Here is a 144,179-nt window from a genome sequence, read left to right on the forward strand (position 1 = left end):
TTAACATCTGCTACTCTGTGTACGCGAAAAATAAACTTTGATTTGATTTATATCATAGAGAAAGCATTTGACAGAAAACTGAAAGGGGGGGGGAAGTAGATTGTTTGCTCAGTATTTGTGTCTGCTGTTACTGGGCTGACCCTGATAAGGACTAGGGTCTCCACCCTAGCTAGTGTTATCTTACTGCACAGAGGGCTTATGTCATTGGACACTCCCAAAGCTTCGTCATCTGGTATAATAGGCGGGGCTATGGAAACATCAACATTATACATTCTCATTGCAATTTCAAACCTCCCTTTTACAGATGGTCAGAGTCTACCTCTTTTACGACCATGGATTGCAGGCTATTCTGTTTGCTGTCTCTGTTTGATGTTAAACATCTAATCAGCACTGTGGAAATATGAGGGGTGAGCGTTCCACGAAAAGAGTGCCTTTTGCATCCCTTTGATATTTTAAGGAGGAATTGTGCACCAATATTGCATTTTTTAAGGGAATAGGGTGTATTTAATTAAGTGCCTTTTAATATAGAACACGTGGAGAATTCAATAAATCTGATTTTCTTTATATGAATAAAGACTTGTTAAAGTGCCAAAATTCAACAGGATTGTTTATTTTGTTGCTTTGACAAAGTCATTTCTGAAGATTATTATTTATTAAATGTGATTAATGATTAATTTACGTCTGTCTGTCCCTCATTATAAGGTCAACCCTGTTACTTGAACTGAACTCACATTTTTATATGATGAAACTATTCCTTTTTAAGTATTTTTTTCCAAAAGAAACATTGAACATCCAATAGTCAAATCATAGTGTCAAAGCAGGTGAGCTAGTTCTACTTTTTTGGCCATTTTCTGGTGTTTTGTGGTGAAAAACTGAGCGGGTCGAGCATAACAGTTCAACCTGTAACCCATAGATAGACAAGCTAGAAAGTTTTAACAATTGCATTTTTTTGGTGAAGCTTGTATTCAATTGCCACTCTCTGTTGCACACAACAAGCTTTTGTTCCCCCTGTCACAAGGGGATTGATGGCTGATTTAAAATTAAAACATCAACTCTGTTGTGGTTAACTTTAATTGGCACTTAATAGACACTTACAATAGTAAATGTTTTATTTAATCTCTTGATTAAACACGTGTTGTCACACACACCCCTCCAGATTGTCTCCACCCCCTTCCAGGTGTCACCCATCTTCCCCATTATCCCCTGTGTATTTATACCTGTGTTCTCTGTTTGTGTCTCAGCTCCTGCTTTTTCCAGTCTCTCTTTTCTCGCCCTCCTGCTTTTGTCGCTTTCCTGTCCTGACTCCGAGCCCGATTGCCTGACCTCTCTGCCTGCCCCTGACACTGAGCCTGCCTGCCGACCTGTACCTTTGCCTATCTTGACCTGTCTATCACCTGCCCATGTTGAATTATTAAACTATTGTTTATTCGATGTGGTCTGCATCTAGGTCTTACCTTCATACCCGATATGTGTTTTTATGAAGATTAACATTTGCTATTTATGACAGAATGTTAAAATTATGTGAAATCAAAAGTTGTTTTTGACTGAGATACACTGAATTGGTGGAACAACCCATGAGTATTCTCATAAATTTTCACTTTTATTTGACACCTACTGCACACAAGAACAGATTTTTTTTTAATTTGCCGATCAAAATATTTCACTTTGAATCCATTACTTAAACAGAATTTACTTATTGAATTGTACACACAATATTAATTTCCTACCATCATATGCATGATTCACTGACAGTATGTGAATCCAAGTCCAACTTTCTACTTTCTTACTTCCAGTTTGTAAATTGCTCTTGCTCTCACAGTTCTAGAGTATAAAGAGACTATTTTACATATTACCTTGGCAACTGAGTCTTTTATCATTAGTGTAATGAACAGAATTTCCTTAATAATAGTGTCACTCTATCCTCAACGTTTCGTATCTAAATCTGGCTCCTCCCTGCATTGACAAAGTTAGGGTCTCAGAAAGAGGGATTTTGTTTGCAACTCATACACATACCCTCATATTAACAAAACAGACCCACATATTAATATATTAACATATTCACTCAAACATACCAACATATTAACAAAACATACCCAATATTAATATATTAACATATTAACTCAAACATAACCCCATATTAATATATTAACATATTAACTCAAACACACCCCCATATTAACTCACAAACATACCCACATATTAACATACTTAGCTGCTAGGAAGAAGTACCATACAATACCTTCAGCAAGTATTCATACCCCTTGACTTTTTTGCGTTACAGCCTGAATTCAAAATGAATGAAACATTTTTTTTTCTCACTTATCTACACGCAATACCTCATAATGACAAAGTGAAAACATGTTTTTAGACATTTTTGCAAATGTATTGAAAATGAAATACAGAAGTATCTTATTTACGTAAGTATTCACACCCCTGAGTTAATACTTTGTAGAAGCACCTTTGTTAGCGATTACAGTCTTTCTGGGTAAGTTTCTAAGAGCTTTCCACACCTGGATTGTGGAACATTTCAATTGAATCCATTTTAAATTCAGGCTGTAACACAACGAAATGCAGATAAAGTCAAGGGGTGTGAATACTTTCTGAAGGCATTCTTAACGTCTTCGCTGTCTACATTTTATCAAAAGTTGCCTTTTACTTTTATTGTAGTGTTATTTCAGTATAGCTTATTGTATAATACCAATAACTTTAATTTTATTGAATTAGAATTAGATTTACAGTATACAGTTGTAATACGTTAAAGATGCTTTTTACAACCCACCACCACTCCTCTACAATGGAAGTTGGCTATAGTCAACAGCAGCAATCTGGTTGAGAACTACCACTGTGTTAGTGTGTTAGCGGGAGTCTATAAACTTCACTTTTAGAAGTTGGAAATGGAGTTAATCTTGCTCAACTGTAACTCTCTGCTGTCATATTGATTTATTGTTTTTTGCACCTCTAAAAGAAACTTCGAGAAGAACACCTGGTTACAGTATGTCTGCAATCAATCTGATGTGAGTGAAACAGTTTGTTGGAAAATAGTATATGTTTTAATCTTACCATTTCTTGGCAGTGAAATGCTTGATCCATAACCTCATTGCACTTTTATTACCTATACATCTCTTAATTTGTCAATAACCTTCCCTTACCCCTGCAATTATTGTTTAGATTGCACAGTTACGTCAATTGTTTATATGGAAGAGCATAGTATAATTAAGCAATTAGGCCCGGGGGGGTGTCTTATATTGGCCCTTATAAACTGGATGGTTTGAGCCCTGAATGCTGATTGGTTAACAGCGGTGGTATATCAGACCATATAACACAGGTATGACAAAAAAATTTTTTAACTGCTGTAATTACATTGGTAACCAGTTTATAATAGCAATAAGGCACCTCGGGGGCTTGTGATATATGGCTAATATACCACGGCTAAGGCCTGTGTCCCTTAGCCGTGGTATATTGGCCATATACCACACCCCCCTTGGCCTTATTGCATAAAAATATACCATGGCTAAGGGCTGTTCTTAGGCACGACATAAGGCGGATTGCCTGGATACAGCACTTTGCCGTGGTATATTGCCCAAACTACCTGGTACATAATTTGCAACATAACAATACCGACACTGCAATTACATCATTGGCATAATGTTGCTATATATACTGTAAATTGTGACCAATGTTTTGAATAGTTAAATGAAGGTCAAATTAAAAATAGACATGATCTTGCAAGGGTCAAGAACTTCAGTAAACTCTAACCAGTCTCCAGTGTCTCATTGTAGAAGTGCTGAGAAAGGAGCTCGCTCTACATGGGTCTCCATGTCTTCTGGTGTCTATTGTATAGCTTCACTAAATAACCAGAAGTGGAACTCCAGCCCTGTTGTTGTGTGATAGCAGTCCCTGGGCTCCGGGGCAGCATTAGCTGCTGTCTGGTCTGTGAGAACTGGGTGAGGGGGAGTCACAGAGTGACTTAATGTCTGTCCACTTCTATTCCCCTCTTAATTTCACACACTGTTGAGTCGGCCCAGTGACTGACTGCTTATGAAGGGCTTGGTTTTTCACCAACACTGCAGGCGCTGGTGCTAGGGTGTTAAGTCCTCCTAGCTGCTTCATTTCACTGTGTATGATCTCTACCCTGCCACTTAATTAATAATCTGATGTGCGACCCGTTCTCAGTCATCCATGTATGATCTCTACCCAGCCACTTAATTAATAATCTGATGTGTGACCCGTTCTCAGTCATTCTTATTTAATAATCTGATGTGTGACCCGTTCTTAGTCATCCTTATTTAATAATCTGATGTGTGACCCATTCTCAGTCATCCATTTATCTTTCCTTGTTCATGCGACCATGTGTGCGTGTCCGCCTGCCGCTGTGTGTGTGTCACTGCAATGTCTGCGAAAGAGCATATTTCCCAATTTCCCTGGAAGTGTGTGTGTGTTCATGTGAGAGAGAAAGATACAGAGAGTATCCAGCAACTCTCTAAAAGGCTCTTAGCACCTCATCGTCCCACGTGTGCTCAGCCTTCCAATCAATAGTCCTCCACTATTCCATTACGTATTTAGTCTCACACACTTTTCAGGTTTCAGACAGAAAACATGGTCACCTCGCTCAAAAAAAATAATAGAGTTTTGCCTTGATTTCCCACCAAAGTGGGAGATTTGATAACCCTATGAGAATGTTACTAACAGACTCCGTGATTATCCTGAGTGCATGACTGTTCCAGCAGTCGACCACTCTACATCGCTGCCTTGCCAAAGTCAAAATTGTTTGGCTCGACAACAACAACAAAGGACTTTAAGTCCTCCTAGCTGCTTCATTTCACTGTGTATGATCTCGACCCTGACACTTAATTAATGATCTGATGTGCGACCCGTTCTCAGTCATCCGTGTATGATCTCTACCCCGCCACTTATTGAATAATGTGATGTGTGACCCATTCTCACTCATCCTTATTTAATAATCTGATGTGTGACCCGTTCTCAGTCATCCTTATTTAATCATCTGATGTGTGACCCATTCTCAGTCATCCGTGTATGATCTCTACCCCGCCACTTATTGAATAATGTGATGTGTGACCCGTTCTCAGTCATCCTTATTTAATCATCTGATGTGTGACCCGTTCTCAGTCATCCTTATTTAATAATCTGATGTGTGACCCGTTCTCAGTCATCCTTATTTAATTATCGGATGTGTGACCGATTCTCAGTGATCCTTATTTAATCATCTGATGTGTGACCCGTTCTCAGTCATCCTTAATTATTAATTTGATGTGTGACCCGTTCGCAGCCATTCTTATTTAATAATCGGATGTGTGAGCCATTCTAAGTCATCCATTTATCTTTCCTTGTTCATGTGACCATGTGTGCGTGTCCGCCTTCCGCTGTGTGTGTGTGTCACTGCAATGTCTGCGAAAGAGCATATTTCCCAATTTCCCTGGAAGTGTGTGTTTGTGTGTGTGTGTGTGTTCATGTGAGAGAGAAAGAAAGATACAGAGAGTATCCAGCAACTCTCTAAAAGGCTCTTAGCACCTCATCGTCCCACGTGTGCTCAGCCTTCCAATCAATAGTCCTCCACTATTCCATTACGTATTTAGTCTCACACACTTTTCTGTTTTCAGACAGAAAACATGGTCACCTCGCTCAAAAAAAATAATAGAGTTTTGCCTTGATTTCTCACCAAAGTGGGAGATTTGATAACCCTATGAGAATGTTACTAACAGACTCCGTGATTATCCTGAGTGCATGACTGTTCCAGCAGTCGACCACTCTACATCGCTGCCTTGCCAAAGTCAAAATTGTTTGGCTTGACAACATCAACAAAAGACTTTGCCAACGCAGAGAGAGAATGGCACTCGAGCTACTTTACATTATCATGCGATGATTGGCATTTCCTTCTCAGATCCGGCAGGGTGTTGTTTGTTTGTATTACCTGTTGGGAAAATCCACCCAGAACCATACAGGGAAGAGAACCATACGGTGATGCATTAGGAACATTCACTCCATTGCAGATAGCATAGTAAATCAAATTGTCTGTGCATGGAACAGCACAGTGGATTGAAACACCACTTTTTCTAGGTCATAGTAATAAATAAGGTAAATCACAGTGTTGTAATAAGGTTTCTGTCACTATTTCCTTGGAAGAGAAGCCCTTATCAGGATCGAAAACACCGTAGCCATTTTGTTTGCAGGGTATAAATAACATTACGCTGGTCATGTAACCAGATAAGCTGTTTTATAAAAATATGAACTGCCTTCACAGGTTCTGACAAGTGGCTGGTATTCCATCAAAATAATTTGGTTTAGATACAGACAGAAGGAAATTTATATTTTTTGCACTCTGAGATATGAGGAGAAAGTAGTGTTGGGAGTTTTCCCTGATGATACTGAGAAAATGTCAAGGTCATGATGATGTTGAATGGTGAAATTAACGTGTTCTCCCATCAGAAGGATCTCCAGTTTATTCAGTTGAAGATTTTTGGTGTAAATGTGACTTCACGGTGTGCAAATACCCATATATTTAACCAAAGCGTAAGTGGGAGCATATTGGAATGCAAAGGTGTGTGTGTGCACGTGTGTATGCATGTGTGTGCGTGTGTGCATGTTTCTTTCTGTCCCCTCAGGCAGCATGACCCCTGTGTTTGTGTTCTCCTTCTCCCAGTGATAAACCACACTGTTACAGGCCCAGCCTCCTGTGAGGGGAGAAGCTCCTTGCAATCGGCTTCTTTAACAGGAGGGAAAGCAGTGTCTGCCCCCGTGATTTGTTATTCAGTGAACCGCGTCGCCAGAGAAATGGATTTACTTCGTGTGCCCTTCGCAGAGGAATTAAGGTCCGCGCCAACCTCGGAGATGCCATTTGCGACACGGGGCGCGATTGTTAATACTCCACTGAGAGAAAAGCGGGCGGATAAAAATTCATACCTATTTGGAATTCCAGTGGTACTGTGATGGGGAGTGGAGATGAAAGGCAGGGGTCTCTGGATTAAGAAAGCAGAGGGAGTTAGGGAGAGCTCTGTTAAAGTCTTCGCTTTTCTCCTTTCAAAGATTCACATTTTTACCATTCCGTAGTTTAGCAGTGCTTCTACTTCTGCTGTGTGTTAGAACTGAATGTAACCAGACCAGAGTCAGACTGTAAAGCAGGGGTCTCCCCCCAACTAGAGCAGGTATCTCCAACTCTGGTCTTGGACAGCTACTGGAGACCATCAATAGTTGATGATTTGAAACAGGTGTGTTAGTTCTGGCATAGCCTCTTGTGACATATGAATTGAATAGCTGCCGTGGGTGCACACAAGATTTGGTTGTTGAGGCTAAGATTAGTGCCGGGATGGAATAAAAAGCCTGCCCAGTAACTCTCCAGGACAAGAGTCGGAGATCCATGCTGTAGAGTGTCTATATGAGCTGTGACTCAATGTAAATATTGAACCGTTATAAAAGGGGAGGTGTTGTTGCAGTAACCATAGAAACAGAATTACTAGAATGGACATTCCCATTCAAGTCAATGTTCTGTGATAGGTGGGAGGCGTATTTAGGGAAGACAAGCAGGATGTTCGACATTCCAATAATTTTATTTTGTGGTGGTAACCTTTGACCTTTTGAATGAGTGAGGCCTCAAGAATATGATCATAGATACATCCAATAATCATTGAAGCACGGGATGAGGCAATATGTATTATGACATGTACTGGAACGAAATGGCATTATCATTTAATGGTTCCTTCAACATAAGCGTGTTCACTGTATGTTTTTCAAATGCATTAAATTTGATGTAATAATTTCACAGTTCTGCTCCGAGAGGATTCAAATTGAAAGGATAATGTTATGCTTGGAAACCCTCACTATCTGTATAGCCTCAAAACCCATCCTTCTCTCACATACCATGTTGTACATCTCAGTAAAATGACATGGTATTTTCAGACATGCAACAACAAGCAAGAGAAATGAAGAGTGTTTAATTTGTCCATTGTAGGTCTATGAAACCATGTACATTTTTAGGATCAAGGAAGTTGGAAAAAAGTGTAGCTTTGTGTATCAAATGTAGTGTACCATTTATAGCTTTTGTGATGCCGCCATGTTGTATCTATAAGTCTCAAACTTTAACAGTTGACTTGTATAGAAGTATAGAAGGTGGCTACATTTGGAATATTGAGTGGGATAGTAGTTATTTGGGTAAGAGTTGAAGTTTGTAATGATCCGCGTTAAAAACAGGGCAGGATTATGAAGAATTAGACTTCCGCGCAGGGCGGCAAATTGATGAGGGCGGCATTTTCCGAGCTAAACTGACCAAGATGCACCTCCAACAGCACATAACACCTCACATTATTCTGCCTAAAAACAATGATAACTTCTCTCACCCATTGGGATATGGGCTATTTTGTTTTGTTGTTGCTGCAGATGCGGAGCCCCATCGGGCCTTCACGACTGACTGCCGACATTATCTGCCCGAGGGAGTTATCCAACTGGCACCTCCGTCGCAACGTTACCTGAACGCTCATCTGGGGCCCGCTAATCGTTAGCTGTCTTATCGGCTGCTATCTGAATAAGTATATCGGACAATTTTTCTTGGGTCACTATAACTATATCTATTTTGCCAATTGGATTGATCCCCTCTACTACACGGAACCCCACTAATCTACCGACGGAAACGCACGAGGTGTCTAAAAAAAAAAAAATAGACTTCCATCCTATGCTATCTTGCTACCGATAGCCATCTACCCGGCCAGCTGTCTGGATCGCCGTGACCCCAACCAACCTCTACTCACTGGACCCTTATGATCCCTCGATTAAGCATGCCTCTCCTTAATGTAAATATGCCTTGTCCATTGCTGTTCTGGTTAGTGTTTATTGGCTTATTTCACTGTAGAGCCTCTAGCCCTGTTCACTATACCATATCCAACCTTTCAGTTCCACCACCCACATATGCGATGACATCACCTGGTTTCAATGATGTTTCTAGAGACAATATCTCTCTCATCATCACTCAATACCTAGGTTTACCTCCACTGTATTCACATCCTGCCATACCTTTGTCTGTACATTATTCCTTGAAGCTATTTTATCGCCCCCAGAAACTTCCTTTTACTCTCTGTTCTAGACGTTCTAGACGACCAATTCTCATAGCTTTTAGCCGTACCCTTATCCTACTCCTCCTCTGTTCCTCTGGTGATGTAGAGGTGAACCCAGGCCCTGCAGTACCTAGCTCCACTCCTATTCCCCAGGCGCTCTCTTTTGATGACTTCTGTAACCGTAATAGCCTTGGTTTCATGCATGTTAACATTAGAAGCCTCCTCCCTAAGTTTGTTTTGTTCACTGCTTTAGCACACTCTGCCAACCCGGATGTTTTAGCCGTGTCTGAATCCTGGCTTAGGAAGACCACCAAAAATTCTGACATTTTCATCCCTAATTACAACATTTTCAGACAAGATAGAACGGCCAAAGGGGGCGGTGTTGCAATCTACTGCAAAGATTGCCTGCAGAGTTCTGTTTTACTATCCAGGTCTGTTCCCAAACAATTTGAACTTCTACTTTTAAAAATCCACCTCTCTAAAAACAAGTCTCTCACCGTTGCCGCCTGCTATAGACCACCCTCTGCCCCCAGCTGTGCTCTGGACACCATATGTGAACTGATTGCCCCCCATCTATCTTCAGAGCTCGTGCTGCTAGGCGACCTAAATTGGAACATGCTTAACACCCCAGCCATCCTACAATCCAAGCTTGATGCCCTCAATCTCACACAAATTATCAATGAACCTACCAGGTACCACCCCAATTCCGTAAACACGGGTACCCTCATAGATATCATCCTAACCAACTTGCCCTCCAAATACACCTCTGCTGTTTTCAACCAAGATCTCAGCGATCACTGCCTCATTGCCTGCATCCGTAATGGGTCAGCGGTCAAACGACCTCCACTCATCACTGTCAAACGCTCCCTGAAACACTTCAGCGAGCAGGCCTTTCTAATCGACCTGGCCGAGGTATCCTGGAAGGATATTGATCTTATCCCGTCAGTAGAGGATGCCTGGATATTTTTTTTAAATGCCTTCCTCACCATCTTGAATAAGCATGCCCCATTCAAGAAATTTAGAACCAGGAACAGATATAGCCCTTGGTTCTCTCCTGACCTGACTGCCCTTAACCAACAGAAAAACATCCTATGGCGTTCTGCATTAGCATCGAACAGCCCCCGTGATATGCAACTTTTCAGGGAAGCTAGGAACCAATATACACAGGCAGTTAGAAAAGCCAAGGCTAGCTTTTTCAAGCAGAAATTTGCTTCCTGCAACACAAACTCAAAAAAGTTCTGGGACACTGTAAAGTCCATGGAGAATAAGAACACCTCCTCCCAGCTTCCAACTGCACTGAAGATAGGAAACACTGTCACCACCGACAAATCCACTATAATTGAGAATTTCAATAAGCATTTTTCTACGGCTGGTCATGCTTTCCACCTGGCTACCCTTACCCCGGTCAACAGCACTGCACCCCCCACAGCAACTCGCCCAAGCCTTCCCCATTTCTCTTTCTCCCAAATACAGTCAGCTGATGTTCTGAAAGAGCTGCAAAATCTGGACCCTTACAAATCAGCCGGGCTAGATAATCTGGACCCTTTCTTTCTAAAACTATCTGCTGAAATTGTTGCCACCCCTATTACTAGCCTTTTCAACCTCTCTTTCGTGTCGTCTGAGATTCCCAAAGATTGGAAAGCAGCTGCGGTTATCCCCCTCTTCAAAGGGGGGGACACTCTTGACCCAAACTGCTACAGACCCATATCTATCCTACCCTGCCTTTCTAAGGTCTTCGAAAGCCAAGTTAACAAACAGATTACCGACCATTTCGAATCCCACCATACCTTCTCCGCTATGCAATCTGGTTTCAGAGCTGGTCATGGGTGCACCTCAGCCACGCTCAAGGTCATAAACGATATCTTAACCGCCATCGATAGGAAACAATACTGTGCAGCCGTATTCATTGACCTGGCCAAGGCTTTTGACTCTGTCAATCACCACATCCTCATCGGCAGACTCGACAGCCTTGGTTTCTCTAATGATTGCCTCGCCTGGTTCACCAACTACTTCTCTGATCGAGTTCAGTGTGTCAAATCGGAGGGTCTGTTGTCCGGGCCTCTGGCAGTCTCTATGGGGGTGCCACAGGGTTCAATTCTTGGACCGACTCTCTTCTCTGTATACATCAATGATGTCGCTCTTGCTGCTGGTGAGTCTCTGATCCACCTCTACGCAGACGACACTATTCTGTATACTTCTAGCCCTTCTTTTGACACTGTGTTAACAACCCTCCAGGCGAGCTTCAATGCCATACAACTCTCCTTCCGTGGCCTCCAATTGCTCTTAAATACAAGTAAAACTAAATGCATGCTCTTCAACCGATCGCTGCCTGCACCTGCCCGCCTGTCCAACAACACTACTCTAGACGGCTTTGACTTAGAATATGTGGACAACTACAAATACCTAGGTGTCTGGTTAGACTGTAAACTCTCCTTCCAGACTCACATCAAACATCTCCAATCCAAAGTTAAATCTAGAATTGGCTTCCTATTCCGCAACAAAGCATCCTTCACTCATGCTGCCAAACATACCCTTGTAAAACTGACCATCCTACCAATCCTCGACTTCGGTGATGTCATTTACAAAATAGCCTCCAATACCCTACTCAATAAATTGGATGCAGTCTATCACAGTGCCATCCGTTTTGTCACCAAAGCCCCTTACACTACCCACCACTGCGACCTGTACACTCTCGTTGGCTGGCCCTCGCTTCATACTCGTCGCCAAACCCACTGGCTCCAGGTCATCTACAAGACCCTGCTAGGTAAAGTCCCCCCTTATCTCAGCTCGCTGGTCACCATAGCAGCACCTACCTGTAGCACGCGCTCCAGCAGGTATATCTCTCTGGTCACCCCCAAAACAAATTCTTCCTTTGGCCGCCTCTCCTTCCAGTTCTCTGCTGCCAATGACTGGAACGAACTACAAAAATCTCTGAAATTGGAAACACTTATCTCCCTCACTAGCTTTAAGCACCAGCTGTCAGAGCAGCTCATAGATTACTGCACCTGTACATAGCCCATCTATAATTTAGCCCAAACAACTACCTCTTTACCTACAGTATTCATTTATTTATTTTTGCTCCTTTGCACCCCATTATTTCTATCTCTACTTTGCACTTTCTTCCACTGCAAACCAACCATTCCAGTGTTTTTTTTACTTGCTATATTGTATTTACTTCGCCACCATGGCCTTTTTATATTTTTATTTATTTTTATATATATTTTGTTTGCCTTCACCTCCCTTATCTCACCTCACTTGCTCACATTGTATATAGACTTATTTTTTTCACTGTATTATTGACTGTATGTTTGTTCTACTCCATGTGTAACTATGTGTTGTTGTATGTATCGAACTGCTTTGCTTTATCTTGGCCAGGTCGCAATTGTAAATGAGAACGTGTTCTCAATTTGCCTACCTGGTTAAATAAAGGTGAAATAAAAATAAATAAATAAATAAATATTTAGGTGAGCACTGATGCCTCGACATTATAAGCAGTTCTGCAGGGGCGCTAAATATTTAGCTTATCCATGTCCAGTTGCCACGCGCCTCCACCAATGATCCGTCAAAGTCATCTAACATAAATAATGAATCCTATAGGCCTACAATAGAAAGAGTAGTAGCCTTCAGTGTGTGTTTTTTCTGTAGCCATTCAGACTGGAGACCAAATTTATGATAATGTAATGAGACAGACAGTTTTTACATCATGCACTTGTCTCTGATCAAATAGCCTAAATCAGGGTTCCCCAACTGGCGGCCCACCAAATTATTTGCAATTATTGTTTCGGCCCCCATACCATCCGTTTAATTGATGATCTCTGGCCTAAATGGTATCCTATCAAATAAAAATGCACTTCAATGGAAATATGACTTAGCATGTTAACTAACACCATATCATAAAAACAGGACAGGTCAAAATGACATGGACAATATGGAATGAAATTAGGTTACCCACGACTGGTTTCCGGGAGTTTCACTCTGTGCTAAATTGTCATGATAATCAGTGATCTCAAGTTTGTATTTGTACATTTTGGACGAGCAGATCATACCGAAGACGATAATATTTCTGCATTTCCCGCTGTTTAAACACATTGATTCTCATTGCAAATAGGGTCAAGATAACTCCTGATAAACGTGGGTAGCTGATATTCAGGTCTTAAATAGCCAAATTGATTAGTCTTAAGCCTTTGTCAGGAATCACAACTAATAAAGCCAATGCAAATGCATGTTTTACAAACGGTACCACATTGATGGGCATTCATAAAATTGCTTGGTTTGCTGACATTATACACTATACCAGTTTTGCAGTGATTTTTTGTCTTGCCTAGGGTGGCAGAGCATCCAAGACTGGGCTTAGTTCAAAGTATTTATATTCTTTGGTTTTAGACATATCCATCTAAACTTTGTGGTTGAGTTGTGCCACAGGAGACTACAGAGAAAAGGGAAAATACAACAAAACATTTCCATTGTGAAATCACAATAGCGCTCCAAATACATCACCTTGTTCAAAGTTGACAAAACTGTCGGTAAGGGCACAAAAGTTCAAACTTCTTTTCCAGTTAGTGTGTGTGTGTGTGTGTGTGTGTGTGTGTGTGTGTGTGTGTGTGTGTGTGTGTGTGTGTGTGTGTGTGTGTGTGTGTGTGTGTGTGTGTGTGTGTGTGTGTGTGTGTGTATTTGCCCCATCTAATGGTGCTCACCACAAGCCATTCTTCTTCTTCCAGGGGAAGAGTCTCTTCATCACAATTTACTCTGAACACCACAATTCAAAGAAGGCCTCATCCTGGCTTACAAAACCTCACAACAGCCTGGTTCAAATAGGACATTCTTAACGTTTGTCTATATGACTTTGGAGGCTTACGGTCAGGGTTCTATGTAATTCAACTGTAATAGGGTGAATTGTGGGAGTTGAATTGTTTTCTCATCATGTTGAGACAGACAAAGCCTGGGGAGGAAGACACACATGTGCCTGTAGCTTCCTAAAATCCATAAGCCCTAAACTGACCCACTATGGCATATTTTTTTCTACAAGAGCTTTATGTCATTATCACCCTGTGTTGTCCACCTTTATAATGTTCGATTTTAGCTTTGTACCAAACTTCAACAAATATCCTTTTGTATGGTAGCTCAAGGCTTCAGCCTCAGAATTCTGATGGAATGCTTTGGAATGTTTGGAACAGACATATCAGTAGGATAAGTATGTCTACTACGACCACATCTAAATATTTATGTCTGTCAAAATGTTGCCAAAATAAGACTTTCCCCTTTTATGACAAGGAAAACTGAAGGAATAGTGACTTGTAAATGAACACCACCCAGTGGTAGTAGGGAGTAGTGAACCAACGCGAGATCAAACAATGCCACTGTCCAAGCTTCTTTCAAGATACCGCATCTCATTACAGTGATGAAGTTGAGTGAGTCTGCTCAGCCTAACCCCTCTCTCTCACTATTCAGCCTACAATCATGGAGAAGGACTTCAGATATGATCACAGCTTACAGTACATTTCTGTGATAGGTGGACTGGCAGATATATTTAGTGTGCCCATAGGAGTAAAGCAGGAAATAAATGCAGGAAGTTTAGCGTTCAGATTGCCGTGGTTGAGGGGCTTTGGCGCTTCTAGTTATTCTATTTCTATGGTGTTACATGATTTAACAGGATCCTGAAATATTACCTGTCAGAGGATGTTCTCTGGCCAGATCTGATAGAATACATCTTAAGAGGCACTTCCAGCCCAGGTGTCTGTGCCCTACAAACGTTCCAGGGCATACTGCCAACCGTGACTTTCTTTGAGACTTCATTTATCACTGTTAAGTCAATATGTAATTTCACAAATTATTATTGTAATACACTGTACATCCCACAAATGGCTACCCTCCATCTTATGCCTGTTGAATTAAAAGCACATTCCTAACCATTCATTTATATTCTCTAATACCCTCTCCTTCTTAGAGGTGTACATACTACAGTACACTAAATAGGGCCACCCATAATGAAACCATTGATTATGTGGATTGAATGGTTGTCCTGCTCTCAGACACTGAGTGGTGATGAAAGAAGTTCTCCCTGCTGAAGATAATGTGGATGGATTGGGACCAGAGTGATGCAGTGGTACTTATACTGGATGCTACAGCAGAGTCTGAGAGCTGGAACACAACACCGTCGGGAGACAGATAACTAACTCCCCACAGTCAATTTAACATGTGACCAGAGTGGAGGTGGTCAGGCTGGTAAAGACCAGAGTGGAGGTGGTCAGGCTGGTAAAGCCCAGGGGGATGTGGTCAGGCTGGTAAAGACCAGAGTGGATGTGGTCAAGCTGGTAAAGACCAGAGTGGAGGTGTTCAGGCTGGTAAAGACCAGAGTGGAGGTGGTCAGGCTGGTAAAGACCAGAGTGGATGTGGTCAAGCTGGTAAAGACCAGAGTGGAGGTGATCAAGCTGGTAAAGACCAGAGTGGAGGTGGTCAGGCTGATAAAGCCCAGGGGGGATGTGGTCAGGCTGGTAAAGACCAGAGTGGAGGTGTTCAGGCTGGTAAAGACCAGAGTGGATGTGGTCAGGCTGGTAAAGACCAGAGTGGAGGTGGTCAGGCTGGTAAAGACCAGAGTGGAGGTGGTCAAGCTGGTAAAGCCCAGGGGGGATGTGGTCAGGCTGGTAAAGTCCAGAGTGGAGGTGGTCAAGCTGGTAAAGCCCATGGGGGGATGTGGTCAGGCTGGTAAAGACCAAAGTGGAGGTGTTCAGGCTGGTAAAGACCAGAGTGGAGGTGGTCAGGCTGGTAAAGACCAGAGTGGAGGTGGTCAGGCTGGTAAAGACCAGAGTGGAGGTGGTCAAGCTGGTAAAGAACAGAGTGGAGGTGGTCAAGCTGGTAAAGACCAGAGTGGAGGTGGTCAGGCTGATAAAGCCCAGGGGGGATGTGGTCAGGCTGGTAAAGACCAGAGTGGAGGTGTTCAGGCTGGTAAAGACCAGAGTGGATGTGGTCAGGCTGGTGAAGACCAGAGTGGAGGTGGTCAAGCTGGTAAAGCCCAGGGGGGATGTGGTCAGGCTGGTAAAGACCAGAGTGGAGGTGGTCAAGCTGGTAAAGCCCAGGGGGGATGTGGTCAGGCTGGTAAAGACCAGAGTGGAGGTTTTCAGGCTGGTAAAGACCAGAGTGGAGGTGGTCAGGCTGGTAAAGACCAGAGTGGAGGTGTTCAGGCTGGTAAAGACCAGAGTGGAGGTGTTCAAGCTGGTAAAGACCAGAGTGGAGGTGTTCAGGCTGCTAAAGACCAGAGTGGATGTGGTCAGGCTGGTAAAGACCAGAGTGGAGGTGTTCAGGCTGGTAAAGACCAGAGTGGAGGTGGTCAGGCTGGTAAATACCAGAGTGGAGGTGTTCAGGCTGGTAAAGACCAGAGTGGAGGTGGTCAGGCTGGTAAAGACCAGAGTGGAGGTGGTCAGACTGGTAAAGACCAGAGTGGAGGTGGTCAGGCTGGTAAAGACCAGAGTGGATGTGGTCAAGCTGGTAAAGACCAGAGTGGAGGTGGTCAAGCTGGTAAAGACCAGAGTGGAGGTGGTCAGGCTGGTAAAGCCCAGGGGGGATGTGGTCAGGCTGGTAAAGACCAGAGTGGAGGTGTTCAGGCTGGTAAAGACCAGAGTGGATGTGGTCAGGCTGGTAAAGACCAGAGTGGAGGTGGTCAAGCTGGTAAAGCCCAGGGGGGATGTGGTCAGGCTGGTAAAGACCAGAGTGGAGGTGTTCAGGCTGGTAAAGACCAGAGTGGAGGTGGTCAGGCTGGTAAAGACCAGAGTGGATGTGTTCAGGCTGGTAAAGACCAGAGTGGAGGTGTTCAGGCTGGTAAAGACCAGAGTGGAGGTGTTCAGGCTGGTAAAGACCAGAGTGGATGTGGTCAAGCTGGTAAAGCCCAGGGGGGATGTGGTCAGGCTGGTAAAGCCCAGGGGGGATGTGGTCAGGCTGGTAAAGACCAGAGTGGAGGTGGTCAGGCTGGTAAAGACCAAAGTGGAGGTGGTCAGGCTGGTAAAGACCAGAGTGGAGGTGTTCAGGCTGGTAAAGACCAGAGTGGAGGTGTTCAGGCTGGTAAAGACCAGAGTGGAGGTGTTCAGGCTGGTAAAGACCAGAGTGGAGGTGGTCAGGCTGGTAAAGACCAGAGTGGAGATGGTCAAGCTGGTAAAGCCCAGGGGGGATGTGGTCAGGCTGGTAAAGACCAGAGTGGAGGTGGTCAGGCTGGTAAAGACCAGAGTGGAACGGTCCAGGTACTATAGAGTTTATCTCAAATGGCAGCCTATATTCCCTTAGCAGTGCACTATTTTTGACCAGGGCCCATAGAGATCTGTGCACTACAAAAGGAATAGGGTGCCATTTGGGATGCATCTTAAGTAATTAACCTGGGCCTCAGACTCCCCATCAATTACAGCTGATATCTGTTCATTGGGAGCCACTGAAGCTGAGCACTCTCTACTTGACTATTATTTTAGCAGGTCACTCACCCCACATGAAAACATATTACAATTTACTATAGTATAGTACATTACTGTAGTATACTGTAAGTGATGAGATATCCGTTCCTACAGGTCATGGAAAAATTGCTTTTTTAGTATTTCTCCAGTAGGTTTCCTGAAGAAGAAAGCCTCCACTTCTATGTCAAAGATAATAAAATAAAAACACTATAGTAAATACTACAGTTCTCTCTGCAAATACACTACAGTAAATGCTACAGTATACTACAATCCTAAAAACAATACATTAATGATTATAGTATATACTACAGTTTTATTTTACTACAGTATTTATACTATAGTTAACTGTAAATACTACAGTATACTACGGTAAATACTACAGTATTCACTGTAGTGTTTTTGCTGACTTTAGTCTGCAAAAACATTACAGTGTATGTACTACAGTAAAGTCTGCAAAAACCCTACAGTGAATACTATAGTATTTATACCGTAGTATACTATAGTATTTTTTCATGTGGGACAAGTGGATAGTGATGGCTGGATAGGGAAGTGCGTGGGTACATGCTGTGTTTATGGTTGAATAATGTACGAGAGCTTTGTTTGTTTGAGTATTCACAATGCTATCATTTAGCTTTGTATATCTCTCTCTCTCGACCTGTGCAAATCTGTTGACTGTTTTCCCCTATTTAGAGCTATTCAGCTGATTATGTCTCTGCTTACTCAATTTGAGTAGAAAAAAAATGAACTCAAAAGCTGTTTACCAAGTACTGCATGCAAAGGAGGATATAAATGTTTAAAACAGAACAGGGCTTGCTTGCCTCCGAAAAAGCTGTTTTGGGAAGTGGATCTTTTCTTCTTAAGGTTTGGTTTGTTGGTTTGTTTCCCCACTTTCAGAGAGCCTCACTCCGAGTCCCTATTTTCTATTTTAAAGAACCACAGATGGAATCAACTTGACCTAGCATCAGGGCCTTCACCAGAATGTCATAACATTCTGGGCTCAGTGCTGAATACCAGGAGCTGAGGGGTTGGCGTGTCTGAGAAAATCATTTCCTGCAATTCTACTTCATTTTACATGACTGGAGAAATTAAAATAATATTTTTTTATACCACACAAAATGACAAGCTACTCTGACATTGACATACTGAGATCAATAAAATGAACGACCCATGTCTTAAATGCAACCAATAGCATAGGCCAATGAAAGTGGGGATACACAGATCTTAGGCCTACAATATGAGGAAATTATAGTCCACCAGCTTTTCAGTGATATTGCAAAATACCTTTTAGCTTCTCCTTCTGTTCATTGACAGCCACAACTCAACAATCAGCTGTTTGATATTTGCCGTGCAGGCTCCCCAATTGCGGGATTCCCAACTGTAGGCCTATATGCTCCTAATGTGACAAAACACAATCTACAGCAAATTTTTTCATAAGCTATTGATCCTCTGTGGCTAAAATATGCTCTCTGGTGTAGTATTTTCAAATATTTCATTTATTTCTATAGATACATTAGTAATTATATAACTTGGCAAATCTATTTTTGTGTTATGTTTTCTTCCATGCACTGTGCTCTCCCCAAGGCCAAATAATCAACACTTTGTATTATTAATTCAAATGGATTTTAGTCAGTAACCCCATATGAGGTTATTGTGTAGGTAGGCCTACTGTTACAATAATATTTTAAATAATAAAATTACAAGAGAATAAATTCAGTAATTCAATGAAGCCAATAGGCTAGTGGTTTCAGCTATATTGTTATTGAAACAATGTAGGCCTTATGACCTTTTTAACTAATAAGAAAAGATGTCAAATGACTTGAATAGCCTATGGGAAGAGTGTAAAAATGTGAATTTGCATCAGAAATGTATTGGAAAGTTCAGAAAAACATCAGGGAAGCTCATCAGGTAAGCTATATGCCTAACATGTTTGCGGATAGAGAAGATCTGCATTGCTTTCAATTGCTAGACTAATGATCATGACCACTCACCTTAACATTTCCTAGCCTAATTGTAACCAAATATCCAAACGGAGATTCATTCAAAACAAAAATCTGACATTGATTGATTTATCAAGACTAGTTCCAGTGCTTGTTCATTGCAGCACAATGACACTGGCTCAATCAAACAGAGCTGGAATTATCAGATGACTACAAATGGCAAATGCTTTCCACTTATTCTAACCAGTGGTGAAGTGCTGTTTGTTTAGGTAGCCTACCATAGCACCATTTTTTGAATTATTATTACTTCATTTCTGAATGAAAGTTGGTACCAACATGTAGCCTAGTGTATAAAATCATTTTAGAATATACGTACAATGTATCATCCAAATTGCACAGTTGCCTATGCCTACACATAAGTGGCTCAATGAAAATGTTATATTTTTTTACATCCTAAAACACCAAATTAGGCCTGCCTTATTGTAAATTAGGCCATCACTGTCAATTGTGAATGATAATTATTCACATTTTACAGCTGAAACGTCCATGCTGCATGCATGCCAACCGTTTGATCCCAATCAGTTCATGGGAATATGCATTTCAATCTTCTTGAATGATGTAGGCTAAGTAGTCTAACTACTTGTTTAATCTAATGTTAGAGCAGATGGAGTTCAACACAGCCACTTAATCACAGCATATTTTAGACATATGACACCTGCTGTTGAGTTCTGGCCACATGAGAAAAAAAATGCTATATTTCAGAACAATCATCCTAAATTGTCATAATAAATGACGTACTGTTTTTGGTATAAGAGTAGCCTAACATTATCCATGCTATTATATTAAATTTGTTTTGTAGATTACTAATTAATTATAAAGTGATCTTGCAAGACATAGCACCATTCCAAGAACGTGTAAGTGGCAGTACACTGCTTGGATGACTTTGGGAGTTTCAGGTAACCACAGCTCTATGAACTAAGCAATGCTTTCAGAGGACACTTTTTTTACACCATTGCAGCAACGCAAAAGATTCAGGGCTGACACAAAATCATTGGGGGCTGAAGCTCCGAAAACCAGATCCTGCTGACATCTCTGCCCAGCATAGCAAGCTTAACATTTTGAATGTATGTATCTATTGTTACTCAAGTCCCATCTTTTTAAGTGCAGAGAGAGGAAATTAAACTCTGTCATAACAAAACCTTGTGCATTTCCTCCAGAGATGCATTTGACATTTTACAGTCTAGACATCTCCTTTCTCTGTCAATTAGCTTACTTTGTTGGTGCTGAAAGCATACCCTTTTAGCCTTGGAGCTGACTTTCGGGCACCAGGTGATATGATAAACACAAACCATTTATGGAAAGCTAGCTTGCATTAGCAATAAAGGCCCAGTGCAGTCAAAAACATGAATTCATGTGTTTTATACATATTTTCATACTATGAAGTTGGAATAATACTGTGAAATTGTGAAAATTATATTAATGCCCTTTTAGTGTAAGAGCTGTTTGAAAAGCCTGCCTGAAATTTCAGCCTGTTTTGGTGGTATGGAGTTTTGGCCTGCCTGGTGACATCACCAGGCGGTAAATTAGTTAATAGACCTCAATAAGAAAGTAGAGTTCCAAACCTCTCTGTCAATAATAGCTAGTACTAGCACAATTCTTGCTTGAGAAATGTATCTTTGCTAAGAAGCTATTTTTGTTTCTTTCTGACCATTTTAACTGAAAACAATCACAGTAAGGTGCATAATTGTTACCCAGAAATGATTGATATTGAGATAAAAACGGCTGCATCAGACCTTTAAATTCAGCTAGCGCTGACATAAGGCCAAGTGAGATACTCTAAATTTGATTTGAATGAGTGCTAACAGTTAGCATTACACTGAGATTAGTTTAGATGTTAGCCTCGAGGCGCTAGCTAAGTCAGACGCTTGGGCATAATATTTAAATGAGTGCTAACATTTAGCGTAGATCACACTATCCTGCTAGTAATCAGCAGTAAAGCATTCACATCATTAGCTTGGCTCTTCCCAGGCACATCTTCCAGGGACTCCGCGCCACAGCGGGAGGAATGATTGGGGTAAACAAAGCATAATCTGGGAGACTTCTCTGACTGCGATCTGACCTGAATTCAGGCTCCCTCACTGGCGTGTAGGCTTCCACCACAATGCCCCCACCACAATGACGAATGGTGTAGTAGGCCCTGCACTGTATGGCGACGCCTGAGTATACATGTGTTGTGGGATAAATGTTGAATAGAATGCTAGTTTCCATGTGTTAAGGTCCATGTGTTTTTTTTATGTGGAGCAGGTGCAGTTGGAGTTTTTTTTTATTGTCCATGGCTAGAGGTCAAGTTTGTTGTCCATGGCTAGAGGTCAAGTCTGTTGTCCATGGCTAGAGGTCAAGTCTGTTGTCCATGGCTAGAGGTCAAGTCTGTTGTCCATGGCTAGAGGTCAAGTCTGTTGTCCATGGCTAGAGGTCAAGTCTGTTGTCCATGGCTAGAGGTTAAGTCTGTTGTCCATGGCTAAATAAAATAAAATGTTATTGGTCACATACACGTGATTAGCAGATGTTATTGTGGGTGTAGCGAAATGCTTGTGCATCTAGCTCCAACAGTGCAGTAAAATCTAACAAGTAATATCTAACAAATTGCACAACATATACCCAGTACACACAAATCTAAGTAGGAATGAATTAAAACTATATACTGTACCTCTGGATGAGCGATGTCAGGCGGAATGGACTAAGATACAGCAGAATAGTATAGAAAACAGTATATAAATATGAGATGAGTAATGCAAGATATGTAAACATTATTACAGTTTTTTCCAACTGCTTACACACGTTTTCAAAACTGTCTCCTTTTTTCAAAACTCTACACACAATTCCCAAAACTGCACACACAAAATGCAAAATACCTCACATCTCCTTCAAAATGTAACACTGCATTCAAAATGCCATAAACACATGTCAGAATGAAGCATTTGCATCAAATGGCAAACACTGCTTTCATAATAGTACATTTTTGGATATACCATGTAAACACTGTTGTTCTAAATCTAAAGCTCTTTGGTCTTTCATAGGCTTATATCTGCATTTCAATACAGTGTTCTACAGTGAAAGTAATCTGCTGAGAGGGGTAACAAGTACACTGTAAACACCAATGCAATGTAGAAACAGAAAATATTTATTAGGCCAAACATTACTGTTGTATACAGTAGCATACAACAAAACCATAAACATATGTAAACCAAAAGTATATTCTTTAGAATACAGTAAAGAACACAATTGTGTGTGTGTGGGGTCCCGGGGGGGCAGTCCAGGAATTGGTAGGGGGGGGGGCAGTCACCAGTGCTAAGCTACGTGTCATCTCTTCTCCGGCCTGGGTCTGGCCACAATACTTCGTCCACATCACAAGATACGTTTTCTCTTGCCAAACATCGAGGGAAGTATCTCCTAGCATGGCGTATCCAACCTTGGACAGAGGCAACCTCTATGTCCCCACATGCGTCCTCCATTGCCTGGAGAAGCGGCATGCAGGCATAGGGTTGGCGATCATACACTTTCCAACGCCAGGCTGAGAATAATTCCTCTATGAGATTTAGAAAAGGTGAATATGGGGGTAGGTACAAAACCACAAATTGTGGATAGGTGGCAAACCAGTTTTGGACTAGAACAGCCCGGTGAAAACTAACATTGTCCCATAAAACCACAAATCTAGCAGGCTCCTGATCTGGATCAGGGACAAGCATTGTGTAAATTGCATCCAGAAAAGTGAGCATATGGCTGGTGTTGTACGGACCCAGTGTGGCATTGTGATGGAGGACCCCGTTTTGAGTGATGGTAGCACACATAGTTATATATATTACCCCAACGCTGTCCAGGGACATTGGTAACTGCCCTCTGTCCTATTACATTTCTTCCGCGGTGCCTGGTTTTGGTGAGGTTGAAGCCAACCTCATCCACATAAATAAATTCATGGCGAATTACATGGGCATCCAGCTCCAATACTCTCTGTAACAGACAAAAAGATATACAGATGAGTAAATATGGTATGTCTGAAGTACTGGAAGTAGTGTTGCATACATACCTCTACAAAGTCATGTCGCATATTCTTGACTCTGTCAGAGTTTCTCTCAAATGGCACCTTGTAAAGTTGTTTCATCGTCACTCGGTGCCGTTGGAGGATGCGTTGTATGGTCGACAGGCTTACAGCATTGATGTTGTTAAATATGGTGTCATTATTCAAGATATGCTCTCTTATCTCTCGAATCCTAATTGCATTGTTGGCCAAAACCATATTTATAATTGCAGTCTCTTGTACATCTGTAAACAAGCGTCCTCGTCCTCATGATGTCTTTGCCTTTCCACTCTATACAGAATTCAAACACAGTATGTGTTCAGCATAGGAACTGTAGACAATGTACAAAAAAATGTAGTACAGCATGATAACCAACCTCATTCATTCAATGCAGTGCAGTAAATGGATGGCTTAGAGTTGTTTAAAATGTTTATGCAATACTATGCAGTCATACGTATTTTACAGTACATTACTGTAATGCTAAAATAGTCATTAGATAGTTGCATACCTGTTCTCATTTCTGAAGGTTGGAATTATGGACGCCACTGTAAATCGACTCAAGTTGGGCTGGACTCTCAGTCCAGCCTCTCTCATGGTCAAACCGTGGTTGATCACATGATCAACAAGTGTTGCCCTAATCTCATCAGAGATGGCTCTCCTTCCTTCTCTTCTTTGCCATCGTCCTCTTCTTCCTCTTCCTCTCCCTCCTACTCCTCTTGCTCTCTGTCCATTGTTGGCATCCATTGTTCAAAACAGGTAATCTGACCTTTGACCTATTTATAGGCCTATACTACAGTAAAGCAGTGATTGGTTAGTGATCAGTTAAGCTATTAGTGTTTGCACATGTGAGGAGTGTGTGTGTGACCTGGTGAATAAGTGTAGCATTTTGATTGGTTGTGTTTGGAAAAGGAAAGCAAGTCACTTCCTGTTAGATTTTTGTGTTTTAGGTAGAGAATTGTGTGTAGTGTTTTGAAAAAAGTGTTGTATGCAATTGACAATTGAGTCAAAGGCTGAGAAATTGCTTATGGTATTGGATATTTGGTGTGTAGTTTTGCACTTTGAGTGAGAGGTTTCAAAAATCGTGTGACATGAAAAGATTTTGTGTGTAAGCAGTTGGAAAAAACTGTAAAGTGACTAGTGTTCCATTCCTTAAAGGGGCCAGTGATTTCTAGTCTATGCCTATAGGCAGCAGCCTCTAATGTGCTAGTGATGGCTATTTAACAGTCTGATGGCCTTGAGATAGAAGCTGTTTTTCAGTCTCTCGCTCCCAGCTTTGATGCACCTGTACTGACCTCGCCTTCTGGATGATAGCGTGGTGAACAGGCAGTGGCTCGGGTGGTTGATGTCCTTGATAATAAGGACATCAACCATGTCCTTGATAAGATATCCCTCTAGTGTTGTGGGGGCTGTCCTTTGGCAAAGTGGGTGGGGTTATATCCTTCCTGTTTGGCCCTGTCCGGGGGTATCATCGGATGGCGCCACAGTGTCTCCTGACCCCTCCTGTCTCAGCCTCCAGTATTTATGCTGCAGTAGTTTATGTGTCGGGGGACTAGGGTCAGTTTGTTATATCTGGAGTACTTCTCCTGTCTTATCCGGTGTCCTGTGTGAATTTAAGTATGCTCTCTCTAATTCTCTCTTTCTTTCTCTCTCTCGGGGGACCTGAGCCCTAGGACCATGCCTCAGGACTACCTGGCATGATGACCTCTTGCTGTCCCCAGTCCACCTGGCCGTGCTGCTGCTCCAGTTTCAACTGTTCTGCCTGCGGCTATGGAACCCTGATCTGTTCACCGGACGTGCTACCTGTCCCAGACCTGCTGTTTTCAACTCTCTAGAGACCGCAGGAACGGTAGAGATACTCTTAATGATCGGCTATGAAAAGCCAACTGACATTTACTCCTGAGGTGCTGACATGCTGCACCCTCGACAACTACTTATTATTTGACCATGCTGGTCATTTATGAACATTTGAACATCTTGGCCATGTTCTGTTATAATCTCCACCTGGCACAGCCAGAAGAGGACTGGCAACCTCACATAGCCTGGTTCCTCTCTAGGTTTCTTCCTAGGTTTTGGCCTTTCTAGGGAGTTTTTCCTAGCCACCGTGCTTCTACACCTGCATTGCTTGCTGTTTGGGGTTTTAGGCTGAGTTTCTGTACAGAACTTTGAGATATCAGCTGATCTAAGAAGGGCTATATAAATAAATTTGATTTGATTTGATTTGATAATCTTTTTGGCCTTCCTGTGACATCGGGTGCTGTAGATGTCCTGGAGGGCGGGTAGTTTTCCCCCGGTAATGCGTTGGGCAGACCGCACCACCCTCTGGAGAGCCTTTGGGTTGCGGGCGGTGCATTTGCCGTACCAGGTGGTGATACAGCCCGACAGGATGCTTTCAATTGTGCATTTGTAAAAGTTTGTGAGGGTTTTAGGTGACAAGTCACATTTCTTTTGCCTCCTGAGGTTGAAGAGGCTCTGTTGCGCCTTTTTCACCACACTGTCTGTGTGGGTGGTCCATTTCAGTTTGTCAGTGATGTGTATGCCAAGGAACTTGAAGCTTTCCACCTTCTCCACTGCGGTCCCGTCGATGTAAATAGGGGGTAAGCTAGATAAGTCCACGATCATCTCCTTTGTTTTGTTGATGTTGAGTGAGAGGTTGTTTTCCAGGCATCACACTCCCAGAGCCCTCACCTCCTCCCTGTAGGCTGTCTCGTCATCGTTGGTAATCAAGGCTACTACTGTTGTGTTGCCTGCAAACTTGATGATTGAGTTCTTGCGTGCTTGGCCACGCAGTTATGGGTGAACAGGGAGTACAGGAGGGGTCTGAGCATGCACCCTTGTGATGTTTCCTACCTTCACCGCAAGGGCCGGCCCGTCAGGAAGTCCAGGAACCAGTTGCACAGGGTGGGGTTCAGACCCAGAGTCTCAAGATTAATGATGAGCTTGGAGGGTATTGAATGCTGAGCTATAGTCAATAAACAGCATTTTTACATTGGTATTCCTCTTGTCCAGATGGGATAGGGCTAAAGGTCAAGTCTGTTGTCCATGGGTAGAGAGCAAGTCTGTTGTTGTGTAAAATATGATACCTTAGCTACCCTGAGTCATTCACCCACAGGTTCACGGTGCTTTCAGACAGCTAAATGAGGTATGCGTCTGAACACAGGAGTAACATAGTAGCTTTTACTGCCAGTTTTTACTACTACCTTTTGACGGAAAGGACCACATCATTTCAAACACTGAATCCAGGTACCACTTTACAGTTCAGCAGGATATGGGATATTTCCTCCTGAAGTATGGCCTCCACAACAACAACCACGCCCTGGCACAGGGGAAGTGCACTTTTACCTGAAACCTTCGATCCAATTACCTCAGACCCTCAATCCTAGACGGTTTTATTTTTTACTTTGATGAAAAACCAATCTGAATGCTGAATTCTTTATTGTGTGAAACCATGATTACAATAACGATCTCGGACCTCATAAACATACAAACGATATGTTTATCGTATGCAACAATATCTCTTGCAGATATTCACAAAGAATTTCCTGCTATCTAACTAAAGGTCAGAGTAATGCTGCTCCAGCCACAACCACCACCCCCTCCCTGTTATCCCTCCAACAGCCTCCTGCCCGCTGTCTACAGATCTCTATCTCCACAGCGTTAATTATTAACGCTGCTGAATCAAATAGTCTTATCAGGGAGATAACCCACTGGCCAGACTCCCTGCCCTCCTGCTCGGTTCACACACACACACACACACACACACACACACACACACACACACACACACACACACACACACACACACACACACACACACACACACACACACACACACACACATCCAAACTAATTTCTCTCTCAGAGTGCGATGGAGTGGGGAATAGAGGGCTTCTGGACAGCTTGTAAGGTAAAAATGATACCTCTCCCACCTGTGACACGTCACCTCACTAGCAACCCCAAGTTTCCTGTGGGACTTAACTGTCATTTTCACACAAACCTTTTTACACAAGCCAAGTCCCAGCAACTTGAGGCACACGTTTAAGATACATGTTTACAGTGTGGGTCTGTAACACTTTACATAAAACATCCAGGCATAATGGATCATGATGCAGTTGTAACACATTGTAAGTCTTGACCCCTTTATAATGTCTTGTAACCATCTCATTATGATTCGACTAAATAACAGCAAGTTTTAAATAGTTGAAACGGTACATTAAGAAACACAATGATAAACATATCGTAAGCCTCAATTTAAGACATTATGAAGGCTCCTACATGCTGTAATTTGAGCAGTAAGGCCCTAGAAGGTGTGGTGTACAGTATGGCTATTGCTTTTATAAACTTCTTACCAAAGTAATTAGAACAGTAATTAAAAAGCAATTTTCTTCATACCCGTGGTATACGGTCTGATACATTTGAAATCGGAAGATTACATACACTTAGGTTGGAGTCTATAAAACTCGTTTTTCAACCACTCCACAAATTTCTTGTTAACAAACTATAGTTTTGGCAAGTAGGTTAGGACATCTACTATGTGCATAACACAAGTCATTTTTCCAACAATTGTTTACAGACATATTATTTCACTTATGACTCACTGTATAACAATTCCAGTGGGTCAGAAGTTTACATACACTAAGTTGACTGTGCCTTTAAACAGCTTGGAAAATTCCAGAAAATGATGTCATGGCTTTAGAAGCTTCTGATAGGCTAATTGAAATAATTTGAGTCAATTGGAGGTGTACCTGTGGATGTATTTCAAGGCCTACCTTCAAACTCAGTGCCTCTTTGCTTGACATCATGGGAAAATCAAAAGAAATAAGCCAAGACCTCAGAAAAAAATTGTAGACCTCCACATGTCTGGTTCATCCTTGGGAGCAATTTCCAAACGCCTGAAGGTACCACGTTCATCTGTGCAAACAATAGTACGCAAGTATAAACACCATGGGACCACGCAGCCGTCATACCGCTCAGGAAGGAGACGCGTTCTGTCTCCTAGAGATGAACGTACTTTGGTGCGAAAAGTGCAAATCAATCCCAGAACAACAGCAAAAGACCTTGTGAAGATGCTGGAGGAAACAGGTACTAAAGTATCTATATCCACAGTAAAACAAGTCCTATATCGACATAACCTGAAAGGCCACTCAGCAAGGAAGAAGCCACTGCTCCAAAACCGCCATAAAAAAAGCCAGACTACGGTTTGCAACTGCACATGGGGACAAAGATCGTACTTTTTGGAGAAATGTCCTCTGGTCTGATTAAACAATAATAGAACTGTTTGGCCATAATGACCATCGTTATGTTTGGAGGAAAAAGGGGGAGGCTTATAAGCCGAAGAACACCATCCCAACCGTGAAGCACGGGGGTGCTTTGCTACAGGAGGGACTGGTGAACTTCACAAAATAAATGGAATCATGAGGTAGGAAAATGATGTGGGTATATTGAAGCAACATCTTAAGACATCAGTCAGGAAGTTAAAGCTTGGTCGCAAATGGGTCTTCCAAATGGACAATGACCCCAAGCATATTTCCAAAGTTGTGGAAAAATGGCTTAAGGACAACAAAGTCAAGGTATTGGAGTGGCCATCACAAAGCCCTGACCTCAATCCTATAGAATATTTGTGGGCAGAACTGAAAAAGCGTGTGCGAGCAAGGAGGCCTACAAACCTGACTCAGTTACACCAGCTCTGTCAGGAGGAATGGGCCAAAATTCACCCAACTTATTGTAGGAAGCTTGTGGAAGGCTACCTGAAATGTTTGACCCAAGTTAAGCAATTTAAAGGCAATGCTACCAAATACTAATTGAGTGTATGTAAACTTCTGACCCACTGGGAATGTGATGAAAGAAATAAAAGCTGAAATAAATGATTCTCTCTACTATTATTCTGACATTTCACATTCTTAAAATAAAGTGGTGATCCTAACTGACCTAAGACACAATTTTTACTAGGATTAAATGTCAGGAATTGTGAAAAACTGAGTTTAATTGTATTTGGCTAAGGTGTATGTTAACTTCCGACTTTAACTGTATATCACGGCTTTCAGCCAATCAACATTCAGGGCTCAAACCACCCGGTTTATAACAAGTTATAAAGCAGTATTCCTGGATTCTTTAATAAATCTATAATATAATAATATATGCCATTTAGCAGACGCTTTTATCCAAAGCGACCAAAGCATGCATACACTGTAAATGTTACTGAAATGTCAGCTCAATTACACATCCTCCGTGCATCAATTTAATTGACAACCAGCCCTTAACTCACTTGTTGTGAGTCCACAGAGTTGAGCTGGTACTCTTAAGAAGTCTCTGCATATCTATACATTCATCTTCAATTGGTGCGTGTATTTTATCACCTTCATCAAACACATCCAGTGTATCCTGTTGAGTTGTAACAGCCTGATAGAGTGGTATCATGCATAAGCCCTCCACCACCTCACCCACCTCCACCACCTCACACCCCTTCACCACTCACCCCCCTCCAAACCCCCCCCCTCCCCCCCCTCACCCCCCCTCCACCACCTCACACCCCTTCAACACCTCACCACCCTCCAGCACCTCACCCCCCTCCACCACTTCACACCCCTTCAACACCTCACCACCCTCCACCACCTCACCCCCTCCACCACCTCACCCCCCTCCACCACCTCACCCCCACTCCCCTCCACCACCGCACCCCCACCCCCCTCCACCACCTAACCCCCCCAACACCTCACCCCTCCTCCACCATCTCACCCCCACCCCCCTCCACCACCTCACCCCCCTCCATCACCTCACCCCCACCCCCCTCCACCACTTCACCCCCTTCCACCACCCCCCCGTCCCCCGTCCCATCCCGTCACCCCCCTCCACCACCTCAGCCCCTCCCAGGCTGGGTAACTGAATCTTCTGTATCAGTGACAGGTTCGGAGCACGGTGGGGGGGGGGGGGGGGGGGGGGTTCTTGGCACAAGGATGAGGTGCCAGATTGACAGGGAGATGAGGGTGGTGTGTGTCGTGGAGGAGGGAGGAGGTGTAGCTCACAGATCACAGATAAGCATCAGTGAGAATATGAGAGGCCAGATGGTAATCGTTTTAGAGGAAATGAGACTATACCATCGCAAAGGAAACCACAGGAAAGAGGCTGACCTTGTGCACCTGTACTGCTGCTGCAGAGCTTTCGGGTTACACTGCAGACAGACACAGAGACATGGTGGTGTCCTAAAACTGTTCTCATCAAAAACAGGGCCAAAAAGTTCTAAAGTATCCATACTGAGGCCTGGATTGTACTGTGGGTGGACAAAGGCGCAATATTTTGCGTTCTACTTATAAGGTAAGCATTTCTGTAACACCTTCCTGGTTTCTCTTTAAGATGGAGGCATAAACAATAAAGCCATTTGATTGGAAGATCCGCCTATTTATTTTTGGTACCTTTATGTAAAAAGTTAACCCAGATTTGTATGTGGGAACTTGTATTTATGAGCTAAATTTAAACCTACAATTCCTGCTTACAAACGCTTTTGCAAGACTTTAATCCCGTTCCTACAAGCAGTTCATCTCCGGGCTTGAATATACTATTCTTCATAAATGGGTGCGAGTTGACGCTCCTGAAATAGACGTAGGCACAGATGGAGAGTTAATCTAATGAGAAAAAAGTAAATGTCACAACACCACCCTTGCACTTTGGAGAGCAGATGTTGAAATGTCACGATGCTCAGGCTTAAATTAAGAGCAATACCTGTTAAGAGAAGGCTTCTGCAGGCCATTTATTTTTAACCCAAATTACTGAATGTTCTGTGTGATGAGAAATATCATCTGAGAAATATATGAGTGGAGAATAATCCTCCCTGTAGAAAACATGTCTCCCCGGCTTCTGTTTCAGATGGTAAATTGGTTTCACAGATTGTCGATCTAGCCCTGTTATTGGTGCTCCACAGTTACATTCAATGTGCAATTTTGCAACCATGATACTCCGCTGTGGGCGGCAGCATGATGAGAATACTGCACATGAAAAGGGATGTAAAAGGAACAAGCACATACCTGAATTTATTTATACCAGTTCAAGTCCACATCCACATCAAACAAGTGGAGAACATGTCTAACTGAAGCTACTTCACCAAAATGGAAGATCAATCAGATAGTCAAATGTCAGGTCAAAAGCAAATAAATCTGTATTTTCAGTTTGAATACTCATAGGGCATTTATGTATGTTTGTGCAGATGTTTGTTCTCTGAGCTGACACTATTGAGGCCAAATCTCTCTAGCCAGACCACAATCGCTTGAAGAATAAGTCAGAAGGCCATGGGTGGTATGCTGTAGCTGTAGCTGATGCTCATTGCTCACCAACACAGGAAGTCATTTTTGGTTGTTGCAAGGCTAAAATTAGCCAAGTAGACTTCTGTGCAATGACATCCGGGAAATACTAAAGGAATGGTGGTAATACCACATAAAAAAAACATTGGTGGGTACTAAATGTTACTGGTTACAGAGTAGTAACAAGTCTGTGAAACCCTTATTGGGCTTGTTCTACAATTGTGGCATAAACATGTTGACAAGGTAGTTTGTCTTTGAGAGTAAATGCATGGCATCCACTCTCTTCTCTGTTTCTCATTTCAGCATCTGTCTCAGTTGGTGAACATGCAAAAAGCAACAGCATCAGTAGCCAAAGATAATTGATAGGCTCTAGTCGAAAATAAATGTGAAAACAAAGAGAGCAGGCAGGCTTTGAAAACACATGACTCTAAGAGCCTAGTAGCCAAGAACTCCTGAAAGTGTTGCTTGTTTTTAAATGGCTGTGTTTTTCCCTCCGTATGCAATTTTCTAGTGGGATGTGGATGTAGCATCTCAATCACCTGTACTATATAAGCAAACATGCTCTGGTTCATCCCTTCATGGGGATTTGGCTGTGACTGATATTTAGTGAGATTATTTTGGCAATGGTTATGCATACTTTATCCTCTGTTTGGTTGATGATTGATGATAGCACTGTTGGAGGATGCACCACTGGCTATTTCTATATTTTGCTCTTTAAAAAATGATAAGTCACTTGTTTATTGTATTAGCTTCAGAAAAAGCATATTAGCACATGATGAGGAATTATGAGGAACAGATACTGACCTTTTATGAATTACGGCGAGTGAAGATCAAATAAAACACACAAATGTATTTATTTCTGTCCTAATTGTTGAACATTCCAGGTAATGTTTTTTTATGACCAAATCTCTGCAACTCAAATTGAGGTTGCCCAGTGAAGGTCTAACTCTCAACTAGCTACACCTTTTATTTGTTTGTTTTCTCCCTTGAGGTTAGCGACGAAAGTAAAAAAAACAAGGCTGTAATGTAGCGGTCATCTGTTCCCCATTCAATGAACTCCATGTCAGGTGATTAGGGTTTATTTCAGTGCGCAGGAAGCCAGATTTATTGAGTGATCGCTTGTTGATACCAAACGTGACTGGAAATCTCTGAGCAATGTCATCCTTAACTTTTTTGTTAACTGGAAAGCAAATGCTCTGACATCTACAGTATGTGAGTCCTATGCAAAATATGCAAGTGAAATGTTTACTGTAAGACCCATAGTTGTTTTTTAAAAATGTGTTTGCAAACTCCTCTGAGTTGTTTTGCTTATACCTATTTGTATGTGTTAATAAACCATTTTATAAAGCATTTGCAGTGCTTTACTCATGCATTTGTTATAGTAATTATTACCCAACCGAAAACAAAAAAAAGCTAATATTACAAATGTATATATTTTTTTATATGGTTGAATTATAACATTTAATGGTATAGTGCCTCTTATCTGATCAGACCAGCTCTGTAGCCTTCAGTCGACTGTGTCTGTTGTGATGTACATCTACTAATATCATCTCCATCTGAACATTGCTTAATATCACAAGAAATATATATTTGTGTTCTCTGAAATGGTCTTGCCAGCCATTGTGTCACCTATTTTATTCCATCAGGAGCCCCACTTCAAGGTGCTCATGCTAATTTCTTAACTTGTCAAACCACTTACACACCATAGGGCGGAGAGTCTGTCGTCTGGAATTTATACAGAGAATAAAGGTATGGAATGTAAGATGGTATGAAACAAGCATGAGGCCAATGAAAGTCCTCTTTCAAACATAAAGAATACGTTCCAAATGGCACCCTATTCCCTCTATAGTGCGGGTGCCATTTGGGACGTACCGACAGTACTTCTGCATGTGGTCAGTGGATGAAAGGTTCCAAGGATGGGCTGTTTTGGAACGTGCAGCCTTGTGTTAAATGCCAAGCTAATTATGTGTTTGGCCTCAACGTTAGCTGAAGAGAGGGACCAGCTATGAGTCTGCTGTGATTATGGTTAGTAATGGCTGACCTGTTGGTTCCACTTCAATGAACCTGGGAGGGGGGGGACAGTTTTAGAGCTTGCAACCCTTCCTGTTATTAGGGCAATAGTCCAAACACGTTAATTTTACCTCCTCAGCCCTTGCGTAAGCAACTTTCCCTCTGGGGAATCCACGTCAAAACCGGATGGAGTTTGATTGCCATCTTAAGTAGAGGTCCAATTCACAAACGTTGCCCCCTCGGCCCTAGATTTAGGTCGAGGGAGCGAGTGAAGAACTTTGATCACTAGTGGGGCTGATATGACCCACAATTCAATGCAAACTGTAGTCACATGTTAAACTCCGGTGGCCGCGAAGTGTAAAATCTAATCAACAAGGCTGCGTTTTCGGCATGTGAGACAAAATTATGAAGCAAGCTTGCAAAACAATGTATATAGATGACATTCATTTTAGCGTTGGCAAATGGGAATGACGCTCAAATTGGCTTAGTCTAGTACTGAGGAGCCTATAAAACATACAGTTGAAGTTGTAAGTTTACATACACCTTAGCCAAATACATTTAAACTCAGTTTTTCACAATTCCTGACATTTAATCCTAGTAAAAATTCCCTGTCTTAGGTCAGTTAGGATCATCACTTTATTTTAAGAATGTGAAATGTCAGAATAATAGTAGAGAGAATGATTAATTTAAGCTTTTATTTATTTCATCACATTCCCAGTGGGTCAGAAGTTTACATACACTCAATTAGTATTTGGTAGCATTGCCTTTAAATTGTTTAACTTAGGTCAAACGTTTCAGGTAGCCTTCCACAAGCTTCCTACAATAAGTTGGGTGAATTTTGGCCCATTCCTCCTGACAGAGCTGGTGTAACTGAGTCAGGTTTGTAGGCCTCCTTGCTCGCACACGCTTTTTCAGTTCTGCCCACAAATATTCTATAGGATTGAGGTCAGGGCTTTGTGATGGGCACTCCAATACCTTGACTTTGTTGTCCTTAAGCCATTTTGCCACAACTTTGGAAGTATGCTTGGGGTCATTGTCCATTTGGAAGACCCATTTGCGACCAAGCCTTCACAATTAACTTATTGTGGGAAGCTTGTGGAAGGCTACCCGAAACGTTTAACCCAAGTTACAATTCAAAGGCATTGCTACCAAATACCAATTGAGTGTATGTAAACTTCTGACCCACTGGGAATGTGATGAAAGAAATAAAAGCTGAAATAAATCATTCTCTCTACTATTATTCTGACATTTCACATTCTTAAAATAAAGTGGTGATCCTAACTGGCCCAAGACAGGGAATTTTTACTCGGATTAAATGTCAGGAATTTTGAAAAAATTGCGTTTAAATGTATTTGGCTGTGAATGTAAACTTCCGACTTCAGCTGTAGGTCTTTACTGATAGGTCCTCAGTGAAGTACTACATTCAACGACTTTTGAGAGTGAATGTATAGTGTAAATTCCCTTATGCATCTCTTCTCTCCTGTCAGTCAGTCTGTCCCTCTTACCAACTGTCTGTGTGTCTGTCTGTCTAGTCCCATTTCATTTCAGACATGTATTTTCAGACGCGTGAGAGATATCACTGTATTGTCGGTCAAGGGCTCTCAAATTCTGTTAATGTCCTTTGCCCTCCAACCCTCCACCACCCACGTTGCCAGTTCCACCATCTGTCACATTGTGGCTAGTTTAGCCAAAGTGGGTGAAGTGAGCGTAAAGCATTATTGTGGCATTAATGTGGTGGGCCGCGTGAAGAGGGCATTGTCTCCTTCTGGGTTGCAGCACATTCATGTTAAAACATGGCCCAGCACCAGCACTCACACCACAGTAGACTCAGTTACAGTAAATGAATAATGAAGTTTCTGAGACATTGCTGATTAGAGTGCAAAGGTTTTACTGATTTCAGGGGAAACATCCTGATGGTGCTTTATGTGGAGCTAATGATGACTCTAATATACACCAGACAAAAACAAACTATTAGGTAACGAGTCACCAGTTTCATGCAGTTTGTGTGAAGTCTACAGTGTGTGCGAATCTCACATTGAAGTAGCTCCTTCTCATTCTCCACAGGAACCTTGGAAGAGAGGCAACATGACCAAACAGAGATATGGTCGCTATAGCAACATGGAGAAGGATGAGTATCATGTCCCTGATAACCATGAAGAAGAGTTCTTGGTGCACATCCTTCCTGCCAGAGCCCCTGAGTCAGACAGAGACTATGCAGGTACGAACTCTAGTCCCTGACAATCTATTAGATAGAATTATAGAATTATAGCAGGTAAAAAAGTACAAAACAGAGAAGTTGCTCTTCCATCTTGTATTAAAGGTATGATTAGCTATCCACACATGACAAATACAAAGTACCTATAATTAACATACTGTATATCTATAATTAAACTTAAAATGTAATATGTAAAAAAAAAAGTTTTTTACTTTGCATTGTGTATTTTACGAGACGTTTTAAGACATTCAAGCACAAAGTAGATTTAGACTAGATTAGAAGCTCCATTGTGCACCAGTCTAATTAGAAGGAAGAAAATAAAGTGTGGGCAAGAACAAGTGTGACATCCAAACCCAATGTGAAACAGAAAGCGGAGCTGTAAGTGAGATCTCATGCTGCTGAGAGAGGCCTCTGTGTCGAGCTCTAGAGCCATCTGTAGGCCAATCAAATCCACACTGTGGGAGAGATACAATTATCCTGAAATGAAGGGGGAGAGAATAGCATGAGTTGTGTGAGTAAACTCCTCATGGATTATGGCTGGTCTGTAGTAATACCACAATCAGGGGCCGCAGGGGCACACAGCTGCTCTGTAGTAATACCACAGTCAGGTGCCCCACAGCTGCGCTGTAGTAATATGACAGTCAGGGGTCCCACAGCTGCTCTGTGGTAATATTACAGTCTGGGGCCCCACAGCTGCTATATTGTAATATTACAGTCAGGGGCCCCACAGCTGCTATATTGTAATATTACAGTCAGGGGCCCCACAGCTGCTATATTGTAATATTACAGTCAGGGGCCCCACAGCTGCTCTGTGGTAATACCACAGTCAGGGGCCCCACAGCTGCTCTGTAGTAATATTACAGTCTGGGGCCCCACAGATGCTCTGTAGTAATACCACAGTCAGGGGCACCACAGCTTCTCTGTAGTAATACCACAGGGGCCCCACAGCTGCTATATTGTAATACCACAGTCAGGGGCCCCACAGTTGCTATATTGTAATATTACAGTCAGGGGCCCCACAGCTGCTCTACTTTTTATTTTTATTTATTTTATTATACCATTTTACTGACTACCAGGCAAGTCAGTTAAGAACAAATTCTTATTTTCAATGGCGGCCTAGGAACAGTGGGTTAACTGCATTGTTCAGGGACAGAACGACAGATTTGTACCATGTCAGCTCGGGGATTTGATCTTTCAACCTTTCGGTTACTAGTCCAGCGCTCTAACCACTAGGCTACACTGCCGCCCCAGTGGCTGTGTTACTATGGATACGGTAAGATGTTTTTTGTTGTGTATGTGGAATAACACTCTATACTTCCATCTACTGGAACAACTTGCAATTGCCACATCAACCAAAACTATTGAGATTAATAATAATTATATTCTTTCTTTAAAGATAGGGACATTTCCAGATCCTCCTACGCTCAGAGTATCAGCTCCACTTCAAGTGTACGTGATTTTCCTCAGTTCTTCTTTTACATCACACAATTTGCCAGTTTACATCCAATCACCGTGAGTTTAAAACCCATTATTTAAACATGATATTAATGTTTATTACCATGTTTTGTCTTGCTTGTAGAGCAGCCCTATCATACCCCCACGGCATCCCATAAGAGGCCTCCCTTGTACTTCTCCAGGTAACTGAAACCCAAACAATTACTGATTGAAGCACATACAGTGGGGCAAAACAGTATTTAGTCAGCCACCAATTGAGCAAGTTCTCCCACTTAAAAAGATGAGAGAGGCCTGTAATTTTCATCATAGGTACTATGACAGACTAAATGAGAAAAAAAAATCCAGAAAATCACGTTGTAGGATTTTTAATGAATTTATTTGCAAATTATGGTGGAAAATAAGTATTTGGTCAATAACAAAAGTTTATCTCAATACTTTGTTATATACCCTTTGTTGGCAATGACAGAGGTCAAACGTTTTCTGTAAGTCTTCACAAGGTTTTCACACACTGTTGCTGGTATTTTGGCCCATTCCTCCATGCAGATCTCCTCTAGAGCAGTGATGTTTTGGGGCTGTTGCTGGGCAACACAGACTTTCAACTCCCTCCAAAGATTTTCTATGGGGTTGAGATCTGGAGACTGGCTAAGCCACTCCAGGACCTTGAAATGCTTCTTACGAAGCCACTCCTTCGTTGCCCGGGCGGTGTGTTTGGGATCATTGTCATGCTGAAAGACCCAGCCACATTTCATCTTCAATGCCCTTGCTGATGGAAGGAGGTTTTCACTCAAAATCTCACGATACATGGCCCCATTCATTCTGTCCTTTACACGGATCAGTCGTCCTGGTCCCTTTGCAGAAAAACAGCCCCAAAGCATGATGTTTCCACCCCCATGCTTCACAGTAGGTATGGTGTTCTTTGGATGCAACTCAGCATTCTTTGTCCTCCAAACACGACGAGTTGAGGTTTTACCAAAAAGTTCTATTTTGGTTTCATCTGACCATATGACATTCTCCCAATCTTCTTCTGGATCATCCAAATGCTCTCTAGCAAACTTCAGACGGGCCTGGACATGTACTGGCTTAAGCAGGGGGACACGTCTGGCACTGCAGGATTTGAGTCCCTGGCGGCGTAGTGTGTTACTGATGGTAGGCTTTGTTACTTTGGTCCCAGCTCTCTGCAGGTCATTCACTAGGTACCCCGTGTGGTTCTGGGATTTTTGCTCACCGTTCTTGTGATCATTTTGACCCCACGGGGTGAGATCTTGCGTGGAGCCCCAGATCGAGGGAGATTATCAGTGTTCTTGTATGTCTTCCATTTCCTAATAATTGCTCCCACAGTTGATTTCTTCAAACCAAGCTGCTTACCTATTGCAGATTCAGTCTTCCCAGCCTGGTGCAGGTCTACAATTTTGTTTCTGGTGTCCTTTGACAGCTCTTTGGTCTTGGCCATAGTGGAGTTTGGAGTGTGACTGTTTGAGGTTGTGGACAGGTGTCTTTTATACTGATAACAAGTTCAAACAGGTGCCATTAATACAGGTAACGAGTGGAGGACAGAGGAGCCTCTTAAAGAAGAAGTTACAGGTCTGTGAGAGCCAGAAATCTTGCTTGTTTGTAGGTGACCAAATACTTATTTTCCACCATAATTTGCAAATAAATTCATTAAAAATCCTACAATGTGATTTTCTGGATTTCTTTTTCTCATTTTGTCTGTCATAGTTGAAGTGTACCTATGATGAAAATTACAGGCCTCTCTCATCTTTTTAAGTGGGAGAATTTGCACAATTGGTGGCTGACTAAATACTTTTTTGCCCCACTGTATAAGAGTTGGTAGAGAGTTCCAATACAGACACTCCTTGGTCATGTTTCAAGTTTGGTCAATGGATCCATGGCATTGTTTTGAATAGGAAATACCAGACCTTCTGTCAACCGCCAACTGAAGCCCAGAAAACCAAGGAGGACCCAGTTAGGTAATAATCACCAAACAGGAGTTGTCATTTTATCTTTTTTTAACTAGGCAAGTCAGTTAAGAACAAATTCTTATTTACAATGACGGCCTACCCCAGCCAAACCCAGATGACGCTGGGTCAATTGTGCACCGCCCTATGGGACTCCCAATCACGGTGGGATGTGATTCAGCCTGGATTCAAACCAGGGACTGTAGTGTCACCTCTTGCCCTGAAATGCAGTGCCTTAGACCGCTGCGCCACTCCGGGGCACATCAGTAATCATTGGTGATAATAATGTAATCTATTAATATCAGTTTTGATTGGGATAATTGATCATAATCGGTGTATGCAGAAAATGACTGCATTTATTCCAATTCATAAACATGATGATGTCAAGATGGTGATATAGCACAGCAAAGGTAATCCAGTTCAAGAGCTGTTGTTTTACAGATGAGAGAGCACAAGTCATGGAGACTACAGAACAGGTAAATGTTTTACACTGTTAAAAAATAATACTATTCAGCATTTCAAACAAAAGCTCTGGGAAAGACCAAGAGGCTGACACTTAAGATTTACAAACAAAAAACATTTTCCAAACTGGAAAAGAGTGCCAAATGTAAAATATATTCCTCTTGATATTCCTCTTTCCAGAACATGCTACTCCCACCAAGGTAATAGTCCCTCTAATCTCTTTATACATTTCATGACACTGGTATTAGTACTATGTTTCTAAGTCCAGTATGTTCGTTTTGAAACCTTTGTTGAGACTTTAATATTGTTTGGTTCCAGGTCCCCACCGTCCTTACCTAAGGACCTAATGAACAAGCTGTCTGGGCTGGACCTCCAGAGGCCCTGCAGGAGAGAGTGAGTTATTGTCCATCTACCTAACACCATAGGGACATTAAGGGGACACTAATGCAATGTTGTATGGAGTATTAGTGCCACCTGTTGGTTGAATGTGATTCCACCATGACCCATCTCAGAAATTACGTTCACCTATAGTTATATTTCCAATTGAAAGAGAATTGTAAAATGGGTCTGTCTCTTTTCCCCTCCAGCAGACAGAGAAGACAACAAAATGTAAGAGGTTGAATCACATATTGTATGCCTAATTTTTGCTAAACGTCTATCTTTGGGTGAATCTATCTACATGGATGCAGTGTTAGCGGTCCATGAAACGTTCTTGCTAAAACTGAGTAACAGAAACAGTAAATGAATAGCTACTAAGGATGTTTGCTTCACGTTCATCACGTATAACGTATGCTTCATATTAATTATAGGTGGAATGCAATACACCCTCAAATAGTGAGTACTATTTAAATTCCATATTTAAGAAACTAAACATTCTAAGGTTGTAATAATAATAGAAATGTTAACATATTTTAGGTAATTGTTTAGGGAGAGAGCAAACTATCCAAAGCCAAAGATATTCACTGGACCTTGAATCTCAACTCAACACAGACATAAGGTACATGGGAGGAATTTTTGTGAAGTTCTTTAAAACCACTACAATAGTTCATGAGTATTTTTCTATATTTATGATAACACATTATTTGATTCTTGAATTAGGTTACAACAAAGGCACAATACCCCAGGTAAATAAGACCTTGCCATCTCAACATTTTGTATAGTTTAATTGCATTGATCTCCAATTTACCTATAGAAAATAAACTTCTGTGTTGAGTATGATGAATGCAATTGAAAGCCTGTCTTATTTTATGCCATGTAGAAGAGTCCTCAGTGAAGCGTCAACAACACCATGAGTGGCCTCAAACCAAAGATGACGTGGAGCAGCATGACTTTGTCCCCAAGGAAAGACCTTGTCAGGTATGGAGCCTGAATACACCAGGCACATCTCCAAATGGGTGATATCCACCAGGACAATGATGTGCTTGAAGATTACTTGGAAGTAATGAAAGAACCAAAACTATAACAGAAAATGCCAATGTACTGTAGCTTACATGATTGGCCCGTTTATGAAATTACAATATGCTTAATTTTTTTCCAGACGTACAATGAACAAGACTGGTACATAGGAGCTTGTGATCGAGCAGAGGCTGAACATGCCTTACACCTGGTGAATAAGGTTTGTAATGTGAGGTGTTATTTAAGTAATGAGGCCCAAAGGGGTGTGGTATATGGCCTATATACCATGGCTGTCAGCCAGTCAGCATTCAGGGCTTGAACCACCCAGTTTATAATATGAAATAATCTTAATGAATGGAAATGCAAAGAGCTAGAACAATCCCAACAGCAGAGTTACAAGGTATTTCTTTAAGTATTAATGGATGTGATCCTAGTGAGCACTGTATATTTTAATGTACAGTAGTAATTAAGTAATATTAATGATACAATCTATATAAAATTATTACGTACTGCTTATGAATGTGTTATGTATGGGTTGTAACTGTGTTATGAAGTCCTTGTATATGTACTCTTTAAATAAAATGTTACCCAAATGTCTCCCTAACAGGATGGGGCATTTTTGGTGCGGAATTGCTCAAGGAACACGAAGAGCGAACCCTTTGTCTTAGCAGTGTTTCATGACAAGAGAGTTTTCAACGTTAAAATTCGGTTCATTGATAGCACCTCCAAGTACGTCCTTGGGACTGGGCAAAGTGCCAATGATGTGAGTAGACAAGTAAGAAAGAGTACTTTACTTTAGTAGACTTTACTTTAACTTTACTTGAGTAGATTTTACTTTACTTTAAAGCAGAGATCCGCCATGGCCGAAACAGCGCCACTGGCCACCCCAGGCAGCTTTGTTATTGTTTTTATTTTGAGGAAATGAACCTCCAGCATCACAGTAAAAAAAAACATGGTAGTAGGCCTATATACCCTGCTGTTCTACCGCACTTGCAATGAACAAAAACTGTGTTTGTTGTTTTAAAGTAACATCTTTGTTGTTGTAATACTGCAAACGGACGTGGCAGTTTCACCGATATGGATTGTTTCTTTAAGTATCACTCTATCACACTTTTAGTATCAAGCTTATCCTTACATGGCTTTCATTAATGCTTTATTTTCTCCCTAGATGTTTGATTCTGTGGCAGACATCGTCAGATTTCACTCCATATTCCCTGTAGTCATGATCAATGGGAGGAACCAATTAGCTAATAGATATCAGGGGAACTGTGTGTTGACATACCCAATCACAAAAGAGGTTGTCAACCAACTGTTGGAATGAAAGGCCTACTGTGCCCAAGCAATAACTATCACATTTGTCTTGCATCTGAGTACATGTACTGTATAGACATTATGTAAACTTGCCTAAATAAAAGGTTTTAAGGAAGCATTGAGACTGACTTAGAAATTATTTTTTATGTTGCAAAAGTAGAACAGATAATTCAAGTATAAATCAAGGAGTCACTGCTAATACAGACCAGGAAGGCAATTTCTCTGTGTCACACTTCTGTGTGAAGAACAAATCAATAGATATCTAACAAAGATTTATGCATGAATACCAACAGGTCCATTCAGTTGATGAGTTACCAGCCTCATCAACTGAGCACCCACCACGTCTATTTCTATGGGCACAAGCACTGTTCATGACACAAACTTTTCACGCCCCTCTTGTTGGTGGAGAGAATTTTGCAGGTTTAAAGCTTATTTCCTGCAATTCTACACATTTTGTCATGGCGTGCAAAGAACATTTTATCGTTTTAAAGCAAATTTTCTTGCAATTCTATACATTTTGCCATGTCTAATGTGTATTAATGTGATATTTGAGTGACTAAAATTAAAACAATATCTATGGCCTGAAAAACCCAAATAAAAAAAAACGTTAGCTGACATGGGCTTGTTGATCTGGACATATCAAACAAGTTATAAATAGCACTGTAAGTAATGCAATGACTAACATGACAAGAGGAACTGATGATGCACTACCCAATTTTGAAATTGCACCTTGTGCATTCTACTATTACAACATTCAAGAGTACATTTAAAGCTGGACTGAGTTCCGTGTATATATATAAACATGTTTTGGGGCTGTGGGCACACCCCAGTGTTTGGGAAACACTGGTCTACTTGGCCACAGTCATGTAAGAATAAAATGAATATCCTGATTGGCTGCATCACTTGGACTAAGAGTCCTAGTGACTTAGAATTTGCAGTGCTCTCTCAAACACAAAGATGAGTTCAGAGATGAACTACTCCGTGATTCTACTGATTCTCACTGGAGCAGTTTACACCTCAGCACAATTCTAAATATTATTCTCATTTCATTATCTTGGGTCATTCTACTATTAATGTCGAGAGGGGTATAACCAAATCCCAGAATTCTTCAGAGTTCAGAGTTTATGCACATGTGAGCATAAAATGGTGCACAGTGGAATTAGAGTTTCCTAATGAGAACGTACTATAGAGCAGGGTTCTCCAAACTCAGTCCTCGGGTGCATGTTTTGGTTTTTGTCCGAGCACTAAACAGCTGATTCAAATAATCTAAGCTTGATGATGAGTTGATTATTTGAAACCATCTGTGTAGTGCTAGGAGGAAGAAAAAAACAGGGCAGAGTTTGAGAAACCCTGCTATAGAACACTAAACCCATGTGCTTCATAAAGCATTATAAAGTCTTGTCATAATTACATTACCAGTCAAAAGCTTGCCTTGACTGACAGTTCTTAGCACCAGTAGACTAGCTACCTGTGTAAACAACACCCTGTGAACATTTGATTATGGTTAAGGCTTATGTAAGGGCTCTATTCAATCCACTGCAGATGTCAGCTCAATTGGAAATGACCTTTACATTTCCAGCATTCTATCTGTAACACCAGTGATACAGATTGAATAGAGCCCTACATTTGGTAAGAGAATAAGATGTTACCGTCTGTGTATTTAAATGAGCGGCTTAAATGTGACTATCCCAATATAAGCCAATAGTATTTGGCTTTTTGAACTTCCGAATTCAACTAAATGTTTCCTCATGCACATTGATTGATTAATTGATCTTATACTATATAAATAACGTACATTTTTCAAAATGAATCCAATCTATAAGGGGTTATATTTCTTCCACCCTTTACTGAGATTGTTGTTCCAGTTTAGATCATTTAGGTAGTGTTACATTATACAGTTGAAGTCAGAAGTATACATATACTTAGGTTGGAGTCAATAAAACTTGCTTTTCAACCATTCCACAAATTTCTTGTTAACAAACTATAGCTTTGGCAAGTAGGTTAGGACATCTACTTTGTGCATGACACAAGTAATTTTTCCAACAATTGTTTACAGACAGATTATTTCACTTATAGTGCACTGTATAACAATTCCAGTGGGTCAGAAGTTTACATCCACTAAGTTGACTGTGCCTTTAAACAGCTTGGAAAATTCCAGAAAATTATGTCATGGCTTTAGAAGCTTCTGATAGGCTAATTCACATCATTTGAGTCAATTGGAGGTGTACCTGTGGATGTATTTCAAGGCCTACCTTCAAATTCAGTGCCTCTTTGCTTGACATCATGGGAAAATCAAGAAATCAGCCAAGACCTTAGACAAAAAATTGTAGACCTCCACATGTCTGGTTCATCCTTGGGAGCAATTTCCAAATGCCTGAAGGTACCATGTTCATCTGTACAAACAATAGTACGCAAGTATAAACACCATGGGACCACGCAGCCGTCATACCGCTCAGGAAGGAGATGTATTCTGTCTCCTAGAGATGAATGTACTTTGGTGCGAAAAGTGCAAATCAATCCCAGAACAACAGCAAAGGACCTTGTGAAGATGCTGGGGGAAACGGGTACAAAAGTATCTATATCCACAGTAAAACGAGTCTTATATCGACATAACCTGAAAGGTCGCTCAGCAAGGAAGAAGCCACTGCTCCAAAACCGCCATAAAAAAAGACTACGGTTTGTAACTGCACATTGGGACAAAGATCGTACTTTTTGGAGAAATGTTCTCTGGTCTGATGAAACAAAAATAGGCCATAATAACCATCGTTATGTTTGGAGGGAAAAGGGGGAGGCGTGCAAGCCGAAGAACACCATCCCAACCATGAAACACGGGGGTGGCAGTATCATGTTGTGGGGGTGCTTTGCTGCAGGAGGGACTTGTGCACTTCACAAAGTAGATGGCATCATGAGGTAGGAAAATTATGTGGATATATTGAAGCAACATCTCAAAACATCAGTCATGAAGTTAAAGCTTAGTCGCAAATGGGTCTTCCAAATGGACAATGGCCCCAAGCATACTTCCAAAGTTGTGGAAAATGGTTTAAGGACAACAAAGTCAAGGTATTGGAGTGGCCATCACAAAGCCCTGACCTCAATCCTATAGAAAATTTGTAGGCAGAACTGTAAAAGCGTGTGCAAGCAAGGAGGCCTACAAACCTGACTCAGTTACACCAGCTCTGTCAGGAGGAATGGGCCAAAATTCACCCAACTTATTGTGGGAAGCTTGTGGAAGGCTACCCAAAACGTTTGACCCAAGTTAAACGATTTAAAGGCAATGCTACCAAATACTAATTGAGTGTATGTAAACTTCTGACCCACTGGGAATGTGATGAAAGAAATAAAAGCTTAAATTAATCATTCTCTCTACTATTATTCTGACATTTCACATTCTTAAAATAAAGTGGTGATCCTAACTGACCTAAGACAGGGAATTTTTACTAGGATGAAATATCAGGAATTGTGAAAAACTGAGTTTAAATGTATTTGGCTAAGGTGTATGTAAACTTCCGACTTCAACTGTAGGTCTTTCACTATAGCATTCATTTTGAGTGCAGGTTGTGGGTGATAAAATGGTCTAATTGTTGGAAATTCTGTCTCTAGTTGGATTCAAATAAGAAGAAGTAAATCACTTCATAAATCAGTGTATTGTGACTTGCAGGTCTGATCTGGCCCATGAGACAGGATTTTCAGACCACAATGTCGAGGATAACTAGGCCATAACTAAAGGCCTTATGAAATGTATAACATGGTCAAAAAGGGGTTCACCTTTAATTGATAAAACAGTAAAGTCAGAAACATTTAAGTATTGGAAGTTCTTGAACACATCAACCTTAACTATGCCACTAACAAACACAGTCATGGGTGGGTGTCACTCATATTCACTTTTAAGGCATACTGGGAAATATACAGGTACGGCTTTACACGAACCCTGCAGTGTTAAAAAAAATTGTTAATTTGTTTAAAAAGTGTTTTAGCAAATAAATATATTCTGGTGTTTACAATCGAAACACTGTGCATTTTTTATTGAAATTATAAATACCTTGAAGTGTTTAAAGTGTTACAGAATTTTTTTTAGTTATGTGTTAAGTTATGTAAACACCTGGATTTACAGTGTGCAACTGTTGTTAATCACAGGTTTCGTGATTTCTAGTTTCTAGTGAGATTTTTATTGTTTCATTGTTTTGGTATGTGTGTGCGATATGTCTTTAAATCAAATACTGTGTTTTTTTATGATTTTGAAATCACAAAACATTCCCACCAGCTCTCTTAAACTTGCTAACATTAGCCTGTGAGAAAGTAGAGTGTTAAGGGCCTAGGAGGGTAAGCACTTTGAGATGTCTTTCTGTTATGAAAAGCAGCCATAGAAGTTTAATATATCATCATTAGGGAGATTTCAGGGTAGCGCACGACAACAAAGTGCTTATTTTTGCAGTTTATTTTTCTTTCATCAGGAGAAGGAATCCATTTACATTATGTTTCTACAGTGAAACCTTAATTATTACATTGTAAAGATACATTTTTACTTCAGCTATTTGTAACATGCAATAAAGTCTCTTAGAAGCAGTGAATACAGGGATAAGGTATTTGGTACCTAATTTCAAGTGTGGCCCTCCTGGCCTTGGCCAACAGCTCCTTGACATTGTCAGCTAAATTTAACCATGTTAATCAGTTTTAGAGAAGTCAAAAACAGTGTATTGTATGTAATGCTGTGATGGTTATATAGCCTGTAATACAAAGTTAAAAATAAAAGCCTGGAAACATATGACTTGGTTATTAAACACCTTCAAAAAGAGTGGTTTAGTGCCTTTCTGCCACTACCTTAACTCTGTATTTCCTCATTCCCATTCTTTCATCAATGTCCTCATTGTTATGCCCAAGCACTGTTCAAAAATGTTTTATTGTGAACTGTTCTGACAGACCAGCTTGACCAGCATCTTACCAGCATGGACCAGTTTGAAATGTATGCTGGTCTATGCTGGGGGGGGGGGGGGGGGGGGGTTTCAGCAGGGACCAATCAGCTCCTAGAGAGATATCACCCATGGCTGCAAATATTGAGGCTGCTTATTCTAATGCTTACTCTATACTGCACTACATCAATATTTGGCACATAATTTCTCATGTTAGGCTACACATCATGAAATATATTAAGGCAAAAATTGGACATTAGACAAATAGCAAATTAAAACTAAATTGAATTATATATAGGCATATACTGTAGGTAGACCATTTATATTTTAATGCAGTCATCTTCATTTTTATTTGAAGCATGTTTTTATCCTTTGCTCGTTTGTAAGGCAACTTTGTATTTGTAGTCAACTTAATTTTGATGTTATTGTGGTCAAAGAGATGGATAAACACAGTGAATCTATGTCTAGTGGAGATCTTCTGTGTATAAAGTGACGCTGGAGAGCAAAAAAGCATCTAACGACGCACTTAGCTGTTCTACGAGTGGTCTGAGGCAGGCGTTAGATTGCAAGAGTTTAAGTGCAACGTTAATAGCAATGTTTTTGGGAAACAGCTTGGAGATTTAACGATATTCCTACTAAGGTTCTAACGATGAACTTAGCCTTAAAATGCTTTTGGGATGGGAAACCAGGCCCAGGACTATAGGTGTAATCTGTGTCCAGGTAACCAGTCTTACAACTCTTGGTCAAATCTTTTTCACCATGAAGGAAATGGACACCAAAGAATGCCACTAATTCTATCTATAATTCCACTGTGCATTCATGTGTGTGCATTCATGTGGGGAAAAAGTATGATATATTGTCCAAATATGACTTGCAACATTGTTTAGTGGAGCACTGTGCATAAAACAGAGGTAACAGGTACTGGTGGAGATGATGAGTTCTTTAGGGCCTTTAACTCAGTGCCTTATTCCTCTCTCTTAACAGGATGGGTGCTGGTACCAACAAGTTATGAACTGACCTCCTCTAGTGGTTAATATTATGGGGGTATGGAGAACAGAAAACAACTTCTCACAGGACCACCAGACCTCAAAATTGTAATCTTGTTGGATAATGTCTTGAGAAACTTTCCGGAGAAACCTAGAATTACTGGAGTTGGCTACAAAGAACCAAGCTAATGTTAGCATTCTAATACAAAAAGTCAGATCCTTTTCTCCGACCATTAGGATCTGTCCTCCAGGCTTTCTGCATTGGAGAGGAGAAACTGCAGCCAAAGCTCCTTGTGGGCCTTCTATGGGGATTAACATCACATAATTCAGATATAAAGACTGCCTCTCCCACAGTTTGTCTGTTACAATCTATGGTGGCTTTTCCATGGATAGTTACTATAGTTACTACATGGATAGTAACTATGAGCTTGGTAACAGAAAGGTTAACTGAAGTGAAAACATATTTGCTCTAGAAAATGTGTTCCCCCTTCAAGGTTCTGTGTTTGCCTGTTCGTGTAGATAAGTGGTCTTCCTGGTCTGTACTATCAGGGCCTATAGAAAGTCTACACCCCCTTCAACAATTTTTCACATTTTGTTGCGTTACAAAGTGGGATTGAAATAGATTTAATTGTATTTTGTTTGTCATTGATCTACACAAAATACTCCATAATGTCAGTGAAAAGAAAATTCTACAAATGAAATAACTAAAATATAGTCGTTGCATAAGTATTCACCCCCTTTCTTTAGGCAAGCCTAAGTTATACTGAACAAAAATATAAACAATTTCAAAGATTTTACTGACTTTTGTAATTGTATTTATTAGGGATAACCATTAGCTGTTGCCAAGGCAGCAGCTACTCTTCCTGTGGTCCAAACACATTAAGGCACTTACATTACATATAAAACAAAAGATAAAACAGTACATCATATAACATTATTACACCACTACATATCAACAATACAAAATCTATAATACAGCCATACAACAATATTACAATGTACGTGTGTGTAGAGTGCGGGTGCTAGCGCTTGTGTGCGTATACGTGTGTCTGTACCTTTGTGTGTGTCTCTTCACAGTCCCCTCTGTTCCATAAGGTGTATTTTTACCTGTTTGTTTTATCTGATTCTACCACTTTCATCAGCTACCTAATGTGGAATAGAGTTCCATGTAGTCATGGCTCTATGTTGTACTGTGCGCTTCCCATAGTCTGTTCTGGACTTGGGGATTGTGAAGAGACCTCTGGTGGCATGTCTTGTGGGGTATGCATGGGTGTCCGAGCTGTGTGCTAGTAGATTAAACAGACCTCTGGTGGCATGTCTTGTGGGGTATGCATGGGTGTCTGAGCTGTGTGCTAGTAGATTAAACAGACCTCTGGTGGCATGTCTTGTGGGGTATGCATGGGTGTCCGAGCTGTGTGCTAGTAGATTAAACAGACCTCTGGTGGCATGTCTTGTGGGGTATACATGGGTGTCCGAGCTGTGTGCTAGTAGATTAAACAGACAGCTTAGAACATTCAGCATGTCAACCCTTCTTACAAAAACAAGTAGTGATGAAGTCAATCTCTCTTCCAATTTGATCCACGAGAGATTGACATGCATGTCATTAATGTTAGCTCCCCGTCTACTTTTAAGGGCCAGCCGTGCTGCCCTGTTCTGAGCCAATTGTAATTTTCCTAAGTCCCTCTTTGTAGCACCTGACCACACGACTGAACAGTAGTCCAGGTGTGACAAAACTAGGGCCTGTATGACCTGCCTTGTTGATAATGTTGTTAAGAAGGCAGAGCAGTGCTTTATTATGGACAGACTAATATGTTTTGACCATGACAGTTTACAATCCAGGGTTACTCCAAGCAGTTTAGTCTCCTCAACTTGCTCAATTTCCACATTATTCATTACAAGATTTAATTGAGGTTTAGGGTTTAGTGAATGATTTGTCCCAAATACAATGATTGAATTTTTTTAAATATTTAAGACTAACTTATTCCTTGCCACCCATTCTGAAACTAACTGCAGCTCTTTGTTAAGTGTTGCAGTCATTTCAGTTGTTGTAGTAGCTGACGTGTCTAGTGTTGAGTCATCTGCATACATAGACACACTGGCTTTACTCCATAATGTCAAAGCCGCACTGAAGTCTAACAAAAAAGCCCCCACAATCTTTTTATCATCAATTTATCTCCGCCAATGATCAGTAATATGTGCAAGTACAGTACGTGTTGAATGTCCTTTCCTATAAGTGTGCTGAAAGTCTATTGTCAATTTGTTTACTGTAAAATAGCATTGTATCTGGTCAAACACCATTGCTTGCAAAAGTTTACTACGGGTTGGTAATAGGCTGATCGGTCAGCTATTTGAGCCAGGGGGCTTTACTATACTTTGGTAGCGGAATGTCTTTTGCTTCCCTCCAGGCCTGAGGGCACACACTTTCTAGTAGGCTTAAATTGAAGATATGGCAAATAGGAGTGGCAATTATCCTCAGTAATTTTCCGTCTAGGTTGTCATACCCCGGTGTCTGGTCATTGTTGATAGACAACAATCATTTTTTCACCTCTTCCACACTACCTTTACAGAATTCAAAGTACAACGCTTGTCTTTCATAATTTGTTCAGATATACTTGGATGTGTAGTGTCAGCGTTTGTTGCTGGCATGTCATGCCTAAATTTGCTAATCTTGCGGATGAAACAAACAAAGTATTTGGCAATATCAGTGGTTTTTGTGATGAATGAGCCATCTGATTCAATTAATGATGGAGCTGAGTTTGCCTTTTTAACCAACATTTCATTTAAGGTCCTCCAAAGCGTTTTACTATCATTCTTTATATAATTTATCACATGATTTGCCACTTGTGCCGAATACAACAGACCTTACAGTGAAATGCTTACTTACAAGCCCTTAACCAACAATGCTTTAAGAAGTTAAGAAGAAAAATGTGTTTAGTAAAAAAATTGATAAGTTAAAAAAATTCAATAAAATAAGAGTAACAAATAATTAAACAGCAGCAGTAAAATAACAATACCGAGGCTATATACAGGGGGTACTGGTACATAGTCAATGTGCGGAGGCACCGGTTGGTCGAGGTAATATGTACATGTAGGCAGAGTTAAAGTGACCATGCATAGATAATAAACAGTAGCAGCAGCGTAAAAGAGGGGTCTGGGTAGCCATTTGATTAGCTGTTCAGGAGTCTTATGGCTTGGGGTTAGAAGCTGTTAAGAAGCCTTTTGGACCTAGACTTGGCACTCCGGTACCACTTGCCGTGCAGTAGCAGAGAGAAGAGTCTATGAATAGGGTGGCAGGGGTCTTTGACAATTTATAGGGCCTTCCTCTGACACCACCTGGTGTAGAGGTCCTGGATGGCGGGAAGCTTTGCCCCAGTGATGTACTGGGCCGTACGCACAACCCTCTGTAGTGCCTTGCGGTCGGAGGACGAGCAGTTGCCTTACCAGACAGTGATGCAACCAGTCAGAATGTTCTCGATGGAAATACCAATGGGGGCGGTGTTGCATAGTATTGTTTCTTCTTCTTTTTATTTAGTTAAGTCGCATGATTTCTCAACTTGCAGTACATTTGCCAATCGGTTGTGTTGCCAGACTTATTTGCCATACCTTTCGCTACAGTAATCTTTTAGCCAGGTGTGTAATGCCAGTAGCCTGCTGAATCTTTCACACCCGTGGCCCAACAGCTACAAAGTTCAATGGCTGATGGGAGAAAACTGAGGACGGATCTATTGAAGTCATTGATAAGTCATTGTCTCAACACAGCCTTGAAATGCGTTTTAATTATGCTGTAGATCATGTATTAAACAACCCAGACACATCAAAGATGCACTTGTCCTTCTGATGGGAGAAAACTGAGGATGGATCCACAATAATGACCTCAGTTTTCTCCCATCAGCCATTGAACTTTGTAGCTGTTTTAAAATCACCAAAGGCCTCATGGTGACATCCTTTAACAGTTTCCTTCCTGTCCTCCAGCTGACCTCATTATTTTGGATCCATCCTCAGTTTTCTCCCATCAGCCATTGGACTGTGTAGCTGTTTCAAAATCACCAAAGGCCTCATGGTGACATCCTTCAGCAGTTTCCTTCCTGTCCTGCAGCTCCGTTCAGGACAACTGCATCTTTGATGTGTCCGGGTTGTTTAATACATGATCCACAGCATAATTGAAACGCATTTCAAGGCTGTGTTGAGACAATGACTTATCAATGACCCAAGACCAGCTCAGATAATCCCTACCATTGTGTTGCTGAGTTGTCATAAATCTGCATCAAATAAACATATGTGATCCAAATGGCAGTGAAATGTGTATTTATTTAACCTTTATTTAACTAGGCAAGTCAGTTAAGAACAAATTCTTATTTTCAATGACGGCCTAGGAACAGTGGGTTAACTGCCTTGTTCAGGGGCAGAACGACAGATTTTTACCTTGTCAGCTCGGGGATTCGATCTTGCAACATTTGGTTACTAGTCCAACGCTCTAACCACTAGGCTACCTGCTGCACCAAAAAGAAGAATATACAGAATACATTCATATATGTATGCAACAAGGCACTAAAGTAATTCTGGAGAAGAAAAAAAACATAGCAAAGGAATACGTTTTTGGGCCTAAATGCAAAGCCTTATGTTTGGGGCAAATCAAACACAACATCACTGAGTAACATCCTCCTTATTTTCAAGCATGGTGGTGGCTGCATCATACTTATGGGTATGCTTGACATCAGCAAAGACTAGGGTGCTTTTCAGGACGAAAAGGAACAGGATGGAGCTAAGCACAGGCAAAATCCTAGAAGAAAATGTGCTTCAGTCTGCTTTACACCAGAGACTGGGAGAGGAATTCATCTTACAGCAGGACAATAACCTACAACAAAGCCAAATCTACACTGGAGTTTCTTACCAAGACAGTGAATGTTCCTGTGGCCAAGTTAGTTTTGTCTTAAATCTGCTTTAAAATCTATGGCAAGGCTTGAAAATTGCCATGTAGCCATGAACCACAACACCTTGACAGAGCTTGAATAATTTTTAAAAGAAAATGCAAATTTTGCACAATACAGGTGTCCAAATCTCTTAGGAGACTTAACCAAGAAGAGTCACAGCTGTAATAGCTGCCAAAGGTGTTTCTAACATCTATTTACTCAGGGGTGTGAATGCTTGTCCAATAAAGGTATATTAGTGTTAGATTTTTTATTAATCTTTAAAAAGAAATGTTAGAATTTTTACTCGACTTTGACAGAGTATTTTCAGTAGATCGTTGACAAAAAAAAGTACAACTAAATTAATTTTAATCACATTTTGTAAACCAACAAAATGTGAAAAAGGTTCAAGGGGGTGTAGACTTTTTTTTAGGCCCTGTACATGTAAATAATACAGCAATGCGAATGTATGAAAAAAGATCTTTATTCAAAATGGCACATTAAGATAATACATAATATAGAGGACAGAAAACACTGACAACATGAGAACGACAACTATAATTGTTATTATGCGAATAACTCCCATTTAAAAGATGAGAGAAATTTCAAAGGAAACCAAAATACATGTACATTTAAAGATCTGCACCACATCTAAACAAGAGCTATATTTTGATAAATATATTGTTATGGTCAAACCTAAAACAACTCAATATTTTCTCTGATACTTTTACATAAAAAATACGGAAAAACAGATGATTGAGGGAGCGGTTCAAACACTTCTAGCAATATACAGCAGTAACCATGACAAAAAGTCCAAAGAAAACAAGGGATAACGATGGCAGGAACCACCTGGAATTATGGTTAAAAATGTAAAAGTCTAGAAAAGGGTTCAATAGAGTAGCACTGAGTTACTTTGTTCCACTAGGAACTTAAAATGTTAATGTCAAGTCAGTCAACCATAATAAATGCAAAATATAAAACAGGAATGATGAGGTTGGATAATATAACCAAACTTTTTTCAGAGCTACAATACAAAAAGTCAGTGATCATTGGAAAGAGGTTTAGCATGAACATTCTATTCACTATGTGGTAACATTTTCAGAGTTCTGTAGTAGGATTGACAACTATTTATATTTTGATGTTAAAACACTGGTATCGGGTGGCAGCTCTAGCTACAATTGCTTTTTTCAGAGACAACGGCAGAGAGATGTGCCTGGTCTGGTCTTACGATGACAGTTGAAAAATAAAATTCCCTTGCTGTCCTCATGGCTATCATTCTATACACTATTTTTGTGTAGCTATCTAGTTAATTAAAGAGTGAGTTATCAACTTAAATACTCAAAACATCAAATTAGCAACATTGCTGGTGTTCTATTCTCCCTCGTGTCCGACTGTTGCCTAGTGTTGAACACAGTAATTCAATGCAGTCCAGCTAAAAGTAACCAGGGGGTTACATATTATTTTATTCAAAATGCATTCAAAATAATTGACATTCATTTAATTTAAGCAGTTGTCCGTCCATCAGAAAAAAATTGCAATGTCAGTTCATTCAAATATACAATCATATTTACACAGATCTGTGCTACCAATGATACTGCAGCAAAAATGCTAATTGTTAAAAAAAAATATATATATGATGCCTGCCTGCCTGCCTGCCTGCCTGCCTGAATGCCCACTTGTTTCTCTCAATGGGGTTCAGTCTTTCATCATCTATGAAGTAACAAATTGTATGAAATGTCTATCCATTATTAATCTGAAGCTCATCTAGGGACCCTGGAAATGAGTGCAAGCCAACCCTTAATGGCGCAATGCATCAGACTCTTGATAACTCAATGTTTAGTGTTCTGTCCCCAGCAAATAAATCTATCATTTTCCATAACAATTTGCCATCACCCTAAGGAGAGGCCTTAACGGTACATCCAATCACCTCATACGTATGTCCCATTACTTTGCTCAACTTCATTTTCATTATGTGACATGTTGGACCAATGTCTGGAATCGTCTCCATTCCTAACCTCCCTCTCAGAACCAGAGGCTTGGGATGGTTGAGAACCACAACAGGTTGGTTTGGGCCTGGTTGCTTCACCAGCTGGTCTTCTTTCAGTGGAGTTGGGCAGATAATAACCCTGTCACCTGTGGTATCTAACAGGTGGGTGAAAGTCTTTGACCCAGATACCATGTCTCGTCGTCTTCTTTTCTTCCTTCGTTGGTTCAACTCAGGTGTGCAACGTTGAAGGCTACTTTCCTCTTCTACTCGTATCCTTTTCAATGAGAGCTTCAGGCAGGAAGAGAGTCTACCAGAAATGTCCCGCTTGTTTGCTGAACTTTTCCAGTGTCTGGGGACTGACCCTTTTTCAGTGTCAATTTGGCCAATCCAACTGTCCCGTGTGTCTACTGTTTTTTTGGCCACATTTGGAGGACTTTTTTTCATATTCAAAACTGTTTTCTTGTGAAGCTTTATTGTAACACTGTTATTCTCCCCCTTGGTGCTCAAGGGATTACTTGTTAGTGATTGGGTGTGTCTAGAACATTGAGCACTCTGCACCTGGTGACAGGTTTTTGGAATCATTTGAGGTGCATGAACAGAGGACAAACCCTCGGGGGCCATGTCAGTGTTTCCTGGCTTTATCTTGTGTTCATGCCCTTTGCACACTGCTGTTGTCTTAGCAGGTGTGAGGATCAAAGAATTCTTGACATTTCCTTGCTCTCCCGTTGCAGAGGGTGAATTATTACCCAAAGCTATGGTCCGAAGAGCCACCGCCAAGAGCTGAGGGCTACTTAGAGAAAATACAGCTGAAATGACTGGGAAACCTTTTGGTCCTGGCACGTCATCTACTAATGGATTCTCAGATTGAGTCCAACCAGAGGTGATTGAGTCAGCCACATGACAAGTCTCATCCACTTTAGGTTGGTTTGTTGGAGAGGGAATGACCAGGGTGCTACTTCTAGGGTTGCACAATACAAAAGACGACATTGCAGCAGGTGCAACAAAGGGTGATTTGGTGCCATTGACGTTTCCCATCATGGACACACTCGAGACAGCTGTAAATGAATGCAAGCGTTCAGATTTTTGCACAGAATCACAGTTCTCTTCCTTCACTTCCTCTTTCTTTATCTCAAATGGCTGATTTACATCTTTCACCATCACCAGCAATTCTTCAGAGTGTTTTTTCAGTTGTATGCCATTTGTGGAGGGGGCAGTTGTTAAATCCTTTTGTTTCTGGTTATTTATTTGTCGGGTTGATATGTTGCCTGTGCAAGTTCTCTTCTTCACTGGCTTTTCTCTAGTTGGAGTGGCGTTGGACATAGATGATTTACACAAAGTGGCATTTTGTGAGGTTGTGGTCCGACAGGCTTTCACTACAGACCCATTAGATTGTTGTGAGACAAGTCTCAACTTTAGTTCCTTGGTCCCATTAACTGTTTTCACCTCAACAAGTTCAACAAGGCAGCCAGGGGGGATGGTCCCCACTTCAGGGAAAGAGACAGTCAAAGGCCTGTTGTGTTGAATTGGTTCATTTAAAGGTGCCAACAGCTCCACCTCTACTTTGGGCAATATGTTTGCATCCAGTGTCCCATCCATAGGTCTTCCTTCATCCACTCTGGTTGTAATATTCTTAGTGCGCAAAGGTGCGACCCTTGTATTTAAGATCCCTGATAATGTGGGATCTCTGGGCAGAGCACTGGGGAGAGAGGCCGGTTTGGGACCTCTGGGCAAAGCACTGGATACTTTCTCAGGAGGCGCATTGTGTATTCGCTTCATATGCATTTCAACATAGTCTTTCTTCACAGCTCTATAATCACAGAACTGACACTTGAAGGGGTGTACTCTGGTGTGCTGTTCTACATGGTGGTTTAATTCGGCCTCGCTGTATGAGACATGGTTACAATAGAAGCAGTAAAATCTCATTACCGCATGCTCCATAATATGGCTGCTGTAATCGTCAAAATCTGTGGTCAAAAAGCGACATTTCTCACAAAACCACACTTCTGAGTTTTTGAATTTGGAATTTACCACACACTCAAAGTCAAACTCATCTGGCCTTCTTGAATCCTGCACAAATGAACTGTGAGTGTTTTGATTTGCAGGATTCCCATTTGATAGGTTGTTCAGACCTGCTACTCCAGGTTGGGCTGTCTTCTTCCTTCCTGTGTGGAGAACAGAATAATAGAAATTAGTGTTGATTTATGCCCCAAAAATACATTATTAGTAACAACGACTGTACTCTAAATATGTGTGCCCAATATTAGACCTATGATTAATTATTTCATTAATTTATAAGACAAGATCTAAGGGCATTCCATAGCAACTGCATTGGAGATAACGCATGGCCCAATGACTTTACCTGCTAGCAGCATGTGTTCCGTGTCCAAATCGACAGCCATACTCAGTAGACGGTTCTGATGGGAGAATCTCAGCTTGAATTGCCGAGCTGTGAATAAGAAACTATTCAACCCAGTTTTTAGATGCTACCCCTCCCCAAATCAAAATCGAATATGGATGCCAATTACTTGTTTTTGCACACACCTGTCGGTGGTTCACCTGTCTGTTGTTAGCTAATGAGTCCCGCAAAACAGCCAGGTGCTCTCCCAGACAGGGGCTGCATCTAAAAACTGGATTGAATAGTTTCTTGTTCACTGCTCTGTGTTGCAAACGGTAATTCTCCATTCAGAACCATCTACCGATTATGGATGTAGCTTCGGGACACACGCTGCCAATAGCTAGGCATTGGACCATGAGTTATCTTGAAAGCAATCGTTATGGAATGCCCTTAGATTAATGCAATAATTAAAATCAAAGGTTTAATATTGGGCTAGTGCCTATTTTGATTTGGGATCATGCAACCACATGTCAACATTTAGATGACTGGACATATCACACAATCCATATAGATAAGCTCGTTTCACGATGTAAACAACGTAATTGTAAACAAACACTATAGTCTCAAAACCTTGTTCATCTTTCTGTGCTACCTAGGCATCTCCTCGCCTCTTATAAGAGAAGAACCCTTGCCGCTGACCTTCTCCAAAGCGTTTTGAGGAAGCAAGTAGAAAATCAATGAATCGAGAAATAACTATGAATTTGAGTGGTTACATTTCTCCAGCCCCACCCTCTTTTTACCATGAAATTGGCGTTTTCTCGCGTTGTTGTTGTTGTATGAACTGCAGATTGCCCCTTTATCGAATTGAAAATGTTTAATAATAATTTGAATTGTTTATCCCATGGCTGTTTTCCACGAGATTAAAACCGACAGAGGAGGCTACGTTAGCCTAGCTACATTAGCATGTGACAATTTTGGGTGAACAAACCTTTGTTGACATTTTGACTTTGTGCTGTCATGTTCTGCTACATTTGGGACGCGCCGACTTCCATACGCCAACGAGTGGATTTCAAATGCTTGAAATAATCACAACATTTACAGCAAATACAATTTCAGCAGTTACGATGTTGCGTTTCTCCGTTATTTTTCTGCACATTCTTTCAGGCCATGTTGCCAGGTCAAGTAAAATTTCAGTTGCAATGACCACTCTAAACCCGCACAAAAGACCAGAAAACGAACCCTTTTTTTTGCACGACAGGAGTTGCCACATTTATACAATAAAACCTTTTTCCATAACGTTATCGAGCCAATTAAGGCGGCATATCGTAGTAACTTGTAACGACATAAGAAGCTAAATTCGGTTTTCCTCAAAATAATATTTGTGAGCTATGACAATGTAATAAAGGAATTTGAATATGTTCAAGAGAAAATACAATTTGCACTTATTAAATTCGCCAGATAATTTTCCATCAATGGATGTCGACTTAACTCGTTTGACTGCTATTATTAAGCAATAAGGCACAAGGGGTATGTACCATGGCTAAGGGCTGTGCTTAAGCATGACACAACACAGAGTGCCTCAGTACATTTGTTAGCAGTGGTATATTGGCCATATACCACAAACCCCCTGAGTGCCTTATTGCTATTATAAACTGGTTACCAGCATAATTAGAACAGTAAAACAAAACAAAAAATTGTCATACCCATGGTATATGGTCTGATATACAACGGCTTTCAGCCAATCAGCATTCAGGGATCGAACTAGACAAACAGAACTAGACAATCATTTGTGCCAGGTGTGATATCCCTCCTAAATAGCTCGGGCTAATGTTCCTATCAACTCAGTAAGGCCAGCAGGCTAGTCTTTAAAAATAAATGTTTTATTGGTATGTAACTGTTATAAAAGTTGTATTGTCAATTTTGTTTTGTATTTAAACGTGTACGTGACAATGCAACAAAATTTCCCCATGGGGACAATAAAGTCAGTAAGTAAGAACCACCCAGTTACTAATTGTAAATAAATCCCCTTTGTGCATGTGTTTAACTACAGAGAAATCAGTCAGGAGAGTTTGAGTGATGAAAGCTGGACAGAGGATCTCAAAATCCCTGAGCAAGAAATACTTGGATGAAGATAAAAAAACAAATGTTAGGAGATTGACTTGTCATTGCAAGAGACATAGGCTACAGACTAAAATCTGGGTTTATGATTGTAATTCAACTTTTCCATGGTTTGCTTAGATAAAGACAGTTAGCCTTTATCAAATGATGGGCCTACATCTCATTTCAGATAGTCTACAGTAGCCTAGACAAGATGTAGGCAAGATGTTAACTGAACGATTTAGCAGCTTGCTAAATTACCACAGACGATTTTAATCAACATGAATAGCGAGGCGATTTCGAGGTAAGAAGTGCCTGTGTTTCCCAATAGCCTGCTGAAATAGGCTACTGGGGTCATCATTTAAATCATTGAATTAAATAATGAGTATATATATATATATATACATACACACTGAATATGATCAACAGACAGTTTTTATTTTTTCGATTTTTGTATCAAAGGGTAGCCAACAGAGGCAAATGTATCACTATCCACATTTATAGGTAGGCTATTTAGATCGTCAATATGGAGACAACTATTTCCAACCCTTTTCCCGTAAAACATGAATTAAGCTAGAACTGGTGCACATCAATAAATAATGAAGATAATGCACTGGAAAACGAGATTGAGCGAATTACATAAATTCGCTCGGAAGTGGTTTAAACTGCATTCTAATGTTAACTTTAATTAAAGAAAACGGCATCAAGTTAAGTGATTTATGCATGCTCAGTTCTTGGGTCTCGGGGCTGCCCGAATGGAAATTTGAAATGGAAGTTATGGAACACCCTCACGTGGTTCTCTTTATAGGGAAAAGTCCTCAATGAAACTGACATTAAATGGTAAAAAGTTGTCACAACGTGCGCGTGCTGCTCCCTCTACATGACTCAGCCAATAACAGTTGTGCTCTCTCAACACACACACCACTCACTCCACAATAGCCTACCTCCCTCCCCCCTGACAGTCAGCAGCAGGTCACGGTGAAATATATATGTTTTAATAGAAATGCCATGGCGGCCGCGGTGTAAATTAGAAATAGTCCAAAAACCCGCAACCAATACATTTTCACCCGCGACATCGTTTTCAAAGTAGCCTAACCAGCAGGAAAAAAACAAACATGGCAACACTGTTTCAGGTTGAAGAAAGCTCTGAAGGCCTACGGAGGAAATGCGTGCGGGTCGAAAGAGATTTTGATTGGCTCCGATGGTCACGCGTGATCAACTCGAGTTAACCCCTAGCGGGATTGACATATACGTCCTATATTTTCGTCGTTTATCCAGCTGAAATATCACTGGAGCTATCATCCAAAAACGCCATTCCATAGCTAATTTAGGAATATTTAGTGAAGCATTACGCATATGCTTGGCAACAAATTGCTCATATCTTTCTACAGCCTATGAGGTTTCGAGCTTTTATTTTGAAAGTCCTTTCTAACGGCTCAGGAAGTAGCTTTATTTTGTAAACTGCATGTTGTATATACTTTGTTTCCATCCATTAAATGTGTTAAAGACGCGTTACAACCGAGTACACAGCAAAATATGTTGATATGAAATAAACTACAGACCGTGAAACATGCAGTGGGTCAAAATATGCAGACAGTCACTTTCAAGCACTGTGAACACGACTTTGACAGTGGCACTGTCTAGGTGAGTCTCTTTTTCTCTAAATCAACTTGAAATGTTTTTCTATGAATCATTGAATAACGTTAGTTGACTAATAATTTGTCAGCCATCCCCGTGCATGATCAAAAAGAAAATGAAGTTGTGTCCCCCATGCGGTGGCTTTAGCTATTCATATAAGATTGCCCTTAGGATGATGACACTGCTGATATTATATAGGTATTATCCTTACATTAAAAAGGGTAGACTGTAGGCCTATATTTTGCCATTCATTCTGTCAGTGCTCCTCATATCACATATTGTGAGATTAGCCTATCATTGTAGGCTAACAGACTGCACATCACCATGACTATGTTAAAATTGTTTCTGGGATTTACAGACCATTGTTCCAATTCACAATGACTAAGCACTAGCTTTCACTTCGGGGATTGACCCTCCCATTCGCCCAAAACAACTGCGTCCGGTGGTGTGTGAGCTTCCTGGTTATGGTAATAATAATACCGTTTGCCCGGATGCAAGTTCTTCTTTTCTCACTCCGGCGATTGCTTTCACCCTCCTACAGACACAAACTTATCCGTCGGAGTATGGCCTCAGATGCGACAACCCGGTTCGATTTTCTAGTGATTGGAGGTGGATCTGGGGGTCTAGCCGGTGCACGCAGGGCAGCGGAGCTCGGGGCCACTGCCGCGGTGGTCGAGAGTCACAAACTCGGAGGTACCTGTGTGAGTAAAAAGTTATCCTGGTTATAACCACTGTACTTATATGAATAGTTCCAAAAGCAACTCTGAAATGACATCGCATAGGCCTAATTTCCACGGTTCAGTCTCTGATATTCTGTAAAGTTGTCACGTGTAGTTAACAACGGATTCATTGCGAAGCCTCGAGACCATACTCTTTTTGTGGGATGTTTTTGTGCACAATGTTGTGGTTTGTTAGAGTTAAAAGCAGTGGGCACCGATCCAGCGCACGAGCATTCTACTGGTACATAATAATTTTGTTTAACAGTACTAGAGTTATGGCCACAGGTGTTCATCACCCCCTTCTCCACATTTCAGTCTATGGAAGATAAGCTATTATAGTTACCATGTCTGACATCCACAAAGCCTGGTCTACCTTATATAGCTCTAAGGAATTGTACAATCTTTTGAGCTAAAGTGTATAATGCAGGGATGGGCAACTTTGATGGTGGTGGGGGCCACAAGGAAAACATTTTAGCAGCTCCTCTGTGACAGCAAAGAGAAACCTTTAATTTCAAGTTAATTTCCTGCAATTCTACCATTTTACCATGGGGTGGAGAGAATATTTCACAATTTTAAACAAATTTCATACTATTCCACTCATTTTGCCATGGGTTGGAGAGAAAAAAATGCCAGTTTTACAGCTAATTTCCTGCCATTCTACACATTTTGCCATGTGTATGAATATGATAACTGACGGTCAATAGATTTGACCATGCTTACTACAAGTTTAGATAGCTTGACTAATTTACCAATCTAAAAAATGTTAGCTGACATGGGCTAATTAAGTAACTGCTGATGCACAACCAAATGTCAAAATGTAATCTTGTGTATTCTAACTCTCAACAGTAAGTAGAGACCCCGACTGAGTCCCTTCCCCCAAAAGCATGTATATAAAAAAATATTTTAAAAGTCCTACAAAAGCTGCCAGTTGCCTGTCCCTGGTATAAAGTATTGCTCTCCCACACAACATACCAGAACTTCTCCAATCTGAGTTGGTGCAATGTAATTTCAGAGCTGTGGCCAGTATTCTTGCAAAATGCAAGACGATTCTTCGGCTCCCCATTGCTTTGTCTCAACATCAATCACACACACCCATGTTTCTTGGGTAGGAGCATGGATGGTTCCTTTTCATACATTGCTATTATATTTCAATTACTACATATTTAATGATGCAATGCAGTTAACTAATTCCTTGAAGGACTTGACACTTCCTGTGTTCGCTTGATTTTTAGTCATGCTCATGTTTGTCGCCTTTTTGTCCTTTTCTTCTTTAGGTCAATGTCGGCTGTGTACCTAAGAAGGTATTGTTTTATAGTCAGCCTCCTGGTGGGGGTGGGGGTGGGGGGGCATGTGTAAGTAGCCTAGGCACTGTTAGTAGAGTAAGTTTTGTGCTGTGTGTGTGGAATATTAAATACACATTTATTAAACACACACACGATTTATGGGTATTTGTAGGGTACAGTAATAAAAAGGTCCAGAAGAATGTGATCCCGCAATTAAGTGTTTGTTTTTGGTCTCAGGTTATGTGGAATGCTGCAGTTCATGCAGAATATCTCCACGATCACTCTGACTATGGTTTTGACGGCGGACACGTTCGCTTCAGCTGGGAGTAAGTATCTGACTTGAAGTCGCCACAGTTGACGGACTTGTTCTGAAATCAGCCTTTCCTCTCACACCTTAAATTACTGCATCCTGTCAACTTAGTTAGAGCCCTCACACACCATTTCTTGTTTCTTTTTGCATTGACGTGTTAATGTGATATTCTTGCACAAGGCAAGCCTTTTCTTTGGTTCCTCATTCTTTCATGTGGGGGTGTTTGTGTGCTTGCATGGGTGTGCGTGTGAAAGGGTACCACACATTTCTATTGATGTGAAATGGCAGATTCATGATGAGACATTGCAGATTTTTCATGAACTGACCTTTAAGATAACAGTCAGAGGCTTTGTTAAGATGTTGTTATTTGAACTATCTGCAAGTCATGCTCCTTTTGTTCCCCATCCAGTTCTCAGTTTACATAGCAGTCTGTTGCCCAACTTTAGCCTTCCTTTGCGTTAATCTATTTGGCAACTAACTCCACACAGATTCTGTTACCCAGGTGACTGGGATTGATAGTGTAGACTAAGGAAGTGGCCACAACCAGTTAAAACTGATATCATTTAATTCGTCATGTGCAACATAACATGCTGTTTTTCAATTATTATTATGCCATCAAGCTTTTCTGTGAGCGCGCCAAATTTACATTTTGACATTATGTGCAACATTGGAACATATTTAGAAATTTGTGTTTATAAAATGAATTAATGAGTTATATATTTTTATTTAACTAGTCAAGTCCGTTAAGAACAAATTCTTATTTACAATGACGGCCAAACCCTAACCCGGACGACGCTGGGCCAATTGTCCCTACGGGACTCCCAATCACGGCCGGTTGTGATACAGCCTGGAATTGAACCAGGTTCTGTAGTGACACCTCTAGCACTGAGATGCAGTGCCTTAGACCGCTGCGCCACTCGGGAGCACATCAGTAATTATTATCACCAATGATGTCATCCATTAATATCAGTTTTGACTGGGGTAATTGATCATAATTGCTGCGCCACTCGAGAGCCCAAATTAAGAGGAAAATGTCTCCAGTTCTGTAATCATTCCTTTTTTCTTTTGTGTGCAGAACTATTAAGACCAAAAGAGATGCATATGTTAGTCGGCTTAATCGCATCTATCGCGACAATCTTGACAAGGTAAGCTTAAACGAGTTCACTGACTGTAGTGTATATTTAGCTTTCCCTCATCATCCATAAAACAGGTTTTGACATGCATAGACATACACCATAATAGCCTATATTTATGACAATTGTGTTTTTATTCACATGTTTGCACCTGGAACGGAATGGTAACTGGTCGTCTCCCACAGGCTAAAATTCAAACGATTCAGGGTCATGCCAGGTTCATTGACGGCCCTGACCCCACTGTTGAGGTGAATGGGAAGAAGTACACCGCGCCTCATATCCTCATTGCCACAGGAGGGTTCCCTTCTGTCTTGAGTGACGATGATGTGCCAGGTAAGACTACACAATTAAATTGTATTTGTCACGTACACAGTTTACAGCAGGTATAAAAGGTGCAGCGAAATGCCTTGTGTGCTCGCTCCCTCAACATTACGGTATGACCTAGGGTGCATATTTAAATGAACAACAACCTAAAAAAGTTATTTGTGAAAAGTGACAACCCTTTTGCCATTCTTTGTCTAGCATGTAATTTGTGTCTATTTAAGCTTCAGAAAGGGTTAATGAAGTCTTCGTTAAGTTTGAAAAGTTATGTTTAGTTTAAAGATGCACTATGCAGAAATCTCTCTGCCATTTCCTGGTTGCTAAAAAATGTGAATAGTTCGCCAAATTTCAGTTTGTGACAAAACAAGCAAGCGTAGTGTAGAGAATCCTTTTACCATCTAAACCGCTGTGAAATATATTTTCCATACCGCTAAATATTGTATTTTCAGCTGTTTGAAGCTGGTAAAAGATGCTAAAATGAAACTTAAGAACGGGAAGCACTGAAAAGATCTACCGCTTTGTAGACTTGCTTTCAATGAGAATTACAGATCTATAACTTAAATTTCTATGTGAATTTGGTCGGGTCCCCCAAGAAGTTACATATTGTAGCTTTAAAGTATAACTGGTCTTTCGATTAAGGTATTGCAGTCTACTATGTAAAATTGCTATACCTAAACGTTTGCTATATGCTCATTGTTGCTGTTCAAATTGTATACATTGATCATTCTTTTTATTTTATCAAATTATTTTCACAGAATTTTTATTTATTTTGAAGAAATCGTGCTTTTCAAATATAAAATGAAATAATAAGCTTGGTTAAAGTTAGAATCCTTATTTGCGGCATCCATTTTTGGACTTATAAATTAATGATAATGAAACCCATTCATTCTTGAAGAATATAACTTATAAATGCCTCATGAGCTTAGTTTAACTGTCGTACCGGTCAGAACCCAAAATATAAGCTTGTTTACTCCAATGTTTGTAAACAAAGTAAATGTCAACAAACACTGTATAGCCTCAAAACATGGTTAAAACGATAGTTGTGACACTAAGGACGGTCAGCCCTTGCAAACAGCTCTGTCTATGATTTGAAAGTGCGTACATTTCTCAGGCCCAACCCGTAGCTTTTTAGTGAAACGGGTGGAGAGATCCTTTAAGGATTCTCGCTTTAACTTTTCATATAATTCCAGGGGCAAGTCTTGGCATCACCAGTGATGGCTTTTTTGAACTTGAAAGCCTTCCTAAGTAAGTTTAATGTTGTTAAAGACAATAATTTCCATCAGAGATATTGATATCTTGGCTTGGCTGTTTGACAGATTGTGTTGTGTAAGTGTGTGTTTCATCCTTTTAAATGTTTCCTCCCAACAGGCGCAGCGTCATAGTGGGGGCTGGATATATTGCTGTGGAAATGGCTGGCATCCTTTCCACACTGGGTTCCAAAACATCCATCATATGTCGACAGACAGGGGTAAGAACCAATCCAGGCAGACATTGGCCCATATATCATCCCACAAACACGAGTGACAGTTTTTAGAGGTGTGGCATGTACAAGAGGTGGCCACGAGGGCATGTCTAATCCTTTTTACCTTTCCCCTACAGGTGTTGAGAAACTTCGACACCTTGATAAGCTCAAATTGCACCAAAGAATTGCAGAACTCTGGCATAGAGTTGTGGAAAAATACTCAGGTAAAAGCATTTCTTTAATGATGGTAGTCTATAACTACTATTTTTCTTGTTTTGAGTAGCATGATTATAATGTATCCACCATTTTGACCATGAACATTTCTATGATTATAACGTGTCCAACATTTTGTCAATGAATGTATGTATAACATGTACATTGTCCTTCCACTGTTATCCCAAAGTGGTCATTATTGTTTCGGTGAGATCAACTAGGTTATAGGCAGACTACGCAGAATCACTAGCTACCTTACATCCCAAATAACTACTCATTATGTGATCCTCAAGATCAAGTGATTCTGCACCTTGCCTTGCTCAAACTGATCCTCTGAAACATGCTGATAGTCTGCTATAACCTGTGTCTGCTGTCAGGTGAAGTTGGTGAGTAAGACAGGCAATGGCCTGTTGGAGGTCACACTGGTAACCAAAGACCCAGAGAAGAAGAACGAGGAGGAGATAATCGGCACCATCCAGGAGGTGGACTGTCTGCTATGGGCCATCGGCCGAGAGCCCAACACCGCCGGCCTCAACCTCAGCCAGATGGTGAGGATCACTCCTCAGACTGTTTACAAAGGTCTCTAGAAAAAAATGTGGAGATGTTGCTAAAACCTTTTATAGTTACAGTACGTGGCAAGGGATTAGGAAACGATTTTGGTATGCTGTACACTGCGATTCCATTGCCTGCATTGCTCACTGTTTTCTCATAGATGTTGCAAAAAGAGAAATGTAATGTTTTTAAAGCAGCTAGAGCTACATGTATGAGTGTTGTGAATAATAGTCCCAACGATTTCAATATAAAGTACAAACCCTGTGTCAGTGTATGGGATGTGGCAGCTTACTGAAGGTTGGATGTCTTATCTTATTCGACAGGGTGTGGATATTGATGAGAGAGGCTTCATCGTTGTAGATGAGTTCCAGAACACCACTCGCCAAGGGATCTACGCTGTAGGAGACGTGTGCGGGAAGGCCCTCCTTACTCCTGGTAGGCTGTTAATACTCATCAGGGGTATGGCAGACAAAAAAGTGGCCATTTTGAACCATACTTGTGTCTAGTTACAGACATAACTTCAACTGTATACAGCTTGCAATTCACCTAAGAATCATGTTGAATGTGAATAGATTGTCTGTAATGGATAAGGAAGAAGATAACTATAAATATAATCGCACAGTGTACCGTTGATAGACACATTTTTGCATTGCAAATTTCAATTGGGACATTTTTTCTGTTGGGTGTGGGCAGTCGCCATTGCAGCGGGCAGAAAGCTGGCACACAGACTGTTTGACGGCAAGGAAGATGCCAAGGTCGACTTCTCCAACATTCCCACGGTAGTTTTCAGTCACCCACCCATCGGCACGGTGGGCCTCACGGAAGGTGAGTGCGCTCTTGGCAAAGAAGTCCTCAGGTGGATGGTTCCCCTTATTGTAAATGTTCTCCGCTGAAGTGGGATGAGTTGGCGTGTTTCTCTGTCAGTCTGTTGGATAAATAACCAGCCTGGGCCCGGTTTCCCAATAGCAATGGAACTTAGGCTTACAAGTGTTTTAACAATGCATCTTTCCTACAACGGACGGCGTTGTAACATGCATTTCCCAAAAACCATGCAGAGAGAATGTTCGCTAAGTGCATCGTTGAGGCATAGTGTGGATACTGATAGGATTGAAAGAAAGGCAGCGCTGCTCTCGGATCGGCTTTCTCCATTGGAATCTTACCTTAACATTAGAATTATTCCACAATACTGATGACGGATCAGCTCCTAGAAAGATATTATCGCCTATGGCTGCAAATATTATTCTAATGCTTACCATAAAATAATGCACTATATCAAGACATCATTGCGCACATGTTACACATCATAAACTATATTGAGGCAAAAATTAAACAAATAACGAGCGTATTCAAGTGCAACTTTAGCGATAGTTTTGGGGAAACAGCTTGGAGAGTTAACGATGCTCCTACGAAGGTTCTTATGATGAACTTAGCCTTAAGATGCTTTTGGAAAACCGGGCCCTTGTCAAAAGTAGCACATGTTTTAGGGAATAGGGTGCCAATTGGAAAGCAGCCTTGTGTTTGTGTTTTTCATTAGTAGAGAAGCTGATGGTCTTACATTTGGTCTCCTTGTGTTACAGAGGAGGCGATTAAAAACAGGGGGAAGGAGAACGTGAAGTCTTACAAGACCTCCTTCACCCCCATGTATCACGCCATCACCACCAGGAAGACTCAGTGCATCATGAAGCTGGTGTGTGTGGGCAAGGAGGAGAAGGTGAGAGGCCCCTTAAACCTGGTCCTGGAGACCACGGCAGGTAGCCTAGTGGTTAGAGCGTTGGGCCAGTAACCGAAGGGTTGCTGGATCGAATCCCCGAGCTGACAAGGTAAAAATCTGTTGTTCTGCCCCTGAGCAAGGCAGCTAACTTGCTGTTCCCCGGGCGCCGAAGACATGGATGTTGATTATGGCAGCCCTCCGCACCTCTCTGATTCAGAGGGGTTGGGTTGAATGCGGAAGACACATTTCAGTTGAATGCATTCAGTTGTACAACTGACTAGGTATCCCCCTTTCCCTAATTAGAAGTAATTATGCTCAAATTGAAAATCATTTAGGCTCCAGAACACCTAATCAAGGTGTAGATTTCATTAAAATAATCCAATGTTTGAACTTGTAAACAAGGCTGCATGGTATTTCTCTCAATGCGACTCTGTGCAGACAATTGCAATGTCCGCTTTAGGTGAAAAGCCGGGAACCATTGTGGATTTGACAGCTCTTACGCAGTTCCACCTCCAAAACGGTCAAAACATCAGCTATGCGGATTTCGCCTAAAGTGGATCTGATTTGAATCTGGCCCCTGATCAACTAATGAAGCCCTTGATTTGATGAAGTAGGTGTGTTCATAGATGGGTTTGAATAAATCTTTGTTCATTAGGCACTAAACGGAAGAGACTGAAACAGGGAGGGACTTTTTTGTAAAATTGTACATTTTTGTATTTATTTAACCTTTATTTCACTAGGCAAGTCAGTTAAGAACAAATTCTTAATTACAGTGATGGCCTACACCATCCAAACCCGGACGATGCTGGGCCAATTGTGTGCCGCCCTATGGGACTCGATCCAATAGGAAACTATCATTTTATTTTTCCGTTGCGATACATTTTGAATTCTACATTGCATGCCCTAATGAACACAACCCAGGATTGAATAACACTACCCTAGACCCCTCTATATTCAGCTCAATGAGCAAACCATTCATGCCAGCATGTTTAGCCTGCCTCAATCTAACAAAAATGACCTATCTCTTTCCCCCCCAAGGTGGTTGGCCTTCATATGCAGGGCATTGGCTGTGACGAGATGTTGCAAGGCTTCGCGGTAGCCATCAAGATGGGCGCAACTAAAGCAGACTTTGACAAGACTATTGCCATTCACCCCACCTCGTCCGAGGAGTTTGTTACGATGCGTTAACAACGCAAACATCTCGACGATCCTTAATTTCCGATACAGCACCAGCGAGAATCACTATACCAGGAAACAAGTGGCTCAACCGTCTTCTTTTGCAAGGGCTTGGCAACTCAATGTTCAATAACAGCTCTCTACTTCCATTTTCTTTCATTTAAGTGACCTCTTTTGTGCACCTCGTATGAATATTTTTGAAAATGCCTAGATGGACCAAGACAATGAAGTTACTGCTTTCTTCATCTGTACTGTGGGTGTTTAAGCATTGCTTATCAATTTATTAAACATGCAAGATTTTTCTCATGACTGTGAAATGGAAGTGGGGGATCTTCTACAGGCATTGTTGTCAAGTCATTGCGTTGGGAGTAAGGATAACTCTCTCCTAGTGTATGTGAAACCCTGATTGTCAGTCATTGTTTTAGAACGCTGTAAACGCTGCCCCCAATTACCACCACTACTAGGTCGCAATTTCACTACTACTGTATTGTAATACACATTGAATAAACCTGCAGTTTTTTCTTAAGTATTGTATCATGTTTTATTTTCCACTTCTTTGACACCTTTTTAATGCCAATTTTTAGCACTAGTTTTTGCTTACAATTTATTTTGGAATTTGGTACGCTTTCCGTGTTGAATTAACTATCTTTGACCCATGTATGCCTTTATGGTAGATGCAGGGCCTAAAATGTACTCTTTGGTCCACCAGCCACTGTGGCAGGTAGATTTTTTTATTTACAATTACACCCAACAAAACACAAAAACGGATGAGCATTTTTGTAATGTTTCTAAAACAAATGTATTACTAATAAGTAATTTGGTTTATTCTTAACCAAATTATTAGGAGACCAATGTTCACCTGCCCCTTTAAGTGCAGGAGGTTACCGTGGTAACGGGTTTTGATTCATGTTTGTGCCTGTGAGATTGAGTCTGACTAGCGGAAGCGTTAATTTCTCTTTCCTAGCAGTTGAATTTCGAACGTTGAAGAACAATCTATTTTGTAAACAAAACAATGGAAATAACCAAGAAACACAAGCACAAAGTCTTACTTCAGTAGACTTTCGTTTCAAGTAAATTAGACCAACTTGTATGCCTATTTCACTCAGTCAGCTGTATGTACGCACAGACCCCTACAAGGCAGTGTTGCAGCGCGAGGTGGAATAGGCTATAGGATTTGTAGTTCTTTGACTTTGTGAGATTAATTTACCAGCTATGAAACATAACGTCAGAAATACTTTTCACTAAAAATGTAAGCATACTTTACTATTTGTTTTATTCACAAATGCGAGTGAAATGCTTGCACTGTGGACCCCTGACCACCCACCAACTTGGCTGGTGAAATAGACAATCTACCAGCATTTTAGGCCCTGGGTAGATTATTTGATAGTTACATCATTATTCATTTATTTATTGTTACATACACAGGATGGCGCAATGGTAACACATTTGGGCTCCCGAGTGGCGCATCGATCGAGGGCACTGCATCTCAGTGGTTGAGGCGTCACTACAGACACCCTGGTTCGATTCCAGGCTGTATCACAACTGACCGTGATTGGGAGTCCCATAGGGCGGCGCACAATTGGCCCAGCGTCGTCCGGCTGGCCGTCATTGTAAATGAGAATTTTTTCTTTTAACTGACTTGCCGAGTTAAATAAATGTAAAAATCATCGCGATATCAGGCAACTACCATTTCGTGGAAACCATCATACTCTCACGAGAGTAGCGTCACTTCCCACTTTTGTGTGTTGCCCAGGCGTTGCTGACGCCTGCCAGATCATACAAAGCCTGGATAGGTATTTGACGTATCAGCTAAGCACCTCATTTTTGTTGTTGTATTTTACTCCCTTTTTCTCCCCAATTTCGATCTCGTCTCATAGCAATCTGTCAGTCGATGACACCGTCGATGACGTAGGACGCAACCATCGGTTAATACGTGCAACGTTTGAGCAGTGGACGCGACCTTTGTGTCACTAGCTAACAGGTGCACGGAACTCAAAATGGTGTGAGATATGCGGAGTAAATGTAACACAAGAAGGTAAGGCCGTCCTGAAATAAATCAACATGTATTAACCGACTTTCTGACAACCAAAACAAACGTGCAATGTATACGTAGGAAGACGCTTTACTTTAGCTAGCTAGCTAGCTAGCTTTTCCAAACCTGTTTGATGGTGTCGCACCGGCGTCCGACGATGGCACTGGCTGGCTTTATCTGGCTTGCCAAGATCGAGTTAGCTAGCAGACTGTAAAGTATCCATCCGTTTTTATGAATTGATAGTACTGCCGTAAGATTGACCAGGTTTATAAGACGCTGTCAATGCAATGCCAAGTTGTGTCATTTGAACTTCTGCCTGTTAACCTAGCTAGCCGCTAACTAGCTTTACTAGCCGGTCAGATCATTTGGAACTGTGTTATTGTAGCTAGCTGATCTGAGTCGGGAGATGAGGCGGCATTAGCTAACCAACGTTACAGCCAGGTCCAGAGAGTGTTCTAGATGGTAGTTACATCATGATGTTCTCTTTGGGAGGAGAGTTGGTTTTTATCATGTTAACCCAACGTTAATGGCTATGAAAGTAGCTAGCTAACGAGGTGTGTGATGCCAGTTGTTTGGCCGCCCTCAACCGATGCTCACTGACAGTGCTGTCTTGTGATCACTCACAGCAAGTTCCAGCATTGCTATACGAAGCCCCGCAACGGCAAGGATGTTCACCGGCCTGGCACAGAGACCATGGCAAGTCCTCTGCAGGGTCTACCTGCAGCAAAGAGCCCCACTGTCACAACGAACCCCCAGGGTTGCTCGACCATGCCACGGTGAGGCTCACATTTTCAAGTCAGTACTTGATGCACTGTTTTATGCATCACACTCTTTGTCAGTACTAAGTGTGTGTGTGTTGTGGACCTATGTAATAAACATGTTATAGCTAACACACTCACACATTTCCCTACAGGGTGGCACAAGGTAGAGATGCACAATCTGTGGTTCAGCCATGACTTCCGTGTAGCCTCTCTAGCAACAGGCCAGGTCCAGTACTATTGTACCTCAGGCAGCAATAAGGATGGCCCCTCTCCTCCTCCTACACAAGGACCACCTACTACAGAGAAGGTGCTGGCTGGGGCAGCACAAGCCTATTCAGACTCCCCAGGTAAGAGCCACTGTTTGTCCTGTGTTGGCAATACATACATGGATGTGTTCACTAGGAACCAAACGGAAGCAAACTTGTTAACACCCGTTGATAAAACATTTTGCTACTGTGCCACTAATAAATACACCCCAGTATTCTGTTGAGGTGTAAGAACAGGGAAGTCTCTTTCCTTGAAGTCTTGCTACATCAAAATAGGAATGAAAAGTATGTCTTGGGGCCTCCCGAGTGGCGCAGACGTCTAGGCACTGCATCGCTAGAGGCGTTACTACAGACCCAGGTTCATTCCCGGGCTGTGCCACAACCGGCCGTGACTGGGAGTCCCATAGGACGACGCACAATTGGCCCAGCATCGTTTGGATTAGGGGAGGGTTTGGCTGGTAGCGCTTTACTAGGCTCATCGTGCTCTAGCGACTCCTTGTGGCTGGCCAGATGTCTGCGGGCTGACCCCCGGTCGCCAGTTGAACAGTGTTTCCTCTGACACATTGGTGTGGCTCGCTTCCGGGTTAAGCTGGTGGGTATTAAGGAGCGCAATTAGGCGGGTCATGTTTTGAAGGACGCTTGACTCCGCCTCTCCCGAACCCGTTGGGGAGTTGCAGCGTTGAGACAAGATCGGAAATTATAAGTATCGGTCTTTAGAATGTTGTTGAAACATGCTTGACCCTAACCCCTAAAGCAGCTGGAAGTACTTCTGTTAAGTAAGCATTACGTCTTCAGTTATTGTGTTTAGTTATGTATACTCTATTTGAATTGGGAATTTCATCACCGTTGTTATATAATATATATATTTTTTTTTTTATCTCAGGTTCAATAACACCACAAGGTCTGACACAAATGGAGACAATTCAAGTGAAAGTGCGGGCTGTCCTTAAGAAGAGGGACTATGGATCCAAGTACACCCAGAACAACTTTATCACTGCAGTGAGAGCTATGAACGAGTTCTGTCTCAAGCCAAGGTAAACACTCTACAACAGTGAATTGAGACTATGAAGCATGACTGGATACAGGGCAAGTCAATCAAGGCAAAAGGATTGTTATCTTGTGTGTTTTCTGTTGGTGCTTTGGTAATGTACACATTGAAGGAAGTTGTAGACATCCTTTTCTGTAACCAGTGTATTCCAGGCATACCAGTGCTGCTTAGCATTACAAGCGTCCACTGAGCTAATGGGAAACACACTGTTGTGATTATCACATTATGGGATGTTAACATGCCCGTGACTCAGTCATTGATGCAAAGACTCTTAATATACTCAGCCCACTGACTGTTAGTCTGTCTGTCTCTGTCGTGTGACCTCAGTGACCTGGTGCAGCTAAGAAAAATCCGTCGACGCAGCCCCCACGACGACACCGAGGCTTTCACTGTATTCCTGCGATCAGACGTGGAAGTCAAGTTAGTACATTTTACATTCCTTACTACTCATAAAATCATGTAATTAAAAAGCAAGTGTTGGCAGCACCAAAATAAATATCAAGTGTTGGAATCATGCACTTTACAGTTGACCAGCACATTGGCAACCTTATGCCAATGTGATGCTATTAGGTAGACCATATTGTATACGATATGAAAGAACTGCTTGATGGAAAGCTTTCGATCTGACTTCCAGAGCTCTAGATGTGTGGGGAAGTCCTGAAGCCCTTGACAGAGAGAGGAAACTCAGGAAAGTGGAGGAGAGAGAGTACGAAGAGAGTAAGTGTCTTCCACCCTGCAAACACATTCTGTGACTAACTGTACAAAAATCGGAAGAACGTCTAGACTTGCGCTGTTTATGATATGCTTTGTTTTATTTTTGTAACCCTGCCTAGTCTCTAATGGGTTGTATTCATTAGGCAACAGATTGAAGAAAACTGACTTGAAAACTGACTTGTACAAACTGTTTCAAGTCAGTTTTCTTCAATCTGTTGCCTAATGAATAAACAGTGCAAGTCTAGACGTTCTTCCGATTTCTGTACAGTTAGTCACAGAATGTGTTTGAAGGCTCATTTTAAATTTTCTGTCCCATTTACCATTGCATCCCTTAATGAATATGACCTGGGCTTAAGCTCAGATGGCTGCCTGGTTCCTTAGTGTTCTTGAGAGGAATCACTGAGTGTCTGTTTCCTACAAGCTTGCACTCAGTCTGTTTGAGGTCACGTCGCCCCTTTTTATTGTGTCATTCAGATATTTTCCGGAATCAGCAGTTGCTAAAGGAGTACAAAGATTTCTGGGGAAACACTAAGGTGAGTTTAGGCCCTATGTGACCTGAAGCAGTGTGATGTTGTTCCCTATGGAATGCCCTCAAGCTTAGCTAATATTAAAAGAGCAAATGTATCCATATTACACATTTTGACCAGAAATCTTCTGGTGGTCATTTGTGTAGATCTACCAAGATATCTTAATGATAGAAACGCGACTATCCACAATTCCTACTATCATATTAGCCATGTTATTTTTTTTTGCCATACTAGCCACGACTAAATGGATGTACAGCCAGGATCTCCTGACCAGGCTGCGTATGATAGACAGAGAAATGGCCACAGTACAGTAGTTACATGTCCTGCTGGCCGCTACCCAAAACCAGAGCTGGCAATGTCCTTCACGTGACCTTTGACCCAGTGTGGGGTTATTTAATCCACAAAGCCCTTTATCACTGCATTACATGACAATGTTATTCACTCCGACTGTCATTGACAGAGTGCCTCTGTATAGTGCCGGACTCCTTTACAGGACAATACTGCACCCCCCTAGCATGTGATGGTGCATTCTATAATGTGCTTAATTTTTGTGTGCTAGAATATCATCTAAATATGCTAACTTTGACTTAGCTGGCAACTGTAGCCTGTATGAAGGGCTCTTATGGTAAAACGAAAGATGTGTTTTTGCATTAATGTCTTGATTAATTTTTTTGTACCATTTAGCTGAAAGGGGTCAATTCTACATTAAACTAGATTAACATTAACCTAGAACTTTGATTTTAAAACATTAATGAAAGTGGTTATTTTTTTCAGAATTGAATTAAAATGGAATTGACCCGAGTGTTTTTCCTAGAATAAGTCTGATATAGGTGACATGTCTCCAGTAGGCTTGAACTCCCTTCTTCTCATGTAGCCCCGATCAGGCAGCAAGAGGGCAACATTTTCACAAGGTCCGGGGAAGGTGGTGATGGTGGCCATATGCATGTAAGTCTCCTTTCCCTCGTCTGTGTTCCCCTCCTCCCGGCATAGTATCATTACTCTGTTTTTTACCCTACTGTGAAGTTGACAGTCATGAAAACTCATAAAAACACCACACAGAAATGGCTTATTATTCTTATGCATGCCAGAATTGTTTTAATGTAGTTACATTTTCAATTTCTTCATCTGAGGATTCAAATGTAAGTAAAGTACAAATTGTTCAGGGGTAGGTTCTTACACCAGACACTGTCGGGCTATTGAGTTAGCAGTCACATGAGGGACTCCACTAGGTCTGTTCACATTGACCCCCATGTCAGGCAGGAAGTACAGGAGTTAGAGTAATTCATTTACAAGACACGGTATGGGTCTTAAAGGGGCAATCTGCAGTTTCTACTTCAAATTTTTTTTTTTACTTGGAAATGAATTATATATGCCCATTTGAATCTTGAAGAATATACTTAACTTTAAATGCCTCATGAGTTTAGTTCAACTGTTGTACCCCTTCAGAACCCAAAATATTACCTGGTTTTACTCCAATGCTTGTAAATGTAAACGCACTGTATAGCCTCAAAACAACATGGTTAAAACTATTATTGTGATATCATGGATGGTCAGTCCTTGCATCCATAGCTCGGTCTATGAATTTCAGTGGTTACATTTCTCCAGGCCCATCCCTCAGCTTTTTACTGAAACGGTCAGAGAAACCGCTTTATCGTTTCAATTAAGAATTCTAGCTTTAACTCTGTCTGCATACAGCCACAATCAAACGTGTTGATACATTCAGTTGGAAAATATGCTCGATCATGCAAAGAAAAGGTAGTAGAACAAAAAATGTTGGAAACACTGGCAACCACCCATTGAATTCTATTGCAGGTTTATAAGATAGGGTGAACCTTTAACTGCCCTGTGTGAAAACTACTATTTTCTTGATGTTTATACGTTGTAAGGTTGATTGTTTTTCTCTGCCCTCAGTAATGGACTGAATTTCATCTTCAAGCTCCTGGCTTGGGTGTACACTGGATCAGCCAGCATGTTCTCAGAGGCCATTCACTCCCTGGCTGACACCTGCAACCAGGTCAGATACAGTGGCTATGTCTTATCTCTCCTTCCCACAGGGTGCATTTGGTCACTTCCCTTCGCTGATTTGAAAGGAAATGTCTGGTATTGGAAATATTGTAGAAACTTCCCACAATCCCATGCCTCAGTCAATTCACTGCTTTCAGATGTGTGGGGAGTAGTGAACAAGTGCACACTCCAGGGGAAAGGAGATATTGTTGGGACGCACACGCTATCCACTGGGTACCAAGAAGTTCACATGTCGTCACATGCCCTGATATTGCGATTTAGGAATGAGTTAGAATTATTTATTAATATAATTGGTCCCATCTCTGTTTGCAGTAGATAACGCCAGTAGCCATGGTTACTTAAAAGTTAGTTGAAATGTATCATAGTCATCGTAAACTGTCTTCTATACAGTATATTGTGGAAAGGCAGCAGGTTCTGTTAACACCTATCACTCTCTCCTGCAGGCTCTTCTTGCAATCGGCATCAGCCAGTCTGTCCGGAACCCTGACGCTGTCCACCCGTGAGGAGCACACTACCGTTAATTATACTTATGGTGTTACTGTCTCGGTTCACCCTCTGCTTCTGTGGTGTCTGTCTTCCGGAGGGGGTTGAGTGCTGATATAAAACAAACTCTGTTTTTCTTCTCTGATTTAAGGTACGGTTTCTCAAACATGCGCTACATCGCCTCGCTCATCAGTGGCGTAGGTATCTTCATGATGGGGGCGGGTCTCTCCTGGTACCATGGCATCATGGGACTGCTGCACCCACAGCCAATCGAGTCTCTGCTTTGGGTGAGTGGTGGCCTTATTGTTACCTAGGCTGAGGGATCACTTTGGGCATGGCCATGTGCAGAATCGCTAATCTTGATCACACATAAATAAGTGGCTGTTTGGGATGCAAAATATGTACAGTGATTCTGCACAATCCGATTGCTATGTACTCTATATCAAACATTCACATAGTCTTACTGAGTCACTGTTACTCCCTCTTGTCTATTGGCTAAAGTGGCTGATCTAACTGATTTTGGAGCACTGTCCCTCTTAATAGTTGGTTTGTGTTTTTGTCTCTTGCAGGCTTACTGTATCTTGGCAGGATCTCTGGTTTCAGAAGGAGGTAGGTTATGATCTGATGTTACCATCACACTCTGGGGCCATATTTAACAAGTGTAGAATTGCATTGCACCTTCCCATTCAACACATTTACTGCATTACATCCAATGTACACATCGGGCTATCAAGCATCTCCGAGTAGGATTGCTGATTTGGGTTAAGTTTTTGTCTTTTAGATCACAAAGAATAAGATTATCTGTATGGGGGGGTTGATCTTAGATCAACACTCCTACTCTGAGATGCTTGATAGCCCCTGATGTGTACATTCATTTATAATGGATGTAATGCACTATATGTATTGACTGGGAAGGTGCACTGTGACTGTTCTATGGAACCCATGACAGTAATATTTCTTCTCCCTCTCAGCAACACTGCTAGTGGCCATCAATGAGATCAAAAAGAGTGCTGGCCAGCAAGGCGTGTCCTTCTACGAATATGGTTTGTACAATATTAATGTGTTTTGTTACCTTTTTATTTGATGTATGCATCAATGACTTGAGTATCACCCAAATGCTAATCTACCCAGAGTTCTTACATGACCCCTAACATTAAAGGGGCAACCAGCAGTTGCTACATCCATTTTTGGACTTATAAATATGTACCCATTGATTCATGAAGAATATAACTTCTAAATGCCTCATGAGCTTATTTAAACTGTCATACCCCGCCAGAACCCAAAATATAAGCTTGTTTACTCCAAACATTTTTACACAAAATAAATGTAAGAAACACTGTATCCCCTCAACATGGTTTAAACTATAATTGGTATATCATGGATGGTCAGTCCTTGCATCCATGGCTGTCTATGAATTTGAGTGGTTACATTACTCCAGCCCCAACCCTCAGCTTTTCACTGAAACGGGGGCAGGGACAATGCTTTTTTTATTATCTACTGCTGATGGCTGCTTTAATACTGAACAATTGTGTAAGTTGAAGTTGTCAGCATGTCATCCCTTAACATATGTACAGTACCAGTCAAAGTTTGGACACCTACTCATTCCAGGGTTTTTATTTCTGTACAATTGTCTACATTGTAGAATAATAGTGAAGACCTCAAAACTATTAAATAACACATGGAATCATGTAGTAACCCCAAAAAATATTAAACTAATCAAAATATATTTGAGATTCTTCAAAGTAGCCACCCTTTGCCTTGATGATATCTTTGTACACTCTTGGCATTCTCTCAACCAGCTTCATGAGCTAGTCACCTGTAATGCATTTCAATGAACAGGTGTGCCTTGTTAACTGTTAATTTGAGGAATTTCTTTACTTAATGCATTTGAACAAATCATTCGTGTTGTGACAAGGTAGGGGTAGTATACAGAAATGGCCCTATTTGTTAAAAGACCAAGTCCATATTATGGCAAGAACGGCTCAAATGAGCATAGAGTAACAACAGTCCATCATTACTTTAAGACATGGTCCGTCAATCCAGAAAATGTCAAGAACTCATGAGGACCGCCACAGGAAAGGAAGACACAGAGGATAAGTTCATTAGAGTTAACTGCACCTCAGATTGCAGCCCAAATGAATGCTTCAAGTAACACTCATCTCAACATCAACTGTTCAGAGGAGACAGCGTGAATCATTTCTTCATGGTCGAATTACTACAAAGAAACCACTACTAAAGGACACCAATAAGAAGATTTGCTTGGGCCAAGAAACACGAGCAATGGACATTAGATCGGTGGAAATCAGTCCTTTGTTCTGATGAGTCCAAATTTGAGATTTTTGGTTCCAACCACCATGTCTTTGTGAGACGCAGAGTAGGTGAATGAATGATCTCCGCATGTGTGGTTCCCACCGTGAAGCATGGAGGTGTGATGGTGCTTTGCTGGTGACAGTCTGGGATTTATTTAGAATTCAAGGCACACTTAACCAGCATGGCTACCACAGCGATTCTCCATCCCCTCTGGTTTGCGCTTAGTGGGACTATCATTTGTTTTTCAACAGGACAATGACCCAACACACCTTCAGGCTGTGTAGGGGCTATTTGACTAAGAATCAGAGTGATGGAGTGCTGCATCATATGACCTGGCCTCCACAATCACCTAACCTCAACCCAATTGCGATGGTTTGGGATGAGTTGGACAGCAGAGTGAAGGAAAAGCAGCCAACAAGTATTCAGCATATGTGGGAACTACAAGACTGTTGGTAAAGTATTCCAGGTGAAGATGGTTGAGAGAATGCCAAGAGTGTGCAAAGCTGTCATCAAGGTAAAGGGTGGCTACTTTGAACAATATAAAATATATTTTGATTTGTTTAACACTTTTTTTGGTTACTACATACAGTTGTGGCCAAAAGTTGAGAATGACACAAATATTAATTTCCACAAAGTTTGCTGCTTCAGTGTCTTTAGATATGTCAGATGTTACTATGGAATACTGAAGTATAATTACAAGCATTTCATAGGTGTCAAAGGCTTTTATTGACAATTACATGAAGTTGATGCAAAGAGTCAATATTTGCAGTGTTGACCCTTCTTTTTCAAGACCTCTGCCCTGGCATGCTGTCAATTAACTTCTGGGCCACATCCTGACTGACGGCAGCCCATTCTTGCATAATCAATGCTTGGAGTTTGTCAGAATTTGTGTGGTTTTCTTTGTCCACCCGCCTCTTGAGGATTGACCACAAGTTCTTAATGGGATTAAGGTCTGGGGAGTTTCCTGGCCATGGACCCAAAATATTGATGTTTTGTTCCCCGAGCCACTTAGTTATCACTTTTGCCTTATGGCAAGGTGCTCCATCATGCTGGAAAAGGAATTGTTCGTCACCAAACTGTTCCTGGATGGTTGGAAGAAGTTGCTCTCAGAGGATGTGTTGGTACCATTCTTTATTCATGGCTGTGTTCTTAGGCAAAATTGTGAGTGAGCCCACTCCCTTGGCTGAGAAGCAACCCCACACATGAATGCTCTCAGGATGCTTTACTTTTGGCATGACACAGGACTGATGGTAGAGCTCACCTTTTCTTCGGACAAGCTTTTTTCCGGATGCCCCAAGCAATCAAAGGGGATTCATCAGAGAAAGTGACTTTACCCCAGTCCTCAGCAGTCTAATCCCTGTACCTTTTGCAGAATATCAGTCTGTCCCTGATGTTTTTCCTGGAGAGAAGTGGCTTCTTTGCTGCCCTTCTTGACACCAGGCCATCCTCCAAAAGTCTTCGCCTCACTGTGCGTGCAGATGCACTCACACCTGCCTGCTGCCATTCCTGAGCAAGCGCTGTACTGGTGGTGTCCCGATCCCGCAGCTGAATCAACTTTAGGAGAAGGTCCTGGTGCTTGCTGGACTTTCTTGGGCGCCCTGAAGCCTTCTTCACAACAATTGAACCGCTCTCCTTGAAGTTCTTGACGATCTGATAAATGGTTGATTTAGGTGCAATCTTACTGACAGCAATATCCTTGCCTGTGAAGCCCTTTTTGTGCAAAACAATGTAGACGGCACGTGTATCCTTGCAGGTAACCATGGTTGACAGAGGAAGAACAATGATTCCAAGCACCACCCTCCTTTTGACGCTTCCAGTCTGTTATTCGAACTCAATCAGCATGCCAGAGTGATCTCCAGCCATGTCCTCGTCAACACTCACACCTGTGTTAACGAGAGAATCACTGACATGATGTCAGCTGGTCCTTCTGTGGCAGGGCTGAAATGCAGTGGAAATGTTTTTTGGGGATTCATTTCATTTGCATGGCAAAGAGGGACTTTGCAATTAATTGCAATTCATCTGATCACTCTTCATAACATTCTGGAGTATATGCAAATTGTATGATGGCATTCTGAGGCAGCAGACTTTGAAAATATATATTCGTGGCCTCCCGGGTGGCGCAGTGGTCTAAAGCACTGCAGCGCTAGCTGTGCCACCAGAGACTCTGGGTTCGAGCCCAGACCGGGAGGTCCATGGGGCGACGCACAATTGGCCCAGCATCGTCCGGGTTAGGGAGGGTTTAGCCGGTAGGGATATCCTTGTCTCATCGCGCACTAGCGACTCCTGTGGCGGGCCGGGCCAGTACGGTGTTTCCTCCATTACATTGGTGCAGCTGGCTTCCGGTTTGGATGCGCGCTGTGTTAAGAAGCAGCGGCTTGGTTGGGTTGTGTTTCGGAGGACGCATGGCTCTCGACCTTCGTCTCTCCCGAGCCCGTACGGGAGTTGTAGCGATGAGACAAGACAGTAACTACTAACAATTGGATACCACGAAATTGGGGAGAAAAATGGGGTAATAAAATAATTATATTTGTCATTCTCAACTTTTGGTCACGACTGTACATGATTCATGTACATGTGTTATTTCATAGTTTTGATGTCTTCACTATTATTCTACAATGTAGAAAATAGTAATAGTAAAAAAAATAAACCCTTGAATGATTAGGTGTGTCCAAACTTTTGACTGGTACTGTATGTGCATCAGTAGTTATTGTTGTGATCAGTAAGGCAGTATGTTTTGATGTGCAGTGATGCAGAGCCGAGACCCCAGCACTAACGTGGTGTTGCTGGAAGACTCTGCTGCCGTACTGGGAGTGATCATGGCCTCAAGCTGCATGGGGCTCACCTCGCTCACAGGTACACACACACCTACGCAGAGACCCTATTCATTCCCCCACGCATACATTCCCCACACATATGTCGTTTCCAGTAGGACAACTTTGTACAACTTGAGTTCTCCAGTTACCCAGCTGTCTAAACTCTGGACAGTCAGACTTGATATTACCAGTAAACCAATGCTGTGTATTCTGAGTCTGAAATCTGTACATATTACTAACATCCTATGTAGCCTTCAAATGCAGTAAAGATGACCTGGAACACGTCCATAGTCAGGCCGCAACACCTTTTATCTAGGCTGCGTCCCAAATGGCACCCTATTTCCAACACAGTGCACTGTATAGCGAATAGGGTACAATTTGGGACATAGACCAACTCTTATTTTTACATTTTTTTCTCATCGTGTCCTGTGCCAGGTAACCCACTGTACGATAGCCTGGGCTCTCTGGGTGTGGGAACCCTCCTGGGGGCTGTGTCCGCCTTCCTCATCTACACCAACACTGAGGCCCTGCTGGGACGCTCCATCCAGGCCGAGCACGTCCAGAAGCTCACAGAGTTCCTGGAGAACGACCCCGCCGTCAGGTCAGTAGCCCCGTTGGATGCTGATCTGGGTTAGAATTAGGGGAGGGGAAGCTGATCATAGATCTGTACCTAGGGGAATCTTCACCTTGGAGCGGCCTCCATGGCCCCTGTCTTACAGTTGTTTATTACCGGTAACCACAAAACTAAATGCAAGCAGGGAGGGACTACCTGGAGTTTTCGTTGAGAAATGCTCATTTTAGTTTTCCATTATGACCTTGCCTTTAAGTCCATGGCACCCAGGCCTCTATGTCCCTGTACCAAGGTTGCGTTCATAAGGTACTGAATGGAATGAAACGACTAAAACAGGGTGGGACAACCAATAAGAAGTAGGCCTACTAATTGTAATTTTCGACCACAAAGCTTTCTAAAACGTCTTCTGTCGTGGTCCATAGTGACCATGACCCTGGTCTGTGTCCCTACACGATCCAGGCCTCAGCTCTCAGCACTGACATTATAGTCCAGGACGGGGTTTCCCAAACTCCCCTGGGTGCGTGCTTTTGCCCTAGTACTGATTTCAAATAACCAACTCCTCATCAAGCTTTGATTATTTGAATCAGCTGTGTATTGCTAGGGTAAAAACCAAAACGTACCCCCCTGGGAGGCCCCAGGACCGAGTTTGGGAAACCATGGTCCAGGATCATGCTGTTCCAAAGCATCCATCATAAAATGTTTATTGCACTTGTACATGCTTTGCCCTACAGGAGGTCCGGGAGGGATGTGTTGCCAATTTGCCAGTGGGGCTTTATGTAAAGCTGTGAAGTTGCCCCGTAGACTCACTTGGTGCTTTTCCATTGAAACTTACCCCTACACCAGTGGGCCGCCAGTGTTTTACCTTACTGTCAGCTCTAGCGTTGTGGTGTTTCCATCAGGAGTGTGACACTAAAGACTTGTGACGAGCAGAAACAACAACCTCTGCATTATTCAACACTGTTGCTTTGTGTGAAGTTGTTAATAGTTAGCCATTGTTATGTAAATGCAAGCTGAAAAGTAGCCAAGGCCTTACCTTGGTTCTAAGTCAGAGCAGGTCTGCTGGAGCCATGGCCAGAGTAAGAGAGCTGATTAAGATCACAATGAATAAGATTGCAATGACAGAGGGGAACTTGAACCCACATCAGTACTCCTACTCTGAGATGCTTGATATATGCAGCCCCAGATATGCTCTTAATGTATTCATGTTATGGTTTGTCAGTGACCTTGCACAAAATAAATATTGCACAAGAGTTAGCTACTTAGCTCATTTACACCTGTGGTCCCTATTTCAAAATATATTTTTTTAAATTTGTGCTATTTAACCCCCACTTTGTCTTTGCTGTGACCAGGGCGATCCACGATGTGAAGGCCACAGACCTAGGGCTGAGTAAAGTGCGCTTCAAGGCGGAGGTGGACTTTGACGGGCGGGTGGTGACCCGTTCCTACCTGGAGAAGCAGGACATAGAACAGATCCTCAACGTAAGGCTGACGCTAACAAGTGTTTCATTAAGGAGACTGTTTTTCACCATAGCTTTTTAGCTTCTGCTTTGGAAAGTTGGATGCCTGGATTACTAGGGTTGACTATCTGCATTGGTAGCCATTTTACAATCCTTTTAAAGCTGCATTCTGGGATTTGTTTTTCAGCCAAACAGTAGCACTTCCACTTGTTTTGGTATACAGCTGAGGGATGGGGCTAGGGAAATTAGTTTTTGTTTCAAACTGATTTAATACACTTTTTATTTTTTTTGTGAATGATTCTTATGGCTGCAGGGGCAGTATTGAGTAGCTTGGATGAAAGGTGCCCATAGTAAACTGCCTGCTCCTCAGTCCGTTGCTAATATATGCATATTATTATTCGTATTGGATATAAAACACTCTGACGTTTCTAAAACTGTTTGAATGATGTCTGTGAGTATAACAGAACTCATATGGCAGGCAAAAACCTGAGAAAAAATCCAAACAGGAAGTGGGAATTCTGAGGTTGGTCGATTTTCAACCAAGACCCTATTGAATACACAGTGGGATGTGGATGAGTTTGCACTTCCTACGGCTTCCACTAGATGTCAACAGTCTGTAGAACCTTGTCTGATGCCTCTACTGTGAAGGGGGGCTGAATGAGATGGGATTGAGTAAGGTCTATCATGACCTGACCATGCGTGTTCACATGAGGGAGCTCTGTTCCATCGCACATCTGAAGTCAATGTAATTCTCCGGTTGGAACGTTATTCAAGATTTATGTTAAAAATATTCTAAAGATTGATTCAATACATCGTTTGACATGTTTCTACTGACTGTTACGGAACTTTTTGACATTGTCTGCTTTTAGTGAACGCGCTTCCTGACTTTGGGTTTGTTTACCAAACACGCTAACAAAAATAGCTATTTGGACATAAATGATGGACATTACCGAACAAAACTAACATTTCTTGTGGGAGTCCTGGGAGTGCATTCCGACGAAGATCAGCAAAGGTAAGTGAAGATTTATAATGCTTTTTGTGAGTTTTGTTGACTGCACAATTTGGCGGGTAACTGTATGGCTTCCTTTTGTGGCTGTTCTCAGATTATTGAATATTGTGCTTTTGCCGTAAAGCTTTTTGAAATCTGACACAGCGGTTGCATTAAGAACAAGTTTATCTTTAATTCTATGTAAAACATGTATCTTTCATCAAAGTTTATGATGAGTATTTATGTTATTTGATGTGGCTCTCTGCAATTTCTCCGGATATTTTGGAGGCATTTCTGAACATGGCGCCAATGTAAACTGAGGTTTTTGGATATAAATATGGACTTAATCGAACAAAACATATATGTATTGTGTAACATGAAGTCCTATGAGTGTCAACTGATGAAGATCATCAAAGGTTAGTGATTCATTCTATCTCTATTTCTGCTTTTTGTGACTCCTGTCTTTGGCTGGAAAAATGACTGTCTGTGATTTTGCGGTGACTTAACATAATCGTTTGTGGTGCTTTCGCTGTAAAGCCTATTTGAAATCGGACACTGGTGGGGTTAACAACAAGATTACCTTTTAAAATGGTATAGGATACATGTATGTTTGAGGAATTTTAATTATGAGATTTCTGTTTGAATTTGGCGCCCTGCACTTTCACTGGCTGTTGTCATATCATCCCGTTAACGGGATTGCATCCATAAGAAGTTTTAATGACACATGACTCCCTGAATGTAACAGCGCAAGCTATGATTATCTAGTCAAGTGTGTGTGTGTGTGTCTTTGTTGTGGCTTGTAGGACATCCAGCAGGTGAAGACCACTGATGAGCTGGAGAACTTTATGCTGAAGCACGGCGAGAACATCATTGACACCCTGGGGGCTGAGGTGGACCGCCTGGAGAAAGAGCTCAAGGTAGAGAGGAGCTACACTCCCGTTCTCTGTTCCTGTCTCCCCAGTGTGCACATGTTCAATCCCCATTGTGAATTTAAAAAGTACTGGATTGGTGTAAGAAATATGGTGAACTCCCTCGAGCACATGCATACATTGAATCAATTCATGAAGAACCAATCCATTAATGGAGGGTAAGGAAGTGCACAGTTCAGGGAAAAGGTTAGTGATTCAGAACCAAACAGTCCTGAGTACACTTGCAGCTTGTGGGGCTTGTTAAGTCCAGTTCAGCAATATTTCACATGAGACATCTTGTATTAATTGTTAGTTGGTGATCAAAACCACAAATATGAACTCTAATGCATACTGTACTCTTAAACATTGTCATCCAAGTTGATGGCTGCCATTCATTTAATACTTTTGTGGAATATCTAATGCGGCCGGTTTCTTTGTCACTCAACAGCTGCGCAACCCAGAGGTACGGCACGTCGACCTGGAGATTCTATAACACTACGGATCTACGCAGGGAATGTCGTGCGACTGCAAGAAGGAACTAGAGAAATGGGGGTTGGAGGATAGCCAAGCCGACCTCTGCACTCTGCCTCCCGCTGTCTCCCATCCTATCCAACTCATCTGAACAAGTCTTACTGTAGAATAGTCCTTTTTGGTAATTTATCAGGATCCCCATTATCTGTTACGATAGCAGCAGCTACTCTTCCGGGGGTCCACATGAAACATGACATAATACAGAACATTAATAGACAAGAACAGCTCAAGGACAGAACTACATAAGCGACAGACACGTGCTGGGACAGGGATTTAATTAGTTCCACTTCTTTCCATGTAGATTTGACCATGCCGTTACCAATGTTACGAAGTGTTTGTTCAAAAGCACAGGGGTATTAGAGACAGTGGCACACCTGGTGTGGCAGTGAAGACTGGGCTCAAAGCACAGAAGTTCTAAAACTGGACTTGGTCGTGGTGCGTTTCACTCACACTGTAGCTGTACAGTTACCTTTTGAATATCGTTCTCATGTGTTGACATTTATTCATCTTTCCACAAGAACAAAAAAACAAGTCAGTTGAAAAATCATGTCTATCGACTATTCAAACAGACCAGTATCAATAAGCAGTTATATATACTGAACAAAAATATTAATGCAAAAGTTTACTGAGTTACAGTTCATGTAAGGAACTCAGTCAATTGAAATAAATAAATTAGGCCCTAATCTATGGATTTCACCTGTCTGGGAAATGTGGGCCTGGGAGGACATAAGCACACCCACTGGGGAGCCAGGCCTAGTCAATCAGAATGAATCTTTCCCCACAAAGGGCTTTATTACAGACAAATACTCTTCAGTTTCATCAGCTGTCTGGGTGGCTGGTCTCAGGTCTTCCCACAGGTGAAGAAGCCGGATGTGGAGGTCCTGGGCTCACGTGCGTGGTTACACATGGTCTGCGGTTGTGAGGGCCAGTTGGAAGTACAGCCAAATTCTCTAAAATGAAGTTTGACGTGGCTTATGGTAGAGAAATGAATATTTAAATCTCTGGCAACAGCTCTGGTGGACATTCCTGCAGTCAGCATGTTCCCTTAACTTGAGACATCTGTGGCATTGTTGTGTGACGAAACGGCACATTTTAGTGGCCTTTTGTTATTCCCAGCACAAGGTGCACCTGTGTAATGATCATGCTGTTTAATCAGCTTCTTGATATGCCACACCTGTCAGGTGGATGGATTATCTTGGCAAAGGAGAAATCCTCACTAATCGGGATGTAAATAAATTTGTGCACAACATTTGAGAGAAATAAGCTTTTTGTGCGTAGGGAACAATTCTGGGATATTTTATTTCAGCTCATGAAACATGGACCTAACACTTTACATGTTGCGTTTATATTGTTGTTCATTATACATAAAGCTTATGAAGCTACATGGAACCGTACTCCCTCTGCAAGTATTCCCTTATGAATGCAAATAATTATTCAAGTACACTTAACAAAAGCAGCAGAGAAGAGTTTATTTTCAGTATGTAGAGAAAGTATTTTTCCCTTTTCTTTTATTTTAGGTAATGGACCTATGCACACTGCAAGTTCAGATCACGCCAGTTCTTTGAATGAAAATGTGCATTAGTGATGACTAGATTGCGTTACTATAACATTTTATTGGTAGCATAATACCATTGATGAAAGAAGAGTTGTTCAAAAGGGTTCTAAGAATTATTGATTTGAAATATTTAAGAGAATTGAGTGAGATGACTGATCTTGAATACAGTAGCACTAGTGTGAAAAATCACACCAATGCTATGAAAAGACTTGATACAGCTGTGGACCTCTGCGTGTTGTGAAATTCTGCAAACATGGGGACGGTCAGTTGTTTACTCTGTCAGCAGATGACAGATTGTGTTTTTGCTCAAAAGATGAAGTGGTCTTTGGACAACCAGAGAGGGCGAACGTCCCCTCCTTTACCACTATAAATAATAGTGGACTGTCGGTAGCCATTTTGTTTCTGAGCCTTATGTGAAATAAAACTCATGTTTTACCATGGATGTTCTGTGTAAAGACTAATAAGACAATGACAAATAAATAATATTAATGCTGACTATCCATAAAAGATTGTGATGTTTGTACAGCCATTGTCCCAACTTTGACCTTCCCAGCTTGATACTTCTGCTCTATGCGGGTGTAGTCAGTAAGGCGAAATGTTCAGAATGTTGCAGATAGAAATGTAATGAATAGAGCTGACATGATTCCTAATTCTATATGACAGAAAATCATAGCTGTGATATATTATTAATTTCTCCCTGAATGTTCTGTAACATTTCACCTGCCTGAGAAGACCCATTGCATTTAATGACTGCTTTTCTTTGAATTCTGCGCTCATGTCTGTTGATGTAACGGAAACACAGCTGTAAGCTTATACCCCAATGGTGAATACATACTCGGCTTTCTTTAGAGGTGGGCTGGAGTTGTTTCTGAATTTTGTCAGGGGTGAGGTGTGGTTATATTTTTTAAAGTGTTCATTGATAATGTAAGATTTCCTTTGGTTATAGAACAATGAAACTACTGCTGAAGGAGTTCAAATAAATCTTAACTTATGAACATTTATCATTAGCTTTCTTCGTTGAGTTGTTAGTTTTGTTTAGTATTCCTTAGGACTGATGAATTACTCCTGTAATTATTTTGAGTGGGGAGGACATAGCCCAAATTTCGACAGGCATTCCTTGTGTTGAACTACCACAATTCCACACTATAGGTATTTGTCCACTTGGGAGACAGAATATACATATCCTCCCTGTCTTCCCATTAGGTACCTTATCTTTTTATATTGTGGGGCTCCACTATCTTAGTGGTGGGGCATGGTATGAGCGGACACCTACAGGGAGAACAGTATTGCAGTAATCTTCAAATGTATTTCCTATAGGCTGGTTTCCCAGACACAGATTGGGCTTCTTCTTGGACTAAGAAGCACTTTCATTGAAGAATCTCAGCCTGGTCTCATAGACTAGATGTAACATAGCAAATGTAAATCTGGGACACTCATTAGTATGATATGTTAAGTGTGGTATTGTTATACAAGACCGATGGTTACTTAACCCGTTTAGCTACCTCCTAAATTTAACACTAACCCCTAACTCCTAACCTAGCTAACGTTAGCCAGCTGGGTCCTACAATAGCAAAACGCATTGCAGTCTATTGTGCAGGACTTCGTACAGCCACATTCCCTACACAACTAGACACAGCTAGGTATGTTAAATCTTCGCTTATTATGAGCAGAGCGGCTGTGGTGCTGAGACCGCGATCAGTCTTCGCTATCTATTTTGTACTGTCCATGGTGCTGAATGTTTGTGCGCCAGTAGTAGTGCGCAATGATTTGATTCCCGCGGACTCTAGATGGATTTTACCCATATAGTACTACAGGCCTCTGCACTAAGCTAATATGACCCATCAATCAATTGGATGCTCTATGTTTTATGCTGCATTTGCTGAAGCATAAAACATTAGTCAATTATTGGTTATCAATATATAACCAACATAGGCTACAGGATTGGCGTGGAACACCCTGAATTTAAATAAAAAATGTCACCTTACAGTGAAATGCTTACTTACGAGCCCCTAACCGACAGTGCAGTTTAAAAAAATACGGATAAGAATAAGCGATAAAAGTAACAAGTACTTAAAGAGCAGTAGTAAAAAAATAACAATATATACTGGGGGGTGCCAGCACAGAGTCAATGTGCGGGGGCACGGGTTAGTTGAGGTAGTATGTACATGTAGGTAGAGTTATTAAAGTGACTATGCATAGATGACAACAGAGAGTGGTGTGGAGATGGGGGGAGGGGTAATGCGAATAGTCTGGGTAGCCATTTGTTCAGGAGCCTTATGGCTTGGGGGTAGAAGCTGTTTAGAAGCCTCTTGGACCTAGACTTGGCGCTCCAGTACCGCTTGCCGTGTGGTAGCAGAGAGAACAATCTATGACTAGGGTGGCTGGAGTCTTTGACAATACCTAAAATAAAACCCATTAACTTCGAATCATCAGCAACAACAAAACAAATATCATGTCATGCAGATTTTGGTGTTCGTAGCCTAGGTGCGCATCTTTATTCCCGATGGAGAAATTAGTTATAAGAAATTAGGCTCTGGAAATCATAAGAAAAAAGCTGTAGCCTATGCGGTGACGTCAATAAAAAGTCATATTCAACCAAACTGCGCATTGACCAACCATTGAGAAGCATTGCACACAGCATCACGGCAGGACCAAGTAGGCTTCTCCGACGGAGAAACAATTGTCCACCATGGCACATCAGAAAATGCTGAAAAGGACACACGACGTTCCAGGTTTTTTTGTCATTAAATGTTGTCTAACACATTTAACCGGGTGGTGTGAGAGCGCGCGCATCAATGTCATGTGTCGTCATGCAATTTCCAATTCAATTGTTCTTCTGACCATCTTGTCTTTTTCTTTCATGTCTCATTTTCTCCCTTAGGGAATATCAGGCGTTTGTAATATGGGATTAACAACGCCTATAAAACTAGCATGATTACAAATGTCTCATATTGCAACCCTGTGGGAAATAACGTTGCATCGATGGCGCGCGCGCTCTTGAGGTAATCAACGTTATCAAAATATGTGTAGCCTATAATAATCACCTGTTCTTCCCTATCGTTCATATACCAACAAACTGCGTTGTGTAGAGTAGGAAGATCATGCTATATAGGCTAATAATATGGCCAAGACATTGTCAGATCTTTTTTTAATTTTTTATTCCTGCACCGTATTGTTATTTGTTTTCTTTTCCAAGATTTAGCCTACGGATGGGGGCGCAATATACCGCAATTGGGCATGCTATTGGGTTTATTTCGTCTCCACGACCCATGTCCTAACATTATTCCTCAACGATTAGATTATGATTAAAAATGTATGAAAGAAATCGGATTAGGCTACACATTCGGAATGTGTCAGGCAGATCATGAATGTATAGCCTACGTCGAACAGGAAACAATGACTATCAGTCAGTGAGTGTATGGTAAACAGATTGTGTGGCAACTATTAAAGTCAAGTGTCAAGAGTGAATGAAAGTGATGCGCCTTGCTCTTTGCTTTTAGCCTCTTTACAGTGCTGCCTTGTAGAATCATGTTCAAGCAGCATTGTACAGGGCTATGACAGCGTAGAGAGATCCTCACCGCAGAGATACATGTCTGTATTTCTTTGACAGTGGATGGCAGACGGAGAGAATGACATCATCAATCAAAAAAATACAGTTTCAACGAAAGAGATAAAAAGGTACCACCTGTCTCACACAGTATAATTGTGTTACTCTATACATGCAAGTTAAATGCTGGCTTTTTAAAATCCATCTCCCATTGCCCTCAAACTCAACTCTAGACCTTGAAGCCAGTTCCACTGCATTTTTCATTGTTCCCCTCTAATTAGGGACCGATTTAGATCTGATTTTAGCAATTCATTATCAGGTCGAACAGAAAACCAGTGGGCTCCTGACCTTGTAGAGTTCCCCTGTTCTATTGAGTTGCATGGTATTATTGTAAAGAAAATGCAAAGCAGTGCTGTGCCCTAATGCACACTAGTAGTCACAAAGACAGAACTCTGTGAAACGGTCCCTCTTATTTCACCTCAGGTTAAGACATGGAGTTGCAGTTAAAGTCCTTTCTGTGCTTTGAATAATTTAACGGAAACCTACTGTGCTGTGAAAAAGTATTTGCCCCCTTTCTCATTTTCTCTACTTTTGCATATTTTTGATACTGAATGTTATCAGATCTTCAACCAAAACCTAATATTAGATAAAGGGAACCTGAGTGAACAAATAACACAACAATGACACAGTTATTTAATTTTTTTCATAAACAAAGTTATGCTACACCCATGCCCCGTGTGAAAAAGCTATTGCCCCCTTACACTCAATAACTGGTTGTGCCACCAAAAGTTATACTTTTGAATCATCTGTCCATAGAACATTCTTCCAAGAGTCTTGATGATCATCGAGGTGCTCCCAGGTGCTTTTTGGCAAACTTGAGTCAACTTTTTGGACAACATGGGTCCTATTATGCCTGATGAAAACCAAACACTGTATTCCACAGTAAGAACCTCATACCAACAGTCAAGCATGGTGGTGGTAGTGTGATGGTTTGGGGATGCTTTACTGCCTCAGGACCTGGACTTGCTTTAATAGAAGGAACAATGAATGCAGCTCTGTATCAGAGAATTCTACAGGAGAATGTCAGGCCATCCGTCTGTGAGCTGAAGCTGAAGCGCAGCTGGGCCATGCAGCAAGACAATGATCCAAAACACACAATCAAGTCTACATGAAAATTGTTAAAAAGCAACAAATGTAAAGTTTTAGAATGGCTTAGTCAAAGTCCAGACCTAATCCCAATTGAGATGTTGTGTCAGGACATAAAAAACGAGCAGTTCATGCTTGGAAACCCACAAATGCAAGAGTGGGCTGAAATTCCTCCACAGCGATGTTAGAAACTGATCAACAACTACAGGAAGCATTTGGTTGGAGTCATTGCATCTGAAGCTGGCACAACCAGTTAGAGTGTAAGGGGGCAATTACTTTTTCACACAGTGGAATTGGGTGTTGCATAACTTTGTTATTTAAATAAATAAAGTACGTTTACATTTTTATGCTATTTGTTATTTCAGGTTCCCTTTATCTAATGTTAGGTTTTGGTTGAAGATCTGATAACATTCCGTATCAAAAATAGAGAAAATCAGAAAGGGGGCAAAATACTTTTTCACAGTACTGTAACTAGTATAAATCCATTGGTGACATATACTTACATTTTTAAGCTCCTTAACAGCAACCTTGGTTAGTCAGTGGTCTTGATGCCTAGCGTCCTAGCGTCCTATGTCTCTGAAATCTGTTATGCTTCCATTGTTTCTATGCACACATTTCCAATACTATTCAACTGGAATCTGTAATGCTTTCATTGTTTATATGCACACATTTCTAATCTGCTTTTACTGCTTCCACTATTTTATGACTGTAAGGAAAGCGATTTTCTCTCCACGTGTTCTTTGATATTATTTTATTCTACCTCTGAATCAGGTCTTCTAATATTATTCTCCCTTATTTTATATCAAATTTTATATAAGTGGAGTATCCCAATAAGTGTTCACAGAATACTCTACTTTCCCTCTCTGCTCCTTTATCCTGATCCATGTCGACCATAGGTTTAGGATTAGTGATGAAAGCTTCATTAAGGAATCAGCCTCCTCAGCCTTAATTATATAACAAGCTTTAGGTCATCAGGCCACCTTTACACTGTTACATATCAGCGATGGTCTTACACCTCAATGACCAGACCTAGATTGTCCTGGTTGAGTCCCAGACTGACCCAGGATGTGTCTGTTCAACAGTGGAATGGCACTGGATCCATGAGAATTTCACATCATGAAAATTCAAACTTAAAACCTGCTATTGATCAATGGGGTGTACATGCACCGCAGATAATAGAACATACACCAAATCATATTTTCTTAAAAACACAGTTTTATTGAGACAAAAAAAACATGCTGTGCAAAGCATTATCTCTGATGCGGTCCAAATGTACGGTGTCCATATTAGGACAATCTCAGCAGGACATGTTTTTATCTCAGGCTGTCCTAATATGGGCAACATACAACATGTGGCCCTGGTGAAGGGCCTAGGGAATGGGGATATTGGGGTCAGGCACTTGGAGTCGTCATTGGCTGCAGCTGGAACAGGGCTGCAGGCCGTTCTCATTGCACCAGGTGCACTTCAGGGCTTTGAAAGAGTCTGTGAAGCAGTTGCGGAAAACAGACATCTTGCTACCATGGCACATGGGGCACGGGACGAAGGCAAAGCCCCCACAGGTCTGGCACGTGTGGGGGTGCTGTACCCTCTGGGGGAAAAGGCACATGCACTCACACACACACACACAAACACACACAAACACACACGCCAGTCATGCCACTGGCTAAATTCATAGTTTAGCATAGTTCGGTACTGTATGCAAGATCTTTGGGGGTTTGCTCTGCTGCAGTGTAGTAAGCCTAATTGGGCTCTTTGCTTTGATAGCTTGCCAACATGGCCTTGTATTCTGCTGTAATTTTCCCTGAGAGGAAAGGGTTAAATACAGAGCTTTTTTCAAGGCACTATGGCTGTGTCAGTATCTTGGCTCTGTTTGAATCACTTCAGTTCACACAACCTCAATTTGCCACCCCTGAGTGATATGACTCTCACCCGTGTGTGTGAACAAATTTGTTGGATGAGAATCAATAACGAGCCTTCCATTATTGATGGCCATTTATTGATGCCCGTGCAACATTTATGTCAGTTCCCTGATGTATTATTGATGTCATATCTGACTGAGGTTTATTCTTCATTCATTCTCCACTGCTGGGCTGAAGGGGGAATGGAATCAAGTCCTTCTATTCCTATTCTGTACTGTGTATCTCTCTAGATCAGTGGTTCTTAATCCTGGTCCTTTGTTTTTGCCCTAGCACTACACACCTGATTCAAATCATCAACTTGTCATCAGGCTTTGATGATTTGAATCAAAGCACTACACACCTGATTCAAATCATCAACTTGTCATCAGGCTTTGATGATTTGAATCAAAGCACTACACATCTAATTCAAATCATCAACTTGTCATCAGGCTTTGATGATTTGAATCAAAGCACTACACATCTAATTCAAATCCTCAACTTGTCATCAGGCTTTGATGATTTGAATCAAAGCACTACACATCTAATTCAAATCATCAACTTGTCATCAGGCTTTGATGATTTGAATCAAAGCACTACACATCTAATTCAAATCATCAACTTGTCATCAGGCTTTGATGATTTGAATCAAAGCACTACACATCTAATTCAAATCATCAACTTGTCATCAGGCTTTGATGATTTCAATCAAAGCACTACACATCTGATTCAAATCCTCAACTTGTCATCAGGCTTTGATGATTTGAATCAAAGCACTACACATCTAATTCAAATCATCAACTTGTCATCAGGCTTTGATGATTTGAATCAAAGCACTACACATCTAATTCAAATCATCAACTTGTCATCAGGCTTTGATGATTTCAATCAAAGCACTACACATCTAATACAAATCATCAACTTGTCATCAGGCTTTGATGATTTCAATCAAAGCACTACACATCTAATTCAAATCATCAACTTGTCATCAGGCTTTGATGATTTGAATCAAAGCACTACACATCTAATTCAAATCATCAACTTATCATCAGGCTTTGATGATTTGAATCAAAGCACTACACATCTAATTCAAATCCTCAACTTGTCATCAGGCTTTGATGATTTCAATCAAAGCACTACACATCTAATTCAAATCATCAACTTGTCATCAGGCTTTGATGATTTCAATCAAAGCACTACACATCTAATTCAAATCATCAACTTGTCATCAGGCTTTGATGATGTGAATCAAAGCACTACACATCTAATTCAAATCCTCAACTTGTCATCAGGCTTTGATGATTTGAATCAAAGCACTACACATCTAATTCAAATCATCAACTTGTCATCAGGCTTTGATGATTTGAATCAAAGCACTACACATCTAATTCAAATCATCAACTTGTCATCAGGCTTTGGGTCCCCAGGACCAGGACTGAGAACCACTGCTCTAGATCACAGATACATAGAACTGGTATTTTGTCACAGTAGATGAGTAGCCAATGTGGTATAGAAGTGCTCTACTGCTAGCCTGTGTTTCATTGATGTTTGTTTGGACTCAGAGGCATCATTTGAAACATGACATTTAACTAGTTAATAACTGTGCTGTTACCGGTGTTATTACTGAATGTATTATATCTGTCGCATGGTGGTACTTGATGAACAATTACCTCAATTTTGGCCAGAAGATCCTGAAGTTCTCCTGATTCATTCATGCCCAATATTTTTTCAGCACCCTGCAAAGTTATTATCATAGTGTAAGATTCCTCATATCCTTACTAAACATATGATTATTTCATAGATTTATGGTCATAACACTGATATGTTCAAGGTGGATCATATATTTTGTTTGAGGGTAATACGAGCTATAATGTTTCACAATAGGACGTTAGTAATTTCAAACGTCAACAGTACTCATAAAGCATTTTAGAGTAGGAGTGCTGTGTCAGGTCCCTCTGTCCATGTTATCTTATTCGTTATGATATAAAATGCCACACTGATTCTAAATCAGCACACCTAGTCTGAGACGGTTTATTAATACAGGCTCAGGAATTTTCAAATGAACTGTATGACCAAGTGAAAGCTCTGACCCCGAGATAGTGTCCATCGATGAACACGACTGGTAGCGAGGGAGGTTCGCCCACACGCTTGCATCGTTCCTCCAGGTCCTTCCCATACTCACAGTCCAGGGCTATGTTCTTTTCCAGGAACTTGACCCTGTGGTTGGAGAAGATCTTGCGGACCAACTCACACCGCTCAAATGTGGCCCTTACTACCCGGAAGCTGGTGGTGTATATCACTATCCGCCCAAACTCTAGTGTCAACTTCGGCTAGAAAGGAAAACACACAAAAAATTAAATGAGTTGCTGTATGTGATTAACCATCTATAAACAGGTAACTGACCAAATAAATAAACACCAACATAAAGTGTCTTAATAAAGCGTTGGGCCACCAGAATAGCTTCAATGCACCTTGACATAGATTTGACAAGTGTCCGGAACTCTATTGGAGGGATGCGACACCATTCTTCCATGAGAAATTCCATAATTTGGTGTTGTGTTAATGGTGGTGGAAAACGCTGTCTCAGGCCCTGCTCCAGAGTCTCCAGTGTTCAATTGGGTTGAGATCAGGTAACCGTTTAGAAATTACAACACTTTTTGTACATAGTCCCCCCATTTTAGAAGACCAGAAGTATTGGGACAAATTCACTTATATGTGTATTAAAGTAGTAAAAAGTTATGTATTTGGTCCCATATTTATAGCACACAATGACTACATCAAGCTTGTGACTTTACAAACTTGTTGGACGCATTTGCTGTTTGTTTTGGTTGTGTTTCAGATTGTTTTGTGCCCAATAGAAATTAATGGAAAATAATGTTATTGTGCCATTTTGAAATCACTTTTATTGTAAATAATAATATCATATATTTTCTAAACACTTCTACATTAATGTGGATGCTACCATGATTACGGATAATCCTGAATGAATTGTGAATAATGATTAGTGAGAAAGTTACAGACGCACAAATATCATACACCCAAGACATGCTAACCTCCTCTCACCATTACAATAACAGGGGAGGTTAGCATTTTTGATGGTGAAATTTCTAAATGGTTCACCCGATATGGATGAAAATAGCCTCAAATTAAAGCTGACAGTCTGCACTTTAGTCATTGTGTAATTTCACATCCAAAATGATTGAGTATAGAGCCAAAACAACAACTACATTGTCACTGTCCCAATACTTTTGAAGCTCACTACAGTACCTGGAATTTGCTATATTCTGTCATCTCTGTATTTTAAATGCAGACATCTTGTAGTATTGCAATGTTTCAATCCCTCAAAATCAAGTTTTCATATACTGTAAAACGACAGAGCTTTAATTCTATATTTCAGGCATATTTGGGCTTTTTTGTAGCTTTCTTTACATTTACTTTCTTTTCACTGTCACGTTCCTGACCTGTTTTCTTTTGTCTTGTATTTACTTAGTTGGTCAGGGCGTGAGTTGGGTGGGTTTGTCTATGTGTGATTTTCTATGTTGGGATGTTTGTGTTCGGCCGGGTATGATTCTCAATCAGAGGCAGCTGTCAATCGTTGTCCCTGATTGAGAATCATACTTAGGCAGCCTGGGTTTCACGTGTGTTTTGTGGGTGTTTGTTTCCGTGTTTGTATTCGTGCCACACGGGACTGTTGTCGGTTGTATTCATTTTGTTATTTTGTTTCATGTTAGTGTTCAGTTTCGAGTTAATAAATTATCATGAGCACTACCCACTCTGCGTGTTGGTCCGATCCATGCTCCTCCTCGTCTGAGGAGGAGAACGACTATGACGACCGTTACATTCACACAGTAGTTTGAAAACACTATACTGCAGACCCTTTAAGTATAGCATATTATGAGCCTGTTTCCCAGACACAGATTAATAAACCTAGTCATGGATTAAAAATAAATGGTTTATCTCTGTTGAAATAACTTTGAGACTTAATCTTTGTCCAGAAAACTGGCTCATAAAGATTACATTTCACAATCGTAACAATGGCCAGACCAGATTTCCAATTTTACGAACATAGAGGGGAAAAGTACCATTTGACTCGAAAATATGAGTTAACAAAATCCTCTCTGTTTAATGTGAAATTCAACTTTGACTGTGGAAATGTATTCAACTAGTAACTTGTTTCAAAAGGGCGCTTCTTCTTTGTTTGTTATTAATTGCAGCTACAGTAACTGAACTATCTAGTCTGTGTAACACTACAGCCTATCAGAGGAGGCTGGTAGGAGGAGCTATAGGAGGACGGGCTCATTGTAATGGCTGGAATGGAATTAATGGAACGTTATTAAACACATCAAAAACATATGGAAAACACGTTTGACTCCGTTCCATTAGTTCCATTCCAACCATTACAATGAGCCCGTCCTCCTATAGCTCCTAACACCAACCTCCTCTGCAGCCCATACAGTATTCAGTACACCATATCTGACAGACAGTGTTGTGTATCTACTACAGCCCTGAGTAACCACACAGGTAATCCCTCTCTACGCCTGGCTGGCAACACTATGCACTCTTTTCACAGGCCTCATTCCATTACCACCAGATCCTGCTCTAGGTGTCTCACATAATTCCCATATTGTGCTTTAATGCAAGTTATCTAACGATGCTTACTGCTCATTAACTCTTTACACAGAAAATGCTAGAAAGCAAAGTATAGATAATTAATTAACCTGATTAGCTTCTCTTGAAACATTTAACGAAATGCATCATTAATTCCCAAGTGACCTTGTCCTCCTTTGTGTTCATTTGTCCAGGGACTGAGAGTGACTACCTGAAACCAGACGTCAGCCAGTGACATTGTGGAGGAGGTTGTCTACTGGCCTTTTACATATATGGACTGGTAATGCAGATGACAAACAGTTATGTGATGTCATTAACACTAAGCGGTCTACGGTGTCCATATTAGGACAGCCTCAGTCTCAGCCGGACTTGCTTTATTATTGTTTTCTACCAGTAGTGTGTTTGAAGAGAAAAACAATATTGAGAGAGTGATCGGTTTATTTGGATGTTTAAACCTGGTTTACCTTGTATACTAATTAGAAAGTGTGCTGTGCTATTCTCGGTCTTGTAATTTATTATATGAGACGAGGATATAAACAGCACCTGTTTTCCGTTGGTTATAAAGATACTTTCTAGGTTATAAATCATCTTTTGATATTTTATGCAGACAAATGTTTAGAATTATATGTTTATATCATGTTTATTATGTTATATGGAGCCTGTAAGATTTATAGTGCCTATAATTTAAGCTCACACCCTACACTGTTAAAGGGTAGTCAACTATTCAATTAAAACATAGACTCTGCTGTTTTTTAACACTGTGTAGAGTGAATGCAATAATAACCAGTGTTGACATGTTACTTTTATCTATTTACTGAGTTAACATTCTGTGAAAGTGTTACATTTACTCTGTGTAGTGTGGGACAATATTAACAGTTTTGGGTGTTGAATTTAACACTAGAATTGATTTACCATTTGCAATTTTGCTGTGATGCACTAGCAAACAAATGAGAACTATGAAAAAACACTGAAAAGGTACAACACATATTCATCATACTTTCACCTAGATCACTTACCCCAAATGCATTAGGGAGATTTTCAAATAAGGCCTGACCTGCACTGACTTTGTGCTTGACTCCCCTCACAGTCCCATTGTTGCTGAGGATGTTGACACGCTTGTGGCTGATCAGTGCTCTGTCCTTTGAGGCCCCCGCATACATGAGCAGATCATCTGGCTCACTCTCGCTATAATCCAACTCGGAGCCCAGAAACCCATACAGAAAACCATGTCCGTTAGCATCTCCACTTGTGGAAGGTGTACTGATCCGGTCTACATCCAAACTACTGGTGCAGTCTGAATCCAACGAGTCTGATGGCCCCTCATCTTTAAAAATCTCCTTCAGCACCCGACCGCTATTCCCCGAAGCCACGCGGAACCTCAGCTGCTTCTGGGGCTTCTCTTCACCCGGCAGTGTCAACATTGTCTCCTCCATTGGAAAACCCAGTAGTAGATTACATGGTCCAGAAAGGTGCTTTGCAGTCCCCTTCTTCTTTCATTCAAAGCTTAACATAACCACCTTTGACTAGACAAACTATTTTTTCCTCATGGATTACTAGAGTAATCCTCACAGTTTGAAGAGTTCTAAAAAAGACTGGCAATCCTAAGCTGCCTCGCTCTTGAAGTTGCAGTACAGGACCAGTAAATAATGCATGTATTTCTACCATGGTAACAGAGAAAAGCGACCTAAAGTAAACCGATAGCCCCTGCTGAATAATTCATCACACTTTGCAGTTTTCTCTGAAGATTTGACAAACAGTTTTGAACAAACTGGCCTTTTTTATGAGGTACATCAAACAACAGCATTCTCTTTTTCTTTGTAAGATCCCACTGGGCACTGACGTCAATTCAACATCTATTCCACGTTGGTTTAATGTAATTTCATTGAAATGATGTGGAAACAACGTTGATTCAACCAGTGTGTGCCCAGTGGGATGGATCAGTAGATCAACTTAGGGTAGCTTATCTGAGGGTCATTATTGAATGTTCATCAACATTACGACTGTTGCAGTACTGTTTCATACTGCAGGAGTCTCTAACCTGTCTCCAACCTGCCAAAATTGTACAAAGTAACTTTTGCCTGAACAAGGTACACTTTCACATTGGACTTGTGTGACTGATTTTCCATAGGGATCTGATTTGAACCGGTGATCATTCATTACATAATATGTCTGTTTAGGAAGAAAATCTCATCTATTGTCTTACAGACATTCCAAGTCTCCAACACCAACACACACCCTGGATGAGGAAGATTGTGACCATTTGAATTGTGTGAAGGCCGGGGCATTGTGCTTGGCAGTAAGTGCCTCCTCAGAATTGTGTTGTGACTACATGCACACACCTGTTGAGCATGAATGAATGACATAAGGGGACGTCCATCCATCCTTTGTCCTCATTGGTGTACATTTCCCGCCCTTTGAACTCTGGGGGAAAGCAAGGCTGCTGTTACACCCATCGTAGAGCCGGCGTCAGGGAAAGGTGTTCATCAAACACACCTCACCCGACAGTAGTGGACCAGACCATATAATGTATAATGGCCACACAATACCACGTTGTGTCTGCAGAAACACCTTGCCTCAGACATTTATTGTGTCATAGGTGTTGAAGTGTCTCTGTGCAAATATGGTACTTTAGCTAGAGCCGTGACAAGACCACTCTGTTTGAGTGGCCCAGGTCAGCCTCTGAGGGAAGATGGGCCCTGACCCCTCATCCCTGTGCCCAGCTGTCCTTGTCGTCGCATGTGCTGATGAGACAGACCGGGGGGAAGTGGGATGGCTCTTACTGGTGCCTCAGAGGCCTAGTACTATGAGATCGGCTGTGGTGCCAACTCCTATTGATCTGAGGCGACTCTCATATTCTCTTAGACTTTTTGATAATATGAGAACATTAAAGTGGCAATCGGCAGTTGAAACAATAACAAAGCATTTTCCCTGTTTTGGTAAAAAGCTGAGGGATGGGGCTGGAGAAATGTAACCACTCTCAAATTCATAGACAGAGCTATGGATGCAAGGAATGACCATCCATGTTATCACAATTATAGTTTCAACCATGTACTGAGGCTACAGTGTTTGTTGACATTTACTTTGTTTACAAACATTGGAGTAAAACAAGCTTATATTTTGGGTTCTGACCGGTACGACAGTTAAACTAAGCTCATGAGGCATTTATAAGTTATATTTTTCAAGAATCAATAGGTACATATAATTTATTTCTGAGTCCAAAAATGAATGTAGCAACTGCTGATTGCCCCTTTAAAGCTGCTATAGAGATTTAGTTTTGTCTGTAATGGGTTATTTCATGTTACTGCTAGGGCCAAATGGACAGTGGTGAGAAGCCAGTGTGGGAAGGTGACAAGAACAGAACAGTATGTCTCTCGTGGATTAGTAGGTGCACAGGGTACATTGGACAGTCAACGCCAATACCCCCTGTGGTGAAGCTGTTGTAGTGATAGTGTCTGTAAGACTAGTTACCGCAAGCAGCTGAGATTATCCATGCACCCACTGTGCACAGAGGTCAGTTCAACGATAAGCCAATATTTGATTGAGTAGTCAACTAACGTGAATTATATGTAAAATCAACAAAACTTCAAGCCATGTCAATAAAAGTGGGTAGGGAATGACCTTTTGCACACCCAATAGGACTTCCATGGTTAAGGGCAGTGTCTTTCCCTCTAAATGTCATATTTGTGTCCGACAGAGCAACTGGGACTCAAAGGGGACCTTTCCTTAACCTATCAGCACCCGGCTTTCATCCCCACATTTCATGCTATTGGCTAGTCTCTCATGACAGATGGTTCTGGGATTAGCTATTGGCTTATCAAACGTATCACAACACAATGTTAGACTGCACCTCCTCCCACACCCAAGGCATCAAAGAGTAGGCTAGTGATCAGTACAGAGAATTATGTAAAAACAAAACATCACATGATAGAGAACCCTGAAAAACTGTACATTCATTGTTATGTCACTGACTTCAGTAAAAAACAACTGCCATTTTATCTGGGCCGTGTTCATTAGGCACCAAATGGAAGAAAATGGACTGAAAAAAGGCCGGACTATCTAGACTCCAATAAGAAACGTTTTTAAACATTGTGTGCCCTGATGAACACAATGCTGGTTTGATCAGATTCAGAAAAGCAAATATTTTGGGTGATTCAATTAACCAAATATACTCCATATATAACAGAGTGTTGCCTCATGCATCAAAGTGAGAGACTGTGATCAAGAATAAGCCCTTCACAAATACGTTTATATTTTAAAAGTTGTATCAATTCAATTCCATTCTACTCCATTCTATTATATTCTATTTTAGCTTTTAGGAGTCAAAGTCTTTGTGCTCCCTCAAAGGTTCCCTTTACATGGCAATCAACCTGATCCATCCCCCAAGTATAATAGAACAACATCCACCAGAGGGCAGACTGGAATTAAATTTGCAGTGAAATATCAGGCTGGCCCATAACCTCCCAAAGGGCTAGAGAGACAAGGATTAATGCCTGTATCTATGAGTCTGGCTCAGCTCACTCCCTGGGGCTGAACGAGGGATCAATCTCCCACCATTAGCAAATCGTTCCAACCCACTGAACAGGAAAGAGTGAGAGGAGTACATCTCGTTGAGAGACGGCCATACTAATAATCAGAAAGAGACTAAGATGCCAAATATATATATTTTTTCCTCCCCAATTTCATGATATCCAATTGATAGTTACAGTTTTGTGCCATCACTGCAACTCCCATACGGACTCAAGAGAGTCGAAGGTCGAGAGCCATGCGTCCTCCGAAACACGACCCCGTCAAGCAGCACTGCTTCTTGACACACTGCTCGCTTAACCCGGAAGCCAGCCGCACCAATATGTCGGAGGAAACACTGTACAGCTTGCAACCGAAGTCAGCGTCCATGTGCCCGGCCCGTCACAAGGAGTCGCTAGAGTGCGATGGGACAAGGACATCCCGTCCGGCCAAACCCTCCCCTAACCCGGACGATGCTGGGCCAATTGGGCAACTGCCTCATGGGTCTCCCGGTCTCGGCCGGATGCGTACAGTACAGACTGGTACAGACTGGTACTTAGGCTAGCATGGCAAATCATTGTCATGCCAAACAGACTGGTAGTTAGGCTAGCATGGCATCTCATTGTCATGCCAAACAGATTGGTACTAGGCTAGTATGGCAACTCATTGTCATGCCAAACAGACTGGTACTTAGGCAAGCATGCACCATGTTTTAGTATACATTTATTAAGATGACAAATATATCTTTTTTTACCCCCTTTTTCTCCCCAATTTTGTGATATCCAATTGGTAGTTAGTCTTGTCCCATCGCTGCAACTTCCGTATGGACTCAGGAGAGGCGAAGGTCCTCTTGGTATTCACATCTTTATTAAGATCATCTGTCCTTGACTCCGTTACATTAGTTCAGCTCAGAGGTCGGCATTTACTGGGCTCTTATCTAATTATGGAGAAAGCTGCATACACACACACGCATACGCACACGCACATGCAAATACACACACACACACACACACACACACACACACACACACACACACACACACACACACACACACACACACACACACACACACACACACACACACACACACACACACACACACACACACACACACACACACACACTCATCTCAGACTTATGGTCAGACTTATGCTGCACAGTCCTAGCCTGTGGTCAGTAGCAGTGCTGCCGGTTTCTCAGACCCAAGACCTTTGACTGTAGAGAGAGGCAAAGATATTTGCAGGTCCCATTACAACAAGAGTGGGCAGTAATGCCAACATAATCAAATCAAATCAAATCAAACAAGCTGAGTCCATGAAAGACTGTGGTCTACCCGGCCAAATGGCCTCACGACTCCTACAACGAGAGGATGGTGCATTAGATTGAACTTCCTGCTTCATGGTAACTGTGTTTATCTAAATGACCATTCCTCAGATGGAAAACCGGAAGTACCTGTAATCTTAAATCAAATGACATAAGCTATTAACGAATTAAATGAGGTACTTTATGGTAAGGATGTGAGTTTTGTATAGAGTGGCTCCAGCGTTCTATGGTGTTCATCTCTATCAATAGGCCTACCGCCCTTTAAGCCATATTGCAAGATAGGCTACTCAGTCTAAATGTAAATGTAGTGAACCATTTCAGTTGTTCCTCCTTCCTTGCTTTTGAATCGTAGCTCTGTTCCTTCCTTGCTTCTGAATTGTATCTCTGCTATTGCCAGAGCCTTGAGGGGAAATTATCTTTGATGAGCAGCACATGCTTTATTAAAGAAATCTCCTGCTCAAGTTACATTTGCAATATGCTCTTCTCAGGGGCATTAAATAAGATCTGTGCAATCATAACAGTTAAGAGGTGTGTTACATCATTTATTGTGCAGATAAAAAGGATTGAATCCAAGGCATGAAGGCAATTCAGACAATTCAGTTGCTCAATTCCCCTTACAATGCTGTCATGTTTAGTCTATATATCACTGTTCAGTCCAACCAATGGTGTAATTAGAGTTTTTAAAGTTCTGTCCTAGAATGTTTTATTAACATGTTGGATTTAGCTTATATTGTTCCACATGTCAATTCGGTCGAACAATGGTAGTCATTGTGATCATAATAGCAGAACTGAACAAAACCCAAAACATGCAGGGTTTCATGACAATTCAAACTGCTTTGACAGGGTCAAGGCATGTAGAGGGGTAAGTTGTCATTTTTTAGAATGATATGCAATAAAAAAAACACCACGCACATAATCAAAGGGGCAGGCTTCTTGTCACTGTTGCTAAGCAACCTCAGGAGCCATAGAACCAAAACCCCTGTGGTGGCATGCCAATGTTGAATTAGGTGGAGAGAGAAAAATGAAATCTTTGCAAGAGATGCGTCTCTAGAAGCCTGCTCGAGTGTGCATGTTCAAGTGTTTATTTGTATGGTTGTAAGTCAATGATCTCAAACTCCTTTATACAAAATGCTCTGAGATGGCCTATATATCCAACTGTGGGTGTGGTTTTTCTAGTTCCCTTTGAAAATGTCATCATCATATCTATAAGCTATTCAAATTTTAATATATATATATATATATATATATATATATCTTTAACATGCATTAAAAATGAATAGCATTGTGTTCTTGTAGATTTAATACTTCTCACACTTTCAGCGTTTCTCACACCTCCACAGATATGCTGGTCTGCTTTAATGTATCTTCTACTTTCCAAACATAGTTCTCATAGATCAGTGGGTTGACAGGAGCAGGAGCAGGAGGCATGTTGTATGTCATAGGTGTATCTGGTACTACTATCTCCTTGAAATATCACAAATCAATAATTTCATGTAATTTGAATAGAAAAAAGATTTATACTATGGCATAATACAAAATATATTGCATTTTAGCAGATGTGTTTATCCAAAGCAACTTGCAGTAGTGCGTGAATACATTTTCGTATCCTTGGCCCCAGCGGGAATCAAACCTACAATCCTGACCATACTGGCATTCCCTCTGGGAAAAATAAAGTTATTCTATTCTATAAAGTCAAATGTGAATACAATCCAAGATGGCGTTTGATTGTGCGATAGACTGACAGACTATTATATGTTCATATATCTTAGAGGGGAAGCCACAGACCTCAGTTGTGTCCAGCCACAAATATTGATCAAGCAGCCAGGTTCATAATAAGTTGTATGAATGTCAGAGGAGGCTGGTGGGATGAGCCATAGGAGGACGGGCTCATTGTAATGGCTGGAATGGAATAAATAGAAATGTGTCTAACACATCAAACATATGGAAACCACGTTTGACTCGGTTCCATTTATTCCATCCCAGCCAATACAATGAATGAACCCGTCCTCCTATAGCTACTACCACAAGCCTCCACTGATGGCTATGTAAATCACCCTGGATTAGACTGTCTGCTAAGCATCTCTCTAGACAATAATAACATATTAAGATAGCTACTGATACTGCTAGAACTAATTTCTTTGGTGTGGCTGGTCATGCTGCAAACTCTGTCTGAGTAAAATGACACAGAAAAAAAACACCAGCTGACATGTACAGTTGAAGTCAGAAGTTTACATACACTTAGGTTGGAGTCATTAAAACCACAATATTCTTGTTAACACACTGTAGTTTCGACAAGTCGGTTAGGACATCTACTTTGTGCATGACACAAGTAATTTTTCCAACAATTGTTTACAGACAGATTATTTCACTTATAATTCACTGTATCACAATTCCAGTGGGTCAGAAGTTTACATCCACTAAGTTGACTGTGCCTTTAAACAGCTTGGAAAATTCCAGAAAATGATGTCATGGCTTTAGAAGCTTCTGATAGGCTAATTGACATCAGTTGAGTCAATTGGAGGTGTAACTTTGGATGTATTTCAAGGCCTACCTTCAAACTCAGTGCCTCTTTGCTTGACATCATGGGAAAATCAAAAGAAATCAGCCAAGACCTCAGAAAAAAATGGTGGACCTCCACAAGTCTGGTTCATCATTGGGAGCAATTTCCAAACGCCTGAAGGTACCACGTTCATCTGTACAAACAATAGTACGCAAGTATAAACACCATGGGACCACGCAGCCGTCCTACCACTCAGGAAGGAGACGCGTTCCATCTCCTAGAGATGAACGTACTTTGGTGCGAAAAGTGCAAATCAATCCCAGAACAACAGCAAAGAAGCCTTGTGAAGATGCTGGAGGAAACGGGTACAAAAGTATCTATATCCGCAGTAAAACGAGTCTCATATCGACATAACCTGAAAGGCCGCTCAGCAAGGAAGAAGCCACTGCTCCAAAACCACCATTAAAAAAAACAGACTACGGTTTGCAACTGCACATGGGGACAAAGATTGTACTTTTTAGAGAAATATCCTCTGGTCTGATGAAACAATAATAGAACTGTTTGACCATAATGACCATCGTTATGTTTGGAGGAAAAAGGGGGAGGCTTGCAAGCCGAAGAACACCATCCCAACTGTGAAGTACTGGGGTGGCAGCATCATGTTGTGGGGGTGCTTTGCTGCAGGAGGTACTGGTGCACTTCACAAAATAGATGGTATCATGAGGGAGGAAAATTATGCGGATATATTGAAGCAACATCTCAAGACATCAGTCCGGAAGTTAAAGCTTGGTCGCAAATGGGTCTTCCAAGTGGACAATGACCCCAAGCATACTTTCAAAGTTGTGGCAAAATGGCTTAAGGACAACAAAGTCAAGGTATTTGGAGTGGCCATCACAAAGCCCTGACCTCAATCCCAAAATTTGTAGGCAGAACAGAAAACGTGTGTGTGAGCAAGGAGGCCTACAAACCTGACTCAGTTACACCAGCTCTGTCCGGAGGAATGGGCCAAAATTCACCCAACTTATTGTGGGAAGCTTGTGGAAGGCTACCCGGAACGTTTGACCCAAGTTAAACAATTTAAAGGCAATGCTACCAAATACTAATTGAGTGTATGTAAACTTCTGACCCACTGGGAATGTGATGAAATAAATAAAAGCTGAAATAAATAATTCTCTCTACTATTATTCTGCCATTTCACATTCTTAAAATAAAGTGGTGATCCTAACTGACCTTACTATGATTTAATATCAAGAATTGTGAAAAAGTGAGTTTAAATGTATTTGGCTAAGGTGTATGTAATCTTCTCACTTCAACTGTATATAATTTTCTTTACAAACGTCTTCTCCGTCAGTAGAAAGCCTTGTAACCATATTCACAACAGTGCCATATTGTAGGCTACACCATTATGTACAATGAATTAGGGAGATCTGTATACAGACAACTGGAAAGCCATCAGTTAGGCTAAAGGTTCACAGTTTATTGTTTGTCTTAAATGACATACCTTTTTCAAGTGTTGGGTTGATAAAGCTTAATTTAAACTGTTTGGAGATTATATGGTAGCCATTAATGTTTTACAACATTATTTTAAATAAACTTCTGGACTCCAAATACTCATGATTTTTGAGACCACAAAATAAATTGCACATAACAAGTAAATAGAGTTGGCTTTTAATTTTGCTAACAGCCTACATGAAAACAAAATGTTGATGCTTGGGATTTCAGCCTAAACCACAAGTAAACACACAAATAACTTATTCTCAACAAAAAAATAAATGAATTGTTTTAGGGCTTTAATATCCTAAAATAATTATAAACTAAGGAAATCGCACAGTGGTGACTGCTTCAGGCAGAGACTCATAAATAGCGAACTAGGCACTGTCATTACTTCCCTGCTTGCTACCCCCTTCATGACTAAACTGCAGTCGGGGATCTCCACAGGAGTCGCTAATGCATCCGCCATGTTGGGTAATACTCCTTACCAATTATTTCTGTATTTTTATATCTTATCGATATAGTTTAAATTAACTGTGAATCTGCATATTTAAATCTTATTTTGCAATAGCATTTGAATGATCTCCTTGTTGATTTGATGTGAGCCAGGCAGAAATATTTAATTTAGCAATCGGTTTCCCCTCCCTGCATTTGAGATGGTACAGTCCATATTGTGAAGCGGCATCATCCTCATTTCAGTTCATGTGAATCCCCCTTTTGGATCTGTTAACGTCTTTCTTCATCAATCCTATGTGTAAAGATATGCAGGGGGGACCCACGAAGTCGCGAGTACATTGTTTGTCGTTATTAGTCAGCATTTAAAGATACGTTTACCGTCTGTATGAGATAGGTTTTTTTCCGTTGAATGTAGACTGGCCTTGAATCACTAGACGGGTGAAAAGAGGCAGCAAACCGGCGGGAGCAAAGCCGCGTTTGACAGGTGCCATCGCTCGAGCTCTGTGTGGAGAGATGCCGCCCGTGCAGAAAACGATGTCTGATCTTCGCTCCCGAGTGGAGGGTGAGTAGCTAGATAACCGGCTACGTGCATGGGTTAGTTACAAGTTAAATTCCCACGTTATGCCCCTGTGAGATTGATATCGTTATGTGTGGTTATGAACAGGGCGCCTGTGTTGGCTAGTTAAATTACAGCAGCCAACGTTAGTTAGCTATTATTATCCAGTTAGCTAACGTTAGTTGGCTAGACTTGACCTCTTCTAGCTACTTAGGTAGCTTTATAGCAAGTATGCATGCAGATATCATACAGCAGAATATTATAGTGTCCGGTGACTAGTATTATGACCGACAGGCAATTTTCTGCAGTCGTCACCACCACTGCGGTTCGAAAACTGATGCATAAATACACCTTTTCAATCACATGCAATTCCCCCTCATCCCCACGAACGTTACAATGAAAATAGGATTCACCTGTCATAAGAAAATGTGAAGCTAGAATGCATACTCAAAGATGGGATATCTGTTTAGTTTACTAATGACTCCAAAGGTTATCCAAGTCCCTGAAGATAGAAGGAGCACTGTGTGTATAGTGTAGAACCAACGTATTGCTATTTGTAGACAGACGTTTTGATATACTTTTACTTTTTTGTAGCTAAAGATCCCTATACTTGTGTTGACAAAGGCGGGGTCGTGGCTTACTCTGGCTATGGTGTTGAAAGTTTAGACATATGCTCGAGGCAAGTTGCAGTCGGTTTGATTTGTATCGATCGCTGTTTCCATTTGTCTGCACTCTGGACGAAATACCATGCCCCAAATGAAATATCCTGATCTCCAGCTGCTTTGAAGGACCAAGTGTTCTGTAAAATGGAAGTGTTAAAAAAAAAAAAAAAAAATTCTACGAAGACCATGGAACGTGATCTAAATTTGAGTGAACCCTTTATTTATTTTTATTTTTTTGTTTTCTTCCTTAATGCATCACAGCTGCACTGTATATGAAATCTAGACATTTTGAGCTCAGATCATTTTGAATAGATTATATTTCACTACAACTATTCCACAGCAAAAGCATAGTAAAGCTATTATAGCACATGATGTGGCTACCTATCGTCTTCTAGGCACTCCCACCAAGGCAGTTGGATTGCTTGTTTAGTGGGTGTTATTAAACAAGCATTAGGAAAGAACTTTGAACAAATAGCCTACCTCACCTTATGTTACTTTATTAAAAATGTCTGTAAGCCTAAGGGAAATTGACATCGTTGCACTTCAGCCTAATGAGACTATTTTAAACCTGAGAGACCAAATCCTTGAAGTGTATGCCACGAGCCTTCCCCTAGCCAACACATATTACCCCTAGCCAACACATATTTTATGACAATACAAGCTGCCTAGCATAACTGGGACGGCTTTTTCCGTGTCATCTGTTCTAGATGATTATGAGGCCTGTGAAAGTGAAAGGTCTGAATTACTCCCAATGCAGCTGAAGCCAGGGGTGATCATCTCATGGTATCATTCCATTGTGTTCAATCGAAGGAGCCTGGCCTTTCAAAGGAGAGTGAGATGAGTTTCATTGTATTGGTAGGTAGAACTCTAAATAATTAAACGAAAGCATAGATTCCAAAGAAGACTGACTGTTGCAGCTGCAGTCACAAGAGTAAGAACATAAATTATGCAAGGCCTGTCACCACCACAACCCCACCCTCACTACTGCCCTCCACTTATTTTTTTTCCAGTTACAAAGAGCAAACGTTTCCCTTTCTACTTGGCTGTGAAGCTGTCTGGGCCTTATGCCACACCCACCCATCTAAAAAAAAAAAAAAAAAAAAGTATCCTATTTTTCTGCGGAAGCACTTTTCTGAACATTGGAATCGATTAGGGCCTGCCCTGTGTCCGACAAGTCCGTCGTGACCTATCCTGTCCCAGCAAGTACTTTCTTTTTTCTCTCTCCCTCGACTTGTTATTTTGCTGCATTTCTATCCTGCCCCCATCCTCCCGTTCATTGCATCCCCTCCCTTCCTGTTGTGATTTTTTTTTTTTTTTAAATCACTGCAGTACATCAGGGCCCTGTTTCCATCTAGAAAGGGCAGCCCTCTGCCAGGCTTACCACCTAATCCACCCGTGGCCTGTCTGTCAGCTTCTCTCTGCGACATCACACTCCCCAGCCTCTCCTCCACGTGCCGCTTGGCTTCCCTCCGCTGTGGGGACATCAGACGTCACGGCTCGCGCTGCCCTCACTGGGCCCAGGCCATGTTGCTAAAACAGCCTTATCTGAGAACTGTGTGTAGACTGGGGCCTGGGTGATATGAGAGGCCATCTACACGTGTACAGAACCAGGCAAGGCGTTGACAGGTAGTGGCACCCAGGACCTTCAAAGATGGGTTCGGTGTGCGCTGTGAATTGTCCACATCTCTTACGAGGAGGCGTGCGTGTGTGTGTGCTCTTAGCTCAGATGAGATCCTTTGAAAGGAGCGATGATTGCAGTTGAGGGATATCCCCCAGATGGAATGGGTTCAATAAGTCTTAATTGACAGATGTCAGCAACCACCATCCTCTTTTTTTGTTTAATGATCTGTTTCACCTGCTTGTCTGCAATCACCACATACAGACCCCAGCCCAGACCCCACCTGGCCAGGTAAAGTAGCCCAGACCCCACCTGGCCAGGTAAAGAAACCCAGACCCCACCTCCACCCCGGACGCCACCTGGCCAGGCAAAGTATCCTGGACCCCACCTGGCCAGGCAAAGTAGCCCGGACCCCAGCTGGCCAGGTAAACTAGCCCAGAGAGAATCACATTGGTCACATCAAGAGCTTAGTGCTTGTGTGTCTGTTCTGCCCATTCACATAAATGGCTAATCCTCCACCATTCTGCTTTGTTCTAACATAAATGTTCTTCACAAGAAACACATTTAACAGAGTGGGTCTAGACAAGGCTTATGAAGAATTCTCTCGCTCTTATCTCTCTCGTGCTTGCTCTTGCTCTCCCCCCTTCTCTCTCTCTCGCTCTCCCCCCTTCTCTCTCTCGCTCTCTCCCGCCGCCTCGCTCTATCCCGTGCTCTCGCCCGCCCTCTCGCTCTCTCCCTCGCTCTCACCCTTTGCTCTCCATCTCATGCGCTCTCCCCCACTCGCGCGCGCTCTCCCCTCGTAGCTTTTTCTAGTAATGAGTTATCAAAAAAAATTGCACATGTGCCAAATACACTGTGAAATGCTTACATATTTTTTCATTTTATTTATTTTATTTTATTTCATTTGATTTACTTTATTTAACCAGGTAGGCCAGTTGAGAACAAGTTCTCATTTACAACTGCAACCTGGCCAAGATAAAGCAAAGCAGTGCGACACAAACAACACAGAGTGACACGTGGGATAAATAAACGTACAGTTAAAAACACAATAGAAAATCTATATACAGTGTGTGCAAATGTAGTAAGATTAGGGAGGTAAGGCAATAAATAGGCCATCGGGGTGAAATAATTACAATTTAGCGATTAAATATTGGAGTGAGATGTGCAGAAGATGAATGTGCAAGTAGAGATACTGGGGTGCAAAGGAGCAAAAAAAACAATATGGGATGAGGTAGTTGGGTGGCTATTTACAGATGGGCTATGTACAGGTGCAATTCTCTGTTAGCTGCTCTGACAGCTGATGCTTAAAGTTAGTGAGGGAGATATGAGTCTCCAATTTGTTATTTTTGAAAGTCGTTCCAGTCATTGGCAGCAGAGAACTGGAAGGAAAAGTGGCCAAAGGAGTTGTTGGCTTTGGGGGTGACCAGTGAAATAAACCTGCTGGAGAGCGTGCTACGAGTGGGTGCTGCTATGGTGACCAGTGAGCTAAGGCGGGGCTTTACCTAGCAAAGACTAATAGATGACCTGGAGCCAGTGGGTTTGGCGACGAATATGAAGCGAGGGTCAGCCAACGAGAGCATACAGTTTAAAGTGGTGGGTAGTATATGGGGCTTTGGTGACAAAATGGATGGCACTGTGATAGACTGCATCCAATTTGCTGAGTAGAGTGTTGGAGGCTATTTTGTAAATGACATCGCCGAAGTCAAGGATCGGTAGGATAGTCAGTTTTACGAGGGTATGCTTGGCAGCATGAGTGAAGGATGCTTAGTTGCGAAATAGGAAGCCGATTCTAGATTTAATTTTGGATTGGAGATGTTTAATGTGAGTCTGGAAGGAGAGTTTACAGTCTAACCAGACACCTAGGTATTTGTAGTTGTCCACATATTCTAAGTCAGAACCGTCCAGAGTAGTGATGCCAGACGGGTGGGCAGCGATCGGTTGAAGAGCATGCATTTAGTTTGACTTTCATTTAAGAGCAGTTGGAGGCCACGGAAGGAGAGTTGTATGGCATTGAAGCTCGTCTGGAGGTTTGTTAACTCCGTGTCCAAAGAAGGGCCGGAAGTATACACAATGGTGTCGTCTGCGTAGAGGTGGATCAGGGAATCACCAGCAGCAAGAGCGACATCATTGATGTATACAGAGAAAAGAGTTGGCCCGAGAATTGAACCCTGTGGCACCCCCATAGAGGCTGCCAGAGATCCGGACAAAAGGCCCTCCAATTTGACACACTGAACTCGATCAGAGAAGTAGTTGGTGAACCAGGCGAGGCAGTCATTTGAGAAATCAAGGCTGTTGAGTCTGCCGATAAGAATGCGGTGATTGACAGAGTCGATGAAGACGGCTGCACAGTACTGTCTTTTATCGATGGCGGTTATGGTATCGTTTAGGACCTTGAGCGTGGCTGAGATTCACCCATGACCAGCTCAGAAACCAGATTGCGTAGCAGAGAAGATGCGGTGGGATTCTAAACGGTCGGTGATCTGTTTGTTAACTTGGCTTTTGAAGACCTTGGAAAGGCAGGGTATGATATAGGTCTGTAACAGTTTGGGTCTAGAGTGTCTCCCCCTTTGAAGAAGGGGATGACGACGGCAGCTTTCCAATCTTTGGGGATCTCAGACAATACGAAAGAGAGGTTGAACAGGCTATTAATACGAGTTGCAACAATTGCAGCTGATAATTTTAGAAAGAGAGGGTCCAGATTGTCTAGCCCAGCTGATTTGTAGGGCTCCAGATTTTTCAGCTCTTTCAGAACATTAGCTATCTGGATTTGGGTGAAGGAGAAATGGTGAGGCTTGGGCAAGTTGCTGTGGGGCGTGCAGAGCTGTTGACCGGGGTACTGGTAGCCAGGTGGAAAGCATGGCCAGCCGTAGAAAAATGCTTTTTTGACATGTTCAATTATCGTAGATTTATCGGTGGTGACAGTGTTTCCTAGCCTCAGTGCAGTGGGCAGCTGGGAGGAGGTGCTCTTATTCTCCATGGACTTCACTGTCCCAGAACTTTTTGGAGTTTGTGCTACAGGATACAAATTTCTGTTTGAAAAAGCTAGCCTTATCTTTCCTAACTGCCTGTGTATATTGGTTCCTGACTTCCCTGAAAAGTTGCATATTGCGGGGGCTATTCGATGCTAATGCAGTATGCCACAGGATGTTTTTGTGCTGGTCAAGGGCTGTCGAGTCTGGAGTGAAGCATGGGCTATATCTGTTCTTAGTTAAAAAAATTTTTGAATGGGGCATGCTTATTTAAGATGGTAAGGAAAGCACTTTTAAAGAATAACCTAGCATCCTCTGACGGCATGAGGTCAGTATCCTTCCAGGACACCCGGGCCAGGTCGATTAGAAAGGCCTGCTCGCTGAAGTGTTTTAGGGAGCGTTTGACAGTGATGAGGGGTGGTCGTTTGACCACGGACCCATTACGGATGCAGGACATTTAGCCATTAACCAACAGTGCAGTTCAAGAAATAGAGTTAAGAAAATATTTACTAAATAAACTAAAGTAAAAAGTAACGCAATAAATGTACATAACAATAATTAAGCTATATACAGGGGGTACCCGTATCGAGTCAATATCCGGGGGTAAAGGTTAGATGATGTAGTTTGTACATGTAGGTTGGGTTAAAGTGACTGCATAGATAAAACAGCAAGTAGTAGCAGTGTAAAAACAAAGGGGGGGTCAATGTAAATAGTCCGGGTGGTCATTTGATTAATTGTTCAGCAGTCTTATAGCTTGGGGGTAGAAGCTGTTAAGGAGCCTTTTGGAGCTAGACTTGGCGCTCCGGTACCGGTTGCCGTGCGGTAGCAGAGAGAACTATCTGACTTGGGTGACTGGAGTCTTTGACAATTTTATGAGCCTTCCTCTGACATGAGGAATCTGAAGAAATTGTCAAAAGCCACCCACAGACCTCACCCCAACAACAAATGTATAGTATCAGTTCTCTATGTCTGACAAGTTGTATGGCGCTGCGGGACGGAGTATTGTTTCTTCATCCTATATAATGTATTCTCAGTGAATTTAGTGATAATTGTTTATTTATTTTTATGTATATACACTGCCGTTCAAAAGTTTAGGGTTGCTTAGAAATGCCCTTGTTTTTGAAAGAATAGCACATTGTTTTTGTCCATTAAAACAACATCAAATTGATCAGAAATAGTGTAGATATTGTTAATGTTGTAAATGACTATTGTAGCTGAAAACTGTAGATAAAAAAAAAGATTATCTTTTTTTATCTACAGAGGCCCATTATCAGCAACCATCACTCCTGTGTTCCAATGGCACGTTGTGTTAGCTAATCCGAGTTTTATAATTAAAAGGCTAATTGATCATTCTAAAAACATTTTTCAATTATGTTAGCACAGCTGAAAACTGTTCTACTGATTAAAGAAGCTATAAAACTTGCCTTCTTTAGACTAGTTCAGTATCTGGAGCATCATTTGAGGTTTCGATTACAGGCTCAAAATGGCCAGAAACAAATAACTTTCTGCTGAAACTCGCCAGTCTATTCTTTTTCTGAGGCTATTCCATGCGAGAAATTGCCAAGAAACTGAAGATCTCGTACAACGCTGTGTACCACTCCCTTCACAGAACAGCGCAAACTGGCTCTAACAGGAATAGAAAGAGGAGTGTGAGGGCCCCGGTGCACAACTGAAGAATTGGACGGGTACATTAGTGTCTAGTTTGAGAAACAGACGCCTCACAACTGGCTGCTTCATTAAATAGTACCCGTAAAACACCAGTCTCAACGTCAACAGTGAAGAGGCGACTCCGGGATGCTGGCCTTCTAGGCAGAGTTGCAAAGATAAAGCCGTGTCTCAGACTGGCCAATAAAAAGACAATTGTATGATGGGCAAAAGATCAGACACTGGACAGAGGAACTCTGCCTATAAGGCCAGCATCCCGGAGTCGCCTCTTCACTGTTGACGTTGAGACTGGTGTTTTGCGGGTACTATTTAATGAAGCTGCCAGTTTTCAGCTGTGCTAACATAATTGCAAAAAGGTTTTCTAATGATCAATCAGCCTTTTTAAAATGATAAACTTGGATTAGCTTACACAAAGTGCCATTGGAACACAGGAGTGATGGTTGCTGATAATGGGCCTCTGTACACCTGTGTAGATATTCCATAAAAAATTGCCGTTTACAGCTAAAATAGTCATCAACAACATCAACAATGTCTACACTGTATTTCTGATCAATTTTATTTTAATTGACAAAATTGCTTTTCTTTCAAAAACAAGGACATTTCTAAGTGACCCCGAACTTGAACGGTAGTGTAAATAAAGTAATCAATATCAGTGATAGACGAGGTAGTTATATGCATACAATCAGGGGTAAAGTGGCTGAGCAGTAGAATAAAAAATAGTTGCAGCAAAATATGGTGTGTGTTAGGGATTCATTTGAATAGAGGCACTGCAGATAGTGCTGATGACTGGTCCGTCCGAACCACGTATGAACAAGGGAATCTACATTCGGAGAGCCTGTTTTTGTCCTGCCCTTGACTTTGGTGCAGGGCATGTGATGTACATAGCCTCTTCGTTGCAAAACTCCCTTATCTTCTCAAAGATAAGTTTGTCTAGCTGTGCCCAGTCCAGGTGGCGCTTGTACAGGCAGACCATCTATGGGAGGAAGGATGTCAGTGTTGCGCAGCAGCAGAAACCTGGTCCCAACGGAGTCCAAACGTTCCTTGGAAGAAGCATTTCAAGGTCCTGGAGTGGCCTAGCCAGTCTCCAGATCTCAACCCCATAGAAAATCTTTGGAGGGAGTTGAAAGTCTGTGTTGCCCAGCAACAGCCCCAAAACATCACTGCTCTAGAGGAGATCTGCATGGAGGAATGGGCCAAAATACCAGCAACAGTGTGTGAAAACCTTGTGAAGACTTACAGAAAACGTTTGACCTCTGTCATTGCCAACAAAGGGTATATAACAAAGTATTGAGAAACTTTTGTTATTGACCAAATACTTATTTTCCACCATAATTTGCAAATAAATTCATTAAAAATCCTACAATGTGATTTTCTGGATTTTCTTTTCTCATTTTGTCTGTCATAGTTGAAGTGTACCTATGATGAAAATTACAGGCCTCATCTTTTTAAGTGGGAGAACTTGCACAATTGGTGGCTGACTAAATACTTTTTTGCCCCACTGTTTGCCCCAGTGTTTGTCCTGGGTGGCGTCATGGTAACGCTTTTGCATTATAGTTTTTGATTAAGTTTACCACAAGTCCTCATGCTTCAGGTGTAACCTGTGCTTGCTTGGGTCAGCTCTCTTTTTGATGGGAGGCATTAGACCATTCTCCTTGTATGACTAGTGGAGGAGAGTCAGGCGTTTTCTACTGATACTGAAAGACAAATTCCAGATAAAAATATTTTGGCATTATTATACAATAGATAGCCGTAATCACTGTCAGACACACCTGGCTAACTTTATGGATCATGTAATCATCTGGTGAAGTGGAGTCTTTTGTTTAGACGTGCTAGCTAACCATTGATCCCAAACCATAGAGTACTAGAAATACAAACCGATTGTCATAGCTAGCTAAAGTGAACCAAATAGGTTCAATGTTAGCTAGCAAACATTAGGCTATAACTAGCAATGCAAAATAGCATTCTGAGAACATTACTACACACAGATCATAAACGTAATGTTATCTAGTGAGCCAGCCATCTAATGTCAGCTAGCTAGCTAACAGTATGCTTTAACTTGCAATGAAACAACTTTCTGACAAAATTAGAAACGTATAATATCTGAAAATGTAGCTAGACTCTTACCTGTATACATATATGAATGCTTCACAGCAGACTGCATCCCCTTTCATTAAATAAGACTTCATGTGTCGTTTCTGTTGCTTGGCCCGTTGTTGTGTCAAGTCATTCTGGTTCACACTGACTGTGTACAATGCCATAAGAATCATCTTAAGCTTTAGCCCCCACCCAAACGCTGACCATTTCACTCACCCTAGCAGAGCTGGTTAGGCTGTTTTCATGTTATCCAGAGTTTTGGTGATTAACTGTGCTCCTGGCAACAATTTAATTACGCTTTTATGCCGACATTTGAATATATTCAACACCCATTTGAATATGTCCGTTCTTAAATCCATCAGTTATTCTTCGCTCTGGCACACTCAGACGAGATATTATAGTAGCATTTTCAAGCTGTATATTCAAATCATAAACTAACTCAATTATGTTACTTTATAGATGTTTTGGATATGAGGTGCGAAAATGCTAATATAGGTACCATTGACTTGCATTGTATTTTTGCCACATGCTAAAAAGTAATAATTTGAAACAGTGGCCAGGTAAACAAAACCAAAGCATGGGTTTTGGTCATAACTGGTTCATAGACTGGAAACTAATATGTAAATAACTAATAGCAGGAACGGCTCCATCTATTGGTCAGAACCTGTTCATTTCAAAATGTAGGATGGGACATAACAACTTCAATACCAAATTTACCTAAACAGGGGAAAAAACACACATTACATAGATTGAAGAAATAATATGCCAAGCCGCCGCTCCATACTATTTGTCAGACATTGAGAACTGATACTAAATACTTGTTGTTAGGGTGGGATTGGCATGGGGTATGGAGGGTCCTATGGGGGCGTTTGACCTTTTATTTGGATTCCTCAGGTCTTACTCATTGTTATGAAGCAGTTTGGCTCAAATTGGATGTTGGCTACTGTATTTATTGAATATTATATGAATCCTATCAATTAAAATGACCAATTTGGGCGCAATCAATTAGCTTAATTTCTAAGAGAACAAATTATATTTAAACAAAATAACGTTGCAGGAATTATAATATTATTTGGTTCTAACTACAGAAACGATGTAAGAACAATTTTGCTATGGTGGGTGCATGGCTTGCTGAAATTACATAGAACGACCTTGACAGGATTGGCGTTTGGTCTGCCCATGTGCCTGGCGGATCACCGGCTGATAATGTGACACAAGCCCAACCCGCCATTAAATCCCTTGTCTGGGGTCAGAAGCCTGTCATAACAAGTCCCCCCCGGCCCCCCTCTATTCTCCTCCTCCCTCCCTGCACACGAGGGTATCTCCTTTTTCTATTTTCTACTTCATGTCCTTCCTTCCATCACCGCGCTACCCTCGGGCTAATATCCATTTCCCCCCATTCTCTCATTCTCTTCGGCTCACCTCGAAGAGACAACCACTCTTCCTTCTAAGTCATTGTAGATGGCAGATGAGGGTTGGTACAATAGCCTAACCCTCCCTGCTTTTCTCCCACTTTCTCTCACTCCCACTCAACACATGCACAGAGCTGTGTGAATATGCAGTAATTTGTGCACTGCCATACAAAGATGCTAATACTATTGATTGGCTCATGGTCTTAAGAGGAAGAGGGCCTACAAGCCCAATGCTGTAAGCCAGCACATGAAAGAGAGCCTATTGCACTCATTTTCATCAGTAGGACCCCGTTGCTGACAGGTAATGATTGTCTTTCTGCCCATCCACGTTAATCGATTTGATCCTTTGATCTCAGCCCAGATGAATCTTATTTATGAGCTATTCTGGCAACCATGGCCCACCACACCTATAATAACCACATTTCATACCCCACACATCAGCCTAGTGTACGCCCAGCACAGGAACATAACTCAATACTCGGCTCCAGCACGGGAACATAATTTTTTTATTTCACCTTTATTTAACCAGGTAGGCTAGTTGAGAACAAGTTCTCATTTGCAACTGCGACCTGGCCAAGATAAAGCAAAGCAGTTCGACACATACAACAACACAGAGTTACACATGGAATAAACAAACATATAATCAATACGCCGCTCCAGCATGGGAACATAACTCAATACTCGGCTCCAGCATCATTTATGGAATCTCTATTGGAGAGTTGAGAAATAGCCTTTTCCTCTCTGGCTTCTCTTACCATCTACCTGCCTGGTATGCGTTTGTGAGGGAGAGGGGTCAAGCCTGCACATCAAAACAAATGTTATTGGTCACATACACATATTTAGTAGATGTTATTGCTAGTGATGCACCGATATAACATTTTTGACCGATATCTTCCTTGCCCCAAAAATATATGATATTTAAGATTTTAGCAGCCTTTTAAGCATTCTAGTACAGTTAAATAGACCGCCGCGTCCATGTGTATGTTAACTAAGGCACTGCATCTCAGTGCAAGAGGACTGTAGTGCATCGTCACTACAGTCCCTGGTTTGAATCCGGCCGTGATTTGGAGTCCCATATGGCGGCGCACAATTGGCCCAGCGTTGTCCGGGGCATTCATTGTAAATAAGAATTGGTTCTTAACTGACTTGCCTAGTTAAATAAAGGTTACACACACTGACCAAAAATGTATTTTCTTGGCTACTTTTATAGCCAACAAAATAGAGATACTTTTATTTTGAAGGCATACCGAAAATTACACTATTGTGCGTATTCCATATTGTGGCTAGCTTCACAACACATAACCCGGTCCGGTCGAACCTCACTAGCCAGATGAAGCTAGCTGGCTGCTTATAACGTTAGCTTTGGGCAACAGGGTTAATTAGCTGGCTATCTATTTATTTTCATGAACTGAAATTCAATTTCAATAAGCGAACAACAAGTGGCAACCTAGCTAATACTTGCTCACAAGGATTCCTAAATCATTGCTAAGAATAATGAAAATACAGCCTCTAAGGTGCAGGGATGAGTAACCGGGTGGTAGCCGGCTAGTGATGGCTATTTTAAGTCTGATGGCCTTTGAGATAGAAGCTGTTTGTCGGCCACTCGGTCCCAGCTTTGGTGCACCTGTACTGACCTCGCCTTCTGGATGGTAGCTGGGTGAACAGCCCGTGGCTCAGGTGGTTGGTTGTCCTTAATTTATATTTTTGGCCTTCCAGTGACATCGGGTGCTGTAGGTGTCCTAGAGGGCAGACAGTGTTGCGCCTTCTTCACCACACTGTCTGTGTGGGTGGACCATTTCAGATTGTCAGAGATGTGTACGCCGAGGAACTGGACCATTTCAGATTGTCAGAGATGTGTACGCCGAGGAACTTGAAGCTTTTCACCTGTGGTCCTGTCGATGCGGATAGGGGCATGCTCTCTCTGCTGTTTCCTGAAGTCCACGATCAGCTCCTTGTTTTTTTTTTTTGCCGTTGAGGTTCGAGGTTATTACATGAGCAGGCCACTGTAGAACAACACACATTCTAGTAAGCGGTCAATGCGATCATGCCACAGCAGGACTGCAAGGTCAGGTGAGAAGGCGATGGCCGACATTCCACGTAAAGGCAACACCATCAATGGTCAGGAAACTGAAACCGAAGTTGCCCTTGGGCATGGGCCCGGAGTCTCGTGTGTTTTACGACCCTGCTCGTGACTTGACTTGGTACAACTAGCCTACAGTGGTTGTTCCTTTTAAAAGTTTTGTAGCACACCTTGTGTGGCACGTTATTTAAGTGTCAGCTATTGTTGCCTTTAATGCTAGTTAGTTCTGGTTGGACCACCAAAGGGCATCTTTGAGAAGCATTTTACTTTTTTAATATTGGCTGTACTAGAGAAATGTAAAACCTTTTTTTGTAAGAATGTAGTATATGAGATTTGTTGCTAGTAAGTTGCTAGCTAGCATTAAACTTATCTTATAAAAAAACAATCAATCAATCAATCATAATCACTAGTTAACTACACATGGTTGATGATATTACTAGTTTATCTAGCGAAACCCTGACAACGTGACCGGTTGAGAGTAGGCTACTGTACTAAGAACAAAATAATCCTAACATTTCCACACCCTAATTGTAGGCTAACCAATACCCAAACGGAGATTCAGTGAAAATAAAAATGTCATTGATTTATCAATGCCAGTCCCCATGCTTGTCTCAGAGCAGTGTGAATCGGTGCTGAAATAGTTGACCACATCTAATTCAGTGATATTTATTCCCATAGTAATTCATTATGGATCCATAACAAAATATACATCTGCATTACAATTATAATGCAGGGTTAATAATAAATTAATATATTTGTAGGGGTTGATGCTTTTTTTTTGTTCGGGCAAATCTGTTTTTGGAGTACTTAAAACAATGCATTTGGTGGATCATCATCAAGAGATAGGGTCCAGCATATCCATCCAGAAGGCGATGTTGAGCTAACGTAGGCTAATATGATTAGCATGAGGTTGTAAGTAACAAGAACGTTTCCCAGGACATAGACATATCTGATATTAGCAGAAAGCTTAAATTCTTGTTAACCTCTTGGAACTATAGGGGGTGCTGTTCCGCATTAGCATATTTGGGTCTCCAAATTAAACTGCCTCGTGCTAAATTCTTGATCGTACAATATGCATATTATTGTTATTATTGGATAGAAAACACTTTATAGTTTCTATAGCCGTTGGAATTTTGTCTCTGAGTGGTACAGAACAATATCTACAGCACTTTTCATGACAGGGGTCAGATTTCAGAAATTTTTAGCCCTGATCTGGAGTCTGTTTTTAAGGCGACAGTGAATGCTATGAAGAAACCGACACTGCCTACGTCTTCCTCTGGGTGTCTGTACGTCATCACGTTTTGAATGGAATCGATTGCACAATCCCAGCCCATATAAAACCACAAAACGTGGGAGTACACTCTCTTTTGTTCGCGCGTCACAAGCGGGATGGACATCGGACTTGCCTCATTCCAAATCGTTGTTTAACCAGTAATATTTCTCTGGTCATGTTTTTACTCGTTATAGTTGTTAAAAACATCATAATGTAGTTAATTTGAACCGTTTTATAGCAATTTATATCCGTTTAGTGCGATTCTGAGGAATTTCTTTGTCGTGCACTTTTTAGCTTTGGGAACGTTTCGGGGGTCTCGGTCGTTGGTAGTGGACATTTCGAAGGACAGAGGACATCTATCGACCAAAAGAAATTTATAACATAGAAAGGATACATTGCCCAAGAATCTGATGGAAGAACAGCTCAAAGTAAGCAATATTTAATATGATAAATCGTTGTTCTGTCGAAATATTTTAAACGCATATTTCGCCATTTTGTTTGGTATAGCTTCACTTGGCGAACCCTGTATTGAAAAGTAAGGATAATTTTAAAAATGTAAGTCAGCGGTTGCATTAAGAACTAATTTGTCTTTCGATTCCTGTCAACTCTGTATTTTTTAGTCAAGTATATGATTAGCTTTCGATTAAACTAGATCACTCTGAAAGCTGACGTCCCTCATTTTGATGCTTGAGTTGTGACTATTTCCATTGTATAACCACGGTTTTGTATGGCTAAATATGCACATTTTCGAACAAACTGTATATGTATGTTGTAAAATGATGTTACAGGAGTGTCATCGGAAGAATTCTGAGAAGGTTAGTGAAAAAATTAATATATTTTGGCGATGATAACGTTATAGCTCCCTTTGCCTTGAATTCATGCTCTACTAACGTTTGCACATGTGGTATGCTAACTTATCGATTTATTGTGTTTTCGCTGAAAAACGCTTAGAAAATCTGAAATATGGTCTGAAATCACAAGAACTGTGTCTTTCCATTGCTATGCTTTGTCTATTTTTATGAAATGTTTTATGATGAGTAAATTGGTCATACACGTTGCTCTATCTAGTAATTCTAGTCGATTTGTGATGGTCGGTGCAATTGTAAACTGTGATTTCTACCTGAAATATGCACTTTTTTCTAACAACACCTATCCTATACCATAAATATGTTATCAGACTGTCATCTGATGAGTTTTTTTCTTGGTTTGTGGCTATCAATATCTTAGTTTAGCCGAATTGGTGATAGCTAGTGGTGGAGAGAGAAAATGGTGGACAAAGAAAGATGGTGTATTTTGCTAACGTGGTTAGCTAATAGATTTACATATTGTGTCTTCCCTGTAAAACATTTTAAAAAACAGAAATGATGGGTTTATTCACAAGATCTGTATCTTTCATCTGGTGTCTTGGACTTGTGATTTAATGATATTTAGATGCTACTATTTACTTGTGAAGCTATGCTAGCGATGCTAATCAGTGTGGGGGGGGTGGGGGGTGATCCCGGATACGGGGTTGAGAGGCGGTAAAAGTTAATCTAACTGCACTGTCTAATTTACAGTAGCTATTAAAGTGAAATACTACCATGCTATTGTTTGAGGAGAGAGCACAATTTTGAACATGAAGTTATTAATAAAGAAATTAGGCACATTTGGGCAGTCTTGATACAAAATTTAACAGAAATAATAATACATTATGGCCTTTGTCTTGCATTTCAAAGATGTTGGTACAAAAAAATACAAAATCATGTTTTTTTCTTCTTCTTTGTATTATCATTTACCAGATCTATTGTGTTATATTCTCCTACATTCCTTTCACTTTTCCACAATGGTAGCAAGAATATGCATATCCTTGCTTCAGGGCCTGAGCTACAGGCAGTTAGATTTGGGTATGTCATTTTAGGCGAAAATTGAAAAAAAGGTGGCGGATCCTTAAGAGGTTTTAAACCTGAATACTGATGTAGCTACTGTGCCTTTTGCAAGCTTAGGATTTGATATCTGGCTCATCTGGCAAGGTCACGCCTTTGGTTCTGACTTCTAAACTTGAAATATCCTTGTTCATGGTGATGAGGGAGAGAGGGGAATGCAGAACGTTTACACTGTCAGAACATGTTATTGTTAGACATCAGGTATCCTATGGAAAGGAGAACGGCCACAGTCTGGTTGCAGTTGTTGGGTTGTAATTTGAAATAATTCCTTACACCAGAAGATGATGGATATTTGTAGGAGGAAAGTGTATGGTGGGGTAAATTTAAGGTTGGATATGAGCCAGGGGCTTGGAATGTTACGAAGTAAGGGAAAGGCATTCACATGGTTGCAGTCACTGATAAGGGTGGATTAGTGAGGAATTGGGGGCCCCGGTCAGGTCACATTCAGGGAGAAGGAAGAGTTTATTACCCATATCACTTAACTTCCTGCCTAGCAACAGAGATGTATTGGCTGTCCAGATGTGTAAGGAGGAGACTCGGCGTAGGAGGAAGGTTTAAATGCCAGGGCTTGTGTAAATGTGTTTTTGTCTAATGCAGGTGTGTGACCAAGTGGGTGAATAAACTTGGTTTTGAGCTTTAATAGTTTTCCGTGAGTTTTTTTTATTTTTTTTTAACTTTGTTTATTTAGAACCTAATAGTTCAAAGGAACAATCATGTGTTTCAGTCAGCCTCAGCTTGTTATTTACTATCCGATGTGGCTTGGCTGAGGTGTCAGAACTGTCAGTTACCTCCCAAGATCCCCGGCAATTGTAATAGATGCTAGCAGATACCCATAGACTTCGTCATTGTGCTAACGCTAGTTAGGCTCGGGAAGCTACCTCTAACTTCCTCCCATACTGGACACAGACATAAATATGCTATCCACAAGTTAATCAGGGAAGTAGATAAAGGGCCTCATTGCCAAAATCCCGAAGTGTCCCTTTAATATTTCAACAGGAAGCATCTAATATGCATGTCCCTGTGGTGTGTGCTTAAGTGAGTTTTGGAAATCCTTCAGCGTCTGTTGGAGTGGAACTGGACCGACTAATGTAAAGTAGGTCTATTGACACGTGGTTAGTCATGATGAATTTAATTGGATGCGAATCACCACTCTCCTAGCTGACATGGAAACACCCAGGGTCGTGTTCATTAGGGCATGCAAGGGAAAATGAGCGCCTCTTATTGGACACGTCCAGGTAGTCCCTCTTGTTGTTGTCTTGAGCAATCCTTACATATGAAACACAGCACTGCTTTTCTCCACATGGATACTACAGGTGTAGGATCTTAATTTGACCTATATTGTTACAGTAAAATTATCCTACAGCAACAGAATTTGAAGGTCCTGTGCTGGCGTGGTCTGCAGTTGTGAGGCCTGTGGGATGTAGTGCCAAATTCTCTAAAATTAAGTTGTAGGTGGCTTATGGCAGTGAAATAAACATTCAATTCAAAAAACTCTGGTGGACATTCCTGCAGTGAGCATGCCAGTTGCATGCTCCCACAACTTGAAACATCTGTGGCATTGTGTTGTGAGACACAACTGCACATTTTAGAGTGGCCTTTTCTTGTCCCCAGCACAATGATGATCATGCTGTTTAATTAGTTTCTTGATATGCCACACCTGTCAGGTGGATGGATTATCTTGGCAAAGGAGAAATGCTCACTAACAGGGATGTTAACAAATTTGTCCACAAAATTTGAGGGAAATCTGCTTTTTGTGCTCATGAAAAATTTCTGGGATATTTTATTTCATCTCATGAAGCATGGGACCAACACTTTACATGTTGCGTTTGTTTGTTTAATATACATAGTTTAGTGCAAAAAATGTGGTAATTAACTACAATGACCAAAATCAATTATGTGGTTACTTGTCCAGTCTCTTTCTTTTACGCCTGCTATGTTCGGTTCGTGTGGGGCAGACACGGAGAGGGAGAGAAGAGACACAATAATTCACAATCAAGAGGGATAGAGAACATTTGCTTCGTGAGGCATCTCTACCTGAAAATACATTATCTAAGTGATTGATAGTTGGTATTCAGCAGTCAAGTATGCCTTATTTACTTTAAAGAACTATTAAAATAGTGATTTTTGTCAGACTGTATAGGCAGCATCTCTATAGAGATGAGATTGACGACTTGGAATGAAATGGGCCTAATAAAGTAATCAAATTAAACAAATGTAATTTAAACAACTGAAATACATTATTAAAGTAATGTGAATACATGATGGTTAATAAGTGAAAGCGGCAATGGGCAGTCACTACCTTCATGGGACTTTTATTAATTGTTTTATTCTGTGTTAAGGAATTCAACCCACAATGCATAATGCACTTAATGTAAACAATTTTTTTTTATTGAAAACAAAATTGAAAATGTGATTATTTTTTAATCGAACAGACCTCAAAGCACAAATCGCTCAGCACTACTGTTAATATACCTGTGTTTTTTATTGTGGGTTTTCAGTGAGTTCATGTAAATCACAAAGTGATGCAGGAAAATTCTCAGCAACAAAAGTGATCAAATTAAGATCCTACATCTGTAGATGCTACTGCATGTTGTAAAAGTGCTTCTATGAGATTGATAACATCATCAGGAAGCGAATATGAAAGCTGGGTCTGTTGCCACGATAACAGTGAAGGAACCCAACATATAATGTGATGGGCTAAAATCCTTTGTACACTAATTAAATAGATTATATTGGGTCATTTTACATTTTACAAAACACAGAACAGGTAGCCTACAGTCACTACTTTATTTTCCAAAGTCTTACTTTTGAATGCCTCCAAATTATTTTGCAGCTTTGAAAACAAAGGAGCCGTGAGGAACTGACGTTGACACAATAGCGTGCCTGTCTGCCCGACTGGTATTGTCTATTTTCTGCCCTCCCGCCTTTTATAAAAATACTCATAGCTTGCTGTTTTGACACCACGTGCTGGCATCTCCGCTCCATTATTCATAAATTCCCATGTAGCCAAAAGGTCTCTTCCCCCTTCTGATGATCCCACACTAAGCTCCTGATGTCACAGCCCCTTGCTCCTAGCCCCCAGTCCCCTGCCCCTAGCTGATGTCACAACAGCCCCCTGCTCACAGCCCAATGCCCCCCTGCTTTCAGCCCCCTGCCTCCAGTCCCCAGCTGATGTCACAAACCCCAGTCCCCTGCTCCAACCCCCTGCTCCCAGCTTATGTCACAGCCCCCAGCTGCCCAGTATAGTTCATGGAACATCCTGCTTTAGTCTAGAGGTCGACAGATTAATTGGAATGGCCGATTTTAATTAGGGCCGATTTCAAGTTTTCATAACAATCGGAAATCGGTATTTTTGGACACCGATTTGGACGATTTTAATGTTAAAAATATATATATTTTTTTACACCGTTATTTAACTAGGCATGTCAGTTAAGAACACATTCTTATTTTCAATGACGGCCTAGGAACGGTGGGTTAACTGCCTTGTTCAGGGGCAGAACGACAGATTTTTACCTTGTCAGCTCGGGGATTCAATCTTGCAACCTTACGGTTAACTAGTCCAACGCTCCAACCACCTGCCTCTCATTGCACTCCACGAGGAGCCTGCCTGTTACACAAATGCAGTAAGAAGCCAAGGTAAGTTGCTAGCTAGCATTAAACTTATCTTATAAAAAAACAATCAATCAACAATCAATCAATCAATCATAATCACTAGTTAACTACACATGGTTGATGATATTACTAGTTTATCTAGCGTGTCCTGCGTTGCATATAATCGATGCGGTGCGCATTCGCGAAAAAGGTACCTAACCATAGACATCAATGCCTTTCTTAAAATCAATACACAAGTATATATTTTTATACCTGCATATTTAGTTAATATTGCCTGCTAACATGAATTTATTTGTCACTTCTCTTGCAACAGAGTCAGGGTATATGCAGCAGTTTGGGCCGCCTGGTTCATTGCGAACTGTGTGAAGACTATTTCTTCCTAACAAAGACAGCCAACTTCGCCAAACGGGGGATGATTTAACAAAAGCGCATTTGCGAAAAAAGCACAATCGTTGCATGACTGTACCAAACCATAAACATCAATGCCTTTCTTAAAATCAATACACAGAAGTATATATTTTTAAACCTGCATATTTAGCTAAAAGAAATCCAGGTTAGCAGGCAATATTAACCAGGTGAAATTGTGCCACTTCTCTTGCGTTCATTGCACGCAGAGTCGGGGTATATGCAGCAGTTTGGGCTGCCTGGCTTGTTGCGAACTAATTTGCCAGAATTGTACATAATTATGACATAACATTGAAGGTTGTGCAATGTAACATCAATATTTAGACTTATGGATGCCACCCGTTAGATAAAATACGGAACGGTTCCGTATTTCACTGAAAGAATAAATGTTTTGTTTTCGAGATGGTAGTTTCTGGATTCGGCCATATTAATGACCTAAGGCTCGTATATCTGTGTGTTATTATATTATAATTAAGTCTATGATTTGATAGAGCAGTCTGACTGAGCGATGGTAGGCACCAGCAGGCTCGTAAGCATTCATTCAAACAGCACTTTCATGCATTTTGCCAGCAGCTCTGCTGTTTATGACTTCAAGCCTATCAACTCCCGAGATTAGGCTGGTGTAACCGATGAGAAAGGGCTAGCTAGTTAGCGGGGTGCGCGCTAATAGCGTTTCAAACGTCACTCGCTCTGAGACTTGGAGTAGTTGTTCCCCTTGCTCTGCATGGGTAACGCTGCTTCGAGGGTGACTGTTCTGGGTGGCTCTTCTGCGAGGAGAGGGACGGAAGCTATACTGTTACACTGGAAATAAGTGCCTATAAGAACATCCAATAGTCAAAGGTATATGAAATACAAATGGTACAGAGAAATAGTCCTATAATAACTACAACCTAAAACTTCTTACCTGAGAATATTGAAGACTCATGTTAAAAGGAACCACCAGCTTTCAAATGTTCTCATGTTCTGAGCAAGGAACTTAAACGTTAGCTTTCTTACATGGCACATATTGCACTTTTACTTTCTTCTCCAAAACTTTGTTTTTGCATTATTTAAAACAAATTGAACATGTTTCATAATTTATTTGAGGCTAAATTGATTTTATTGATGTATTATATTAAGTTAAAATAAGTTCAGTATTGTTGTAATTGTCATTATTACAACAAAAAAAAAAAAACGGCCGATTTTTAATCGGTATCTTTTTTTGTGGTCCTCCAATAATCGGTATCGGCGTTGAAAAATCATAATCAGTCAACCTCTACTTTAGTCTGCCTCAGCCTATGGAATGACAGCTAGAGTGATGGGGGGAGTCTTAATTCCATAGTGTCCTGTTGTTTTTGTGAGCACTGGTTACAGTATTGTGATCAGATGGGGTTGATTGTATAACTCTCAAGAGTTTAATTAGATCAGTAGCTAGCTAGCTAGGGACCAGCCAGGGGGTTGATGCTAGCTAGTATAAATGAATTTCTTCTCTAACCATGAATGAGGGATGCATTGAAGTAGGCCTACTGGTAATCCCTTTCTAGCTAAATTGACATGTTAGTCATTTAGCAGACACTATTATCCAGTGTGATTTGCAGTAGTAAGTGCATACGTTTTTTAATATTTTTTTGTACTGGTCCCCAGTGGGAATCGAACCCACAACGTTGGCGCCATGTTCTACAAGAAGAGCAACACGGGACCAGTTAGGACCTTACATGAATACATGGCTCTCTGCCTGCTGAAATATGTATCAATCATACATTAATTATACAACGCCATTGGTTGTGATGGGCTGTACACAAACAGGACAATGCGTTCAGTGGATCACGGGTCAGGCATGGCTTATAGACCGTGTCTTCGGGACCCATTAGCACACAATAGACTTGTGCCATGACTATCATACTGGATAGTCCAGGGTTAGGGCGTGGCAACATAACGACAGCTTCTCGTCTCCAAATGACTCAGAAATTGACAATCAAGGAGACAATTTAGCTAGGCCTACGTCACAAATATTTGACCATTCGCATCCACCTCCTAATTTCATTGTATCATGGTCACCTATTACGTTCAGTGTATTTTTGATTGCGTCAATACTGGGCCAATTGCTATAATGATACACGTTCTCTTTTTATAGTGCGTCTTCTATTGTCAGTCTCCTCTCTCCTCGTTCATGCAGTTGCCTGGAGCTGTTTTTCCCCTCCATGGTTTTATTGAATGAAAGATCAGAGCCACCGCTCTGGCAAGACCATATGCCTCCATTGTATCTTGTTATCGACCTGCCCATGAGTCTCACGGCTCCATTAGGGGCTTGTTCAATACCCCATCGGTTACACTGCAATGCTTCGACCCATTTCTATTGGATACGGTAATATAGATTTTTGTATCCTTTTGATGATGGCTTCTACACCCCAGGGGTTGAGTGGTATTTGAACGATTATTATATTGGTATTATATTTCTAGTATGCCTTAGTCATCGAGGCACCTGGAGTGGATGACTGTAATTATAGTCATAGCAGCTATTGACTGGGGAAAGAGCTATAAACGGCAGCACGGCAAGCGAGATCTTTTGTGATGGCTCAATTGGAACCAGAGCACGAATAACCGGAATAGCCATTTTGCTATCACAAATGGCTATGCTGGTATTGATTTTTAGGCTCTGTCCCCGAGCTGAAACGACATGCATTAAAAGGCCATGACCATTCTCATCCCGGACCATAATAATAAGCCACTTCACTATTTTCACTGTGACAATTTGTTTAACATCAGTGAAGGTGCTGTGTGATGTTTTCAACTTCTGGCATGTCAGCTCAGGGGGTGCTGCTGCTTTTCCAGGTCAATAGGCCATTTTTTTCTGTTTATTCTGAATGACACTCTGGTCACGACAGGCAGTATAGAGTAACACGTTTTGGTATCAACTCTATTGTTACTGTCATGCTGCCACCAGATGCATTTAATCTTTCCCGGTGTTGACAGTCATGCAGCAATAATGTTTCAACACCCACCCACCCCCCAGCCTGACCCGTGCTAATACATTACTCCTCTGCCTCTCCCTATCTACAGACATGGACGTAAACCAGATATGCGCAGAGATTAAGCTACACTATGCTATAGAGTGTAATATCATACTAGTATAGCATTTCAAAACCTACACGTTTGTGATGAGGCTACTAGCCATAGGCCTATGTTTTGGGTATTCATTCATTATGCAGTGAGCACAGTTGGACAATTGGCCCTTCAGATATAAATGGAGACCACATATGAGCTTAAGCCTTTATGCTATTTACTCTTACTTTTTGTATTCCAACCTGTTTTTCAAAAATAATTGGTGGATAACTATCTACCATATCTTCTCTGGTGAAATATAAGACACTTGGAAGAATATCAAAACACATGCATGTTGCTTACTGCAGAGCTGTTGGCCCATTTAACTGATACCGCTATCTGTAATATTAGGCTTCTCTCCTATTAAAATGGTTTGTCTTAAGAAATGACAAGAACAGGTTTTGGTGACTGATTAACATATTGCTGTATCTTGGAGGCTGAGAATAAAACAAAGAAAGGATTTCCCATGTCTGTTGGTTCCAGAGTATTTGTGAAACGGAGCGTACTCGTTTCCTCTGACAAAGGGAGAAATGGGAGAGAGAGGGTGAGAGAGGGAGATGCCTCTGCCAGTGCCATGCAAGGCAAGGCCCAGTTTTTCCCTGGTGGGCACCCCTTCCACAATCTGTTTCCCTCTTAGTGTCCATTGTTCTGTCTGTCTGTTAGCTGACACAAGCAATAATCCTGTCATCTGGCCCTCGTCCAAAGTCATTACGCCACTTGCTACCATTGATCCCTCTGTAGGCTTACCCTCCAGAGTGGCATGCTTCTGCTCGATCTCTCCGTATGCCGGGCCCAAAACAACTAGAGACATATGGTTCACCCGGTCTCTCAACTCCTCCACCCTCTCACAGTTAGCAGTTATATTGGCAGCTAGCATAGCTGACCTGGTTGCTGTGGAGGGGGGGGTATAATATTAGGGAGAGGGAGGGGGGGGTATAATATTGGGGGGATTGTATTAGCAGGAGGAGGGAGAGCGGGGGTTGTATTAGCCTGAGGGGGAGGGGGGTTGTATTAGCAGGGGGGGTTGTATTATTTTGGGGGTATATTAGGGGGAGGGGGGATTATATTATGAAACAGTGTATGAGGTTCTCTGCCTCTCCGCCTGTCTCTCTCTCTCTCGCTCTCCCTCACTCTGTCTTTATTGGCGTATGGGTAGTTAAGCCGTGACTTGCCTAAGGTTAATGAAATTAGCGCCGAGCCGATGCAACGAGTCCACTGGGGAATACTAAGAGCAGCTTCCCACTGAGAATGTGTCAGTGGCTGAGCCATTTATTCTCACAATGTGTCTTTGGAGGAAGTGAAATGGATAGGGGTAAGACTCATCCAGTAAAATCCTCTGTCAGGGAAGTTGGCGCAAAAGGCTATTCTGATAATAGAACCCCCCCCCCCCCCCCCCTGTGGGTTGACATGCCGAGGTAAACTGAAACCGTGCTTGCTGAAGCTAGTGAACGGCACAGTTGTTCAGTTCATTTAGAATTGGGGCCATGCATGTACGCACTTCAAAGAGGTTTCCATGTTTATTTTCTCTCTTCCTGGGAGATTTAGCTAGGTGGAATTATGTAACTGTTCAACAGGCAATAATCCTTTTTATGTTTCCAACAAAAGGCAGAGATATTATTAGGTAGGCTAGATTGCTTGGCAGCATTGCTACATTTTTGCTCTAGTCAGTAATTACCACCTGTACATGGCTTACAACTTAGTGGACGCCTTAAAAATACGATTAATAGAGAACATTTGATATTTTAGTCATCTATCAGGCACTCTTATCCAGAGTGACTTACACTTAGTGCATTCATCTTGTGAGACAACCACATTTCAGTCATAAATACTTTATTGAGGGAAAAATTATCAGCAAAGTTGGTGCTAGTAGGAAAAGACAACTGTTGTCCCACCTTTATGACACTAATGTCAATGGACTGTCACCTCCCTTCAAGATCCACAGCTCATTGGCTAATGTACAAATTAGAATGTCTTTAGGGCCCATCTTATTCTTTGGTGCAACATCCTCCTACATTAATTGTATTCACCAGCTTACCAGACATAAAAGGGAGGGAGTGAGAGGGCCAAGTTTTGCAGTAGCACCAACCCTCGCTGGTGCAATGCACCACCTAGCCTACTCCATAGCACAGACTCCCACTGTGTGTGCTCGTTCAGAGCGGAGAGAGACATTACATCAATCACAGATGCTCAGCCGGTGCTTGCTGCTGTCCTTACCCCCGCTAGTCCACAGACCTTATGCTGCAGTCATCAATTATACCAACTCCTTATTCTCATTTGTCAGTGACTGGATTAGTCCAGGCTGTTTTTCCCTAATTACACTTATTTGATCGAGATTTACAAAAGGTTTCATGTGAATGTCATATCACCCTCTTAATATCTGTCCAGCTTGGTGACGTGCTACACATGCTTGGTGACGTGCTACACATGCTTGAAGCTACCGTAATTTCCGGACTATAAGCCGCTACTTTTTCCCACGCTTTGAACCTCGCGGCTTATACAATGACGCGGCTAATTTATGGATTTTTTTTCACAAGATTCATGCCGCCAAAAAACTGAGCACCGTCACATAATGTGACGTAAATCGAGCGCGCTCAAACTTCCCATCATTCTGATTACGGTAGTCATTTTGTCACCCTCATCATGGCAAAGACACGGAGAAATGCATATGATGCAGCTTTCAAGTTGAAGGCGATCGATCTGGCTGTTGGAAAAGGAAATAGAGCTGCTGCACGGGAGCCTTAATGAGTCGATGATAAGACGTTGGAAACAGCAGCGTGAGGAACGGACTCAGTGCAAAAAGACAACAAAAGCTTTCAGAGGGAAGAAAAGCAGATGGCCCGAACTAGAAAATGAGGCTTGGACGACAAGTGGGGAGAAATCCTTCACTAAAACGGGCCGCATGCGAAGAGCAACTTATGGTCAAGTCTGCCAGTGGGTCCTGACAGCGTGGAGCATTGTCAAAAAATCCACTATCATCAACGGGTTTCGAAAGGCTGGACTGCTGCGTGTTGAAGAGGGCAGCATGAGCTCAGCGGGGAATTTGTCTCCGGATGAAAGTGACGAGAGCGACAATGAAAACGATCCAACATCGGATGAAGCAATTCTGAGGCTATTCAACTCCGACACCGAAGGAGATGACTTCAGGGGTTTCAGTGCACAGGAGGAAGATAGTGACCAATGACTTTCTTGGTAGGCTACTGTTTACTGCTATTTTTTAAATTTTTGTTACAAGCCGTGTTTCGTTTAAAGGCTGTGTAAAGTTCATTTGTTTCAATATACCGGTAGGCACCTGCGGCTTATAGACATGTGCGGCTTATTTACGTACAAAATACATATATATTTTTTTTAATTCAGTGGGTGCGGCTTATATTCAGGTGCGCTTAATAGTCCAGAAATTACGGTAAGTGCATTTCTCACCTGGGACTGAAACTGCCCTGGGCATATTTCCATTTCAAGATGATTCGATACGGATTTAGATACATGGGATACGATATTGATTGATTGTTGGACACAAGACGATGTAAAAACACCAGCAAATCAGCTCCAAGTGATTTTAATTTTGTAAATCTGTTCCAAAGTATTCCCACCCATAATGGAGAGATACACATGATTGTATACAAATGTAAGTAAAGGTTTTTTCAAAAATTATATTTGTTTGGGCAAATATTTTTTTTAATTTGTTCCGATCCCCTGACAAATCGCTCAAGACAAAATTGGCCTGCGGTTGAATCTAGTTGTTTTTTGTTCCCCCACTTTGCTTCTGTCATTTTTGCAGAGAAAAGGGCAGGTAGCATAAACGTAACCACACGTAACATATATAGATTTTCATTACTATACGCATCAAAAGTCCCAATGCAAAGTATTTTTCAAGTTATTTCATAAAACTGATCAGAATCCTGAAGTCATGTCGGAAAATGTTTTTCTAGTGTGTGATGTAATATGGAGGACCCAGCAAGCCAGCATATTCCCTATAATATAAACTCCAACACTAATAACTTAAAATGTATACCTTTTTAAATTAAACCATTGTTTGCACTGATGACTACTGGTTTCAATTAAAATGTTCAAATGTTTACAAGCAAATACTTTATGAATTTTACAAATCAACTTGCAAGGCTTCCAGCCCAACTTGCCTGCCAACGGTTAGCCCAACTTGCCTGCCAACGGTTAGCCCAACTTGCCTGCCAACGTTATGTTAGCAACTGGCTGACTCATGCACTGCTATCAACAGCTAGCTTACAAGCTACAGTAAAGTAAACCAACATTTTGGAAATACATAACACCATCTAACCAGTTATCAAAGAGTGTTCACTATATGCAATTATCTTAGCCAGAAAGCTTGCCAGCCAGTGAATGTTAACTATTTAGCCAACTAGCTATTAGCTTAGCCAGCCTAGCCAACCACCACGGTTATGGTCAGCAAGCTAGAGCCCAACTACTGGAGACCAGCTAGAACACAACTAACACAACCCCAGATTAAAGCAAAGAGGTCAGACTTAAAGATTGATGGCTGGGGCTCATCTGATTATGACAGTTTTAAAAGATTGTAGGTTGAGTCAGCTACCAAAAGCTAGGGGAGGCGGGCACTTCGCCAGGTCGAGGGAGAGTCGGGGAACTACAAAATGGATAGATTCCAGATGTCTGTCAGCTAGCACGCTAGCACTAAGCCAAGGTAGCCTACTTCAGAGAACATGCCAAAAAGTTGACAAAACAAAAATGAGAACAGATGAGGTACTACACAATTTGAGCAAGCGGGTATGATTTTCTCTTTCGTTTTGAGCCCACAGCAAGAAGGCACCAGATAGGGTTGGGCGGTATCCAGATTTCCATACCGTGCATGTGCCATCCTGGGATACACGGTATTACCGGTAGTGCACAAAATGGGCGCTATTTTAGGGGCGCTTACCAGAATGCTAACAAGTACTAAGGAATCCCCATAGCAGATGCTAGGTAAATGCTAACGAGCGCACTCAAACATTTACTACGAAGACAGACAACCCAGCTCATAAAGTTATGCAAGTATCTCAAAATGCAGTTTGCGCCACACACAGAACAAATATTAGGCAGCAGGGATCTTAATCCAGGAGGGGGATTGTCTCTGTTGCTGCTATCAAGAAGCTTGACCTTGCAAGCTAACGTTAGGTACTTAGCTAACATGAGCAAGTTAGCAAAACCCAGCAGGATCATTTATTTGGCACATTTTAGATGGTTAACTTAACAGTCATTATATATATATATATATATATATATCTATATACACTGCTCAAAAAAATAAAGGGAACACTAAAATAACACATCCTAAATCTGAATGAATGAAATATTCTTATTAAATACTTATTTCTTTTCATAGTTGAATGTGCTGACAACAAAATCACACACAAATTATCAATTGAAATCCAATTTATCAACCCATGGAGGTCTGGATTTGGAGTCACACTCAAAATTAAAGTGGAAAACCACACTACAGGCTGATCCAACTTTGATGTAATGTCCTTAAAACAAGTCAAAATGAGGCTCAGTAGTGTGTGTGGCCTCCACGTGCCTGTATGACCTCCCTACAACGCCTGGGCATGCTCCTGATGAGGTGGCGGATGGTCTCCTGAGGGATCTCCTCCCAGACCTGGACTAAAGCATCCGCCAACTCCTGGACAGTGTGTGGTGCAACGTGGCGTTGGTGGATGGAGCGAGACATGATGTCCCAGATGTGCTCAATTGGATTCAGGTCTGGGGAACGGGCGGGCCAGTCCATAGCATCAATGCCTTCCTCTTGCAGGAACTGCTGACACACTCCAGCCACATGAGGTCTAGCATTGTCTTGCATTAGGAGAAACCCAGGGCCAACCGCACCAGCATATGGTCTCACAAGGGGTCTGAGGATCTCATCTCGGTACCTAATGGCAGTCAGGCTACCTCTGGCGAGCACATGGAGGGCTGTGCGGCCCCCCAAAGAAATGCCACCCGAACACCATGACTGACCCACCGCCAAACCGGTCATGTTGGAGGATGTTGCAGGCAGCAGAACGTTCTCCACGGCGTCTCCAGACTCTGTCACATGTGCTCAGTGTGAACCTGCTTTCATCTGTGAAGAGCACAGGGCGCCAGTGGCGAATTTGCCAATCTTGGTGTTCTCTGGCAAATGCCAAACGTCCTGCACGGTGTTGGGCTGTAAGCACAACCCCCACCTGTGGACGTCGGGCCTTCATACCACCCTCATGGAGTCTGTTTCTGACCATTTGAGCAGACACATGCACATTTGTGGTCTGCTGGAGGTCATTTTGCACGGCTCTGGCAGTGCTCCTCCTTGCACAAAGGCGGAGGTAGTGGTCCTGCTGCTGGGTTGTTGCCCTCCTACGGCCTCCTCCACGTCTCCTGATGTACTGGCCTGTCTCCTGGTAGCGCCTCCATGCTCTGGACACTACGCTGACAGACACAGCAAACCTTCTTGCCACAGCTCGCATTGATGTGCCATCCTGGATGAGCTGCACTACCTGAGCCACTTGTGTGGGTTGTAGACTCCGTCTCATGCTACCACTAGAGTGAAAGCACCGCCAGCATTCAAAAGTGACCAAAACATCAGCCAGGAAGCATAGGAACTGAGTGAGAAGTGGTCTGTGGTCACCACCTGCAGAACCACTCCTTTTATTGGGGGTGTCTTGCTAATTGCCTATAATTTCCACCTTTTGTCTATTCCATTTGCACAACAGCATGTGAAATTTATTGTCAATCAGTGTTGCTTCCTAAGTGGACAGTTTGATTTCACAGAAGTGTGATTGACTTGGAGTTACATTGTGTTGTTTAAGTGTTCCCTTTATTTTTTTGAGCAGTATATATATATATATATATATATATATATATATATATATATATATATATATATTTCTAGCTAGCTAGCAGATATTAGAAGTGAATTTCATACAAGTGTAACTTGTAGGGCTGTCCCCGACCACAGAAAATCTTGGTCGACTGAAAATCTGGAGGTGTGCTTTGAGTCATTGTCCTGTTGAAAAACAAATGATAGTTCCACTAATCGCAAACCAGATGGGATGGTGTATCACAGCAGAATGATGTGGTAGCCATGCTGATTATGTGTGCCTTGAATTCTAAATATATCAGACTGTGTCACCAGCAAGGCACCATCACACCTCCTCCATGCTTCACGGTGGGAACCACACATGCGTAGATCATCTGTTCACCTACTCTGCGTCTCACAAAGACGCGGCGGTTGGAACCAAAAATCTCAAATTTGGACTCATCAGACCAAAGGACATATTTCCACCAGTCTAATGTCCATTGCTTGTGTTTTTTGGCCCAAGCAAATCTCTTCTTCTTATTCTTTAACAAGGACACCAATCACATCTCAACATCAACTGTTCAGAGGAATCTATTACTTGAACTCTGAAGCATTTATTTGGGCTGCATTTCCTGAGGTGCAGTTAACTCTTTTTGAACTTATCCTCTGCAGCAGAGGTAATTCTGTTTTCCTTTGCTGTGGCGGTCCTCATGAGAGACAGTTTATCATTGCGCTGATGGTTTTTGCGACTGCAGTTGAAAAAACGTTCAAAGTTCTTGAACTGTTCCGTATTGACTGACCTTCATGTCTTTTAAAGTAATGATGGACTGTTGTTTCTCTTTGCTTATTTGAGCTGTTCTTTCCATAATATGGACTTGGTCTTTTACTAAATAGGGCTATCTTCTGTATACCCCCCCCTACCTTGTCACAACACAACTGATTGGCTCAAATGCATTAAGAAGGAAAGAAATTCCACAAATGGACTTTTAACAAGGCACACCTGTTAACTGAAATGCATTCCAGGTGACTACCACATGAAGCTGGTTGAGAGAATGCCAAGAATGTGCAAAGCTGTTATCAAGGCAAAGGGTGGGTATTTTGAAGAATCTCAAACAAAATATATTTAGATTTGTTTAATACATTTTTGGTTACTACAGGATTCCATATGTTTTATTTCATCAATATAATTCTACAATGTAGAAACTAGTAAAAATACATAAAAACCCTTGAATGAGTAGGTGTCCATATATCTGTTTGTTTTAGTTGAGCAGTAACAAAACAAAATCTTGGTCAACCAACAGCCTAAAGACCAAACAATCGACCAGTTGACTAATTGGGGTCAGCCCTAGTAACTTGACTCACCTCATGAAGCTCCCATTCTGCTCCTTGTGCTTCTTTGTAAACAAACACACGTGATTGGCTGAAACAGCTATTTTGGGGAACTAGTACCGAAAAGCTTCATAATAAAAAATTATCTAAGAGGTCATCTGCTTTATCTATTACCTAGTGCACAATTTGACTGCTGGTATTCATTTAAAAAGTACTAATATTCAAATGTATAAGAAGATTGTATTGGAAAATCATACATATGTGACCGACCGGCTCGATTCAGTCTTGTGTAGCAAAATTTGCAATTGTGTTTTTTTTATTGGGTAAAAGTAGAGACTCCGAGCTAGAAAATGGTATATCATACACTACAGTTGAACAATGGGAAAGTAATTCTGCTTTGAAAGTTGATCAACTTTCCTCACTTGAGAAAATGGCCCTCAAATGTTTGGTACTGTACCTACTGGAGCTCTTCTTTGTCTACACCCATTCAGCATTGTTCACACCCTTAAGCTTTAGCCCCACCCATGTCTTTAAGGATTCACATATGAGGCTATGTGCTAAACATCCAAAGATTTCAACACTAAAGGCTGGTTTATACTACGGGTGTGTTTGTCAATTTAATCTGGAGTGCCAATGTGCTCTGGCCGTTCGTAAACTCGGAGCGTTTCGCTCTTGGAGCGTTCAGAGTGCACACTGGATGCTCTGGACGAAAAGTATGGTTGATCCTGAACCTAACAGCAGTCAAGCACCCAAGCTAATGTTGGCTAACTTGCTAGCTACTTCCAGACTCAAATGAGAGAACAGCTCACTCTGACCATTTTACTTGCCCTAGCAGAGCTGGTTAGGCTGTTTTCATGTTATTCAGAGTGTTGGTGACTGCAACTGTACTGCTGGCAACAATTTTAATTACGCTTTTTTTGCCAACGTTTACTGACACCGGCCATATTCAACAGGTGTTGAGCATTCAAGTCTTTTGTTTAGACATGTAGCTAGCTAGCTAGCTGAACAATGAATCATTATCCCAACTGCATGAATCTGCAGGTAGCTAACCAACCAGATTCAGTGTTAGCTAGCTGACATTAGGCAATAACTAGGAATGCAAATGGCTCTCTGATACGAATAATTTTACAACACAGATCATACACGTAACGCTAGCTAGCCAGCCAGCAAACGTTAGCTAACAGTACACTAACTTGAAATGAAGATGACTTACTGACAGTTAGAAACGTGTAATATCTGAAAATGAGGCTAGCTAGCCAATCTTACTCGTATACTTGGATGGACGCTTCTCCCTCTCTCACAGATGCCATGGTTGCCCTTAGTTTGAAGATGTAATCCGGAGCCTTCTGTGTGTTCTCTTTTCGAATCTGTCTGCATATTTGCAATCCAAAGCCAGAATGTTCTCCATCTCCTTAGCTATCATACTTTAAATCCACTTATTTTCAAAATTATGTCGCACAGAAGGTGGAGAGCAACACTTATGTAGTTCTACTACGTGATATCTTTCAAAAAAGCCACGTTAGAAATTATAACTTGCTCATATTATAGACAGAAGCGTGTCATATGGCAGACCAATCCAAACTCATCTCTCGGCATGTCCAGCCCACTCATCTCAGCCAATCATGGCTAGTGGGAAGGTTATGTATTTTTTTTGGCCCACCACCCAAAGGACATCAGCCAACTTGACACAACTCAATATTAGGAAGGTGTCCTTAATGTTTTGTACACACATTGTATGCGTCTTCAAACGTGAGCCTGGATAGATAGCCTGTATAGTTTGGTTGGTATTTGTTTGGTCCCGTTGTTGGCGTCGTCTTGGACTCTGACAACATTCTTTATACCTGTATGGCACAAATTCAACATCCTTAAGTGCGTATTTATTCAGCTGAAGGTCACCAAAGCAGTAGGTCCCACTTTGAAT

At 41.4% G+C, this 144,179-nt stretch overlaps 5 protein-coding genes, 2 long non-coding RNA genes and 1 other non-coding gene across 12 annotated transcripts in view; 6 read left to right on the forward strand and 2 right to left on the reverse strand.

Moving 5' to 3' along the window:
• Nucleotides 1-17,612: 17,612 nt before the first annotated feature.
• LOC120048917 lies at nucleotides 17,613-17,666 on the forward strand. Its single transcript, XR_005477066.1, has one exon. It is a non-coding gene; the product is annotated as a U7 small nuclear RNA (small nuclear RNA).
• A 22,399-nt stretch (nucleotides 17,667-40,065) lies between these two features.
• On the forward strand, nucleotides 40,066-40,499 carry LOC120047806. The gene is made up of 3 exons (XR_005476930.1): nucleotides 40,066-40,088; nucleotides 40,207-40,281; nucleotides 40,476-40,499. It is a non-coding gene; the product is annotated as an uncharacterized LOC120047806 (long non-coding RNA).
• Nucleotides 40,500-40,822: 323 nt separating this feature from the next.
• On the forward strand, nucleotides 40,823-42,031 carry LOC120047395. Its single transcript, XR_005476880.1, has 5 exons — nucleotides 40,823-40,885; nucleotides 40,987-41,012; nucleotides 41,147-41,244; nucleotides 41,426-41,503; nucleotides 41,891-42,031. It is a non-coding gene; the product is annotated as an uncharacterized LOC120047395 (long non-coding RNA).
• An 11,831-nt stretch (nucleotides 42,032-53,862) lies between these two features.
• LOC120047981 lies at nucleotides 53,863-62,541 on the reverse strand. 3 transcript variants are annotated; one of them, XM_038993624.1, is made up of 2 exons: nucleotides 61,932-62,541; nucleotides 53,863-57,543 (listed from the first exon to the last, which is right to left on the reverse strand). In XM_038993624.1, the coding sequence occupies exon 2, from the start codon at nucleotides 57,317-57,319 to the stop codon at nucleotides 55,289-55,291; it is 2,031 nt and encodes a 676-aa protein (XP_038849552.1). In that variant the 5' UTR covers nucleotides 57,320-57,543; nucleotides 61,932-62,541; the 3' UTR covers nucleotides 53,863-55,288. The 3 variants fall into 3 exon arrangements, with proteins under 3 accessions (XP_038849552.1, XP_038849550.1, XP_038849549.1); XM_038993622.1 differs by having other exon boundaries at nucleotides 60,758-62,541; XM_038993621.1 differs by lacking the exon at nucleotides 61,932-62,541 and adding an exon at nucleotides 58,705-58,876.
• gsr (glutathione reductase) lies at nucleotides 61,082-70,857 on the forward strand. Of its 3 annotated transcripts, XM_038993627.1 has the most exons (15): nucleotides 61,083-61,457; nucleotides 61,810-61,896; nucleotides 61,993-62,152; nucleotides 63,445-63,471; nucleotides 63,691-63,779; nucleotides 64,839-64,908; nucleotides 65,082-65,229; nucleotides 66,408-66,462; nucleotides 66,586-66,685; nucleotides 66,817-66,903; nucleotides 67,270-67,440; nucleotides 67,768-67,879; nucleotides 68,138-68,269; nucleotides 69,022-69,155; nucleotides 70,194-70,857. In XM_038993627.1, exons 3-15 carry the CDS (start codon nucleotides 62,015-62,017, stop codon nucleotides 70,341-70,343), a joined length of 1,413 nt encoding a protein of 470 aa, XP_038849555.1. In that variant the 5' UTR covers nucleotides 61,083-61,457; nucleotides 61,810-61,896; nucleotides 61,993-62,014; the 3' UTR covers nucleotides 70,344-70,857. The 3 variants fall into 3 exon arrangements, with proteins under 3 accessions (XP_038849554.1, XP_038849555.1, XP_038849553.1); XM_038993626.1 differs by lacking the exon at nucleotides 61,810-61,896 and having other exon boundaries at nucleotides 61,082-61,457; XM_038993625.1 differs by lacking the exons at nucleotides 61,083-61,457; nucleotides 61,810-61,896 and having other exon boundaries at nucleotides 61,903-62,152.
• Nucleotides 70,858-72,132: 1,275 nt separating this feature from the next.
• On the forward strand, nucleotides 72,133-88,646 carry slc30a9 (solute carrier family 30 member 9). The gene is made up of 18 exons (XM_038993628.1): nucleotides 72,133-72,366; nucleotides 72,990-73,139; nucleotides 73,277-73,471; nucleotides 74,274-74,424; nucleotides 74,766-74,858; nucleotides 75,073-75,155; nucleotides 75,627-75,685; nucleotides 76,554-76,624; nucleotides 77,591-77,693; nucleotides 78,148-78,203; nucleotides 78,339-78,474; nucleotides 78,757-78,796; nucleotides 79,159-79,230; nucleotides 83,243-83,350; nucleotides 83,746-83,911; nucleotides 85,231-85,360; nucleotides 87,130-87,243; nucleotides 87,683-88,646. The coding sequence occupies exons 2-18, from the start codon at nucleotides 73,031-73,033 to the stop codon at nucleotides 87,725-87,727; spliced, it is 1,731 nt and encodes a 576-aa protein (XP_038849556.1). The 5' UTR covers nucleotides 72,133-72,366; nucleotides 72,990-73,030; the 3' UTR covers nucleotides 87,728-88,646.
• A 6,775-nt stretch (nucleotides 88,647-95,421) lies between these two features.
• Nucleotides 95,422-101,937, reverse strand: grxcr1a (glutaredoxin and cysteine rich domain containing 1 a). Its single transcript, XM_038992492.1, has 5 exons — nucleotides 101,533-101,937; nucleotides 100,886-100,888; nucleotides 97,999-98,238; nucleotides 97,579-97,644; nucleotides 95,422-95,601 (listed from the first exon to the last, which is right to left on the reverse strand). Exons 1-5 carry the CDS (start codon nucleotides 101,935-101,937, stop codon nucleotides 95,422-95,424), a joined length of 894 nt encoding a protein of 297 aa, XP_038848420.1.
• A 21,873-nt stretch (nucleotides 101,938-123,810) lies between these two features.
• The window catches only part of atp8a1 (ATPase phospholipid transporting 8A1), a 122,658-nt gene continuing 102,289 nt past the window's right edge, over nucleotides 123,811-144,179 (forward strand). The window contains exons 1-2 of the mRNA XM_038992493.1: nucleotides 123,811-123,836; nucleotides 130,103-130,281. Of these exons, the coding sequence (XP_038848421.1) occupies nucleotides 123,811-123,836; nucleotides 130,103-130,281 (205 nt within the window). The remainder of the gene's footprint in view (nucleotides 123,837-130,102; nucleotides 130,282-144,179) is intronic.

The sequence above is a fragment of the Salvelinus namaycush genome, chromosome 5, assembly GCF_016432855.1.
Source record: "Salvelinus namaycush isolate Seneca chromosome 5, SaNama_1.0, whole genome shotgun sequence".
In the NCBI taxonomy this organism is placed as follows: domain Eukaryota; kingdom Metazoa; phylum Chordata; class Actinopteri; order Salmoniformes; family Salmonidae; genus Salvelinus; species Salvelinus namaycush.

Bases quoted from the DNA above. Each gene is read 5' to 3' on its own strand.
- LOC120047981 (XM_038993621.1), bottom strand. From the start codon at position 58,735: ATGACAGCACAAAGTCAAAATGTCAACAAAG. The intron at 57,544-58,704 runs GTTTGTTCACCC...TTCTCCACACAG, and splicing joins AAGTCAAAATGTCAACAAAG to GAAGGAAGAAGACAGCCCAA.
- grxcr1a (XM_038992492.1), bottom strand. From the start codon at position 101,937: ATGTTGACACTGCCGGGTGAAGAGAAGCCCCAGAAGCAGCTGAGGTTC. The intron at 97,645-97,998 runs GTCAGAGCTTTC...ATAACTTTGCAG, and splicing joins TCGATGGACACTATCTCGGG to GGTGCTGAAAAAATATTGGG. The intron at 95,602-97,578 runs GTAATTGTTCAT...CTTTTCCCCCAG, and splicing joins ATCTTCTGGCCAAAATTGAG to AGGGTACAGCACCCCCACAC.
- gsr (XM_038993625.1), top strand. From the start codon at position 61,916: ATGGTAATAATAATACCGTTTGCCCGGATGCAAGTTCTTCTTTTCTCA. The intron at 63,472-63,690 runs GTATTGTTTTAT...TTTTGGTCTCAG, and splicing joins TCGGCTGTGTACCTAAGAAG to GTTATGTGGAATGCTGCAGT. The intron at 69,156-70,193 runs GTGAGAGGCCCC...TTCCCCCCCAAG, and splicing joins GTGTGGGCAAGGAGGAGAAG to GTGGTTGGCCTTCATATGCA.
- slc30a9 (XM_038993628.1), top strand. From the start codon at position 73,031: ATGTTCACCGGCCTGGCACAGAGACCATGGCAAGTCCTCTGCAGGGTC. The intron at 73,472-74,273 runs GTAAGAGCCACT...TTTTTATCTCAG, and splicing joins AGCCTATTCAGACTCCCCAG to GTTCAATAACACCACAAGGT. The intron at 77,694-78,147 runs GTCAGATACAGT...TCTCTCCTGCAG, and splicing joins TGGCTGACACCTGCAACCAG to GCTCTTCTTGCAATCGGCAT.